The 142,956-nt window shown below is 39.4% G+C and overlaps 10 protein-coding genes, 1 long non-coding RNA gene, 1 other non-coding gene and 2 pseudogenes across 15 annotated transcripts; 4 read left to right on the top strand and 10 right to left on the bottom strand.

The window, feature by feature from the left end:
• Window positions 1–372: 372 nt before the first annotated feature.
• On the bottom strand, window positions 373–10,988 carry LOC102703026 (BEL1-like homeodomain protein 4). 2 transcript variants are annotated; one of them, XM_015834570.2, is made up of 5 exons: window positions 10,323–10,988; window positions 8,644–10,038; window positions 6,905–7,290; window positions 5,532–5,592; window positions 373–1,183 (listed from the first exon to the last, which is right to left on the bottom strand). In XM_015834570.2, exons 2-5 carry the CDS (start codon window positions 9,961–9,963, stop codon window positions 620–622), a joined length of 2,331 nt encoding a protein of 776 aa, XP_015690056.2. In that variant the 5' UTR covers window positions 9,964–10,038; window positions 10,323–10,988; the 3' UTR covers window positions 373–619. The 2 variants fall into 2 exon arrangements, with proteins under 2 accessions (XP_015690056.2, XP_040378492.1); XM_040522558.1 differs by lacking the exon at window positions 10,323–10,988 and adding an exon at window positions 10,121–10,304.
• Window positions 10,989–32,752: 21,764 nt separating this feature from the next.
• Window positions 32,753–41,665, top strand: LOC102702744 (annotated as a pseudogene).
• Window positions 41,666–44,722: 3,057 nt separating this feature from the next.
• On the top strand, window positions 44,723–47,718 carry LOC102704501 (4-hydroxy-3-methylbut-2-enyl diphosphate reductase, chloroplastic). Its single transcript, XM_006650478.3, has 10 exons — window positions 44,723–45,069; window positions 45,174–45,370; window positions 45,639–45,818; window positions 45,925–46,056; window positions 46,152–46,226; window positions 46,313–46,418; window positions 46,538–46,632; window positions 46,834–47,019; window positions 47,193–47,279; window positions 47,383–47,718. Exons 1-10 carry the CDS (start codon window positions 44,814–44,816, stop codon window positions 47,446–47,448), a joined length of 1,380 nt encoding a protein of 459 aa, XP_006650541.1. The 5' UTR covers window positions 44,723–44,813; the 3' UTR covers window positions 47,449–47,718.
• LOC102702461 (uncharacterized protein At1g28695-like) lies at window positions 47,582–49,503 on the bottom strand. The gene is made up of 3 exons (XM_040521971.1): window positions 49,218–49,503; window positions 48,717–49,106; window positions 47,582–48,342 (listed from the first exon to the last, which is right to left on the bottom strand). The coding sequence occupies exons 1-3, from the start codon at window positions 49,350–49,352 to the stop codon at window positions 47,842–47,844; spliced, it is 1,026 nt and encodes a 341-aa protein (XP_040377905.1). The 5' UTR covers window positions 49,353–49,503; the 3' UTR covers window positions 47,582–47,841.
• Window positions 49,504–49,966: 463 nt separating this feature from the next.
• LOC102704227 (leishmanolysin homolog) lies at window positions 49,967–58,971 on the bottom strand. Its single transcript, XM_006650477.3, has 16 exons — window positions 58,500–58,971; window positions 57,731–58,090; window positions 57,510–57,650; window positions 57,193–57,325; window positions 56,776–56,889; window positions 56,529–56,677; window positions 54,661–54,753; window positions 54,489–54,549; window positions 54,069–54,401; window positions 53,364–53,490; window positions 53,166–53,265; window positions 52,482–52,551; window positions 52,250–52,402; window positions 51,756–51,851; window positions 51,114–51,430; window positions 49,967–50,567 (listed from the first exon to the last, which is right to left on the bottom strand). Exons 1-16 carry the CDS (start codon window positions 58,563–58,565, stop codon window positions 50,343–50,345), a joined length of 2,538 nt encoding a protein of 845 aa, XP_006650540.1. The 5' UTR covers window positions 58,566–58,971; the 3' UTR covers window positions 49,967–50,342.
• A 2,244-nt stretch (window positions 58,972–61,215) lies between these two features.
• TRNAV-CAC lies at window positions 61,216–61,289 on the bottom strand. The gene has a single exon. It is a non-coding gene; the product is annotated as a tRNA-Val (tRNA).
• A 4,945-nt stretch (window positions 61,290–66,234) lies between these two features.
• LOC102703948 (photosystem I reaction center subunit N, chloroplastic) lies at window positions 66,235–68,302 on the bottom strand. The gene is made up of 3 exons (XM_006650476.2): window positions 68,032–68,302; window positions 67,667–67,713; window positions 66,235–66,539 (listed from the first exon to the last, which is right to left on the bottom strand). The coding sequence occupies exons 1-3, from the start codon at window positions 68,237–68,239 to the stop codon at window positions 66,405–66,407; spliced, it is 390 nt and encodes a 129-aa protein (XP_006650539.1). The 5' UTR covers window positions 68,240–68,302; the 3' UTR covers window positions 66,235–66,404.
• A 478-nt stretch (window positions 68,303–68,780) lies between these two features.
• On the bottom strand, window positions 68,781–71,519 carry LOC102702183 (glycosyltransferase BC10). The gene is made up of 2 exons (XM_015834568.2): window positions 70,837–71,519; window positions 68,781–69,648 (listed from the first exon to the last, which is right to left on the bottom strand). Exons 1-2 carry the CDS (start codon window positions 71,389–71,391, stop codon window positions 69,007–69,009), a joined length of 1,197 nt encoding a protein of 398 aa, XP_015690054.2. The 5' UTR covers window positions 71,392–71,519; the 3' UTR covers window positions 68,781–69,006.
• Window positions 71,520–76,301: 4,782 nt separating this feature from the next.
• On the top strand, window positions 76,302–95,713 carry LOC102701906 (calcium-transporting ATPase 3, endoplasmic reticulum-type). Of its 3 annotated transcripts, none has more exons than XM_006651718.3 (34): window positions 76,302–76,462; window positions 76,554–76,604; window positions 76,704–76,737; window positions 77,679–77,696; window positions 78,462–78,598; window positions 78,688–78,762; window positions 79,820–79,865; window positions 81,043–81,102; window positions 81,200–81,280; window positions 82,761–82,846; window positions 83,658–83,759; window positions 83,929–83,982; window positions 84,277–84,378; window positions 85,216–85,274; window positions 85,607–85,751; window positions 85,934–86,041; window positions 86,486–86,638; window positions 86,745–86,849; window positions 87,930–88,126; window positions 88,359–88,470; window positions 88,642–88,740; window positions 88,827–88,972; window positions 89,238–89,295; window positions 89,462–89,554; window positions 89,730–89,780; window positions 89,890–90,021; window positions 90,565–90,666; window positions 92,394–92,448; window positions 92,573–92,658; window positions 94,279–94,427; window positions 94,945–95,050; window positions 95,179–95,232; window positions 95,385–95,433; window positions 95,547–95,713. In XM_006651718.3, the coding sequence occupies exons 1-34, from the start codon at window positions 76,430–76,432 to the stop codon at window positions 95,609–95,611; spliced, it is 3,003 nt and encodes a 1,000-aa protein (XP_006651781.1). In that variant the 5' UTR covers window positions 76,302–76,429; the 3' UTR covers window positions 95,612–95,713. The 3 variants fall into 3 exon arrangements, with proteins under 3 accessions (XP_006651781.1, XP_040377809.1, XP_040377810.1); XM_040521875.1 differs by having other exon boundaries at window positions 76,303–76,462; window positions 78,528–78,598; XM_040521876.1 differs by lacking the exons at window positions 76,302–76,462; window positions 76,554–76,604; window positions 76,704–76,737; ... (1 more) ...; window positions 78,462–78,598; window positions 78,688–78,762 and having other exon boundaries at window positions 79,836–79,865; window positions 80,992–81,102.
• A 233-nt stretch (window positions 95,714–95,946) lies between these two features.
• Window positions 95,947–96,817, bottom strand: LOC107303938. The gene is made up of 4 exons (XR_001549928.2): window positions 96,737–96,817; window positions 96,393–96,645; window positions 96,248–96,301; window positions 95,947–96,146 (listed from the first exon to the last, which is right to left on the bottom strand). It is a non-coding gene; the product is annotated as an uncharacterized LOC107303938 (long non-coding RNA).
• A 3,718-nt stretch (window positions 96,818–100,535) lies between these two features.
• Window positions 100,536–110,907, bottom strand: LOC102701626 (serine carboxypeptidase-like 13). The gene is made up of 14 exons (XM_006651717.3): window positions 110,730–110,907; window positions 110,473–110,618; window positions 104,185–104,261; window positions 103,983–104,105; window positions 103,787–103,889; window positions 103,038–103,075; window positions 102,832–102,933; window positions 102,645–102,725; window positions 102,427–102,552; window positions 102,237–102,308; window positions 101,623–101,741; window positions 101,284–101,397; window positions 100,848–100,890; window positions 100,536–100,737 (listed from the first exon to the last, which is right to left on the bottom strand). The coding sequence occupies exons 1-14, from the start codon at window positions 110,861–110,863 to the stop codon at window positions 100,654–100,656; spliced, it is 1,362 nt and encodes a 453-aa protein (XP_006651780.1). The 5' UTR covers window positions 110,864–110,907; the 3' UTR covers window positions 100,536–100,653.
• Window positions 110,908–114,754: 3,847 nt separating this feature from the next.
• On the bottom strand, window positions 114,755–122,646 carry LOC102701347 (serine carboxypeptidase-like 18). Its single transcript, XM_015835743.2, has 16 exons — window positions 122,194–122,646; window positions 120,822–120,908; window positions 120,132–120,358; window positions 118,064–118,209; window positions 117,473–117,556; window positions 117,229–117,347; window positions 117,037–117,139; window positions 116,709–116,746; window positions 116,498–116,599; window positions 116,342–116,422; window positions 116,103–116,258; window positions 115,916–115,987; window positions 115,600–115,721; window positions 115,396–115,509; window positions 115,242–115,287; window positions 114,755–115,140 (listed from the first exon to the last, which is right to left on the bottom strand). Exons 3-16 carry the CDS (start codon window positions 120,308–120,310, stop codon window positions 115,057–115,059), a joined length of 1,446 nt encoding a protein of 481 aa, XP_015691229.1. The 5' UTR covers window positions 120,311–120,358; window positions 120,822–120,908; window positions 122,194–122,646; the 3' UTR covers window positions 114,755–115,056.
• Window positions 122,647–124,597: 1,951 nt separating this feature from the next.
• On the top strand, window positions 124,598–126,653 carry LOC107303804 (annotated as a pseudogene).
• A 1,352-nt stretch (window positions 126,654–128,005) lies between these two features.
• Window positions 128,006–135,171, bottom strand: LOC102701071 (serine carboxypeptidase-like 7). The gene is made up of 14 exons (XM_015834567.2): window positions 134,968–135,171; window positions 134,023–134,168; window positions 133,024–133,100; window positions 131,863–131,985; window positions 131,657–131,759; window positions 130,558–130,595; window positions 130,352–130,459; window positions 130,193–130,273; window positions 129,914–130,093; window positions 129,416–129,487; window positions 129,173–129,294; window positions 128,838–128,951; window positions 128,701–128,746; window positions 128,006–128,372 (listed from the first exon to the last, which is right to left on the bottom strand). Exons 1-14 carry the CDS (start codon window positions 135,159–135,161, stop codon window positions 128,289–128,291), a joined length of 1,488 nt encoding a protein of 495 aa, XP_015690053.1. The 5' UTR covers window positions 135,162–135,171; the 3' UTR covers window positions 128,006–128,288.
• Window positions 135,172–142,956: the final 7,785 nt, after the last annotated feature.

The following is a 142,956-nucleotide window of genomic DNA, read 5'->3' as shown; positions in this document are numbered from 1 at the left end:
CAGTTACATGCATGCCAGCCAACCATGGCCACCCTCTTGTACCGGAGTTTCTCTATCTTCAATATATTTCTGCCAAGTATGTGAATACACACATATATATGTATCCCAATGTTTACCAATATATATATGTATTTACGTATGTATGTATGTATGTGTTTCTTATGTTTAGTTACAGAGAGGGAAAGAACATTAATTATAAGTACACCAAAACCAAAAACTGACAAAAACAAAAGATGCAGAGAGGGGCAAGCAACGGAGAGCAAACAGAATGTGTGACTAAACAATCTATAACATACACTTCCTATCTTTCTTTCCTGTATACAAATTATCCTTAACCCCCCCAACAATAATGCCTAACTAAAGGAATTAATCTAGCTAAATTAAGAATCATCTTGCTGGAAAAAGAAGAAGAAGGAGAGTTCTCTTATATTAATATATCCCATCCATCCATCCCATGCAGCATGCATAATGATCCATCACCTCCAGCCAGCCACTGCACCACCATTGCAAATTTCTCTCTCTAGATCTCGCTGCCTTTCTCTCTCTACTCTCCAAGTGCATGCAATGCGTATGGATGGATGGATGAGCCAAATCATGGGTAGGGTGTATGAGGAATCGATCAGCAACCACTGTAGTCTCGCAAGGAGTACCGGCCGCCGCCGTCGGGCCCCGCGTTGCCCGCGCCGGCGTGCTGCAGGCCCAGCGTGAGAGACACGTCGCCGGCCGCCGCGCCGGCGGTGGTCCCGGCGGGCCCGTACCGCACCCTGACGCCGGGCTCGAACCGCCCGTACAGGTCGTCCGCGGCGCCGACGTGCGCGTCGGCGCCGCCGAGGAGCTCCACCGGGTCGATGCCGACGAAGGCGGCGTCCGCCGCCGCCGCGGCCGCGGCGGCGGCGGCCGCAGACGAGGACGTCCCCGCGACGCCAGGCTCGTGCTTGTGCGGCATGGCGCCGCTGGACGCGCCGTGTTCTAGCTGGTGCCTGTGCTGCTGCTGCTGCGAGAACTGCGCGCCAGTGGTCGTCGGGGAGTGCGTGTCGTCCGCGCCGGAGGGGTCGTTGCCGGACTCGGGGCCGCCGGCGCCGGCGCCGGAGGAGCCCTCGAGCTCCTTGCATTCTTGCTGGTACATCTCCTCGATCATGGGCTTCCATAGCCGGACACGGGCGTTGATGAACCAATTGGAGACCTGCAGTTGATCGATCGAAAATCCAACCAAAGGAATTATTGCAGTGAGAGACAGTACCACACGTACGGGGGGGGGGGGGGGGGGGGGGGGGGGGGCATGCATGCGTGCATGGACCATGCATCATGCATGGGCAATGGCGCCATTCGTGCATGCATGCGTGTGTGCAGGGACGTCTAGGGCTAACACAATGCGAGCTACTGCTAGCTAGGCAACTCCTCAGTCCTAACTGTCATGTTTTTAGTTTTATCTTCTTGGGCCTGTTTGGAGAAGTTTTAGATTCTGAAAAGTAACTGTTTGGTAGCCAGCTTCTGAGAATCTATAACAGCTTCTAAACCCAGTTTCTCCGGCTACTAGATTCTTAGTTCATTTTTTAGAATCTATAACTACAGATTCTCAGAAGCTGTGAACCGTTTGGGGCAGCTGGAAGAAGCTCCCTCGAACAGACCTTCTGTCTTGTTTCATTTGTGTCCCAATATTGCTTTGGTGATCTACTTCTTTTTGTAACATGTGCAGTTGTTCTGGTTTTTGGATGGGTATGTGTGCAGATATGTACATACTTTTGCATGGTGAAATGGTAAAGAGAGAGAAATGACATGATAATGGATACCCCTAGCTCATGTGAACAGTACTAATTAGCACAGATAATTGAGTTATTTTTAGGCAAAAATTTATTTGCTAAATGGAAAACAACAACTGTAAACTTGATAAATATAATTAACTTGATAGCACTGAAGCTTATCAAAGCTGATTTATTTTTTATTTAGTTATTTGAACTTATAAATTAGTATTAGTAGCTTGACTTAAACAGTTGTTATTTAAGTTCATATCATATATGCCGAGTATTAGTTCTGTTCTGGCAAATTAACTTTTTTTTAAACTACTATGGCTAGAAATGAAAATATCCTGTAACGGCTCCTAAGGATATGGTGGGGCACATGAAATCCTTTGCTGAATTCCTTATTGGTTCAAACTGCACAAGTCCCTCGAAAATAATGAGCTTATTTCTAATCAGAAAACTAAGCTAGTCAACTTCAGGATGTGTATTCATGGCAGGCGTAAATTACTAAAATTGAATGAAATATTTATTTTCGTGTCAGCTGGCTGTAAAATAATTTAAAATAAACTTAAGTTCACCTAACAATATCAACTATAAACTGGTAAAATCTATATTAGTCATTTCGATGATGATGGCACTTCATCAGGTACATATTGAGCCGTCATCTATAGAAACATTTTTAGTTTATATACTACTATATTTTAGCCATAAAAACAAAAGTAGTGCTACTGGAGAAAAGGGTAAAATATTCTTCCAAGTATCATAATTTCTTGATCATGAAGAATAATGAATGCACATAACAGAGGAGAAATGATACTCTACTTTTATTGGTTAAACAAGCAAAGAAACGCAAGCATTACAGCTAGCGCAACTGGCTGTAAACTATACCCGAAACCATCGATCATGTGTGGTCAATAAAACGTTTTTAGTTACTTTTACATTCTTTGCAGAGATAGTCAAGTAAAAACAGTACTTTTCTGTTCTTTCAAGCAATCTTCCTAGCTATCTACTTTAATTATTAATTTGCACACATAGGTACTCTGAAAATGAATTAAAAGTAGATGGCACTAAAGACAAATAAACTAAAACGTATGGACAAACTAGGCATTTGGCTTGAAGATGAAGTCATGCATGGTTGGTTACATAAAAGTGTACCAGTAGTTGCTTATTATTATTAAGTGCTTTGCAGTTATACACACAATGTTGACAAGGTAGATGTAATCAAAGCGTTCTTAAAAACAACAATTTTTGCGCTGAGAAAGTTAGACCAAATGTTCAATTTTAAAGGAGAGATATCCTTCCATATGGATCAAAGTAGATTCAGCACTTAGCTAGCTACATACATTAACAATTTATTGGATATATACCACACAAGGACTTGGAATCATTGGTGTACCTACTGGCTGGGCACAATAATTGTTGTTCATACGATGCAACCGAAGATATACCTAATTAATTAACCCATATATATATACTAAATATTTTTTCCTAGCTAGTTAGTATTAATTGTTTGGTACACCATGAGAGAGTTGTTTTCCTCGAATAGCTAGGCAGGAGTTCAGATGTTTTGCCTTGATTGGTCGAGTTACTGTTATAAAAGCACAAGGACAAAAAAAATCCAAAAACAAAATTAATTATGAGGATCAATTTAGCTATGCATGCCCACATGCACATGCATATATAAAGCTTTGCTTAAGAGGACTGGAAGGGGTCACTACAATAGCTGAAGTGTCTGGGACCGTTCTTGCGTTGTCACATTGGGCAAGAGCAGAGGAATTCTTTTGTACCAAGAAGTCATGGAATACATAGGTCCAAGTTGTCATGTCGATTCCTTGGGGAAAAAATGATTCTATATCAATGTAAATAGTACTGCATGCATATGTAGGAGTGGCTGGGACATGAATGGCACTTGTGAAGGGACCACGGCTTGGAAGAAAACAAAAGAGAGACGAACTGAGATAAGGGATACGAAGAGAGCTACAGTACCCCTCACACATATCCCCCAATAATGAGTGTAAGGGACTCTTAATGGGACAACTGCTTGTATACATTTCTCTCTCGAATACAATGCAAAATAGTTTTGAAAAAAATCATACTAGCATGAAAATTGTGGACTAGAGTGGTACCCCACCAAAATTCACTTTTAAAATCTCACACATTAATTTGAGAATAAAAAAATACAGCTTTATCATCAAGCGTACTTGTAGAATTTTTAGTAGCTAGTAGTATTTATGTTAATCCATAATGATAAAAATGTATGGTAAAACAATGGACACGTGAAAACAATGTTGATTTCCAAATTGACAGGTAAAATAAACAACGGTGGTAGTTTATGTGCCTATATCGGTTTATGGATAGGTCAGGCATATAGTACTTGTCCTTCACTTGTTTTTTTTAAAATATTCATGGGCTAATATTGACGCTGAATTTGAGACTTTCTTAGTTGTACGTATCTAAATTTCGCGGTAATGTAGTTATATTAATTTTTACCTTAACAATAGACTGGGTTGGAACCAATTATTTAAGGAATATCCACTAATGAATGATAATTAACTCAATCTCTAGCAAGGCACCTGTGTATCCCTGTTGTGTGCTAGCTAGCTACTGCTAGAATGAAAACTCCGCTCAACGGGATATTTAATCATTTGCCATGGCATATGACATGTGGGTCCTGAACCTATATATCATAGACCCAGAGAATAGTAAATTGTTAAACGGTTACTAGGAGTGATAAATAATTAAATACCCCCGTTCAATGGGACAAAATAGAATGAAAACTCTCAGCTTCATACACTGCTAATTAAACGGTGTGTTTTTTTAAGATATATCTAAATCTACTTTAAAAATCATATTAATTTGTTTTTCAAGTTTATAGAAACTAATACGTAATAAACAATTTACTACCGAGCATCCTCATTTTAGCGTGATCATCTTCGTCTCCTTCCATCGCCTTCAAACTCAGGCCATGCTAGCCGATGAACTAACAGGCCTATGCAATATGGTTCCTATCTGCACTAATTACAAGTATTTTTTTTTACTGAAATTGAATGATTTTAGCATATGATCGAGCATTATAATTAATTATTTTGGGTGATTTTTTCCGACTAGATTGTGTCTACTTTGATCCTCTTTCATTAATCTGAGGACTGAAGGGGGAGGGAAGGTAATATTCTCAAGGGCCCGGTTTTACCCTTCACGGGTAAGAAACTGCATGCATGTAAGCATGCACAGTAACACCACTTATCTTCATTCTGCACGTTTTAGAGCTGAGCAGAAATAAATGGAACCAAGCAAAACGAACAAACACAAGCTGCTAACAATGCCAACACTGTGGTGTCTAGCTAGATATATTTTTTCTTACCGTCTGCTTATTGACTTACCAGTCATAATTAAAGTTTAATTTTTTATCAGTCAAACATAATTTTAAATTCAGAGTTACCTATCTTTTTTTAATGGTGGTCTATTTCACACTATTGGTTTTTAAACCGAGCTTTTTTAACGTCCTTAAAAAAGTATCCCAAATTATCACATTTTTTAGTGTAAAATCTTGGTATCATAGTTTTACACTAAATTTTTGGTACCTCTCAAAGACGATAAAAAAACCCTTTTAAACCGCTAACAATGAAGCAAGAATTTTAGTTTACCTATAAAATACTTGTAATTGCTTAGTTAATTTCCTCCTGGTTTATCCATGATCAAATCCAAGAGAGATATTTTTTTTTAAAAAAAAGAATGACTCTGCATATATTCCACACAGTGCAACAGTTGCATGCAGCAAGCAAGTGTACAAACCTGGTTCCTGGACAGCCCGGTCTGCCTCGCCAACAGGTGCTTATCGGCATCGCTCGGGTACCTGCAAAGCACGGGAAACCACGCGTGAGCACACAGGAAAAAACCACTCACCAAAGGCTGCATTTCTTGCAGCTAATCTTGCTAGTATAGCTAGCTACTTGGCTCTCTCTGCATGCACTATCTCCTGCCTGCTGCCTAGCTCACGACTGCAGCAGCATGCAGAACAGCAGCTGCAGCTGCACTATTCTGCAGGTGCAGGAGCACCACTACTATTCACCAATCATATACGCATTATATTGTGCACAAAACACTGGGTATCTATGCACGAACACTGTCTGTACATGTCACCACTCTGCTGCACTATTATTCATGCGTGTGTGTATGCATGCCAACAGCAACAAGGAGCAAACGGATTCCTAGATATATTCCAATCTAGCTGCCATCTTGATTCTCTTGCTGACAGCAATGGCAAAGTGAATGAGCCATACGTACTCAGGGTATCAGATTTGGGTTTACAGCCAGGATAAGGGAGAGCTGATCGAAAGCCTGAAACGCTAGTAAAAAAGCTCAGTACTGATCAGAAACCTAGACCATGCTGCTGCTGCTGCCTGATGAATGAATTTGATACTAGCACCATGCGTGGCACGGCAAGGCATTGCAGAAAGGCTCCTAGGCAGACAGGCATGCAGAATATTTTGCAGCTGCATGCAGCAGATCGAGTACGTGCAGGTAGGCGTGTAGCTGATCGAGCTAATTAAGCTTTTGTTTGCATGGGCTCCAAAGCAATTAGCAGCAAAGGCTTCAGCACAAAGGAGAGACGAGAGAGGGAGAATTCCCTGTGCTGCTGCTGCTGCTGCTACGTGCGTGCGTACGTACACTGGCAGCCCAGGCAGTATCGTCGTCGTCGTCGTCCTCCTGCAGCCTGTGCACTAACCGCAGTAAAACTAAAAAAGGTAAATTTCTGCAATGATGGGAAAGGTAAAATCCACGGGAGGACGGCGACGAGGGCAAAAGGAGAGGAGGAATATACACAGGCAGGCGCACAGTCCCCGGCATGCTTCCTGCTGCCCCTGATTTAGCGTAGATCTCGAAAAAATTACTGCTTTTGCTAAAGCGTAGCAGCAGCGGCAGCGGCTAACCAGAAAGAGAGGCGAGAGAGCAGCAGCAGCAGCAAAAGCAAAGCAGAAGCTGCCCGTGATGAGTGCAGTGTGGTGGTAGTACTGCTGCTACTCGCTCCTACCGGCTACCACCATGTCGCCATGTACGTACGGCAATGCAGCTCAGCTCGAGCTCGAGCTCGAGCTCTATGGAGTAGTATGGAGTTCTCGCCGGCCAGCCGCCGCCATTGGTGCAGAGAGAGAGAGAGGACGTACGGGTGGAGGAAGTGTTCGAAGAGCCAGGAGCGGAGGATGTTGACGGAGCGCTCGGGAAGGCCGCGCTGGGGGCGCCAGGCCTCCTGCTCCATGATGCCCATGTGGTGGAAGGCGCGCTGCTGGCGGAGGCTCTGGTCGATGGCGCGCAGCCGCGGCGTCTCCCCCTTGGTGAGACCCGAGCTGGTGCCGGCGTCCTTCTCGCCGAGGAGCTCGCAGGTGTGCCGGAGCTGCGCCGCGATCGCGTCCTTGAGGCACCGGAAGTGCCGCGACATGGCCTTCTGCGCCAGCGCCGTGTACGGCGTCGCCGCCCCGAACCCCATCACCGAGTCGAAGAAGTTCACCACCATCTGCATCTGGTCGCAGTAGTGGTTGTACCTCCGGTCCACCTGCATCCATCCATCCTTCCATCATCACTATCACCACCCCAACCAAATCAATTATATATATGTTCATATAATCAATCATTCATTCGTACGTACACCTCGACCTGTAAAAATTCGAAACTTCTAATCCTCCATTAAACTCAACTACCGATCGAGCTAGCCACGAGTGATATGATATTCATCTCAACGTAAAAGAATGATGAACAAGACTAGATAATTACTCGATCGAGGTAACAAATAAACTACTTCTGAAGTTCTGATAATCTGATAGATAGATAGATGCATGGTGTGCAGGATGAGGATCGGCAGGAGACACAAAGAAACAAAAATTGGGGCGCAGAAGTTAAGACAGCATATGTCGCTGGCTCAATTATTACGAGAGAAAAAGAAAAGAAAAGAAGAAAAAAAAACACACACTGGGTGCATGCAAGCTAGCTAGCTAAGCTACGAACAAAACGAACGCCGAGGCCCACCGGCGTTTGGAGAATAGCTACCCATCCATCGCATTTGCACACCCACGCAACTAGCACTCGCATGTGCATGTTTTGTTCGTGTGCTCTAGCTTAGCTTAGCTGCGATCGATATGATCGTCATTCGCCACAAACATGTGACGACTGATCACTTGATCACAAATGTAATTAAATCAATTAATCAAGCCTTTTTGTGCATGCAGTGCAATTCGAAGAACGAATAGCTATAGCTAGCTTTGACAAACTGATCGATCGATGGCTCGTCGTGAATCATAATTAAGCTAGCTTTCACGACGCATGCAAGTAGCCAGTATCTTACTCCCATCTAAAAGACTTTCACCTGGCAGTGACGCCTATGCAAGATTATGATATTATTAGCGGCTATGGCGGAAAGGGGGGCCGTACTTCTTTCCCCTTGCGGAGAAAGACGATATGGAAAGAGAAATGCAGCTTAAACAATTCGGTTTGCGACGACGACGAAGACGATGAGTGGATGGGTGAAAATGGCGTCGATCAATCACGGCGCCAACAACCGCGCAGAAAAAGAAAATTTGGGAGGGTGTTGGTATGAATGATTGGGGGATATGGGCTCAGTATCTCTTGGGGTTCGCGCCGGTGACGACAACCAAAAGGTTGGCAGTGACACAGCCGCCGCCGCCGCCGCCTTTCTGATTCTCTCCCGCCACCTGCTGCGCCATTGGCGGCGGCGGCGGTGAAGGCCGGGGAGGATGACACCTCGTAGAAGACAGAAACGGAAGCCCTACCTACGTCGTCGATGTGTCGGCGGTGGCGGTGGCGGCCGGAGGAGGAGGAGAATATATGCAGGCATGCATGCAGGAGAGGTAGAGGAGAGAGAGGGGGTGTGTTGGCGGTGGTGGGTACGTGCCTCGTCGAGCATGGAGATGAGCTTGGCCTTCTTGCGCTGGTGCTCGAACCGGTCGGCGGGGGAGAGCTGGGGCGGTTCTTTGGACGCCGACGTGGGTGACTGGGCGGCGCCGGAGCTGGAGGCTCCGCCGCCCTTGCTGGCCTTAGGGTTCGGAGCAGAGGCGGCGCCGCGGCCGCCCTTGATCTGGCCGCGGCAGACGCTGCAGAACTCCTCGAGGAGCTCCTGCGCCGCGCGGGTGTACTTGGAGTTACGGAGGACGCCGGGTACGCCCGTCGGGCCGTAGCCGACGTGAAGCTGCTGCCCCATCGCGCCGACCTGGCCGTGCAATGCCATCGGGAGCTGCTGCACCGACGCCGCCGCCTGCTGCTGCTGCTGCTGCTGTTGCCGGTTGAAGTAGAGCACGCCGTCTCGGACTCGTAGCTGCTCCTCCGCCTGCTTCGCCATCTCCAGCTGCTGCAGCGACGGAGAGAGCGAGAGGGAGAGCCCCTGGCCTTCCACAACTCCGGCCGCGCCGCCAGCGAACGGTGCACCGGCGCCGCCGAACGCCTGGAACGCTTCGTGGTGCTGGATAGCCGACTGCGCGTCCGACGGCGGCGGCGACGTCGATGACCGGGACGGCTGCTGCTGCGGGTTCATCAAGAAGAGGTGCATAGCGGCGGCCGGGTCGGTGGCGAGGCCAGCCATGCCGCCTTGCTGCTTCGGCGACGACGTCTCACCTAACGAACCCAAGCTGGCCCCACCGAGCACCAACCCAGTCCGGCCAGCCGCTCCGGTGCCGAACCAACCTCCTTCGCCGCCGGCCAAGCCGGCAACCCCTCCCGGACCCTGCCGGAACCCGAACCGGTAGTTGGCGTTCATCTGGCTGGCGAGAAGCTCGGTGGCGGAGGGTCCCGTCGGCGGCTGCGACTGGAAGTTGAACATCTCCGAGAGCATGTTCGATGCCCCGGCCGCCGCCTCAGCATGGTCGTACATGGCAGCGGGTTCGGCGTGCTCGTCGCCCTCGATGGGGAGCAAACCATGCCCGGCGGCCGCGGCCGCCGCCGCCGCCGCCGCCGGGTCGAAACCCTGCACCCTCAGCTTGTCGCGGCGGCTCTGCTGCGCCACGTGCTGCTGCTGCTCGTGCTGCTGGTCCTGGCTGGAGCCGGGGCGGTCGAAGGCATCGGAGGAGAAGCCGAAGACGCCGCTGCTGCCCTGGTGGAATCCCTGGGAGTGGGACATAGAACTCGCCGTGGCCGGCCGGATCGCCGCGCAGCTCTTGGTGGGTTGGCTCACGAACGTGGTGGTCTGCCCTGGCTGAGACGGTGGCGCCGCTATTCCCATGCCGGCGGCGCCACTGTCACCATCGTCGGCGGTGCTCCTCCGGCCAAGAAACCCCTCTTCCTCCTCCGCAGCAACCTGAGCCGATCACCAGCAGCAGCAACCACGGCATCATCAAATGAATTCCAAAAGAAGAAGAAAAAATAAAAGCAATCCCAACCAGAAGAACACAACAACTCGATCGAATTGCACTAAAAAAAGATCTCTTTTTTCCAAACTCCTACTCCTCCCATCTCCCATGTCCTAACAAACACATCTACACATCTCGAAATCGAATCAAACCGAGCCGAATCAACAGAGACAGCTAGAGCTATAGCTTTTTTTTTCCGCCTCAGCTCGCTGGACGCGTTAATTTTGCTTACCTAAGATGAGGAGGAACACATCGTTATCTCGGTGAGGGAGTGAAAGGCTTGCTGCCTCCGAGACCTCCTCTCCATGTCTGTCTCTCTCTCAAAAATCTCTTTCTCTCTCTGTCTCTCCCTGCCCTGAGCTGTGACTAACTCTATATTTTTTTCTCCTCCCTAGCTTGCTTAGCTTGCCCCTGTCTGGTCGGGCACAGACGCAGCCTTGTACAATCGCCTTCTGAAAGGGAAGAAGAAGAGCGACGCAAAGGGCAGTGCAAGGACGCTAATATACTACCAGTACTACCACTGCTGGCTGCTGCTTCTGGTTGCATAAAAAAAAATCGCAATTTTTTTTTCTCTCTGCTGATCCCTCCTGCTGCTGATATTGGAATTGGACACAGCCCAAACCCAAAGCTTGGAGCAAAAGGTCGCTGTTTCTCTCTCTCTACTTTCTCTCTCTACTTTCTCTTTCTATTTCTCTCTCTACTTGCTCTCTCTCTCTTTCTCCTTCTTTGGTATCGGCTAGCTGCTATAGCTTCCTCTCGATCGTCTCTTTTATTCTTTCGCTAGTACGTTTAATAATCGGCGTCGTTGTTGTGTTATGGTTAAGTTATTATTGCTGGTGCTGGTGATGTCGTGCCCTTGTTTTTATTTGTCCCCCCTCTCCTCCTATTGCTTTCTTCTCCAATTTTTTTTCCTAACATGATCAGTGTACTACTGTACTGTACTCCTCCTTGCTACTCGATCTCCGCTATGCTAGTGATTGATACTGTGTTTCACTGCACTAGCTAGCAGCATCTTGCAGCTAGCTATCAACGCCTGTGTGCATGTACCCATGCGACGTACTCCCTGTGATTTTTTTCAATTGACTTCATTGACTTTTAAATTCTTATTTGATTATTCGTTTTATTTAATACTTTTATTGAATATACAAAATTATAAATTATAATAAATCAAATCATAACAAAGTAATCAATAATATATATATATTTGAACAAGACGAATGGTCAGATGTAGATTTAAAAATCAAGAGCGTTAATTAAAAAAACGGAGGGAGTACTCCATCTCTATGTCTATATAGCTAGCTATATCTAGCTATGTCTCTCGTGTTGTTATCCAGCAGAAAGGGCTTGATGGAATTCAGGTCTTGCAAACAAGAGTAGGTTAATATTTATATATGGCAACAAGGTGATACCGACGACGGCGATGGTGAAAAACGCGAAAAGAAAGCGAGGAAGAAGAAGAGGAGGAGGAGGTGTCCCTCTCTGTATCTTTCTAGCTTTTCCTTTTCGTTTCAAATTGACTAGCACTTAATTGGAAGAGGATCGAGGGGGAATTGACCCCAGCAAATGTTAAAACTTTCTTTCATGTGTGTGCAGTGATGATAGGTAGGTCTAACGGGCGCCATATGTTGCATCTCTGCTTTATGAAAGAGAAGAAGAAAAAAGAAATACTGTGATCGATTGGTCGATCGATCGATCTAGCGAAAATATCTAATCAAGCTAGGCTTAATTAGTGGCTGGAGCTCTCTCTCTTTTTTCCCTAATTAATGAACCAGAAAACGAAATCTCCTGCTGCTTGATCAATCCCAACCACGAGGGGTAGCGTAATGTAAAGTTAAATAACGCAATGTAATGTAAAACTGAGCTAAATTTAACATGCTGCGGTGCTAATATGTGCAGGCCTAATTAATCCCTCCATCTCTCCAACAGAAGCAGCTAGCTAGTACGTACTAGCACTAATTAATTAACAAATTAAACACCCAGCAGCTACTTTTTCTTTCCTGTTTTCTTTGCTCCTCGTCGTGTTGACCTGAAGCTAAGAGTGATGGCAACACTACTAGGATTTAATCGATTAATCTATTGATTGGCAGCTGAGAGATAGAGCTTTGCTGTTGCTAGCTCGATCACACAGACACACAGCAAGTAAGCCAAGCAGCTTATCTTTTAACTTTTACTAATCTTAAATTTAAACTTGATTTTGAGATTTTTATCGTAGTTTATTTTGTAGCTTTAGCTTTTATTCCATCCGTTTCATATTATAAGACCTTTTGTCCTAATTTAGACAATACATGAATAAATCAAAACAGATAAAGTAATCATTAAGAATATATATATATATATATATATTATATAGATTTATTTATTCTGAAGGAGCGAAACGATCACCCCAATCTAATTTAAGTACCTCTTGTACTGCAGCTCCTCCTGATCGATCGAGTACGGTGTACCCAAGCTTGTACACGCGCACACAGCGCAAGCACAGAAGCAACAGAAGAGGAGAGATAGATGATTAGTCGCATTTCTGACTTTTCCAAAATGGCGATGGCCGATTTAGTTATTAGCGAGGTGATCACGGGGGCAAACCCGTCATTTCGGTAGCAGCAGCAGCGAGGCCCAGCTCGAAAAAGGAGAGGAGGGGCGGCGGCGAGAGCCTCGGTCGGTCACCGGCGGCCGTCGGATCCGCATCGTGCGGCGGGCGGGGGCGGGGGGTGGGCGTGGTCCAGCGGCCACGGGGGCGGGGGCTTGTCGGCCTGGCCGGGGCGATCCCGGCCGTCCGTCGCGCCCGCGGGCCCATCTGGGCCGTCCGTTCGCCAGTGCCGTCCCGATCAATAATTGGGCCGCTGGTGATTTGGACCCGGCACCAACTCGATCCTAGTCTCGCACAGCGATCACGGCTACGGGTACACAGACGCGCACGCACACGCACCTCACCGTGGGGGCCCACTGGGGCTGTGTCTGGCGGGTGGGGCCGAGGGCAGGTGGGGGCCCACGTGTCGGTCGCGGAGGTCCGGGGGGCCAAATTGTCACATTAAAGAGTAACCCCTCCAAATGCGCTTTTCGCTTATTCTCCTCACTCACTCACCTCCTCGCATGCACACGGGGACCTCCTGTTACTTTCTTTCTATCCTTTTCTTTCTTTCTTTCCTTCCTTCATCCTTTGTTTCTTTTTAATTTTCCCCTCTGCTCTCTTTTGTTTCCTTTCAATTCTTCTTCTTTTTTCTCTCATGGGATTAATATTTTTTTATGTATCTGTTTTCCTTTTTTTCTCTTTTGTTTTACGTTTACATGGGATATACACGCACATCAACTTAACAGTCGAGTCATCCTCCTTCGCACCTAGGCTGCGCACAGTGTGCACCGTCTTAAAAAGAAAAGAAAAGAAAAGAACGGTTAACAAAAACCAGTAAGGTTCAATGCTTTATATTTAATTTTACACTACCAACCTATTTACTTAGATTCGTCGTAATGCACAGATATATTATTAATATTTCTAAACTTATTTTTATTTTCCATTGTTTGATGACGAGAGATGGTTGCTCAACACTAAAACTAATGATTAATTAATTAAGGATTCTAGCGTTTTTAACCTGTTCTTTTTATTTTACTGGGTCAGAGGCAAGAGTGCATTGGTTAACGAGTCATGAAGATTATTGGAGGGATATTTTTTTGGGAGTATTAATTAGCCTGAAAATGACACGAGGGCGCCACAAATAGGCGCACGCGAGGAGGCGGTACACGTTTTAATACCAACATAAATTGGTGCACCTGTCAGGGATGGCGACCAATATACTACGACGACCGATCGATCAGCGATCGATGGTACGTTGTCTGCAAGAGCCAGGACAGCACCAAAGTTTCAGGGGACGGAAGGTCACATTTCTGATCGGTCGAAACCTGAACATACATGTCTGGATCATAGTCGAACCTATGTTCACCTTCCCGGGTCCTCGGACCCTGGATATATTATCCAATTGTTACTAATCGTATTATATTAATTAATCTATATATATATATATAAATTAGATAATTAATATATATTGGATCCCAATAATTTCTATCATGAATTTGTCACGCGTCTGAATTTGTGTGTGTGATACGGCTAACTGCTAGTAGTATGTTAGTATCTGGCTGGTGCACATCCAGTGTACACATATTGACACCCATACCGTATTAGCAGTAGCGACTTTTGTTATGGGTTGACCATTTTGCATGTGTGCATACAGGATAGATCTATAATTGACAGGAACAACTTTGGATTATGTCAAGTAGATAGTAGTCCTGTCAGTCTTGACATAATCTGCATGACGTACATTTCGAGGATTCAGGTAATGAGTTGGACTGTTGGAGGGTTGATACGTTGGAACTGTACAAGACTTGGTATGCCGTCACATAGCCATATTGTTATTTTTCCCAAATATAGTTGTGGTTGTTAATGGAAATCGTAGAAAAGTATTGTTAACAAAGTTATCTTAACGTGAGTTACAGTAATTTTATGAAATGCTTTTTTAATTGTATTTTGGTGCCATGTGTGAGTGATTTAATTTTATTCGTACTATAATAAGAGTCTGGTACATCTATGAGGTAGAAATTAATGTGGATGTAGCGTCACCTACTTATAAAAAAATAATATATCATTATGGTACAGTCAGTGTTGAATACTCAAGTGTGTGGCTAAATATGAGCCTAGGGGTTATTAGGATTTAAAAATGGAGAAATTGGTTCTACGCCATGGATTCATGACTTTAGAAACATACCATTAGAAATTACGTTATAGTTCAGTTCCATTTAAACTTTACATTGTTACTCATATCATTATGTTATTTATGTCAACTTCCGTTACTTATAAGTATTATTAGGTTATTTTGGTTATTTTAGTCCTGATCCTTGTTCTTTAACTAAATTTCAGTTATTAGAAACTTAGGACTGATCGGTCTTTGAGAAAAAAAATGAGGACCAAAAATTCGGTCTCAGTATTGGTCATGACCGAAGTTCAGCAGCAACTTTATATATGAAAAGAAATCATAAAAATGTTTAACCTAAAAATCATAAAAAAATTCACAAGCACATCCGAGCTAGTACTCTTATTGAGTTCATATAGAAGGAGCAGTGATGTAAAAAATTAGAGTTGTTTAAATTTCCCCTTAAACTTAGTGGATTTTAGGTTGCATTTGGAATTTTTAATTTGATCTTTTTGGTTAGCCAAGGTTACTATCCGATTTTTTTTCTCGAACGCACAAAAGACTTGCATGTCAATATATTAGTAGAAAAGAGTTTTGGACGCCTAGAGACCTAACGGGTTTAAGGCTAAGACCCAAGAAGATAAAAAAACAGAGCGGCTAAACTAGACTTGCGACTAAGAAACAAAACGTAACTCCAGAAGAGAAAGGAGGGGACAAGACTGCTCTACACTCCTCAGAGATCCTCAAAGATGGTGACACTGGTGGCCGACCAAAACTGGTCTTCTAAAACTACGAGCTCCTTCACTGCTAGGACGGATTTAACCATAATGGATAAGTTGGCATCATAGCTTGATGGCGTTTGAACGTAATGCCCACATTACTTTGGCAAATTCCTCCATAGAAAGGTGAGTTTTGCCATTTTGACTTAACATTTATCCCCTTTTTTTTTATACATTTGGGGGTCATGGAAAATGACACTCTGGACGGTCCTCCAGTGGTGTAGGCAAACGAGAGCAATTTTCTCACATACATACATGTTGCATCAATATATACAGTGATTATACATGTCGCTTTTGAGTTAGCATGCAGCAGCTAGCTCTGACGAAGCGACCTCCCGGTATGGGCAAACATTCCGTAGGGGTGGCTCTCTCCACGACACACACTGCAACACATTATCGTGACAGCTTCAAACTGACGATGCATGTTGTGTTCTTCAGTGTTTCAGTCCGATGATATATATCCTGCCATCACCAACAGAGATTCAGATCCCCATCATCGATCAGCCTACGACGAGACGTGATGAGAATATTTTTATGGCAGGAGATAAAAAAAGGCATGGTAATAATACTACTATCCTAGCAAGTGACGGCATCGATCCTTACAAAGCAGTAAGTAATTATTTTTTGTGCAATTAACAACACCAAATTGGCACACCAATTTGCTGAGAGGACTAGTATCCATGACCATGACAGCATCAAAAACTGAAAGAGATGGCTGGAAAGAAACAGTATGGTAGGGAAAACAATAATAATAAGAATTATAATAGAAATAATAATTATGGTAGAGGGAAGGGGAAAAAAGGACCACACCAACAGCATCCAAAGATCCTCCCTCGCCCACTCTCCTTTTGGCATCTGGCCCCGGCTGTCACGTGACAGGACGCCTCCTCTCCACGTGCGCATATAGCTTCTACTATTGATCAGGGTGGTCATAATTGGTTGATTTAGAAAAAAATCGAAATGATAAATTTATAAGCGAAAAGTAATTTATAAATAATCTTTTTATATAGGTGCTTTTAACAATTTAAATGTAAAGGGCAAAATAAATAAATAAATTATAATGAAAAAAGTTCAAATTCAATGTTAAAAATATATATTTTGGCTTATAAATATAAACAGAAACGAAGATATGTTCAACTCTCATCAAGCTCTCACCTATCTTCCCCTTCTTTCAAGCAATCTTAATTTGCCCCTGACCTGCCTGAAATCAAAGGCTGCCGTTGGTTGCCTCTCGTCTTGTGATCTCACGCACCTGAATGAGTAGGTCCAAACCAAAGGCCAACTGATAATCCTTCCCCAGTTCTGGTTAATTAATAAGTAGCTGATGTACTGCCCGGCAACTGCTTGTTGTATAGAACGATCAATTAATAGAATTTCTTCTGTTGTCGTACGAGCTGAAGATATCGTTTTCACAGTAAACATTTGCCATGTGTGTAATCTGATTCATCTATGATCCTGTTTGAAGGAGTTTTAGATTCTAAAAAGTAGTTGTTTGGTAGCTAACTTCTAAGAATCTGAAAAAACTTCTAAACCTAGTTTCTACAGCTTCTGACTTTTTAGTTTATTTTCTAGAATCTGTAACTATAGATTCTCAGAAGCTGTAGACCGTTTAAAGCAGCTCATGGCAGAAGCAACTTTTAAAAAAAACTGCAGCTAAGAGAAGCTCCCCTAAACATGCCCTATATATATGCTTCGGAGAAGCTACATGTCACATACTGTGATTCGTTTTTGCACCTAGCTACAAAGGTGTGAAGATAACAAGAACAATGTCCAATTGGCATGCCGGAATTTAGAGACGACGTCCATGCAAATCCTAGTTGGTCATGAATGGGCATTTAGCAATAGGATCACATACGAATAATGTCTTTTTACTCGGGACTTCTTTTTATATGTTTCTATATTCTATCTTGATATTATTGATGGCTGTTACCGTAAACGGTGATATAATTTGTTGTAGGTTCTGCTAAGCAAATGGTGGTTTACCAAGTATTTAAGATGATGTGTTTGGGCACATCACTAGTAAGATAGCGGTGGAGTTGTAGGTACATGACGTCTCATCTTCTAGGATGCAAATTCTAGTATTCACGAATATTATGCCCCTAAAATTAATATATAGCAATTTAGCGATACCAAGGATTTGTCGTAATTGAGATATACCATTGTCGTGTATTACATGTGTTTTATATTGTAGGACTTCCTAGCATCATCTAAATTCATTCATTGATGAATGTATATAGTTCATTAGCATCCATGTAATCTCTTTAAGCGTGTATTACGAGGCATTTTATACACACAGCACGTGGCCCTTTGGAAGGTGGTACTAGCTAGCTTTGTACCAGCTTACGAACTGCCCGAGCTCCTAACGTGGACGTGAGTAGCTGAGGACCTAATCTGGTTGCACCACACCAACTTGGTCCTGATGCATGGTGTTTAATAGTACTGTGCATCACCATATAAAGCACGGATGTTGTGACCGGTTCCGAACCTATAACAAACAACCAATTAATTGATCCATCAGCATTGCAAGTTGTTACATGTATTACTAAAAAGATAGGGTACACATGCATATATATATATATATATATATATATAGGTCACACACTAGTGAAGAACGGTAGAAATATTATAGGTCACGGTACCAAATCTTTCCTTGGCGTTACTAGAAGTCAATCCAATTATTTTAAGAGGCGGTTTAGTCAAATTTCACATCGTGGGATCAATTCAAAGGGGTGATTATTTGAGTTTTTCATAGAAAAAGTCAAATGATATATATTTGTAAATAAAATATAATTTATGAATAAAACTTTTATATATGTAATCTTAGATATCTAAAAATCAATGCTAGAAAAATAAACTTTGGTGAAAAAAATCTCAAAATTAACTCTAAATTTAACGTGAAAATTTCAAATTTTAACTTATAAGTATAAACCGAAACGAAAAGATGGGGCGGAAATTAGTGGGTCATCCTGCCCTCCTTTATTGGTTACTCTCCAACCCATGTAAGACTATCATTTCACATTCTGTGAGTATTTAGGAAAAGGGATCACTGTTAAGCTCACATAGCATGTTTAGAGATCAATCCGGCTTCTCTGACTTACTTAAGCAAAGTCACCAAAATACACAGTAAAATGAGTCTTGCACTACAGCAGTCTAACTTAAAACACACTGTAACTACAGTGAAAAACAATAAAAGTACTGTAGTATGTGCATTGTTTATTGGTACTGTAGCGATCGATCGTGCACGTCGGGGTTACAGATCAAACGACTGAGAATTGTTCCAAAGTCACCGTACTGTAGCTCTCTAAGAACCCCGTCCGGTTTAGAGATAGATGAGGGTGATGATAAACATGTAGGTGTATTGATGAGATGGCACAGGCAGGGGTCGTGATGACAGTGGTAAAACCCTATAAGTACAGGAGGACTAAACACAACGAAGATAGTAAGGTATTAGTTGATCGATCAAGTCTTTCTAAGGTGCTTGATAACATTGGTGTGTGTAATAATGTAATCAAGCCTCTTATAGCAAGGTAGAATATTGGCGTTAGAACATAACGTTAGAGGTAAAGAAATAGATGAGAGGTTGGCAAAGTCATGATACGAATCATGGCGGAGTATGTAGTTGGTGAGGTTAGGGGTAGGCACATATATGGAGATTGGTTAGCAGATGTTGGGGGTGGGTAATAAACTAGGCTAGCAAAAACAAAACATATGGTGTAAAGGAAATTGTGATTGTTGATCGTTCAAAGATTCAATGAAGATATATATATATATATATCTTCAAAGCCATTTAAATATGATCACCACTCAAAACCACACTCAAAACCAAAGAATTTCATGGTAGTGCCTGTCTCTATTTAAGTATGTGTTAGGAATGCGTTTGTGGATATGTATGGCCAGTGTGTGTCTATGTGTCGTTCATGTGTAATAAAAAATGCTCAATAAAAACATAGCGTAGCTCAGTTTTAGTTATGCTTCTTGCCACTCTTAGAAATGGCATCTAATATATTTGTCACCTGCTGTCTATGACATGTGGACCTTCATGTGTCTATAGCATGTGGGTCCAGTGGCAAATATGTTAGCACCATTTGTAAGAGTGACAAAAAGTTAATTATTCCCATTACATTAGGACATTCCTGCGGACCGTTGCCTACTGGCGGACATGGGTGCATGATTGTCTAGAAAAAAATCAAATGGCTTATTTGCAAACAAAAAATAATCTGTGAATAAAAAAATTATATACATATTTATAACGAGGTAATAAATCAAAGCTGAAAAATAAACTTTAATACCCTAAAGTCAACCAAAAAATTAAGATTAAAATTTAAATTTTGGCTTATAAATATAAGTATAAACGAAAATACAGGTTGCAAGTTGTCATGCATGGCGCAAGCTAGGCGACCCGGCGTAGATCGAAGCTAGAGTCGTCCCTGGACGCGTGCGGAAACTATATATCACACGGCCGGCGCTATCGGCCCTAATCCTTTCAAGCACGAGTACTGCTGGCCAGATGATCGGCCTCGGACCTCGGTGAGTCGATCGCTATAAATCCATGGAGGGTCGTCGGCGGCGATCCGGCCGGCCAGGTGCTACTGGCTGAGCCTGCGATCGAGCATCCTGCGGATCATGCATATCACAGCTAGCTAGTGGCCATGAGCACGCTCTGTGTAGTTCACACGCAGCAAAGCGATGCACATCATCGTCAAATGCCAGCTGATATGACGCAAGCAAAAAATATATATGTCCTATCTCCATTTAAAGGGATTTGCTCCGATCCAATAAAAAGTACATCGACGTACTCGTTTTCCACCATTAGATCTAGCTAAGTAGGGTGTGCCCTGTTAGATCCAACGATCAGAAATAATTCGGTACCTCGAGGTATCAGTACCTAAAGGTACTTTTTGTTGGACTGAAACAAATCTCTAAATATTTATATTTTTTAAGCAAGAATTGAGGTTAGTGATTCTCAAGAGATGAGGAGTGAATAGATGTAGGAGCGCAGGAGTGGATAAAATAGAAGAAATTTTTAACAAAAATTAATTTATGAGTGGATAAAATAGAAGAAATTTTGAATGAAAATTAATTGATGTGATAAGTAATACTATAAGAGCACTTTAATCATACTTGAACAAGTACCTTCTAGGTACTAAAATTCATACTTAAAATTATGTTATCGTATCTAAATGTATCTAAATTGAGCTTTTTTATCGTTCTCGAAAATTATCCTGAGATACTAAAAATTTTAATGTAAAACTTTTGTACCTTGAGATACTAAACTTTTATACTAAAAAGTATAGTAGTTTGAGATACTTTTTAAAGAATGATAAAAAAAAATATCAAAATTAAACTTAAAAATTATGGTACCTTTCGGTACCTTTTTAAAAATAGTAAAATTGTTTATACTATAGTGTCACGACTGTAATATAAAAAAAAGAGTCTAGACATATATATATATATATATATATATATATATATATATATATATATATATTCTAGAACGGAGAAAGTACGTGCTTCTGCGTGTACGTGTCCATGCTTCAAGAGAAACAAAAACCAAAGCTATCGAAACGAACACCACAAAGATCACAACAGAATCACAAGCCCTGTTCGTCAGAATCCTGCAGCCGACCAATTGACTAGGAGATAGACCGGGAGGTGTGTACCATACGTCTGGAGATTTATATATACACGAGATGGGAAATATCTAGCCTCCCGACAGGTTCCCTAACAACACAAATCACACACTCATCTTTCACCCAGACAATATATATGTCACTGTTCTTCTGTAATGATGCCTATACATGGTAAAGATACAATGGAAGAAGTCGTGCCAAAGGAAAGGCCTAAAATGTCCTGTAGTATCTGAGCTACATTCAAAAGAGAAAATTAACTCACAGTTTGAAGTTTATTATCTTTCCTCCTATTTTTAATCATAAAGCGCCAATACATTGCAGCAACAATATCTTGAGAAGGGACGAGCCAACATTTCACCCCAAGCTTGATTAGTTTTTTCCTAATTCTTGAGAAATAACCTGGTTTGTTTTTTCAGTGGGGCATGGTACTACAATTTCTTATATCTTGATTTTTTTTATGGTGGTTATGGTCAGGAGTCTTTTCGGTTTGGAGAATTTTCGAAGGAAAATTAGTGGAATTAAAATGTTATTTTTGAAAATTCTGTAAAATTACCGTGTTCCAAAGAGACCCTAAGTTTTTGCTCTATAGGGTTTTTTAGTGGAACAGGTTAATGTGCATCGATATTTTGGATGGAAATTACTGGAATGGTGGGGTAGCGACGGCGTTACGCACAATGAAAGGGTGGATGGCTAGACAGAGTATTATTTACTTTTCAGGTATGCTAGTCAAACCTCATTGATGAACCTTTCTTGCATTATCTTGTCCTTATCGGGCTGCAAGGCATTACCATGACACCTTCCATGACCTTACTACTAAGATCATTTTTTGGCATCAGCAAGAGCAACCATGACCTTACTACTAAGATCATTTTCCGGCATCAGCAAGAGCTAGCAGCCAAGACCAAAGGATGGCTTATATATGCACATAGTCCTTTAGAGTGTCCTACTAGGGTCAATAATTTTACTTTCCGTGGACTAACTTAGATTGAAAAAAAGCACTTTCCGTCCAACTTTTTCTATTTTCATCTTCAACTAAGCACACCTAAGGTTCAATATCCGGTACAATATGGCACCCTAGAGGCACCATCGGCACACCTAAGGTTCAAGCGCAGGTGGCAGTACAGCTCAAGTGGTGACACATGAGAGGCCATGCAATCATCCACATACATTTTTTGATGGGGACCAACAAAGCTAAGCAGCCGGTACTTACAACAAAAGGACCACAATGAAGGTAAAGATTGGAGCTATCAGTGGAGGATGGGGAAGAAAGAGAGGAAACAGGATAGGGATATATGGTGTTTACTGTACTAGCCTACAAATAGTTCCTTTCTTTTGATTAGTTTTCAAGAAAACGGGGATTGAGGGATTAATAGGATGTGTCTGGAACATAAAATTGCTTATGAAGTGTCAACGAATTAAGATTTTTATTTTGTTAACTTTTTAAATTTAAGTTTTAGACATAAACTCTCACAGAATTTGTTTTTAGAAACAAGCCTTCTGGCCAGACCATGATAAATAATGTGGTTTGCAAATGTGTCACGCGCACATGAACAGTTGCTGTCATAGGTAGATTTTTCCGATGAGCAGTGCTATTATCATGTACGATAATCGTACGTACGACGCATAGCTGCGCGCGAAGCGGCGTGACAAAAAATCACGGCGACGGCAGCTGAAATCGTACGCTGCTCACGATTTCATCGTACATATAGCAATTTCCCTTTTCCGACATTTATGTGATGGTAATTGTTGCATGATGCAGTATGTGGCAAAATAACGTAGCACATATGTTAATTCAGGGTGTGTCAACGGTGTTTAAACCACACCACTTATGGTGGCATGGCAAAACTTTTGTTGTACCATGGTCTTCAAATGAGTCTTCCATGACGTACTCTTCTCTGACATGAATCACTCATATGTGGATCTACGGAGATATCGGACCCATATATCAACCACTCAAAATCAGAGAATAATAAGTTAGAGTATTTGTTTGTATCTAGTACGGTGGTATTATTTCGTCTCACTGGCTACTATAACGTAACAAAAAATATTGGGATTTGGAAGTTCCGCTGGTGTTTATTTTAAATGACTTAAAAAAGGTTTAAACGACAAAAAAAAAAAAACAAGTTAAACCAAGGACTTATACCTAGGACTCAACTAACAGAAGGGATGAGTTGTCATTTTTACTATTTCCCCCTAAAATTGTGTGCTGGAACTTTGTACACCATATATACATCTGATGGTTTTCTCCATATAGGGTCCTTTGTGTAATTTCCCTCTAAAGGGTAGGTGAAACACAGATCCTGCAAATGATCACCTTTTGTCAATTATTTTTCTCAACATCGCCAATCATGTCACACGAGTGACGTGTAATCCCAGACAAGCTAAGCCCTTTCGCCAATGTTCTTCTTCCTCCGAGGAATAGAATTCTTCCAGTGAATCTACTCCTGATCGACTAAAGGAGCAAGAACTTGTCAGCACTCGGGGTCAAGATAGGACGAAAAAAAATACCAGATGCTCGTTGACATGACCTAACACTCCCAACAATGTGTTTTCCAGGAGTTGGAAGTTGGAACCAAGGGCACAAAATTAAGAATGCCAATTTGCAATGTTTAAGAATGATACAATCATCAGTAAAAAAATGCAGTAATTAACACTACAATCAAAGAGCATAGACACGTTGCTAATGATGCCAAATTTTTGCAGAGGGTGACCTTCTAGATTGATCATGTAGTTAATTAATTAATTAGTGAGAGCATCACCTTTCACCCAGTCTACAATGTACACAAAATTAATATTATTTTGTAAAGCCTTTTGCCTTGTCGATCAGCATGTCCTAATCAGCGTATCTAATCGCACACCACGAATGGATCATAGGTGCCTTTTCTTTTTTTTTTTTTTCTTTTCCACTAGTGCGGCACAACACACAACAGAATTGGTGAGCCATACACACATTACACATATGCAGATTTTGCTTCTTGCATGCATGGATGCATACCCAGCACTCTGATCTGCAGCCAGCAAAGAGGGAAAAAAAAAAGAGAGAGAGAAAATAATGATCAAGTGATGCGCGATTAAAAGCTCAATAAGCCCATGTTTTCGCTTTCGCTTATACTTATAAACCAAAATTTAAATTCTTAATTCTTAAATTGGGAGTAAATTTAGAGATTTTTTTCAGCGTGGTTTATTTTCAGCCTTGACTTTTAGATCGCTAAGAACATGAATATAAAAATTTTATTTATAAATTATTTTTTATTTACAAATATGCCATCGAGCACCCTAAGGAGCTACTAGCTAGCTAGCTACTCCCTCCGTTTCATAATGTAGAATGTTTGACTTTTTTTACAATGTTTGATCGTTTGTCTTATTTAAAAAATTACGAGAATATCATTTATTTTGTTTGTAACTTATTTTATTACCAAAAGAACTTTAAGCATGACTTATCATTTTTTGTATTTGTACTAAATTTTTTAAATAAGACGAATGGTCAAACGTTATAACAAAAAAGTCAAATATCTTACATTATGAAACGCAAGTAGTAGCAAATAGTGTCACTTTAGCGTAAAGTTTTCCTTCCTCCCTCTCTAATTCTTTGCACATAGGCCATAGCCTATTATATGGTTCATGTGGGGTAAGGTACTTCTCCCAATCATGTGTTAGTTAGTTAATTTCTTCTCCTCTTCGAGTTCTGATTGGTGAGCTGAAGAGACCCTTCTTTGCAAAGAAAGGGGAGGGGCATCCATGCATGCAGCATGCAGCTAGCATTTCTCTCGATCTGTTTGGCTGAACCTGTCACTCTGCCCAATCAAACAGTGGCTGGCTCGTACCTAGATATGTACAAACAGGCACGCACTTGCACCTCGTCGATCGATCGTCCCTGCTGATGATCCTGCTCCAGTGCTAGCTCCTGCAGGCCGGCTTGTTTGGAGAACAGTCACACATGAATGCATGATTGTTTGGAGCTCGTTTCACGCATTGTGTGATGGCGACCTTGTTTGGATATGTTCGTGTGTGTGTGTGTGTTTGTGTGTGTGTGAAGGGGGTGTGCTTCTGAAGATTTGTGAGCACATGGGAGAGGATTGTGACAGGAATTGGCGAGTTAAATTGATAGATAGCTAGCTAGCTGCCAGGTATATATCAGAGAAAAGAGAGAGATATTCAGGAGGTGCATGTGAAGTTCTTGTCCACAGGTTCATGCCAAGTCAAGTTTTATCTTCCTCCCAATTGGGTGTATGGATTTTGGTTCACCTGAACAGAATCTGCAACAAGCTGCCTTGCGGCAAGATTTTTCAATGTGATCAATTAATGCGAAGCACGGATTAATTAGATTAGATTAGATTAGATGTGCGCAGTTACTCTTGTGACAGTTACTGACATTAATTTGCATGCCAGTGTAATCTTGACGTGCCAATGCAAACTAAACTAGAGGACATGCTCTCTTTTTTATAAAAACAAATAAGAGCAGATTGCAGTAATTAAAAGTTATACACACACTGTTATATATGCATGGACTGATGGACACAACTGCAAGCACAATCATAAATTCATAATGCATTGCAGCTGCAGGGGAGATCGATCAGAAAAGGGAAAACCGATGGATGGAAGAAGAAGAGCAGCTAGCTAGCGGCATGTAAAAAAGAGCTCTGAGTTGTCAATTCTGGGAGTAGGGTAGAGAAGCAGATCAGAGACACCACCACACAACACAACTGTGGGGGCACACACCAAGCTGCTACAGCACACATACTGTCAAGGTCCACACAACACGCTGATGCAAACAATTTGCCACATCTGACCAATTAAGCCAGGGACCCAACCAAGCATCATCCTCCTCCTAGTCCTCCCCCAATCACTGTGGTGGTTATATATTTTCCAACTGGGCATGCATTGGGCACCTGCCATGCATGGCATGTCCCCAGCCAGCATCTTTCTCATCCAGTTAGTCACTTTCTTCTTCAGATCGAGTCAGTAGTTGTAGTAGTAGTGGTGGTAGTACTCATCAGTACCTAGCTAACCCCTTTTAAGACAACAGTACTAGGGCTAGCTCTCCTCACTCTCAATCTCTACAATGCATGCATGCATGGCCCCCCAATTTCATCCCCCTTCCCCTTCCTATCCTATGCATGCAGATGCTACACCCAATCTCTTCCCCTCTCTCTATCTCTATCTCTATCTCTATCTCATGGCCATGATCCATCCATCTCCTTGTGTGTCTGTCTGTCTGTCTGTCTGTCTAGGTGAGTGAGTGCGTACATGTGTGGATCGATCGATCGATCTCTCACCTGTGGCAGCCACAGGAGAGGAGAGAATTGAAAGGGGAAGAGAGAATACTAAAGATGAGAAAGGGATAGATGTGGATGTTGTGGTGCAGCAGCAGCGTGAGATGCCCACAAGGCCGGGCCAGCTAGGGGCCGGCCGGGAAGAATCGCCGGTGCAACAACTTGCCGCCGTGGTAGGCCATCCATCCATCCGGGGATGCATGCAGCACAGGCAGCTAGCTAGCTAGCTAGGCCCATAACGACGCCCCTTGCGCGCCATAAATTATTAAAGCCGACAGCATTTCGCTGCCACTCGCGTCCATCCCCCTCCCCCCTCCCGTCCACCGACGTGGGCCTCTCTGCCGCCATCCAAACACACATCCCATGCTCCCTTCCCTTCCCTTCCGTTAATTCTTCTCCGGATGGGTGCGCTTGACCGCTTGACGATGCAGCGAAGCGAAACGTGCCGCGTAACACGACAACCAACGAAACGTGTAGTAACATAACGAGGCGTAGGGTTACAAGTGTTTTTTCATGTTCCTTCCTGACCGTTAATTCTTCTCCGGATGCGCTTGACCTCTTGACGATACAGCAAAACGTGCTACGTAACACGGCAACTAATTAACCTGCAGTAACATAACTAGATGGAGGGTTTTATGAAGTGTTTTTTTCATTGGGGAAATTTGAGTGGGTGGGGAGGGTGAAGGGAAGGGAAGGGGAGAGGGGGTTGTCACAGGAGATCTTGGGAGTTGTTGGGTGTGATTCTGGTTGGTTTAACCGGGGGGACCAGGTGGTTAGCTTGGAGTTGAGGGTATCTGGTCCCAACCGGACGGACGGACGGACGGGCCAGTGCAAAGAGATGGACAACTGCTTTGAGCTGTGCGTGTAGCTACCCGAAATACTGGGGACCCCGGGCCCACCACCGTACGTACAGTATAGTATACGCACCACACGGTCGCATACGGTCACATGTAGTGGCGCGTATTCCTACGTATGCGTACATGAATTAATACTAATCATGGGCTTGTGTAGTTGTAACAAAATAGTAGGATACTTCTACTACTGCTACGTAGGAGGAGAAATTTTATTTTATTTTTAGAGATATGATCTAAATTAAAATATACATTATATTTGGGTTATGATATTAGTTTCTTGCATGATTTATAACGTCCTCTTTAGAGTTTTCTAATAAGACCTAACAATATTATCATTATGCCTATTGGATTATTTTGTTGTAAACTGCACGGGAATGACGCGATTGCCTAATGCATTTTCCTGCATTATAATCATCTCTTCATGGTGGCCATTGTTGGTTGGCATCTATGAATTTTTTTTCTTCATAAGAGTTTACCGTTAAATCTGTCCTTTTTTTCTCTATTTTCCTAATTTTTTCACTCTCGGAAAAAATATCCATATGCATGTGCCAAAAACTATATAGCTGGTGTTTTTTCTGGGCTGTTGGGAAGTGGGCCTGGAATGTAGTAGTAGCATCAGCAGCATTGGGGCCTGATTTGGCAGCTTTTGTTCAGCATCCCATGCATGCAGGCCCATCTCATCCGTCTGCCGAGCTACCTATTGTGTTTTCCTCAACCTATTTGGTCTAGCATACAATCGGGAGTAGTTGGGCACTTGTACTTTTAACCACGTTCTAAAATATAGCTATTTTTATTTTATTTAGCATAGACTAATAGGATATTAAAAAATTTATTTTAATCTTTTAATAGTTAATTTTTGAATTTTAAATTGATTAGATTTCATTCATAAACATCTGATTGTGATTGATTCTATAATCATTAGAAAGATTGAAACCATGAGAATCAGTACAGAAATAGTACAAAATTTGAATCCAGATATGCTTATATTTTAGAATGGAGTGAGTATTACTTTGCACCTATACTTTCCAAGATTTGCTTCAGTCCAACAAAAAATACCTCGAGGTACCGGTACCTCGGGTATCAAATCGTTTCTGATCGTTGGATCTAACAGTGCACATTATACTTAGTTAGATTTAATGATGAAAAATGATTTGGTATCTCGAGATATTTTTTGTTGGACCGAAGCAAATCTCATACTTTTCCTTTTCCGTTATCAATGATTATGTCGCCTATATATATATATATATATATATATATATATATATATATATATATATATAGTCAGCACCACTTTCGAGTTTAGGATTTGAACTCGGATGAGTAGGTTCCATCTCACATGACCAAAGAAACTAAGCAACGATTTGTTCGCAAGCGCCTATACTATTCTAGTACTGTGAAACTAAAGAAAACCCTTTTTTTTCCTCCTCGAGTCCATTCAAGGACATTACATAAGTTCAGTGTTTTTTAAGAAGTTGGAATTACACCCCTAAACTATTTGATGATTATGAATTATCTCCTCTTAACCAAAAGAACGGAATTTTTCACCTCAATTGGCAACAGTGGACGGAGAACCCCTCAAGCGACTTTGAGGCTAATTTTGACTTATATTAGTATCCATGACCTTTTTTGGATAGTCGCGCGTACTAATCTGCACCAAAATTAGCCTCAAAGTCGCTCGAGAGGGTTCTCCATCCGCTATTGTTAGTTGAGGGTGAAAAATGTCTGATTTTTTTTTTTTTGTTCAGAGAGGTAAATTTTACTCACCCAATAGTTCAAGGGTGTAATTTAGACATTTTTTCTTTTTATATGCATCTCCATGTAATTTAAAACATAACTTTTCAAAGAAAGAGCATAAATATTTTGTTTCATAATGGTACGGGTTCAACTAATTAAGTGCAGTTTTGGAGTTAGAGCATATGAATTGTTCTATTTATATGTTGATCCGGTAGTTAGAAAAAGATTGCAAAATAAGGTGGGGATCGGTCAGTTGGAAGAACAGATGCATGTTCATCCATTTTGCGATACATTGTGGTCAGTGGTCACTGGTGCTCGATGCGAGAGCTAGCCCCTTGTCATTTTGTCAATCACGACGCAATAATAAACGGATCTGATCGATGGATGCAACTACAATGCAACACCACATAGTAGGATCTTGTTTCGGACTGGACAGTTTCCGAGGAGGAGGAGCGCGCAGGAGGAGGCCAGAGCGTGATCGATCTGCATGCCATGCCAGCAGCCAAAACGGACTGGCAGTAGAGTAGTGTAGTAGCAGTAGCCCAGCCACCACCACAGAGAATCTGTTCGCCGCTACGATTTGTAGCCCTGTCAAAAGGGGTTCCACATACTACTGGATTCATGCTGCAGCCGGCAGCCGGCAGCCGCAGGAGGCCCGGGCTCTCGTTGTCTAGGCTCGCGTTCGCTTGCCCGCTAGCTAGCCGCCAAGCCAATATCTATCGTTCGTTCGATCGATCGGTTGCTGCTGCGATATGCATGGCGTTTTCGATCGTATCGCTGATCGGTTAAGTTTTCGATCTCTTTCTTTCTTTTTTGAAATAAAGCGGGGTACGTCCGTCGTGGCGCGGGTTGATCGATCCGAGGAGCTGCTGCGGCCGGCTCTGCGCGTCTGCCTGCCACTGCGCTGCGCATGTCGCCGGCCGCGCGCGGTGGACGTGCGTAAAAACGCCGGCCGTAGCAGCAGCAGCTGGGGCAAAGGGAATGCGCGGTTCCCGAGGACGGCGACGAGCTGTCTGTCCGCCATGGACCGATCCGTCTCTGCGACCACCACCACGGGCCGATCGATCGACATGCCTTTGGGTTAATTGGTTCGTTTGGATGGATAGCAGCTGTCTCATTCAGAAGGCCGGGCCTGCTCGCTGCTGCTGCACGCAGTTCACTTGTTCTGTTGCTTGACGTAGTGGTGGTAGCCGGTACTGCTGCTGTACTGGAATATGTGCGGATGTTGATTTCGCTACGGGATTTGTGTGTGTGTGTGCGAATTGTGATGTCGAGAGGGGGAGAGAGGATGAAAGGAAAGGGAGGGCCGGCGCCGCCGAGCGATCGTTGTCATGCTCATGCATGCATGGTGCTGCTCGTGGTATCTACCAGCAGTGGCTAGCTAGCTTGCTTGCTCCAACTAATTCGTTGGTTTTGTAAACTCAGGGGAAAAAAAATAGTTGGATTAGTGCACCGTTGTTAGTCAGGTGTTACTCTGAAACATTTCTCTGTTGATAATATTACCCTTAGCTTGATAGTCGTACAAGATGTTCTGATTTTTTTTTAAAAAAAATGAACACACAAAAATAAATACTTGCTTAGGCCACCGCCAACAATAGAGATAACATACTATCTCTAAGCATTGTAAAAACAACTTCTTCAATGGTCTAGTCCTTACCAAATAACTCATAGTACAAATGACCCCACAATTCATTCTCACTTGACATTTAAAAAAGATTTTTTTATTATCATTAAAAAGTACCTCAAGTTACCAAGAATTTTAGTACAAATTTTTAGTACCTCAAAGTACAATGTACCTTAATGTAAAAAGTATGGTACCTTGAGATACCTTTTCAAGAATGGTAAAAAAACTCTTAAAATATATACAAGAGTCTATCTCTTGATTAAGAGATAACTTTTATCTTTTTTCTATTAAAAAATTATATAGTTTATCTTATAGATACTCATTGGAGGTGACCTTATGACATAAAACGGGGAAGTATATACTAGTACACGTGCGCGCCAATGCTTTAGTTTCAGTAAATTTAAGCGCTCTGGCATGATCGACTGGTTTGTCAATAAAACAAGCACTACATGATAATGTTCCAGTCCGTCATACTTCGGTCATTAATTACTGTTTTAAAGGTTGCCATCTACTTTCAGTTATGCTACTCTGGTTGCAAAATGTTAGGCAGGAGAAACAATACTCACCGGTCGATTCCACTATATTTTGATTTACTGCCATTGGTCAAAAAAAAAAAACAAGCATGCTGCAAGTGTACTAACTACAAACCTTTTCTTTTCATTTGTGGCCCGGCCCAAACAGCAGGCTGCAAACCGCTGAAATCGCGTTGGGCTGCGACGCGAAGGCCCACAGACGCCGCGTGCTCCCCCGGCCCAACATGGTTGCGATGCAAAGGCCCGCAGACTACGCGCTTTTCACACCGCGACGCCCGGACGTGATTATCTCCACTAATTATTAAAAAAAAATATAGGCTCTCATAAGAAAAACTTTAAAAAATGCAGCCGCCCATACTCCCTTCCTTTTCATGCGTAGCTGTGCTCTCGTCCATAGAAACAACAACCCATTCCCTTGATGCGTAGCGCTTCAATCAAAAAAGAAAACTCTCACTCTCTCAAACAATATATGCTCAGGAGAAAATCAGAAAAGAAAAAACAACTCAGGTTTTACTTGATCTCAGAACAATCGATAGAATATTATAACTCGATATCCCGTCATAAAGCGTGAGTGTCTTATTGCTAGGGATTGTATTGATGCGGCGAAGAACCAAGAGAATTAACAAAAAGTTAATTATTCCTTATAGATGTGCCGGTTTATTAGACCATGGATAATATAATAGAACTGAGGTGAAAAAGCGCTTAGGTGGATGAATATGTGATGGTCTGTGGCAGGCGTGGGAAGGTGAAGGTTGATCGACCATCGAGTGGAAGCTCCACTAATAAGTTATAGTAACAGTTACAAAGGTACGGTAACAAGAATAATCTTATTTTTTATACATGCAAAAGTTTAGAAACTATACAGTTTTGTAAGTTTTCGCTAAATTTGGATGGAGATTTAGCGATAGTTTACCTTCTAAATAACGAATGTTCAATTTTGTTTGGTGTATTTAGTTAAACTCTGGTTATCATTCAAGTTTATAATAGGGTTAGAGTATTTATTTGATATAGATAGACAACTAAATAGAAAAATCATATAATGGGTTGTCTAATTAGTTATTTGTATAATATTTAATATATTATTTTTTTAATTTTTTTAATTTGTTGCATCCAACCAATGCATGAAGTTTTTTCCTCTAAAATAAGTTGTATGCAGCTTGGGAGAATGTGTCCGAGCAGTAAACTAACAAAAAACGATATGCAAGTTTTTCGTGAGTTAATGATATCACGTAAAACGATTAATGTAACGTTAATATATATAGACGACCCCCTTGTAGCTCACGTGCAAACTTAGTAATAATTAGGTACAGCTTCTGGTGAAATAAAGGCAGGATATTTTCATCCATTATTAAGAAAAATCAGGAGAGACCTACAGAATAAGGAAAAAAAATAAGTAAAGAGATACGCTCACATGTCACCCACCATAACCATAGTGCAAACAAGCTTCTCTGTTCTTTTTTTATTCCTGATTAGGCACACAAGATCTCTCCTCAGATTTACGCAGATCGACCTTTAGCTTCTTCGCGTAGCGCGCAGCATAGCAGCGAAACCACGCCTGCATGATGGCAGCCTTCGCCTTCGCCGGCGCCGGCGCCGGCGCGCGCCCCGGCCGTCACCTTCGCCTCGGCTCGCCTGTCTCGCAGAACCCGCGGGCGCCCACCTCCTTGCCGTCGACGCCGATCCACCCGCGCCTCCGCGGCCCGGGGCTCACCGTCGTCTTCAGCGCTGGCGGCGGCGGGGGGAGCTCGCCGCCGCCGCCGACCCCCGTGACGCCCGACGACAAGCACGCCTACCGCCGCGGAATGAGCCGCCAAGACAACTACAACTGGAAGGGCTTCGGCCACAAGGAGGAAGCCCTCGCCGCCATGAACCGCGATTATGGCAGTAAGCTAGCTACCCATACACACTCACAACTGATCGATCGAATTTGCTTCGTAACTAGCAGATAATTTATGCCCAGAGTCTGCATATTTTCATCGATCGATCGATCGATCGATCGATCAATTGATTGATTGATAAATTCTTTTTCTTTTTGAATTGTGATTGATAATAAATTCTATAAGGCGAGCTGGTGAACGAGATGAGGAAGAACGCGAGGAGGGAGTACGTGGCCATGGATGGGCTGGTGCGGCTGGTGCTGGCCGACGCGCACGGCTTCTGCATAGGCGTCGAACGCGCCGTGCAGCTCGCGTACGACGCGCGCATGGAGTTCCCCGGCCGGCGGCTGTGGCTCACTAACCAGATCATCCACAACCCCACCGTCGGCGAGGTATATGCCTCATGTACCAGGCTTGAATAATGCTCCCTCCCTTTCACGGCATAAGATAGGTCATGTATAGATTTCTATGGATACATAATAATAATAATAATAATAATAATAATAATAATAATAATAATAATAATAATAATAATAATAATATATTACTACCCATGTCCCTAAATGCTTGACGTCATTGATTTTTTTATATACGTTTGACTATTCATCTTATTAAATTTTGTTGTAAAATATGTAAAGTTATATATGTGCATAAAAGTATATTTAACAATCAATGAAATAATATAAAAATAATTAATGATTATGTAAATTTTTTTAATAAGACGAATAGTCAAACGTGAACAAAGAGTCAACGACGTCAAACATTTAGGAACGAAGGGAGTATATACATTTATAATATATGCAAGATTAGAAAATATTATAATATAAAAAGTACGCTAGTAGCTTGGTTAATAAAGTATCCAAAATTAATCAAACTCGAGCTACCAATATAGAGCTAGCTAGCTGCGTGATATGGTTGATGCACAGTCGTTACTTAAATTCTTCGAATTCGATCGAAACTGCTGTTCTTGGAGATCGACATGTTGAGAGCTAGCTCCTGAAACTGGCTCTTGCCACTTGGTATATATTATGGTGTACAGAATATCAAGTCTTGTTTCCTTTCTATGCTACTTTCCTCTCTTTTCCTTCTCACTAGATCTTATCCAAAGATTGCCAGAAGATTAACCTGATCGATGGACAATTAATTTATAATATCTCTCCTTAATTTGGATTTGCAGAGATTGCATGAGATGGGAATCAAAACCATTCCGGTTGTTTCCGGTGTTAAGGATTTGGGTGTTGTTGAAGATGGCGATGTGGTCATTTTTCCTGCGTTTGGATTTACAGTGGAGGAGATGGCCACGCTGAACAGGAAGAACGTGCAGATGGTTGACGCGACCTGCCCTTTGGTCAAAAGGGCAAGTTTTCGTTTCCTTTGCTCGGCCTTTTGTACTTTTTACATGCTTAATTATTGACCTACTCTCTTTGTCATAAATATTTAACTTTAAGACAAACAATTTTATCAATCATTTAAATTTTGGACCATTAATTCTTTGAATAACTTTACAAAATCTAATAAGCTGGTAATATTATGGTAGCATTTTTCGAGGGAAATTTTTGCATGTATGTTTTTTAGAAATATTATATTAAGTATTTGAGAAGTTATCGATGGTTAAAGTTTTAAAAGTTCAACAGAACCTTGTAAATATTTATGATTGGATGGAGTATTAAGTTTCACCATGCCACTATAATCAGTCTCCTACTTGGGCTGACAAACCGTGTAAATATTGAAAACTTAGGTTGTGGACATGATCAAGAGGCATATAAAGAGCAACCACACTACTATTATCCATGGAAAATATGCCCATGAAGAGACTGTTGCAACCGCCACTTTTGCAGACAGGTACATCATTGTGAAGGACATAGACGAGGTACTTTCTAAAAATTGCAGTTCGTTTTTTTTATGGTTCAAAATAATGTTTTTCAACGCATTGTCTGAAACAGGAACTGTTTTAAGCTGCTATATATAGGCATTGTGTATGTATGATTACATTAATCACTGTTTTAAATAGGCAAAATATGTGTGTGATTACATTCTTGAAGGCCAACTTGATGGTTCCAGCTCAACAAAGGGGGAGTTCCTTAAGGTAAGTGCTTAAAAGAACCTGATTCAGTGTAATATTGACATGTTGGAAGCACCTTGTTGTAATATTGGAAACGATTGCAATTTCAGAAATTCAGAAAGGCTCTCTCCAGGATTTGACCCTGATGTTGACTTGGAGAGGGTAGGCGTTGTGAATCAAACGACCATGCTTAAAGGAGAAACTAAAGAAATTGGTAGGTTACAAACTCTATAGCATTTAACTTTGTTCATTCAGTCTTGTATATATTCGTGGCCACCGATCTTTTGCACTTTGGGAATTTGTCCCTTCATTACAAATTTACAGTCAAATCATGTATTTTTCAGGAATACTCATCGAGGAGACAATGATAAGAAAGTATGGTCTTGATCAGGACAACAAGCAGGAACATTTCGTCAGAGTAGGCACCATTTGCAATGCTACCCAGGTGATCTTTGCTTCCTGCAAACCCGACTTTAGAAGAGAATTCTCTGCCATAATCTCTAATCAACATTTAAATTAATTGATCACGCCTTTTGCGATTAATCCAAATATCAGGAAAGGCAGGACGCGATGTACAGTCTGGTGGAGAAGAGATTTGACCTGATACTTGTCGTCGGAGGATGGAACTCCAGTAACACCTCCCATTTGCAAGAGATCGGAGAGCTCAGTGGCATCCCTTCCTATTGGGTCGATGGTGAGAAAAGGATTGGGCCAGGGAACAAGATCAGCTACTCGCAAAAGGTTTGCTTCCTTAACTCATCAGTTACAGATTTGTTATTGTTGGGAATAATAGATTAAGGCACAGGATTTAACGTGGAAAAATCTCTCTAAGATAGAGAGAAAAAAAACTACGGAAGACAAATCTACTAATAACGGTTCGGGATTACAGGTACAGGGATGGTCTATATTTGTAGGCATTGAATAAGACTAGCACTAGAACTAGTACTATGACTAGGATTAGGACTAGTACTAGGATTTAGTATTAGAATTAAGTTATTTGAGTCATAACCCAACAAACCTCCCCTTAAATCAAAATCCCTATAAATATGAACTAGAATAAAAAATATCTCCAAAACCCCGAAGGGTAGCTAAGCACCATAAACATCTACTAAGTCCAGGCAATGCTTAAACTTAGTATTGGAAAGCGACTTCGTGAGCATATCTGCAGGATTGTCTTCAGAATGTATCTTCCCCACAGTAACTTGCCTTTGAGCAACAATATCACGAATAAAGTGGTGCTTAATATCAATGTGCTTGGTCTTGGCATGAAACATGTCGTTCTTGGTCAAACAAATAGCACTTTGGCTATCACAATAAACAACATTAGTACCCTATCGAATACCAAGTTCAGAAACCAGACCTCGCAACCAAATAGCCTCCTTGACACCTTCAGTAGCTGAAATATATTCTGCTTCAGTGGTAGAAAGAGAAGTAACAGACTGAAGTGAAGCTTCTCAACTGACAGCTGAACCACACAAAGAAAAGATATATCCAGAAATAGACTTTCGTTTATCAAGATCTTCAGCATAATCAGAATCAACAAACCCAACAACATCATTTGTCTTCACTCTGTTCTTATCAAACATCAAGCCAAAATAAGAAGTACCTTTCAAATAACGAAGAATCCACTTTACAGAATTCCAATGTTCTTTGCCAGGATTATGCATGAATCTGCTAACCACACTAACACCATGAGTCAAATCGGGTCGAGTGCAATTCATAGCATACATAAGATTGCCAACGGCACTGGCATAAGGAACATAAGACATATAATCTTTGTCATCTTCATTAACAGGACACTGACTTGAAGATAATTTAAAGTGTGAAGCAAACGGTGTTGAAACAGGTTTGCAGTTACCAAGATTAAATTTCTCAAGTATCTTTTCAATGTAACTTTTCTGAAAAAGAAACAATATACCAGCCTTACGGTCACGCTGAATTTCCATGCCAAGAATTTTCTTCACAGGACCAAGATCCTTCATCTCAAATTCATGACTAAGTTGAGCCTTCAACTGATCAATCAATGACTTGTCATGAGAAGCAATGAGCATATCATCCACATAAAGCAGCAAATAAACAAAAGACCCATTGGGAAATTGTTTAAAATAAACACAACTATCATAATTGCTACGTGAATATTATTGTGCAATCATAAAAGAATCAAACCTTTTATACCACTGCCTAGGAGCTTGTTTTAAGACCATAAAGAGACTTCTTCAAATGACAAACTAAATGCTCTTCACTAGAAACAGCAAAACCCTCAGGTTGTGTCATATAAATCTTCTCATCTAAATCTCCATGTAAGAAAGTAGTTTTAACATCAAGTTGTTCTAACTCCAAGTCAAATAAAGCAACAAAGGCAAGCATAACCCGAATCGAAGAGTGGCGCACAACAGGAGAGAAAACTTCATTGAAGTCAATACCTTCCCTTTGGTCGAAACCTTTTACCACTAAACGGGCTTTCCATCTTGCAGGTTCAACTCCAGAAATACCCTCCTTCTTCTTATAAATCCATTTGCACTTCAATGGCTTTTTATCTGATGGAAGCTTCGTTAAATCCCATGTATGATTTTTATGAAGGCTCTCAATTTCTTCATTCATGGCAGTCAACCACTTAGAAGAATTTACACATGAGATAGCTTCAGAATAAGAAGAAGGTTCAACGGTATCATGAACATCTTGAGCAGCAAGAAGAGCAAAATAGGTCATACCATCAGTGTCACGATATCTATTAGGAATAGAAGCATTCCTTCTAGGTCTGTCTCGAGCAATACAATGATCATTGTTACTAGAAGATGTAGAACCAGAAGCTTGTTCTGTAGCAGGGAGAACTGAAGAATCAGAGTCAACATCAACAGTAGGTGAAACTACCTCAAATTCTGAATTCCTTGCAGCAGCTTCATCGGTTTCAGTCTCAACTGGGGAGTATGACTACCCGATGAAAGGAAAACATCTTCATGAAAAATAACATCACGACTAACGATCAATTTGTGAGCTTCAGGACACCATAAACGATATCCTTTGACACCAGAACCATAACCAACAAATATGCACTTTCTTGCTCTAGGCTCCAATTTTCCAGTGTTAACATGAGCATAAGCAGGACAACCAAAAATTCTCAATTTAGAGTAATCAACTGGTTTACCTGACCAAACCTCTTTAGGAATTTGAAAATTTATGACAGAATTTGGAGAACGATTAATCAAATAAGATGCAGTAGAAATCGTCTCAGCCCACAAAGCACGCTTATTCCACAAGCCTGCATTAGAAAGCATGCAACGAGCTCTTTCCAAAAGAGTGCGATTCATACGCTCTGCCACACTGTTCTGTTGAGGACTTCCTGGAACAGTCAAGTGTCTTGCAATACCATGATTAGCACAGAAAGTATCAAACTCACCACTACAGAATTCTAATCCATTATATGTTCTAAGCTTCTTTATTTTCCGGCCAGTTTGGTTTTCAACCAACACTTTCCACTTCTGAAACACCGAAAGAGCTTCATCTTTATGTTTCAAGAAGTAAACCCAAACTTTGCGAGAAAAATCATCTGTGAATGTAATAAAGTACTCACATCCACCAAGAGAACAAAACTTAGATTTACCCCAAAGATCAGAATGAACGTAGTCAAGAATTCTTTTAGTCTGATGAGTAGCAGTACTAAAACTAACCCTCTTTTATTTGCCAAAGACACAATGTTCACATAAATCAAGTTTGCCAATGTTGTTCAAATGACCTTTCTTGCAAAGTAAATGCATACCTTTCTCACTCATGTGACCCAAGCGCATGTGCCAAAGCTTGGTGGTGTGAGGATCTGATGCAATACTAGAAACAGCTGCAACACCTGTAACCGTAGATCCTTGCAAGAAATAAAGACTGCCAATTCTGTTGCCTTTTAGAACAACAAGATTGCCTTTTGAAATCTTAAGAACACCATTGTCGCCGACATATTTATATCCCAACGACTCCAAAGTGCCTAGAGAAATAAGATTCCGTTTCATTCGAGGAACATGTCGAACATTTGAAAGGGTCCTAACAATGCCATCATGGGTTTTAATTTGCACAGAACCAATACCAGCAATTTCAAGAGGAGAACCATCACCAATCACAACTTCACCAGTATTAACAGAATCATAAGTAGAAAACCAATCCTTATATTCTTATATTGACATATATGAAAGGTGCAAGCCGAATCAATAATCCAAGCAGTTTGATTCTCAATACTAGTAGTACTGATTAGAACCTCCCCATCAGAATCACTGGTAACAAAACTAGCCTGAGCAGGTTTCTCCTGAATTTTACTCTTTTTCTCTTCCTTCCTTTTCACTTTAGGACATTCAGAGATATCAAGACTATTTTGCTTGCAATAGCGACAAAATAATCTAGACTTATTGTCTCTTGATTTAGATCTGGACTTTGATCTAGAAAAATCACCCTTTTGAAAAGATCTACCTCTAACAATTAACCCCTCAGCTTTAACTTCAGAACGAGGATTACTGTCAAATTTTTCCTTGGACAACAAATTTGACTTAACATCCTCAAAACTAAAGGTATCATGCTTACCATAAAGCATAATCTCTTTGAAATGTTTAAAGGTAGCAGGTAACGAGACAACGAGTAAAATAGCCTTATCTTCATCATCAATTTTCACATCCAATTTCTCAAGATCAATGATGAGAGAATTAAACTCATTAAGATAAGATCGAATAGAGGTACCTTCTGCCATGCGAATTGTGTACAGACATTCTTTCAAGCGTAATTTGTTTGCGAGACTCTTTTTCATATAAAGCGCCTCCAATTTCTTCCACAAAGAGAACGCAGACGTCTCGTTAATAACTTCACGCAAAACATCCGTAGACAAACTGAGTTGTATGACAGACAACGTCTTTTGATCTAAATCCTCCCACTTGTCATCAGTCATACCATCTGGTCTAGCCCCTAATACCTTTCGAACATCAACTTGGGCGAGAATAGCTTTCATCTGAATCTGCTATATGCTAAAACTGATCTTGCCATCAAATTTCTCGATATCAAATTTGGACGACATATTAAAAAGAAAAAAAATATAGCAGATCAAAAATATATGGTAAATCTGAAGAAAGAGAAAATTCCATGATAGACTCGGTGTGTGCATGCGTGTAGCAAATTCACCGAAAGAAAAATTGATGAACGATGGGACAATGGCTAGCTAGGTATAGATAGGTCCTTGGTGCAGTACGTAGCACTGCAGCCTGCCTCCTCTTTTTCCTTGCTGTTGCCGCAGAGATGGTGCGTGCGTCCAGAAACTGACCGAAAAGATGCGATCTGAACGAAGACGAACGCCGCTGCCGTGCGCGAGGAGATGAGATGACGCCGAGTCGCCGAGAAGGCCGAACGCCCCAGCCGGAGTAGATCGGATTGGTCTTATATCACTTGTTAGAAATAATAGATCAAGGCATATGATTTAACATGAAAAAATCTCTCTAAAATAGAGAGGAAAAAAACCATGGGGGACAGATCTATTAATAACGGTTTGGAATTATAGGTATAGGGGTGGCCTATATTTGTAGCTACTAGGACTAGTACTATGACTAGGATTAGGACTAGTACTAGGATTAGAATTATGTTATTTGAGTCATAACCTAGCAGTTATTTTTACTATGAATTGTAAATGTCATATTTGAACTCGTATGTTTGCGTAGTGATGTATCTTATATTAATCTATCTTCATATTTTTTTAAAAAAATTTTATGACTATTTAAATAGCATGCAATAGACGAGGAAACATACTCTCGAGGGTTTAAAATCCACTCCCTTATGTTGTTTACTGAAAGTGCAATTGCATGGCAGAATGGCATATTTGTTGAGAAAGAGGAATGGTTACCCCAGGGACCAATCACCATTGGAGTCACTTCTGGAGCCTCCACTCCAGACAAGGTAATTAAATCTATACACACCTTGTTTATCTGATTTACATGAAGGATTTATAAAAAAAAACCAACCAATACTGCTGCAAATGTTTTGCTCACAAGTGCTCCAGGCACTGTGCTAGTATAGCCATGGTACTACTAAATCTCTACCCTTAATGATATTATTACAGGTTGTTGAGGATGTGCTGCATAAGGTGCTTGAGATCAAGCGTCCTGAACTTGATAAAGCAACATATCACTAGAGGAGAGACAAGGAGAAAAATGATCTACTGGTATGGCTAGAGAGTGAGATACCGTTGAAATAAGAACAGGCTAAGAAACACATGCGGTTTTTTTGGCTAGCACCACAGATGTTGGGCTAGACAGTATAGGTTCTTCTGGCTAGCACCACAGATGCTGGGCTAGGCAGTACGGGTTCGAAAGCTCGTCACCTCTTAATAGCATTTGATACCTCTTAATAGCATTTGATACTGGGTTCTTCCCTATTATCCAGCTAAACAAGATCAGATGCATTTTCTAGTTTTGGGCCAGGCTGACGGTGTGCAAAAAAACCATCTATGTCGAATGAAGTAGATACCCTTAATAATAACGGAGATATCTAAGGCTTGGTTGATTCTCTGTAATCTGGTTACGTGCACTGATAATTTTTAGCTAGGATTTTATTGAGCGTTTTTAAACAAACAGGGCCGAAATTTCATGAAGCAGAGATAACTAGTACTCTTAAGTACAAGTACGGTGCAGTATTACCTTCTTTTTACGTTAGAAGATGATTTAGTTTTTTAGTCATATTGATATTAATAAATCTGAACATACATATAAAATATATATTTCTTCTAGTTAAAAATATTTGATAAGATTTAGTCAAACATCTAAATTTCGATAAACAATTATTTCTTAAACGTTTAGTTTAAATACAAGACATAGATTCTTCTTAAAAAATACTATCATAATATCATAAACATATTAGGTTTCATAAATTTCTTTTAATATAAAATTGCTTGTCTTATTTTTATAGTTAAACAAAATCTTAGTATAAAGGATAAATATTTTTAACTAGAGAGTACATTGGTTTTTAGATGAATTTAGAGAAAAACCTTCTAATCTAAAAGGGAGGGAGGGAGTAGTAACTAGGCTATGCAAGAAAGGCCTAAATTGGGCCATTCGGGACTGTGACCATTTTCACACCGAGTGAGAGCTTCAATGTGGATATGGGCCATAGCCCATAGTTCCAATGTTAGAGAAGATCCACAAACTTCGGGGCTATAAAATTGGTTAATGCTGGATAGTAGGTTGCAGGGCGAAACAGAAATTTTCTGAACATAAGGCTTAAATGATATAGTATATATTGTTTGGATAAATCTTAACTAAAATTTAATATATTCTTAATATAATTTTTGACGGGGCATGAGGCTTAAGCGTAAGCCGCTCTATGTGTACCTCCGCCCCTCGTAGGTTACATTTGATCATATTAGAGTGTCGCCTTCGTGTACTGTGAAAATTAACTTTGATCACAAGCAGCACGTTAGAGGCCAGGACTACATTTTGTCGTGAAACAAAAATAACTTTGATCACCGGCAGAGGAAAACGTTAGAGATTACTACACATTTTATTTTCTAAAAACGTCACTCCTGTACACAGTTTACGAACTATATTTCTTTTCATTGAAAAAAAGATCTTAATCATACATACTATAGGATCGTCTACCGTTGAGACACCTGAGGAGAAAAAAAACACAAAATTTGGACAGGCATCATATTTTTTCAATAATTAATACTTAATTGCAAAAAAAACACAAAATTTGCAAAAATAATTCTATAAAAAAAGTTATTTTAAAAAATCATATTAATTTATTTATATTTTTTATAATTAATACTTAATTAATAATGTACTAATTTATTACTATGTTTTTCGTGCCAGTGTAAGTTACCTAATAATATAGCCAACGAGCTGCCTATAAGACTTCTTATAGTCCTCTTTTAGCTCATCCATTCTTCATCATTAATATAGGACCTACATGTCACTCCCACATGTGCTCAAGTTGGCTACAAAAGATACTTGCTCTTCCATCGAACGCGGCCCTAAAAAAGCTGCGTAACACTCCTGACATATTTTTCTATGCATGTGTAATGGCGTCCGTTTCACGTGTTTGAGTCGATTTCAAAGTCAGGCCACGCTTTCCACGCACCCAAGCACACGAAGACCATCTTCGCACAGCGGATGCAGGCATCGCAACGTACTATACCAATATTGCAATATCTGAACCAAACGCAGTTTTTTTTTAAGAAAAAGGGATCAAATTGATTTCTGCACAATAAATCTGTAAAAATTATATCCCCCAAAGGACCCAGAGTTGCGTTACGGTGAAACTAGTAGATTTCTCCGTCTCTCGTGGCAAACCGATCCAGCAATTCTTGAGATTTTTGCTTAAAAGAAAACGACCCTTAACATCCAGGATGGCATCTTCGATCATTCAGGCCGCGTTTGACACCCTTTCTTTTAAGCATATATTATTTCCTTTTATACACATGTTTTTTCATGGTTAACTTGTATGTTTTTAAAAAATATATATATAAAGTTATTTAAAATATATTAGTATTTTTTTTAATTCTTATAGCTAATTAATTATTTATATCTTATTCTGCTGATACGTTTAACTGCATAACACGGCCTGCTCATCATCAACCTAACGCCGGCCAGAAATTCTAGTGTTCTCCCCCTCTTGAATTTTTTTTTTAGTGGAGCAACCACTGCTCCACAGACGTGTCACGCAGCGACGGATGGATTTAGCCGCCGAGACATCTCCTCTTTCACTGCCCACACAAACACGCACGCAAAAACAAACGAAGGGGAAAAAAAATTCAGCCACATTTCCTCCTGGTGATAAACGAATAAAACGTAGTAGAGAAAATTTCTGGCGGTCAGAAAAACGTGGCTGGATCGTTCTGGAATTTTTCATCCCCCGGCGCTGACCGTCGCCTCCTCCGCTAGCGACACGAATATCCCCTCGCCTTGCACCGAGCCCCAACGTTTTGGCCGTTGCATAATTCGCGCCCAGCCCCTTCTACTAACCAGAAATCACCCACGCAAACATATTATGAAAACAGTTTGAAAGGTTTTTTTTAATTGTATTTACAATGTTTGCGGATTTACTGATTAATGGTGGCTTAAGTACGATACTGAGAGAAGCATTAGAAAAGCAGTATTCTTATATTCTCTTGATCGCTAATAAACTTCACTTTTAGATCACCTCGTACAAATAGAATTATATTTTGAACTTCGAATGCATTTATCTCTACTTTTTCCAAATTACAGTGCATTTGTTTTCCACTTTATCAAGCTTTAATGTAATAATTATTTAAAAAATGCAATCTCTCTATGACAAATAAGAGAATCTAAAATTTAAAAAATGGGGAACAGTGGTAGCATAATTTTATTTTTTTAAAAAATAGTCTCATGTTCCATATTATAGGATTTTTCTAAAAATGTCTAGATTTGTTCATATATTATTATATATCTTCTACTAAAAAGCCTTATAATATGAAACAAATAAAATATAATAAACCGAGAATACAACTCATAGTGCCGTGTTTTTGTTATATCAGTAAAAGTAGAGGGTGTTGATGTAAAAATCAGTGGAGAAAAGAGTTGAGCGGCATGAGAGGCCAGGGATAAGAGAGGTGGGGGATTCCCAGCTCCGAATCCGACGCGCGCACTCGCCCACCCAACCCATCCATCCCAAGCGCGGGCGCCGGCGAGGTGGGCAGCAGCATCCGCGATGGCGACCATCACCACGCAGCTCCGGTCGGCGCTGCTGTCGCCGGCGGCGTCGCCGAGGCGCCGGGGCAGGCGCGCGCCGTCCTCCGTGCGCTGCGACTCCTCGGCGGCGTCGTCGTCGTCGGCGGCCCAGTCGCTCGACGCCGAGTTCGACAAGAAGGCCTTCCGCCACAACCTCACCCGCAGCGACAACTACAACCGCAAGGGGTTCGGCCACAAGAAGGAGACGCTCGAGCTCATGAGCCAGGAGTACACCAGTAAGCTCCCGGGGATTTCCTTTCCGCTTTCTTCTCGATTTTTTTTTTCTTTTCTGCTTGCTTGGCCGGCGCCGCTCACCGGCGGTCTCTCTCGCCTCCCTCAGGCGACGTGATCAAGACGCTCAAGGAGAACGGCAACCAGTACTCGTGGGGCCCCGTCACGGTGAAGCTGGCGGAGGCGTACGGCTTCTGCTGGGGCGTCGAGCGCGCCGTGCAGATCGCCTACGAGGCGCGCAAGCAGTTCCCCGACGACCGCATCTGGCTCACCAACGAGATCATCCACAACCCCACCGTTAACAAGGTAATTGCCCCCCTCTATCGATTTCGTTTGATTTGGCCGTGTGCAGCTCTTGGGAGGGGAATTTTGCCCATATGAGGGGATAGATTAACAGCTCATGTGGTAAAAATGATCTCTTTAGGTTCAACTGATTCATGGAGTAGGGTCTAGTATTTGAGAAAAGGGTTCGCAGTGAAGAGTTGCCTAACTGCGTTTCAATTTGTGGCATTTGTACCTGAGAGCTCTGGAATTGGAACCGACTTGAATTCAATTCTTGCGGTTTTGTTTGCAGAGGTTGGAGGACATGGGCGTCCAGAACATTCCTGTCGATGCAGGTATCAAGGATTTTGATGTTGTTGAGCAAGGGGACGTCGTCGTATTGCCTGCATTCGGAGCTGCTGTGGAGGAGATGTACACACTGAATGAGAAGAAGGTGCAGATAGTCGACACAACATGCCCCTGGGTCTCAAAGGTAAGTTTCCCTGAATATCAGCTTGCCCTTTCTATATCGCCCTCAGGTTTCCAAAAATCTAAGGCGCATCTGGAATCTGGTTGATGAATTCCATAACAATATATAGGTGTGGAATATGGTTGAAAAGCACAAGAAGGGTGACTACACTTCTATTATTCATGGAAAATACTCCCACGAAGAGACCGTTGCTACTGCTTCTTTTGCGGGGACATACATCATTGTGAAGAACATAGCAGAGGTAAATTTGATGCATTGATATTTTTTAGTGCACTGAGATTCATGTTGAATTTACATTCTAGGGCTGAAATAATGAAACTTTATCGATTGTAACAGGCTAACTATGTATGTGATTATGTACTTGGTGGGAGACTTGATGGTTCTAGCTCCACAAAAGAGGAGTTCCTTGAGGTAAAGACTTTTCTTGCTACATTGTTTTTCTGACATGCTGGAAATGAATGCCAGTGTCTAATCAAATGTTTTATCAACTATTGCAGAAATTCAAAAACGCTGTTTCTCCAGGATTTGATCCTGATGTTGACTTAGTGAAAGTTGGTATCGCCAATCAAACAACAATGCTTAAAGGAGAAACTGAAGAAATTGGTGCGTGTGCTAGCAGTTGCTATTAGCTTCATGGCTGTTAGTTTGTGTTATTATATATACAGTACGTATTTGCTTTTGTGCCAATATCAAATTTGACTATACTGCTGTATACTTAACAGGGAAGCTTGTTGAGAAGACTATGATGCGCAAGTATGGAGTTGAGAATGTCAATGAGCACTTCATTGCCTTCAACACTATCTGTGATGCCACACAGGTAAACTTTGTTTTTTGTACCTATTAAGTTAGATCTTCTGTCCCTACTATAATTATTAAGTCATTTGAGTCTCCACTGTAGTCCACATGAGTAACCTTGTTCAAGCGTATTGCTACAAACTTTGCGGTTATTTGGGTAGAATCAGATCATAGTCTATGCTTAGATGATACATCGGTGACACCCTTCGCCTTCATATATCAGGAAAGACAAGATGCAATGTACCAGCTAGTGAAGGAGAAAGTTGATCTTATTCTGGTTATTGGAGGATGGAACTCCAGTAACACCTCTCATTTGCAAGAAATTGGAGAACTCAGTGGAATTCCATCTTACTGGATTGACAGTGAACAAAGGATTGGACCTGGAAACAAGATCAGCTACAAGTTAAATGTATGTTCTAATACTCACATCTCATCAAGAATTTTTTTTCTTCAGAAAATGGCAGTGAATAAAGTGTTAAAAGGTTTTTCCTGGAATCCAATAAGAAGAAATTTAACAAAATAAACAGAAACCACAATTAAGAGAAACAAATCTGTTGACTGAAATTTTGAATTATTTAACAGCATGGTGAGCTTGTCGAGAAGGAAAACTGGTTACCAGAAGGGCCCATCACAATCGGAGTTACTTCTGGTGCCTCTACTCCGGACAAGGTAATGCAGCTGGATTTGGTGCTTTTGTATGCAGTTGCAGCCTGCTTCTGCACATATTTACACATAGATGATGATAAAACTAAACATGTGTAATATTATGCAGGTTGTTGAGGATGCGCTACAGAAGGTGTTTGAGATCAAGCGCCAGGAAGTTTTGCAGGCCGCGTAAATTTTCAGCAGATTTGGTCAGGTTAGCTGATGGCTTGGCGAAGGTTAATAGAACCATTGCACAAGCAATGTATGTACAGTAGTGAAGAATGCTACGTGCCTTAGGAGCGCCATACTATCGCAATGTTCTGAGATTTGCATAGTTTTATGGGGGGCAAATGTTGTAATCAACTGTCACACGAAGAACTGTTGTATCGGCTGTAATAACTTTCTGACCCCAAAATAACGCTGCATTAGTATTTTCTGCAGTATAAATATCACTCAGTTGTTATAAAAATCCATTTTTTTTCTCTGAAACTATTCTTTTCCTAAAGAATTCAGATCACTGTGCTGCTTTTTTTCGTGGTTAAAACCTTTGCTGTTAGCTCACGACTATTCTGCGTCGGTCGCAGCCTCACGTCCATGACCTGACGCACTCGGAGTGCGGCGGCCACCTGAGCGCCGGCGACGTGCCGTTGAGCCGCCGGCCGGCCGCGGCGAGGACGGCGGTGAGGTCGGCAACCTTGGCGCGCATGGTCCGGCAGCAGTTGGCGTGCACGGTGGCCACCGCGCGGGCGTCGCGGCTGTCCTGGCAGAAGCCGCTGAAGCGCGCCGTGTCGAGGACGCGGGCGCGGACGCCGAGGCGGCGGAGCGCGCCGCGGCGCTTCATGTCGTTGAGCACGTCCTGCTCCTTCATCCCCGCCGAGGCCGGGGCCTCCCGCGCCGCGTGCCACTCGTCGAACAGCGCCGCCGTGCGGCTGTTGGACGCCGCGAAGAAGAAGCCGGTGTTCAGCTCGTTGCCGGCGTAGTCGTCGGCGCGGCCGTTGAACTGGTCGGAGCTGATCAGGAGGTCCTCCTCCTCCGGCCTGTACTCCAGCCTCGGCAACGGGTTCCTCAGCCACATCACATCCAAATCCTTAAAAAATTAACAAATAAAAATTGCATATGTATCATTCCTGCGTGTACAACTATAAACAAAGATACAATGCTATTGCTAGCACTAAATATCAGTTTAATTGTTAATGAAATAATTCTTATAATTTATAGTTTTCTATCGAAAAATGTAGAACTTGTATAATAAGATACATGCATGTGTTTTGTTAAGAGCTCTTTTAGAAGTGGAGGGATTTCATTGGAGTTGAACTAATTTACGTGAAATTTATGTAAAAATCATGCATTCCAAAAAAAAAAGTGTAAGTAAAGATGGACACGGGTCGGCTGACGGATAATTTAGGATAAGTTTGGTACATGTGTATGGGCATGAACTCGAAGAACATAGTAGTAGCTTACGGTGAATATGAAGCTGTAGCCGAGCTTGAGGACGTCGCCGAGGAGGCGAATGCGGCGCCACATCATGCGTATGAAGCCGTCCGACATGTACAGCTGCTCCGACGAGAGGTCATCGGCGCCGTCCGCTGCCGCCGGCGGGAGCTGGTAGCACCGGACGCCGCCGAGGCGCCTGCACCGGAGGAAGGCCGGCCGGTCCGTGGCCACGAGGAGGATGTGGCCGATGAGCTGCGCCGTGCCCTCCCCTTCCCTCAGGCTCCGGAGGAAGAGGTCGAGCAGGCCGCCGTCCTCGGCGGCGTACGCCCTGTTCAGCACCGTCACGATCAGCGTCCTGTTCGCGTACGCCGCGCCGCGCAGCGCCGCCTCCAGATCGTCGCCGCCGGCGGCGGCGTCCTGGTTTGGCCACCAATGTTGCCAACAAGTAGCGAGTTAGAGCTCATGCCAACCACTGATCAATCCGTCCATTAATGGAGTTTCTGTCACCGACGAACGGATGCGCCTTACGCTGAAGAACTCCTCCGTGTCGCCGTCGCCGGCGGACAGAAGGTACGTGCCGACGATGACGAGGAGGCCGACGGCGACGACAGCCATGGCACGGCCCAATGCGCAGCGCTGCCGCAGAGAGGCCGGCGCCGACATGGCCGGCCGCTGGATCGATCGAGTAACGTAGGTCGCACTCCTCACTTCCTCAGTGTTGGACCAAAGCCTCCAGCTCTATAGCGAATTCGCCATGGATCGTATGATTAGCCGGGGTGTTTGCTGGTTCAGTTATGAATTCAAAAGCCAAAAAGGACATATGCGTGTATGGGTTTGGTGCTCATGTGGATATTGAGGCAAACCTACCAATCTTCCTGTTAGAACTTACACAGGCCTGGTTTGAAACGTGTGAATCTCATCGAAATTCGTTGGTACATTTTTCTTTCATTGAAGATGGCACGCACTGCCTGTGCACGCCGGCAAGTACACGCCTCATCTGACAGTCTTGAGATAATGCTGCAAAATATTGAACAGTTTATATCCATATGAACACTTTTGAACATCAGGGGTTATACCCTAACCACATGCCTACCAAAAAATCTCGGAAGTTGCATAACCGCGCGGTAAAATAATAATTTGCTTCCAAAGATACCATAAAACAATAGGAAACAGAGTCATGATTTTATACCAATCGTATCCTGAAACTTCAATCAAGTGAGAATTGAGCCGCGGTGTTAATACCAGGAATGGGCGAATATGAACGCCAAAGCAACAGCTGAGCACACAAGACAACATAGGGGGCTCTCATTGAGATGCTCTGTTTGTTAATGATTGGTCATGGATTACAACACATTACACTTTACATTCCTCCACTAATTCTGACGCGACAAAAAAGGAGAAAAAAAACTCTACCTTCCACCTCCAGCTTCTCACTCTTCCCTCCTTCCAGTCAGACTAACTTCCTAAACACAAAGAGCCCGCCCCAGCACTGCTTATACACCAGGCACCCATCTTCAGGTGCCCAGGTGAAATGGGCCACTGCTTCCCGTATCCTACAATTGGAAAGTGGTGGCCAAAAAGAAAAGGAAAAAGAATATGGATAGGACATCGCCAATTATACTTTACACAATCTCCGAGCCGTGGCCGGAGATATTAGAGGGAAGAAACGCCTGGAGAAGTTATAGTCATTAGCCAGAAAGACTTCTTCTCGCCATATCCTGTGCATGGAACGCCCTTTTCTTCTTCTTCCCTCTTGCTAAACAGGGTCTGGTCCGAGCAATCAAGACCCGCCCCACATGCTGTATTGTACAACTCACAGGCAGAGTAGCATACTCGAAGCCTGTTGTCTCCATCTTCGTCGCATCTTTGAATTGATATCTGACGGAAGGAATTCAGCCAGGTATTATTTCTCCACAAATTATTGCTCTCAACAGTTAAATCAGACATATACATGTAGAAAATGAGGGCATTGACAAACAGGCAATTGGCTTAATTAGCACTAGAATTTGGCATAACGTAAACTTGATGATCTATACTTGAAAGTGAATAATCTTTGCTATTCAGCTCTTTGGTTTGTTCTAAAAATGCAAATGTAATCCTCGTACAATTGAAGTGGTGCTTTAATATAAATCCCATCAACCTACATTATTATAATATGGACTCCATTAAAGTAGAGTGCAGAGCTCTCTTATTCTAGATCCTTGACATCAAACTAGGTATATTCTTTTCACCACGCTCTAACAAAATAATATGCTTCTCCAAGCTGGCTGTGCACCTAAATATAGGAGTATTGTGCTTGCTTAAAATAGCAACAAGGACAAACAAAACATCATAATGTGTATGCAAACTGAGGATAGAACATCTAAAAATTGAGAAAAGTTGAAACATAAATATTTGTGAAATACTAGTTGAAGAGAGCCTTACCCAGCAGGCCAGCCGCTTTGCAGCTGCTGCACAGTTGGCATTGTTAAAGAAGTTAAGGAATGTCCGCCCACTCGGCATCAACCTATTGTAATTTGGCACAAGAACCACTGCTTCCAGCTGTTGTAGTATACTAAGTTCACTTGGGGCACAATGCTGTCCGTCAGCATCTCTAACCAGTACATCATGGCACATTGATAAGCTGGGCAGTATTGCAGAACCCTTCTGACAAGTGTAACCCGCATAATCTGAACAGCGGAACTCACATTTACCATTATCACAGACTCCTCCATGCAAACTACATTGCTCATCACAGACCGCTACATTTAAAAAAAAAAGAATGGAACATTACTTTTAGCAAGTAACAACTGTGAAACATATAATAAGTTCTAAGGGGTTCAAGGCTCCAACATAATAAAACTCGGTTGAAAGTTTCAGGTGCATAAATCATATTGTGGAAACAATATGCGTTTATCACAAAGCACAATTCACCAGTAATTAAAATGCATTAATCTAATATGCGGCAACTGGAAAAAAAATCTAGCTTGCAGAACACTCCTAATACTCTGAATCAAACACAGAGAAAGATGAGCATGTCCATCTTTATAGTATTAAACAGAAAACTTCAGTACTCATTAAGTTCACCTGTTGAGCAGTCAATCCCAGTCCACCCATTTTCACATTCACAGATCCCATTAGCTTTGCATATACCATGACCAGTGCACTTAGCTGGGCAAGACCCTGTATATCAATAATAGTCAGTGAGACTGAACTACAACAGAATCAATACTTGAACATATCAGGAAAGCAACCCTTCCAAATTTGAAGGGGCTACCAAGGGCCAAGCATACATTGTCCTCTTCACTCGACGGACATTCCACAAGAACCAACAGATCATTGATAATATCGATAACTGTATTTATGAAGCAGAACTATAGACTACTACTTTCAAAAGGCTGCCTAAACATTTCTCTAAAAAATATTACACTTCATCTTCCAGTTTATGCACAAATCTTTTCAAGATATATAAGGTATGAAAACTTACATTGAAAAGCTTAACTGCAAAAGATATCCATCTCTAAGGTGAGCATCACTAGAATAAAAACAAAAAAAAAAAAAGCATACAAACATATACTCACTTCTGCTACAGTCGTGGCCATGAAATCCAGGGAAGCAACGGCAGGTTCCATCAATGCAATCACCATTAAAACTACAAGACTTGGGACACTGGCCACTTACTGGAACTGGCACAGTGTTACATAACTCATGATATGCAGGACAAATCAACTCCCCTACAGCATCAAAATTAACCCAAATAAGAACTAAAAGAACAGAGTTTTGATCTAATACAACTTAAGTAACAGCACTTACCATTGAACCCTGGGAACTGCACAGGCCCACCAGTATGCGGACATGATTTCCAGATCCCATCAACAGCAACCTATATAGCAAGAGTTTTTTGAACACCATAAATGGAAAAGTTTAGCGAGCAGAATTTCCGACTTCAAAACAGAAGATGATGCATGATTGGTTACTTGGATAACTTCGATGCAGCCAATACATAAACATTAATGACACAAGCATGTAGGTCAAAAAGAATATGAAACAATTAGCACAGGTGAAATACAACCTTTATTATTTAATACATCTGGCGACAAATATAATGGTGTGGTTTCAATAGTTCTGTTCTTTAATACAAGGCTTGCATGTGTCATTTTATGTACCATTCCTGATTTACCACCATCCTACTACTTATACAAAGTCAAATACAGCAAGTTTTTCCTCAATAAAAAGAGTAAATTTCCTGAAATTTTTTTAAAAAAATGTTATGGCCCTGCAATTGTATTTATGGTGGTTCTGATGAACATCTATCATAAGATGCTTGGTTAAAAGCCCTTAGAAAAGGGGCAAATGGATCAAAAATTCGCATCCCTCTAACCTCAGTTTGGTGGGCTTCAGATCGTGCATGGTTACTTTTGAGAAAAAAATAATTATGCTTTATGCTTACAAAAATGTGGCGCCTACTGATGAAACTAAGAAGGGAATGGTACTAACCTCTAACGAGTTATTTGTGCAACGATGCTGATAACAGCCATTTCCTTGTGTCATAGATCCGCGAACAAAACCAGTTCGCACTAGTGTTGAGGCCATACACCTGGCGATTAGCACACCAAATCCATCAATAATTAAACACTGAAACTGTAAAAAGATGTTGTAAACAAGTATGATCAAACTTATTGTCTGCACCCTCACCTTGAGTTGCTTCCCCGCACTTCACCTAACATTCTGTCCGGTGCTCGTGCACTATTTACATCAGTGCATGAACCATCTGAATAAGCTACATAATACGTACAGTAATCTGCTAACGAAGACTGACCACCTGCATGCATGAAATCCAGTCCCACATAGGGGAATCACTTTAGTACAACTTGCTGAATAAGGAAGCCAATCAAGGAAACTTAAAGAGATTTGTGGAATATGAAAAATTGAAAACTTGAAAAAAGAATCCCAGAAAGGCCGATTTGATTCATTATTCACTCCAGAGACAGTTGATTGTTCCAAAAATGGTCCCTACTAGAGCTAAGTTGTATTACCTCTGATAAGGTAGTCCAACCTGCTCTGTGACTGGGTAATCTTGAGGCAAACAGAGGAAACATTTTACACATATTTTTCCTTTGGTTCCCTTTGTAGGTGTAATGTTTTGTGCATGAGTAGACAGGCGATATCCTGTATTAACAACTAGGCAATATGTGCAAACAACCAATATTATTCATTTAAGTTTCCCTTAGTTTACACTAACCATCTTGATCTCCACAACCCAACCTACTAGAGATCAAATCGAAAAGGTCGAACATAAAGGATAAACCATTTGAAATTCCAAATATCATTTCAGCACTCTTTCTGCTGTTACAAGTGATAAATTATACTACATCACCACATATTGTACCATAGCCATACCTTTATTAGCTTGAGGGAAATATTGAGCCCATTTGGGCAGGTCCCCACTATAGCTTACTATAGGGCAGTAACCTTCTGCCTCCCTATTATATGTGCATCCTGACAATTGAGTTGTGTTACAGCGGTATGCTCCTTTCCACAAATTGCAGGGAGAGATAACAAACTCTGTTCCCTGATTTCGACCCCAATCTAAATGCTCAGCCATGCTATAATTAGCTTGATACCACCCGCTGTCCTCCAGTAATGCTAAAGTCATCTTTGAAACCACTGATCTTGTATCCACCGACCCAGTCATGATCTCATTCATTAAGAGTCTTTTCTCCCAGTGTGAACCTGTCAGTATGGCAAATCTCAGTAGAGAGGAAGAAACACAGAAAGTAATGATGCCAACAATACAAATATCAAAGTATATTGATGTACCTGATGTACCCCTGCCTCCACCATCTTCCAGTTCCAACCCAGTGAAGTTTTGGGAAAATGCCTAGCACAACCAAGAAATTGATCAATTCAATGAAATCTTTTTTCTCTAAAAAGCAGTTAAAAATGACTAAACAGATTTAATAAAGCTCCATTATCTTTAATTGCAACTTACTCCATAATGATGCCTAGAGTGCATGACAACCCGTGGAAGGACAACACGCGTGACCATTCTTCCAAGCTTTTCATCCAAAACTTGAACAGTTACCTGAAGAGAGAGATGAGTACACTGAGACCAAAGTGTGCAGGCCTGAACTAGAGGGTGGAAACTTTCTGGCTACCCTGCTAACCAATGCGGTAGGCAGGTAATAAAAATTGGACTAGAGTAACTGACCAGTTATCTTACTGATTGATGCATTCGTGTTGAATTACATCCAAAGTTTCTTTCACTCTGGCTTTAGAGGAATGCCAGCTATGCTATTTTGCACCCCCTCCCTCTAAGTGAATAAATAAACTAGACAATATGAACTGGAGCTCATAATAGTTATTTGTTTTCAGCATGACATTATCTAAATATTTTATCCAACATGGAGAAGATACTAAGCCCTCCCAAATTATATTCATGGGAATACAAGCACTAAGAAATAAAGTCAAGTTGGTTAGGCTTGGTTGACTTTGTAAGGTAGCATGTTGGGGGGCCTCATTGATTCTCATCCTCCGCATTAAACCTTTATGATCTTAAAAGAAGTGGTGGTGGTGGTGGACACAAGTCTGACACCACCATTAAAAAGCTGACAGATGGGACCATGGTCAGCCTCCTTTCAGGCCTCTCCTCATCCAACCATCTTTGATGGCTAGGCAGCCGATATAGGCATTTTTATTTCGTCTTTTCTTTTTGAGGTAAGGAACATAAGGATGATAGTAAGGACAAGGACAGTTCTTTGTCATAACTTGCACCTTGGAACCAAAGGTGTGATCCAAACAAGGTCTATAAACAACTGAGTTTTATAAACTAAACTAGATTATGTAACATTTTTCTAATTCATTGCAATGCAGATATTTAGTTGAACCTAAATACTACAGAATGGAAAAGAGAGCAAGCGAAATATTGACAGGAAAGGGGTATAATACAAAACCCACTGAGCAGTGGAGAACGACTTGTCAAAGTCCAGCCTTGTAAATCCTCAATCATCCAATGGATGTGGGACCACAAGCTACCGAGAATTAGATGAAGTTTATTTATTTCCAATTCAGAGTTACTTCTACAATTTCGAGCATTATGAGTTCCAAATTGTCTTTCAAGACATATGTTCTGTTACAACACATACTAGTCAACCAAAAAATGAGGCCATGAGGTACTAGAGTTGGCAGGTGTAAGAAATCCAAGGCCAGGATCGTGTTTGCGTATTGATGTAGAGTTGAATTAATAATTGAAATTTCGCTCTTCAGGATTCTGGGGATTGATTTGAGTAGAACACATGTAGTTCTCCAAATCACACTCATCTAAAAGCTCTGTGGTCTAGGTTGATTTCTGACAAGTGATTGGCTGATGTGCTCGATTGTTCATTGATGTGCTGACTTTTTCCTCAAATGACACATTAAAATTATCCTTTGTCCAGCCAATTCCAATGTCCCACTAATCATGCATGAATTGCATGCATCAGTAACCATGCAATTCAATCCCACTTATAAGGCTTTAGAAGAGGTATGAGGTACCAAATCCATGCTTTGTAAATTTGAAAGCACTAGAAATATTCACTGCACCTCTGGAGTCTATTTGACCACAACATGCCAAGATTTACCATTGGTGAGGTGATTGCCCAATATGGTAATAACAGAAAATTACAGGGCCTTTGTGCAATTGCCTAAAATCAGCAAATACACCCCCACTGACTTGCTTTTTTAAAGAAGCTTTAAAGAATAAATTAAATTAGCTGACATTTCAAGTATAAAAGGATCAGCTCAGGTCTTCGGTATTGAATGCCCATTAAAAGGAAAGAAATATATCACATTAATACAGTGAGGAAAGGCATTGCTGAGTACCTGACCACGCCTCCGTTTCCTTTCATCACGAAAATGTGTGAAGGCATGAGGATCAAAGCCTAGAACATGCATAACCTCATGTATCAAGGTGGCTGAAAGTAATGTTTCTGCTTCAGCCGTCAAATGACGAGGGGCCACATTAACATGTCCTGGAGGAAAAAAAACCACACATATGTTAGTTCAAATTACCATTTAAAACACCCACACGTGTGTTGTTAGCATGCAAAGTGGGAGGATTTACACAAACCTGCGATTGCACGGCCCCATTGGTCACGCTCACAGGCCACAGCCCATGCAAGGGTGTTACCTGTTGTTGGCCTAGTTGTTACTAGGAGTACTAAATCAGCATTCGCAACACCATCTGCAGTTTAAGTGAGAACTATATGAAAACAAGAACCAGCAGAAAAGGCAACAAATAATGCTAGTGATGATAGAGGGATAACACACAAATTTTAGATGTGTGGACACATAAATTTACATTGTATATGACCACATGTCAGGGGTACGGCAAGGAGCAGAGGCGGGTAGCCACCACTGTCCCCATCCTCATGTAGAGTGGTAAGGAATAAAATTCTCCCCATTCCCTCCCCTAATAACCGAATTCATCTGGGTTGGCAGGAAAAAAATATCTCCATTACCATCCCTCATAATAATGGTGAATTACCTTCAATATATGCATGGGGGAGCTGTACACCTCCATCCTGACCACAAGCAGAGTACCCACTGAGCCGAAGGTTCCCCTTGACAGGTTCAACAGCTAAGGCTTTCCTGAACCACTCTACTGTCTGTCCCAGTGCCTGTCCAATGGTTGGATTCAGCATACAAACCAAGGTATCAACAACACAACTTACACAAGGGACTGGCATTATTATGTCTTCTACACAGTCTGACACTCAAGATCACTGGCAGATCATGTTTTTAATTTACTATGAAATGCAAATTGGATGGAAGACAGAAACCACAAAAAGCAGAAGAATGAACCTTCCGAAGCCGCTGTTTCTTGTCCTCTCCAGCTATATCCTCAAAGGTGCAATTGTACCAGCAATCTCCCACCAATGGTGGGTCTCCATGAGGATCACAGACAGGTGTTCCTGGTATTGATGGAACAGGAGGTTCGCCAAGCTAATAAAAACAAACAAAAAACTTTTAAATGCACCTAGACAGTGAAGCAGCTGCCTGCACAACAAAAAACTAAACCTTACCTTCACAATGTCACCAACAGTTTTACAGTCCCTGTCAGGCGAGTGCCCAACAGCATCATAGTTGAGATAAATCCGTATCGGCTTTTTGACATTCCTCTGTGAAGAGTGCCAAGATGACAGCCCCAGCAAGTGTCTTCCTCTTAGCTGTCCAACATTCTCCCTGCGCTCATGGTATACTTGTGGCATGACCGAGTATTCCTTCCGCCCGGCTCGTCGCCGCTGATGAAGTATTTCGTCATGGATGCAGGAATGGCTAAGGTAAGTATCCTTGTCTCCAGCTTCCAGACCTTGAGAAGGCACTGATTTGCCGTCGTGGGAATTTGAGCTAGCTCCTTGGGTCAGGAACAGAACCAAAAGAATCTGCAGCACGAGCAAATAGTCAATTACTGACACCAATACGAGCACAGCATGCCCTCTAACAGACAACATGGTGGCCTAACAGAGCTCAAATTTTTGCAAACTGTAAGGGCAAACACACGCAATCCACATGGGCACCCTAAATTTTGATCTATCTGCTTCATTTGTTTAATTTTGACCCAATACCTAAATATGGAATTCCCTTCCACCCCAAAAATCGCAGCAAAACAGTAAAACCCTGCACCACCAGAGCAAAGTCGAATCTATCAAATCACCCTTCGTACGCTGAAATGCACATCCAAATCAAGCCATGTCTACCTCACACCCCGCGAATTTCCCTGACCATTTCGCCCCCAAATCCACCAACTCTACTCTAGCCCAGGAAGCCACCGGATCGAAGGAAGCAGCTCACCTGGACGCTCGCAAGCCGAAGCACCCTCCCGCACACGCCTCCGCCGGGCGACGCCCTGTCCTCCATGTATGGCCGCCCGCAGCCCCAGCCCCCCTCGCCGCTTCCATTCACCGCCCCTCGGGCGACGACGCCCCCGCGTCACCCACCCTCATCCACCTCATCACCCCACCTCCGAATCCCCACACCGCACCGCGTCCTCCCCCCCCCCTCCCGCCGCACCGCCGCCGCCGAGACGCAACGGGACGGGACGGTCCCCACACCAGGACCACCCCCCACGCCGGCTCGGCTCGCGGCTCGCGGCTCGCCGCAGATCGACGCAGGCGGCGCCCCCCGCGCGCGATTAGGGTTTGGTGGAGCCGGCGAGCAGCGGCCCAACCCCCAGAGGAGAGAGAGAGAGACGATGAGGAGGAGGAGGCGGGGACGCGGGGAGGTGGAGGTGGAGGCGTAGTGGTGGTGGTGGTGGATTTTAGTCGTGAAGGCTACTAGTACCACCACTGATGAAGAGACGCAGAAGAGAGAGAGGAATAGATAGATATTAATCCAGTTTTTTTTTCTCTCGCTGTCTCGATTTCTTTTTTTAATTACTAACAATAATATTTTACCTCCACACGGCCTCCCTATTAATTGCACGGAAGGCGGAGAAGGGGCGCGGAGTTGGGTGGAAATTACGGCGGGGGTGCCATCGCCCGCGCACGGGGTTTTGGGGCGCTGTTCTCCCGTATTTCCGTTTCTCCTCATTATTTTTTTGTACCGTTGCGGCCTAACCACGAGTTTAAAAATTCCGAAAACGAATTTTGCCAGCTTTTGATTTCTTTTGAATCGGTAGCAGCAGTAGTCGCCCCGTTTCTGTTGCCGTCGGCAGCTCCAACCTCCAACCTCCTGCGAATTTTTCGTATAAAAACCAAAGGAATATATTTTGCCCAGCTTTATACTCAATCAATCAGGTATATTTATAATTAATTAATTAAAGCGAGTAATTAATTGTTGAGCTGATAATAATCGAGGAGATGGGGGGGGGGGGGAGGCGTACGTGTGTACCGTAGCGGTGTGCTTTGCTTGAGGACTACCCACCCTGTCTGTCAAAGCGTTCTGCACGACCCATTAAACCTTTATTACGCTGGAGTAGTTAACCACTAACAACAACAACGCCCGGCGTGACACCAGCGGCCGTGGTACGTACGTATGCACGCACGAACCAGCACGCGAGAAGACCCGATCTGCGGCTCAACTAAACCCAACCAAACCCACTCACGCCGGCGGGGTCAAACCGCCCGCTGCCAAATTGCCAATTGTCGCCGGCGGGGAGGCCGAGCCATCGCTAACTGTAAAGCACTGCCAAAAACTTAGGGTGTCAAAAAAGCTGAATGGTATATTTACGAATGAAAAATAATGTGTTGATAAAACTATTATACATGTGTTTTTAACCGTATAAAAATAAATGCTGAAAATAATTAGAGAAAAATCTCAAAATTAACTTTAAATTTAATATTAAAGGATTAAATTTAAATTTATAAGCATAAACTGAAAAAGAAAAAATAAGGTTAGTATTGCTGGCAATGCTGGCAATGGGAGTATTTTGGCCCATTTTCTATGGATCCCAAGCAATCCACGTACGAGCACGACGACGCATAGTAGCAAGTAAAATCGTACGCAGCGCTTGAGCAGCAGGATCTAGATCCCGGGTGTTCGTTTCTGATCTCAGGTGACTCGAGGCCTTATCCAGCAGCAGCACAGGGGCACAGGCGCATAGTACTGGTGTAGTGGTGTGCGCTGTTGGTGGTGGTGGCCAAGGCCGTCATTATGTTTGATGTGAGAATTGTGATGATTTTCTTTATTTTGGTTGGCATGTGCGCAGGTCAAAGTTTGGACGCTGCAGGCGGCCAAACCCAGCGGAGTCTGCGTGTGCCGAGCGCTTGTGCTGTGTCGTTGGAGATGGTGATTGGGCCGGCGGGATCAGGTGACAGCTCTTTTTGTGTTAGACGCGTTCTGTAGCTTGTAATTTTGGAGAAAGCAACGCATACTGACGTAGAACTTTTTATTTTTTAAGTAATTATAACAAATAATTTTACTACTAAATATTGAAGAAAAATATTTTTACCGTATGAACATTTTGGTCACGACAGTGTTGGTGGCATGGCAAGAACACATTACGTGACAGCATGGTTGGCATGGCAAGACAATATTGTCACGTCACCGACAATGACGCCAAAAACTCTATGTGACGGCAATATTTTAACACGCCAATATTGGTAGCATGGCAAAAGTATTCATATGGTGAAAATATTTTTCACAAAATTTAGTAATAAAATTATTTATTGAAAAGTTTAAACCACGTCTTTGACGAGTAAAACTAGTTCAACACATGTATATGAAATTTGTAGGTATAATACTAGTACAGATTTTAAAGCGGACAGTCAAAATTGATGCAATGGAGAATTAGACAAAAAAAAAACAACGCGGCTAGCAAAATGCAAAATTAAGACGGGTAAAATTATGTATATGTGTTAAATTATATGTGTAAAATCATATTTTTTTTATTATTTAACCTTATTATAATAAAAAAATATTATTAAAAATATGTGATATCACAAATTCAAGGTATGTACAGCAAAAAAAAAATATGCGCACCACAAAACCAAGATAAATATCAAAATAAAAAAGATATATAAAAATATGTGGTATGTCGAAATCAATATTACTAAAAAGCTAATTTATATGTCTGAGCCCAGGTTCGAACTGGGGACCTTTAGTGTGTGAGACTAACGTGATAACCAACTACACCACCCAGACAATTTGGTTTATATTTATTCATAAATCTAACTATTTCGTAGAATAAAAAAGTTGTATAAAATTGATGAGCTAGGATGAGACTACGTAGTGACGGTTTGTTGGTGTCGACTAGCAAATAATACATTTGTAATTTTCTCTACCGAAGATGTGGGGCGGTGTTGGTAGACGGTCGTTTTGTCCAACAATTACAGAGCCGTCCAGTTGAGTCAGATAAGATTTCTAACTGAATCAGTTGCACATGATCTCTCTATCACCATTATATATTGTGTAGTCTGCTTTAGACTGTTTGGGTCGGACTTGGGATGAATCTCCTTATAATTCTACTCGGTAATATAATTTCATATCTATGCTAGTTGCAAACTTGTTGCTTATTAGTTTAGAAAGTTTTTTATTTTATTTGTTGATATAATAGGTTGTATTATTAGATTTATTACGTTTGTTATGTGTAATGTAACCTTAGTTAATCTTTTTTTCGCATCTAAATAAGATGTTTTGGTATATGTGAAGATTATTAATATAAATTTTTTATTAATATATTAAGTACTTGATATTATTCTAAAGAGAGTCAGTATACGTACGACACCATTCATACGAACCGCGTACGATGTCGTCCTCATAGCACGGCGCGTGTTGCTGTCATCCGCGACGTGTGCGCTAGCGCCGTGTGCGTTCGTACACGGTTCTTATGATGTTATCATACGCATAACACTTTCCTATTTTAAGACTTTTACTTAAGAAAAACGATTAACAACATTGTCAATAATATAAAGTTAAATACGAGAAAATGTTTTCAACACTCAGTTGTATATTCACTTCTTTCTTGTATATCACTTAAATGGTCACTTAAAAATTTGAAAAATGTATATAAATATAAGATATATTGCTCTACATACATGTAATTTTTAAAACAACTTCTATAAGTTATAACAAAAATAATAAATTTAATTATGAATGTGCACATAGTAGTTTCAGTTCAATTTGTTTTTTGGTTACAACTTGTTGGAGTTGAAGATCAATAAATACATAATAAAATATATTTCTATAATGCATTTTTTGATTACTATGAAATATTTATTGTTTCTAGAGTTACCACAAAATGTTGGTATATTTTTTATACAATTTATCAAGTTAGAGAAGTTTGAGATCACTTAAAAATATTTATAATGTATTATAATCATTAGATTTATAACAAATGCCGTTCTCTTGTTTATCTATAAATATTAAGTTTAAATAATTATTTGTATCACATATAATATCTAAAGATATTATTACCTTATATTGTGAAATGTTTGTAAAATATATTAGAAATTCTATTAACTAGTCAAGTAACATGGAAGCATATATACAATTATTAATGCTGGCTCATGTAAAAATCATAAATAACATATACTATAGAGTTTCTACGAGCTAGTGCTTATGTGTAACAGTTAGGTTGTGTTCATTTGTTGATGAAAGATTATCCAACTTTTTATAGCTATTCAAATATACACATAATGAAATTAACGATTATAAAGTTAAAATTCTATATTAAAAATGTGAGATGATGAATTTCTATATAGGAACCATTTACGAAAAACACATTTTTATGACCGTGCATGTAAAAAATGAGGACAAATCTGTATTATTTCATCTTTGATCGTTGCAAACGAACACAGCCTTGTGGCTGAAGCTAGGAATATCAACATCAAAAATAATAAAAGACAGGAAAATAAGGATCAAAACAATACGTTTACAAATATTTAATTTCCCATTGCATTGTAATAAAGGAAAAATATGAATATTTTAATAAATTAGTAAATTATTGATAAACGAGAGTATAACAAATAATAGTTATGAGAATTTTATATCATGTGTGTGGTTTGAGACTAACCTTCTATTTATTTTTCTCAAACCATATTTAACGAAGGAAACTCTTGATCCGAATTAAATAAAGAACCAATTTAAATAGATTATTTTATACTAGTCAACTTATATTCCAAACTTTATTGGGACAAGCTATACTTAAGGCACGTTATTGAATTAGATTTTATTGAGGTTGTATAAAACCACAGGTACTATTGTACATTGCATGTGACCGCATGTTTATGGTCTATGGATTTCACGTAACCCCACTTTATCTAGATATCAAGTAAATTTAACATCTATAAAATGTTGTGCATAGAGAAGACTTAAGGCAACATATTGTATTAATAATTTGATAACTACAAATTCCATAGACACTTTATAGGATGAAATTTTTTGATGTAAATGTGTGCTCAATATACATAAGGATATGGTTTTGTGAAGTCTTTGAACCACAATACTTGGGATAGGTGAGTGACACAAGTCATAATTCATGTGGTTTTCTAAAACTTACTTTATTATTTAAGAAAATAGTCAAACCTTGTATTGTTACTTCTATATCTTTCACTTTATATTCAATATATTTATACTGTAATTCTCAAGATTTTAGTGTGGCAACTACGTCTAAAATGGTTGGTTTTGATTACAAAGAAAAATAGCAATTTAAAGTTAAACATACAAGTAAACATGATGAAGTGATAATAAAGAATTAGTGGATAATTCTATCTGTGGCTCAAATGCCTTTTTCTCATGTGCTCAGGAGTAAAAAAACTCACTAACCTGATACCAAAAAGAAATCGAAAAGAAAAAAATATTAAAAATTACTTCTGAAAGTGGTATGAAATAAGAAAAAATCACATGAACGGTGGCACATTACGGAAGGCGTTCGGACTAACGAATTTAACAGTGTATTGGGTTGATTGTGTGTTTTTTCGAAAAGTATCAAACGATATATTTATAAATTAATATGTATGTATGTCCAGTGATTAAAAAATAATGTTAATATTAAAATTTCAAAATTTAGCTATAAATATATTTATAAGCAGAGGAAAAAAACGGGTCTAAATCTCCTTCTGTTGAAGGTAACCGGAAAAAAATTTGGTGGAGCCCGGGTGCAGGGTGCTAACCAAGGGAAGCGAATACGGATACGATCTGAAGAGGACGCGGTGCTGGGCGACGTACGCCTCAACGCTGGCTGCTCACGGTGGACACGCTCTCGCTGTCCACTGCCCTGTGGAATCAATCCCCTGAACCAGAAGAAGATCGTGCTGCCATGCGTGGAAAAGGACTTGCCCAAGAACTGCAAGTGCCTGCGCTCTCATCGTGGGAGCCTAGATCGATCTCCTCGCTGCGCGGTGCTGGCTGTTGATGCTGATGAGCCTGTGATCTGGTTCTGCCGTGTTGGGAGGGCAGGAATGGACTAGGCATGAGTATACGATTACTGTCGAAAGATCACCAAATTTTGTTCCACTACCAAGACGAAACATTGTCGGAGGACAGCTTGAATGGAGAGGGCAACACAAAAAGACGAAGAATATCAAATGACATGCATGGCACTGCTGCAAATGAGAATAGTCGTTAGGCCAGTCTCAGTGTATGTTTTATGAGGATATCATGCACATTAAATAGAGTGCTACAAAAATTGATGACTTGACAGAGTTATTAAATGAGAGAGTTTCATGAGATGAGAGAGGAGTTTCATCCCCATAAAACTCATCTGGCTCGGTTACCTGATTTACGGTCTTGGTAATTATGCCATAAAACTATACATTGAGACTGATCTTATGAAATATTCCAGATATGAAGCATAGTTGTTGTTGATGAGAAGTTCTACTTTAACATATCCGCATTAGAATTTGGAGTCATCGAGTTTACTCCAAATCCGACATTCGCCACATTAAGATTCAAGACGCTAAGAGTTTCACTTAACTGTTGGGAATTGGCATTCCCACATCTGATTGAATCTCGTGGGAGGCTCTATCTAATTGTTTATGAACGGCGTTGTATACGCAACATGCGCCCCTTCAAGATGGATTTCTCAAGGCTTGAATGGTGTCCAGTGGATAGGCTCCATGATCAGGGTTTTCTTCCTGGGTAAATTGCATTCCACGGCATCATATTCTGCTCTGGAGCTTGGTTTGAAGCAAGGCAATATATATTACCAGGAAATGGTTGAAACTATGCATGTTTTCTTTCTTGGAGACGAATGTATGCACCGTACCACTTTCCGCCATGTGTTCAGAGATGATCTCCCAGATCCATTGTGGAGCATATACAAAATGCTCACTGAAGCTTATTGTTTCACCATTGCCAGTAGTTGAGAGGGGTTTTTTTACTGTAGTTAAGCAAACATATGACATCTAGGCCGCGTTCGATGTGAGGAATAAGAAATCTAAACCCTCTCGTTTTTCACGTGTACGCTTCCCAAATTGCTAAGCGGTGTATTTTTTGAGAAAATTTTCTATAGCAAAGTTGTTTTAAATAATCATATTAATCTATTTTATATTTTTTTAATAATATAATAATTAATTAATAATGTACTAATCTCCTTCTCCAAACTATCGAACACGGCCCTAGAGTGTCTATTTGTTTTTTTTTCTGTTATTTTAGTGACTGTTAGTGCATGGAGAAACTAGCCGAAGAGCAAAATGTAATACATCACTGTCTCGACTTATAAAGTCAATTTGAATCACTTGGCATTATTCTGAAACTTTGCCTTTTCGTTTACTTAAATAATACATCTGTCAGGTAAAGGGTAAAAGGAAATTCAGTTTTGGCTTATAACACAAAGTCGAGCCTCCAAATTCTGCTACGTATAAAACACAATCTCTGGTCTTGAACTACTTCCTCCGGTCAAAAATATTTGTCGTTTAGAATAATATTTAATTCAAACTTCTAAAATTCCGGTGAGCAATTTTTTTCTTAAATGCTTAATTTAAATATAAGACAAATGATATATATATATATATATTCTTCTTAAAAAACTATCGTAATATAATACACATATTAGGTTTTATAAATTTAACTTGACACAAAATTATTTGTCAGAATTTTATTAGTTTGACTAAATCTTATCCTAAACGATAAACATTTTTTTTACCAGAGAGAGTATTACGTTGGGTATTAATTGGTCACTTACCGTAATTCTTTACTTTGTCTATAGACATACACATGTAATTACAGCAGGAGCAAACATGCTTCTCCAGAAAGCCTCAGAACTCAAGCAAGAAATCGAAGAAGCCTTTGGTAATTTAGGCACACCTATTATCCTGACTATTTGTTCTTATCAAGCCATTCGAGAATCCGTTTCTCCGACTCTGTGAGTTCTTCCTCTGTCTTCTGTCTAGCAGGGCCTTCGATCAGACCAAAGTAATCCTTGTAATTCCTCTTGTAGTAGTCGTCTAGCCTCTGGAATACCACAAAAAATGAAAGGTAAAATTGGTGGCAAACCTATGATGAATCCTTTTTCCAGTGCCGGTTTCAAAAAAAAAAATCCTTATTCCAGTGGAAATTTAAAAGTCTAGAACCTCAATTAAGCTACATTCTACCGTAGTAGGTTAAATCTGTAACTAACTAGCAGAGGAATTACAAGGAGAATTGAACTATTCAGAACAATTGAACTATTCACCCGCAGATGTAAATTAAATATTGTTTATTCTAGAAAAGTATTTTCAGCACTTGGTTAGATTTTAACAAGATAGATAAAGATACATCTCTTATCCACAGAAATGCAAGTTCAAATTCGACATCTACGAGTCATAACGAATTTTTAATTTGTCTTTTTTACAACTCTTAAAATTTGAACTTGCATATTTGTGAAGTGATATATATCAGATTAATATGTCTTGTTATTTTTTTATAAAAAAATTAATAACTATTTAGATGACATGTAAGAAATAAGTGTATATATAACCTAGCAATAAAATCTATATCCATTTATTCTTAGTCCTCCTGAAGTTCTTCACATGGTCGGCTTTACTTCAAACCTCACCGTTGTTGTTCCTAGACTAAAGAAACCGTGCCTAAGTTTCAGATTTTGTTACACAATCTTACTCAAAGTACCTCTCCTGTTAATAAAAACTGGAACTTGTTAGATGATTTAAGCTTATGCTGGTTCATTTCTCTTGGTCAACACCTACATATAGACTAGTACTGATTTCCTTGTCTCTGTGAATAACATTAATTAATAACAAAAAGGTATTATTCTGACTAGAACTAGCCCAAGTGCCCAACAATTGCAATCTTTCATCGTTTGGAAAAAAATGAAAGGCAACGGGAGAATAAATATAGAGCGCTGACACGGTAAATGTGAAAGCATGTCGACCCATATTATATTAAAATACATATAATTTAAGAAAAAGGCTATTTTCATCGGCAACAATGGGATGGATGCCAAGGAGAGAACTTGAACAGTAAATATGAAAGCATGTCGACCCATATTATATTAAAATACACATAATTTAAGGAAAAAGGCTATTTTCATCGGCAACAATGGGATGGATGCCAAGGAGAGAACTTGAAGGCTGCATGCATACCTCCTTGTCATTCTTTTCTTTGTTTTCCTTGGACTTGTTCAGATACTCTGCACACAAACACGGAGGAAGCAAGATTATTTATCCATCCGGGGTGGATAGGAGTACTAAGGGGTCATCTTTTGTTTTTTTTTTAAAAAAATCAAACATATTTGTAATAATTTATGAATGAAAATTTTATATACGTGTTCGTAGCAATCTAAAAACCAAATGTGGAAAATAAACTATAATAAAAAACCTCAAAATCAACTCTAAATCTAATATCGAAAATTCAAATTTTAGGTTCTAGGCATAAGCAAAAGCCAAAAGACGAGAGTGCAAATTGCCAAACCTAGTTGCAAACAAACCCAAACCAAATCCAGCCATACCTTGCAGTAGAGCCTTCCTCGATTCACTGGCCTCAGGTATGGCCGCAGTGGAGGCCAGCAAAGTGAGAAGGCCCCTCCTGGTAATGCCGTTCTTCCGAGGCAAGGTGGCCAGCGGCTGGAGATTCTTTGCTGCTGATCGACGAGACGCTGAAGCTGCTGTGCATGGCCTTCTGACTGTATCCACCGGTTTCCCAGAGGGCTGAGCCATGGGGCTTGGGAGTGGACTTGTTTTGCCCCCAGTGCCTGCCTCCTCCTCGCTGCCCTCCTCATGGAGCAGATCGCTACGCTTTTATGTGTGGAAGCCACAGACCACAGGTTTTTTTTTTCTTGGATTGGATACTTGGATCAGACAGGGACACAACTAACCAACTTCAGCACTACTTTAAACATCTAAGGCTCCCATGGTTTCAGTTTTTTGGAAGAAAAAGCGAATCGGTTGTTTTGCAAACGAAAAATAATTTATGGGTAAAACCTTTATACATGTGTTTATAACGACTAAAAAAGGAAGGTGTGAAATAAATCATAAAATTAAGTTTCAAAGTTCAAATTCTGGTTTATAAGTGGTGAAACGGTGGAAGCCGAATGCTTTGGACCAATTCCAGCATTCCATGCTCAGCCCATTTCGCACCGTACACCAACTGCACTTTGATCTTACAGACTTGCACTTCCAGCATCTGCATAACTTCATTCTATTTTTGGCCAGGTATGCATTTCTTTTGTTCTAAAAAGATTTACTGTATAACTTGTGATAAACAAAAAAAAAACGGGGCAATATTCTAAGATAAAAACTTCTCATGTGACTCAATGTCACGTTACTGTACAAAACAGTACAAGTTTGTGTATATAACACAATGGAGCAGAGATGGGCGGCGTGAGGCTTTCATCCATCAAGATAAGCCCACTTCTCTACCCATGTAATCCTACAGTGATCTAGTATAAAAAATTACAGGGGGGGTGCACCTGTTCAGCCATACATCAACCAAAACCAAGCACAGTGGGTGCTAACTCTAACAATGGCTCCAATGAACTTGGCGCAAACTTCCGAGCAAACAGGAAGCACATTGTAGAGTTCTGGCCGTTGTATAAACAAGTCCGGCCCTCTTGAACTCTTCTCAGGAATTCCTCTGTGATATCACCCCTCCCAAAAGTGGCTGGATGTGCGCCTCCTCTTGACCAATCCACCCAAGTAATACTTCTGTTAGCCAGGCTTTGCGGCGCTTCAATAGTGAGCATTGTAGGGAAATAGTGCTCATCAACGTAACAATGAGGCCTGCAGAACTCCTTGAATTTTGGGTAATAGAGAGTGTCTTTCACAATTGCGATGGCAAGCTCCCTGTCTACTTCGAACCATTGTGAGCCTTTGCGCCATTGTTCGAGTTCAACCTCTGGGGTCATGTTCCAATTGTACCTGCCTCGTCCATACGGTCCAGGATCATCGAACGCCATGACAAAGCTTTGGCTTGAATTCTGGAGGTATCGGTATGTGGTGTTGAAATTAAATATTGGAATACATGACTCAGACACAAGGACAAACCACTCATTGGATATATCCAGCAGAGCATTTGCTAGAAGGCGCCTCTCAGCATCACACATGGTCATCTCACCCCATTCTGCAACCTGTTATCAGCAAACAAATAAAAAAAGTCAGATTATTTCAACAGAAAAGGCTAAACAAGTGACTTTTCCAGTGGGAACACTAATAATAGAGTTTAGTGCCTTTTCCAGTGGTACACTAATAATAGATACAACTAAGTTGGTCCATATGGTTAATCCATCATAGACTGAGCAAATGTGACTCTGCTTATCCCAAAACACATTCTTGTTAGTACAACAACAGATAATAGCAATCATGCAAAGACACAGAGATCTTTGCATGTAGAAGTTATTCCCAAATATTCTGCCCCCATGTTTAATCTGAAAATCCAGCACAGCATAACATAACCAACATGACCAATATCAATGCCACAACCATTATGGAAATGAACTCACAACGTCCCCAGAATTGAACGAATAAAACAACAGACTATCATTTATGTTAACACTTCTGAACTATCGTGGTCAACATCAGTGATTCTAACATTTTGGTATGGGTTGCTTGTCAATCTTCCTATGAACAGTTTCAAACCCAAAAAGATGATTTGTTAGAACAGTGTTGGTGATCTGGTTTACTCTGGAAAGGCTAGGAATGTAACTCCTAAAGGTGCAGAACTGCATATACACAGAACCATGATTCAGACCTATGGAAAATAACATGTTTCAGGAAGTTTTGCGGTAAATGCAGAAACTAGATTGACAACCTACACTAAAGTGCAATCGTCAAACCGAACACCCAATATTTGTGTTGTCTGAGAATGGTAAACAAAGTGAGAAAATTGCTTCTTTGCCACAAAGTTGAGTGTCATTGAAAATAAGAAATGCCACAAAGTTGCGAACACGGCGCATTCGCCACCAAGCTTTTGTGACAAAGGAGCAATTTTCTCAAACGAAAATATAAAACGAAGAAACACCCAAGTCGTCAACTATCCATAAGATTCATAAGAAGTTCTAGCTTTATTATAGTAAGTACCACCATATTCAACAGATTGATACTCCTTTTTCATTTTAAATGTTACTAGGTAATTCAATGGTCGCCAGATCCCATGCGAATTGTCCAGGAATAGTACCAGGCAGGTCAATGTACAGCCGAGAGGCAGCTAACAGTAGCATAGATCAGCACAAACATGGAGTCCATCAACCACACACTACGGCCTAGTTAGTACTCTGTGCAGCAAGCACCAAGCAGCGAGTAAGCCAAGGCGAGCTAACCTTACTCGGGATTTGGCGGCGGTAGAAGACGGAGTCGGAGGTGAAGTTGGCGCGGTAGGACGGCAGCGCGTGGACGTAGACGGAGTAGCGGCCCTCGTGGCCGCGGAAGAAGCGCTCCCAGAGCGGCGCCAGCGGGAGCGGGCCGCGGGTGAGGAACATGAAGGCCACCCTGGGGACGCGCCGGTACGGGTACCCGCCGACCCGCGGCGCGAACGACGCGCGCCACAGGAGCTCCTCGTCGGACATGGCGTGCTCCACGCGGTCGGGCGGCCGCGTCCACCGCTCCAGCCCCTCCGGCCGCGCCTCCTCCTCCCCCTCCCCCGCCGCCGAGGCCCCCCACGAGCCCAGGCACGGGCGGAACAGCGCGGGCGCCGCCGCCGCCAGCGTGTGGCGCGCCATGTACATCCCCGCCGCCGAGAGCCCCACGCCGAGCAGCAGGAACCCCAGGAACACCTTGAGCATCCCCGTCGGGAACACCCTCCCCTGCGGGCCCGCCCCCGCCGCCTGCAGCCGCGCCTCCTTCACGTCCTCCATGGACGCCACCCGCGCCTGCATCGCGGCCTCCTACGGGAAGACGACGAGAGGCGCTCCCAGATTTGAGGCCGCGCGGGGCATCTCCGGGATCAGGGAGGCGCCGAGCGGAATCGAGAAGCGGCGGGACCCCGGATCTGGGCGCCGGTGGTTGGGGGTGGCGCTGGTGCCTGCCTGCGTACTGCGGAATCCGGCCGGTGATATGCAAAATTATAACTTATTTTTTTCCTCCTCGATTATATTAATCTAGCTTATTACATGTAAGCTGAAATAAATACTCCTTGACGCCGTTGATTTTTTATACATATTTAACCATTTATCTTATTTAAAAAATTTACTTAATTATTAATTATTTTTATATCATATTATATATTGTTAAAATATTTTTGTGCATATATATAACTTTACATGTTTGATAAATTTTTTTAATAAGACGAATAATCAAACGCATATAAAAAAGTCAACAGCGTCAAATATTTAGGGACAGAGGTATTTAGAAATCTAGCTACAGCTCTAGCTACAGCACGATATTTCATGGCAATTGGATAATTAATGAACCTCTGACATACTAAAGCATTCTTCGCGTCCACGCACCTTATAGTATAAACACAGTGTGTATATATAAACTTTTTGCATATAAATATATCTCTCTGCTTCTTATTTTTTTTCTCTCTCAGATTCCTCCACTGACATGTGGAACTCACATGGCCCCACCAACACGTAGGTGCCACCATGGCATGCCACGTCAGCGAATGGAGCGGGTCGAAGCTCGTTTGGACTTATACGACCACCCACACAAGATTGGGGACCCAAAAATACATTTTGAGAGTTCAGAGACCTAGTTGATACACGCACATAAATTTATGGACCACTGATGCACTTCACTCTTATTATTATTATTATTTCTATGTTAGCAATGAACTTTTCATTTTGTAGAGGCTAAGAGCCTATGTTGATCCGTTGTTAAGCATAGCAACCATGTTTATGGTTAGCAAATACATCCTCTATTAAAACATAATCGATCTCTAAAGATGACTCAATAGAAGTGAATGTTTAATTTTATCCATGGAAAAAGGAATTCAGGACGGAGGGAGGAAGTAGGTAGATCGTTAAATTTTGGAACGGAACAGTAGATTGTATAAACGAGAATATATTGTCCATCTTTTTAGCTTATCGGAGAAATAAATGAAACGACATATTTACAAATAAAAATAATTTGTTAATAAACTTTTATATACATTCTTTAATCAAAATAAAAGTCAAGGTTGGAAACAAAACTACGATGAAAAAAATTTAAATTTAATGTTAAAATTAAATTTTAGCTTATAAGTATAAACATAAGGGAAAATACAATGGTAATAGGGAGTTTTTTATATTAATCTAGCTCGTCTGTAATTTTATTTGTGGTGCATACTCCGTGTAAACATATACTGTTCAAAGTATTGTTTCACATTCTTGTGTACCTTTGTATGGCCTTTTAACTTTTAGAGATAATGTTTGACTATTTATCTTACTTAAATTTTCAGTGTAAATGTGCTAAAATATATGTTAAGCTTAAAGTAGTGTTGATGACAAAAAATCACAACAAAATAGATTTCCCTTAAAAAATTAAATGGTTAAACGTAAAGTAAAAAAGTAAAAGGCTCACATATTTAAAAATGGAGGGAGTAGTATTTTCAATGGGAAATAGGCATCATTGCATATTTCCGCCACGAAGATATTAAAAGAATATCAACGTACGATAATTCAAATATTCATGAAGTCAATAAAGATACAATTAGCCATACAATGAAGTCGCTCAGAAATTCGGACAATAAGGTACTAATCGTGGGTACATGATGCCTAACTTCACGGCAAACAAAATTTCTTCCAAACAATAAATGCAACTCTCCAAAGTTGACTTTCACCCACTTGTGACCGTGAGGTGTAAAGATTAAAGTCTCCTCTAGAAACAATACTGACATACGGAGTACGAAGTACTCTTGATTTTTTTTTCTAATGTCGGATCATTCATTCTATTTAAAAAATTATAAAAATATTATTTATTTTGTTTGTGGCTTACGAACTTTAAACACAATTTGTCATCTTTTATATTTATACTAAATCTTTAAATAAAACGAATAATCAAACATTAAAAAAAAATCAAACATTTTATATTATGAAATGTTTCGTGGTCAGTAATTCTTTAAATTTTAACAGCACGTAGCGACTAGTAGTATAAACTGACGTGTGTGATAACATGTTGCTATTTAGTAAGTGGTCGTGTTTGATCAACAAGGAGCAAGAAAATGCTAAAAACAAGTAGCAAAACATGATTGGGAAAATGTGCTGACACGTACCAGGGCTTGTTGGCAAATCGAAATTTCATACTGCATTGCATATAATATGAGGCAAAATGCAATATTGACCTGAGTATTACTTGACGATAGTACTGGTTATAAATGTTTGACGTGAAATAACCAACATAAACTATATGTAAACACTGAGGCCGCGTTCGACGGTAGGGCATAAGTTAACTTATATTCTGGCACAGAAAATATAGTAATAGATTAGTGCATGATTAATTAATTATTAATTATTTAAAAATGTGAAATATATTAATATTATTTTTTAAAACAACTTTTTTATAGAAATTTTTTATAAAAAATACACCGTTTAGCAATTCAGGAAACGTGCGCGTGGAAAACGAGGATAGCTTGGTGTGCCGAACGTGGCCTGAGTATACATATAGATAGAATATATACAATAAATTAAGGGCTGAGAAATGGGAACTATTGGAGGAGTTACAACCGTTTTTTGAGTGCTCAAGAAACAGGGGCATCATCATATTAATCTTCGGGGTTGTAAAATAGGGCAGCAAAGAGTAGATTAGAGACGCTCCAGGCCCTGTTTTTAAAACAAAAGGAGCGACACAGTTTAAGTTTCGCTAGAAATGCTAACAAAGGGTAGAGGGAATATAGATGGCTAGGCTTGTTCAAACATTGGGCCGGCCCGGGCCTGGAAAAGCTTGGCTCGAGTCTGACGATTTTCCAAACAAAAGCCAGGTCCGACCAAACCCTCGGCCTTTCTTGGGGTTTTTTTTTGGGTTTTTGGGCTTCAATAGCTAGCCCAGCTTGGTGCACAGCTAGGACGGGCTGGCCTCATGATTTTTGGGGTCGGGTCAGGCTGATTGAAGGTGGGCCTTGTTCGAGCTTAGATATGGCAATGAGACCCCCCCCCCCCCGGGATTCCCCGCGAGGGATTCACCCATTAGTTAGGGGAGTCATCATAATCTATTACCCATATAAAATTAATTAGAAAAAAAACTCAGACCCATCATGTCTGACTGGACAGGGAAGACCCTCTATCTAGGGATGGTAATTTGTCCATGAGTTCAGTGGTGAAAACGTAGCGGATAGTTTCTGTCTGCTCTAGATAAAAGCGAAAAAGAATACAATTTGGAACGGATATTTCGAAATCCAAATATGAATACTGATAATTTTTTATATAGTGAATACGAAATACGAATATGGTATGTATGTTTTCAGCAAATATGGATACATAATTAACATTATTTAAATGTCTATCCAAATTAGACATGTATTTACATCAAATTAGCTAATTATACATGGATACTTTTTTCTGTATGACCATTTCGACACATTACCATGATCCATGAAATATTCATGTCCGTATTTATGTTTGATCTTATTCATTCCTTACTCGTAGTTGAAGCATTTCGTATTTGTGTCGTATCCATCTAAGATTTTGAAAACAAATACGATATGGTGTTATCCATTCATATCCACTCTGTTTTTACCCTACACAAGTTTAGGTGTTTGTGGCATCGCGCCTAATGGGGCCAGACATGGGTTCAACTTCTTGCATGTGGGCTCGCCTGCCCGAGACCCAAAAACCCAGTGGGCGATAATCAGGTTTTAGCACCTCTTCCTCCCTGGCACATTTGATGTTCTGAACTTTGATAAATTATGCTAGCTTGGTGATAATTTTATTGCTCTTTAAACCACTGATGATAATTTTACAAATTATTAATTGTGATACTATTTGTTCAATTACCTATCAATTATGATATTTCATATGAGATCTAATTAGTACCCAATATGCATGGGTATGCATGGAGCTTTACACATTAACAATATTGGGCGTGGGTCAGATGGGTGAAGTCGAGCGCCGAGCTAGACATAGGTTTGCTCTACTCATACCTGACCTAACCCATTCTGTCTTCGCCTATGCTCCACACCATAGTTGGCAGGTGTATAGATGGGAAAATTTCCAACCCCATTGGGTTGGGAAGTAGTCATATCCACAAAAAATCCTTGACATATTTAAGGTACAAGGAGAATGAGAAGGAGAGGAGAAGTAATGCATAACTTTTCATGTTTTTCAAAACAATAGATGATTACCAAGAAATATGCTATAACTTTTCCCCTAGCTTAACCATTACAAAAATAGGACACAAGTCGATAACAACATATCTACACATACAATATGAGTTGCTTCACATGATTTAATCTTAGAAGTTGCTTCACATGATTTAATCTTAGAAGGTAATAAAGGCAAACATGAATGCGTACCATGGTAAACCACATGTATGTGGAACACGTGTTCACTTGTAATTCTAAAATAAAACAGGTGTGCCAAAATATTTTACCCTTTAATGTAAATTCCTGCATGATTTTTTTTCGTCCAGTTCAATGGAGACTCCTTGCAAAAAAAAATAGAAAAGAGAAAAGCTGAATTGAGAAGAGAAATAAAATGCTTGCGAGAACACAAAGCAAAGCGGCGTGCATCACTTGTCTCGCACTTCACTTCCCCCACACGTGTTCGAGCGGTGGAGCCGGACCATCTTCCGCCGGCGATCTCCATCACCTCACGACACGTGTCCCCCCGCCGACCAAATCCCGCCGTCGATATCCGCCGCGACGCAAAGCTGGCAGATCCGACCGCGACCGAGCCGGCGAGATCCGTCTCGTTCCTCCGCTCCTCCTCCCTCCTCCTCTCCTCTCTGGAGCTCTCCCTCCGCGGTGGACGCGCGCGTCGGCGTCGGCGGTGGTGGCCGACCATGGAGGACGCCTACGCGAAATCGGTCGCCGAGGTAAGGAGCCCAAACCTTGTCTCCGTCCCCCCCCGCCCCCCCCACCTCCGCTCCCCTTCTCACGGATCTGGTGGCCTCGGCCTCCTCGCAGGTGCTCGCGGCGTTCGGCGTGGATCGAACCAAGGGCCTCTCCGATGGGCAGGTGCTTCTGATTCGAAGCTATTAGTCAAGTTGTTGCTGGTACGGGTAATGGGGGTGGATTGGGTTGGACTGATTTTTTTTTTGGGGTTTATGTGCGCAGGTGGAGCAGCATGCTAGGCTTTACGGCAAAAACGGTAAACACTTCGAGTTTCCTATGCGTTTGGATTCGGTTTTCTGTCGCTAGGGATTGGCTGTTTTTGCTTCAAGTCAAAACTGAACTGTTGTTCGATGCTAGCTTTCAGTGTGTTACTGGTTTTGTACATTCTAGATGAGATGTTATGCACAAGTTATTCCAATTGAAAAAGGACGAGGTTTTGAGGTTATGCTGAATGAGGAAGTCTTTGAGAATATAAACATTTTTTTTTTGAATTTTCACCGCAATCACTCCTTATTGATCATAGTGAAGTATTTTTAACCTTTCACACAATGCAATCAGTTGTACACATCCTTCATGTTTGTGCCTCTAGTATGAGCGATCTATCTTCGGGTGTTAATCGCTGGTAATTTGCACCACTTAGAACTATAGCATCTGCACATAAGATAAAGTAGTTTGGACGAGTCTGGATATGTCTCAACCACTGGAAACCTTAATAATTGTATGTATGCGTTCATGCTACCATGTTATTTTGGAGGTAATGCCACAACTCATAGGTGATCTTGATGGAACAGCAAAGTCATTTTAAGTGACAGCACCATGGAACTAGTGAATTTTATTGCTGATTGAACTGAATCAACACACATTTCATGTTTTCATTACAGTTAGCCCTTTGTTTTAAAAATATAGTTCAGCAGGCTACTGCATTCACTTGAACTATAAAGCTTTAGCTGAAGTAACTGATGTTCAAATGGAAGACTTAATTTGATATACTGTAGGTTGTGTACTTGTGTTTATGTGTACTGAATAATCTATTTACATGTGCATTATACAAGTCTGAGTGCTGATTTGTTTATGTTTTGTAATTTTGCTACTTTTGCATTGCATAGTGCCATAATTGACAAATTTTCAATATTTAACCTTTTCATTGTAATTCTGTCCTGATTTGTGCATATTTGTTTATGCATGGGTTATCTTCAGAGCTGCCCCAAGAAGAAAGTAAGTTACCAGCTCTAATCTCCCATCTCCGTTTTATTTATCGCAGAACATTATGTATTACTCCCACAAGTCATTTCTATGTGTTTGCCCTAATAGAGTTGTTATTCCAGCTTCATTTTTATCATAGGAAAACACAGAGAAATCAATGTAATTATTGTATCAGTCTTAACCATGGTGCTCCAAAGCTGTACTTGTGTAGTCCACACACCATAGTTGCATAGAATTTAAATAAGTTGGTTCTTGTTAACTGTTACTGATTTGCCCTGCCCATTTCGCTGTAGAAATAAGTGTCTACCATGTGTATGTACCATTCATGCAAAGAATCTAACAAATACCCCCCTGTTTGTGCGGACATGTTAGTTTTGATTTTGACTGACTAACATTTGGCCAGTGATAACTACGTCATTATTTATGTATCATAAAAGTGCATTTTTTAATTTGTAATCATAAGTATGTGAAGTAATATTCTAATTTCTGGTTCACTTAAAAGCTATTGGCCGGAGCAACATTTATCATAGTCAAAATTGTCCCCTTCTTTTATAACATCAGTGTAGCCGGTGTGTGCTTGTGTGCCGCCGGGGGGAGGGGGTATATCTGTTTATATCGTCTTGGTACAGTTACATGGCAATGCCAAAGAAAATGAACTTATACTATGTTAATACGGAAGTAAGTTTTTCTGTTGATTGGTTCAATTTTATCTGTTCTTTGTATGTATGTTCATGTACCCTTTAGTACTGATCTGTTAAAACGAATTTTTTGACCTAGGTACCCCATTCTGGAAATTAGTTTTGAAGCAGTTTGATGATTTACTCGTGAAAATATTGATAGCAGCTGCTGTGATATCCTTCCTTTTGGCTCGAATGAATGGTGAAACTGGATTAGCAGCATTTTTGGAACCATCTGTAAGTTGATCCAGTTTGTTGGGTAAAATGATTTGTGAAGTGCCACATGCAGGCAGTACTGACTATATGGGTTTTACTTCGCTATGTAGGTCATCTTTTTGATATTAGCAGCAAATGCAGCTGTGGGTGTGATTACTGAAACAAATGCCGAGAAAGCTCTTGAGGTTTCTGACCTTTTCTTTAAAAAAATAAGTTTTTATTATCCCCAAAAAGGCTCTAATGTTGCATTCAGTTATGGAGATATAGCTTTCTGCTGTATGATTTGTTTCTTTTCTCTATTTTGCAAATATTGATATAAAATGTATGTGCCTTTTGACTCTTTTCTGCCCCTACATATCTGTTCTTCTCTGCAAATCTAACTACATGGTCATTTTGTGAACAATGTTATGCCCAAAAAAACCTACTCCCTCTGTTTCATATTATAAGTCACTTTACCTTTGTCCTAAGTCAAGCCTCCTCAAGTTTAACCAAGTTTATAGAAAAATATAGCCATTTCCAAAACAAAAAAAAATACTACAAAAATATGTTCAATGGTGGATTTAATGAAACTAATTGGTGTTATGGATGTTAGTATATTTTTCCATAAACTTGGTCAAATTTAAAGAGGTTTGACTTAAAATAAACCCAAAGTTACATATAATATGACGCGGAGGGTTTTTTGTTTTTAAATCACTTGGTGTGTACGCAGACTTTGTCATTGTCCAACTTTTGTTTCTTCTGTTATACCCTATCTGTCCCAAAATATAATAACTTCTGGAGGATGGCACAACCGTTAAGGAAGTAGTTGGAATTAAATGGGTGATGATATGATTGGTTGAGATGAGGAAATAGGTGGAGAAATTAATTGGGGGATGGTTGTGATTTGTTGAGTTGAGGGAGTAGGCGGAGAAGTTGCTATAGTTTTGGACAAATTATGAACGGTAGAAATTCCTATATTTTGGGATGGAGCGAGTAGTTTATCATTGAGATATCTGATTCTTTTTGATGTATCATATATTAAGAGTATGGAACAACATATACTGTTTGGTCCTTGCTATCGATTTCCTGACACTCTTTTCGCATATTGATTACTTATATGCTTGATTTATCCTAATTGCCATATGCTACCGGTAGAGGGTGACCTGTTAATTGTCATTGTCTTGCAATCCACATCTCTAATTTGCATAGGAATGTCCACCTGTGTTGACCATTCATGATGATTCACGTGTAACAAATTTGTAGGAGTTGCGGGCTTATCAAGCTGATGTTGCAACAGTGCTGCGCAATGGTAAGAAGCTTTCAAGACCAGTTGATGCATTTCATTTGATGATACATGATGCTTGATTCGAAACTCTTGTTAACTTGTGTGTCACATCTCTATCTCTGTATGAAAACTTGAAATTTCAATCATGGGAAATCAATTCTTAAACCATATTACCGTAACAACTGGAAAATTCAAGTTCATTAAAAATACCAATGGCTGTGTGGTGGTCTGATGGAGCCCACATGTTGGAGACAATAATTCAGTATTTGAACTTGCAGTTTTGCATGGTATGAATTTCCTTCAAAATAATGTTTTCTAATCGTCTGATTGACCCTAATTGCCATGGCACTGATGAGACTATTGTTCGCGACCAATCGTCTACCAGGCTGATCAATCATCCATAGTCTGTCCTATGCTTTTGTAATATTGAACTGATGAACTGATGATTTATCTATCTTTTAGTATTGTTAGTCTGTTACATTTCTGCTCTTTTCTGTATGCTTGTGCATATAAGATGATGTAGATTACCGTAATGTTTTCATTCAATAAAACACCTTCCTATAAGTGTAAAGTAAAGCAAGCATTACACCCCTTCCTAATTGGTCGATTAATCATGATTAACTGATGATTAATCAGATGGTCAGATTTCTGATTGGCTGATCAAGTTCACTGCACCTAACCAGGGTCAGGGATGATCAGGACGATCAATCGTGATTAATTGGACGATAACATTGATTGCTGTGCCGCATTACTCCTATTATGGATGCATCGTCTAAAGAAACAGATCTTTTTTCCAATCCAGCACTGCTATTGTTTACTTCCTTTTTACATTTCTGATTTCTGAAAACATGTCTTTCCCTTGAGAGAATCCTCTGTATATATGCACTAGGAATTTGGTATTTCAAGTTTTCATCTGTGGTCAAGCTAGTTTTGTAAGGCTAGCAGTTCAGAAAAACTCGTGACACATAGCGACCTATTGAACACATGATACTTTCATTCAGAGTGGTTCTTTTTATCATTTTGCACTTAGACTGTGATCCTCATTATCTTTAATGACTTGTGAAATAAAATGCTTCTCGATATTTTTGTATGATATGTGTTCACTTTAAAAACAAATTATTAAACACCAGTATATTCTTTATTATTGCAGTCATGCTATGTGTTTGAGAGCTGAAACACCTCTTAATGTTCAATTCGGTAGGTTGTTTTTCTATACTTCCAGCAACGGAACTTGTCCCTGGAGATATTGTAGAAGTGGGAGGTACTAACTACCCAATGCTTTTCAGATGATTTCGTTTAGTACCATTCCTATCATGCTCCTGATATGATTTGTCGACTTATTGTTTCTTGTGGATAAGTTGGATGCAAAGTTCCGGCTGACATGCGAACAATCGAAATGCTAAGTAATCAATTACGTGTTGACCAGGCAATTTTGACAGGTAATATTTTTATTTAACTGCCATGCACTCTTATATGTCCTAGGCCGCGTTCGTTTGGAGCCATGGTAAGTTAGCTTGCGTGGCGCGGAAAACGTAGTAATAGATTAGTACATGATTAATTAATTATTAATTATTAAAAAATATAAAATAAATTAATTTGATTTTTTAAAATAACTTTTCTATAGAAAATTTTTACAAAAAATACACCGTTTAGCAGTTCGGGAAGCGTGCTCGCGGAAAACGATGGGATAAGTTAACTAACTGGGGGCAAACGAACATGGACCTAATCTAAGTCCTGAACTTAATAGTTTGTTGTGATTGTTCTATTATACAGAATGCAAACATGCCATGACAATGTCGCTCTCATTAGAAATTGTATGTTCAGTAATTATGACAATAATGCTCATGCTATAAATAATTTATGTTATTTCTATAAATTAGTGAGACAGAAATTTGAGATTGGACTAGTTGAGGTTCCATGTACGTTCTGTGACCTTAGAAATTTTAAGAACATATAAATAAATACTTGTAAAAGAACATATAAATAAATAGCTTAGTTGCCATCGGATGAACTAGACTCATATTTTTCCAGACTTCATTAGAGTTATCTTGCCTTGCTGATAATTCCACGTGATATGAAAGCAACATAACTATTACAAGTAACTTGACAAAACCCCATGTTGTGGTACATTTGTAAATGCATTTTTTAAAGGATACTCCAGTTTGTTTTTTTTTTGGTGTGTAAAAGGATGTAAAATATCCCTCTGTGCTCCACTAGCCTATCTGTTCTGCTCTCGTATTTGTACATGTCACCACTGAACTCTGGCTTTCATATTTCTACTAGATTCGAAATTATTTTAGATGATTATACGTTAGAAACTTCACTCTGGTATTTTTACTGAAACAATTTTATATTTATTTTGTAAGGGAGTAGACCACTTATGATCCTCGAACTTTGGACTCTTTTCTAGTTTTCAGTTTACGCTCAATATTCCTCAATCCATTTGAACTTCTTAACATTTTACATTAATTAGAAGTAACTGCTTGACATTATGCATGGAAAATGGAAATCAAGGGCCAAAAATGGGAATAATCAAATTGTTTTTGACCTAAAAGTGACCATGCTTGAATTCAAAGGATCAAAATAGGACTTTCACTTTTCTCAATAACATTGTTAATACAAGACATGCAGTTTCAAAAATCTGCTAGTAAGCACTTGCTTTAAGGGATTCCTTTTCCTACAAGTAATAAACAATTAACAACCCAAAATTATTGTGTTCATTTTACTCAATATTCTAGTTTGCCAATAAGTTGTCATCCGAAAAAGGAAATTCACCAAACCTACAAGTGTTATAACCATATATTCTTGAGACAGTAATGGAGAGGATGCTTGTTGCTTATCTTTATGTGATATGATTTATCAAACTGCTCTAACGCCAGCTTGTCTAAACACACTTGCTTATGTTGTGCATTATTCTAGGGGAAAGCTGTTCGGTGGCTAAAGAGCTTGAATCAACTTCAACAATGAATGCTGTCTACCAAGACAAAACAAACATTCTTTTCTCAGTAAGTATATAAAAAAATGTAAAAAATAGGTGTAGAGCATGTCACTGTCCCCAATTTCTCCAGCACCTTCCTCTCACTTACCTGAAATGCTGCGTACCAAGACGAAACAAACATTCTTTTCTTGGTAAGTATGTAAAAAAAGGCAAAAAAATAGGTGTAGAGCATGCCATTGTCCCCAATTTCTCCAGCCACCCCCTTCCCTGAACCCTGAACTATTGGCTGAGGGATGAATGGATCAGCATGTGATGGTCTTTAGAAGGTAGGAGCTCTCATAAATAACTTTGAACATTTGTAATTTATTTACGAAGTTAGCTAAAATGACTCAACACCACTGAGGAACCCACCCATGCACAGGAAAAAAAAAACTGATTCATCCACCCACGTATCCACAGACCCAATGATCATCTCGGACATTTTTATCAGCACATGTCTTATTCCTACAAAATAGCCTATATGAGCTAGCATATCTTTCTTTTCATGAGCATATTTGTTTCCAATTCAAGAGGCATCCAAATACATGAGAGTATGCAAGTATGCAAGTTTGTACTGTTGTTGTATTTATTACAATCCAAATTTCTGATGAAACAATAACAACTGAAAAACCTCACCACTTCAACAATATTAGATTTATTTTTCTTGAATTGCTCAAATTCATTTTTCTTAATATGTTGTTCGAAAACAAATTTTCAGTAACATTTGGTAATAAAACCTACTGAAACAATTTACATCTTAATAAACATGGTTACTTTCTTTGAACATGTGCTTCATTGCAGTCATCCTCTATTTACTGTCTGCTTTCTTTGCTTCTTAGGGTACAGTTGTTGTAGCTGGTAGAGCAAGAGCTGTTGTTATTGGTGTTGGTTCTAATACTGCAATGGGAAGCATACGTGATGCAATGCTGAGAACCGAAGATGTAAGATACTTTTCTTTTTGTTTATATACTTTGTGAAAGAACGACATATGTTGTTGCTCTTCATCCTAGCCATATGGCTTCATATTATTTTTATCTCATGCTACTTTTAGTTGTGTCTGATCAGTTAGATTAACACTGACCTCATTCTGATGGTGTTACTTGCTTTCAGGAAGCAACTCCATTGAAGAAAAAACTTGATGAGTTTGGTACTTTTTTGGCAAAGGTGATCTTGATTTTTTGAACAAGTTGTGAGTAGTTTTTTTTCCTTCCCAAAGCAAGTGGCTCTATTACCTGATATTTGAATAGAAGGCTTAAATGCTTTATGAAGAACTAACACTGAAAGCTGATTATAATTGAAGGGAAAAGAGAATATTACATGTAATAGTAGGAACATCTTACAGTGCCGTAAAGAATGAATTAAACATTAATTCTGATGAACGTGAGCAACTTTTTGTTTCAGGAAGCAGCAAAGCACAGGCTTCTTTAGCTTAATCCTATATTTTCCTTTTCTTTTCAGGTGATAGCAGGGATCTGTATTCTTGTTTGGGTTGTAAATATTGGACATTTCCAAGATCCTTCTCACGGAGGCTTTCTTAGGGGCGCCATTCATTATTTTAAAGTACATTACATTTCCTGGTTTACTTCAGTTTAAATTATGTAGCATTTATTCACTGTGGATTGATAACCAGTATACTGCATTATCTTGTTACCCTTTTTATTAATAGATCTCTTTTTTGTAATACAGTCAGCAAAAATGTTTGTGTGCTAAGCTGTAGCGCAAAATTTGTTTCTGTTTTTCCTTTTTCTGGTACTCCAGCTGCATGACCAAGCAATTAGTGGCATCATCTTAAACTCGTTCTGGTAGATTTTTGGATAAATGGAGGGCAGGAAGGCCATTATATTACTACCTAGTTAATGTGCAAAAGCTAGAATTATTTATACTCTAGCCAATAGAACTAGTGATACTTTGTAAAACACTTTGTAAATTTCCCTTACTCGTCTTAATGAATCTAGGTTGGCCACTTTGGCCAACTGGCAAAAAAAGAATTATTTATACTCTATTCTTCCTTAATTGACAATTTTGACCAAACATGTTGTTACATATACTTGACACCGCATGAAATTTAATGTACAGTTTCATGTATTACCCTATAGTGAATACTCATATTCCAGTCACACTAATCTAGAAAGTTCTTCAATCCTACTTTCTACCCACAATGCTAACTAATGTTGCATGGGCAAAAAACATATCTAGAAAATATGATGACCACACATTTCTTGTGTCCATAATCAATTAAAAGAGAATGGAGTGAGCATGTACAGTTGAGAGGAGTAGTTGATTTTGTTTATATCTAAATGCTTGCATTTACTTGCTATCATGTATTGCACCTAACATTGTTCTTCACAAAATACATAGCGCTGCTTTTTTGAGGCTAATGTGGCTTTCTTTTGATAGGTAGCTGTTGCCCTTGCTGTTGCAGCCATTCCAGAAGGTCTCCCAGCTGTAGTAACAACGTGAGTTACCTTACAAACAAAATAAAGGCTTTCAATAGCAGCAAATAAAGCAGTGCATCTGAGTGTGAATATATTTGCAAATAGAATCTGATTAGAATATGCTAATCCAAAGGGTATATTTTCAAATTAGTGAAGTGGATATGGAGTCATATGAAATGCTAGAATTATTTGGAAGTTTGTTTATATGGAATGTTTCTTAAAACAACATGCCAACAATCATGAAGTCAGTTTTTTCTCTTAACATGCTGGCTTTTTGTCTATCTGTGGCAATTTGGTCCATTTTGAAGTGAGTGCAAGTATGAGATGAATCATTAATCCATTTTTGCTTCCAGGTGCTTAGCTCTTGGTACCAAGAGAATGGCTCGCCTGAATGCCATTGTTAGGTCTTTGCCCTCTGTAGAGACATTAGGATGCACAACAGTCATTTGCAGTGACAAAACTGGCACTCTTACAACAAACATGATGTCCGTATCAAAGGTGAGTGCTTCACACTAAAACTTCACTAATCTTTCGATGGGCTACTATATCCGTTTTTTGCACTGACAAGTGGCCAATGAAGGCAAAAATATGAAATACTACTTTTAAATGAAAAAGTTTGTTACACAATTTCACGTACTATGTTCATTTAATAATTAAGAAGTGTTCTTTTAATATCCCAGGTCTGTGTTGTGCGGTCTGTGCACCAGAGGCCAATAACTGATGAGTACTCCATTAGTGGTACTACATTTGCTCCCGATGGTTTTATATATGATGCTGGTGGATTGCAGGTAAGATGATACATTTGACAACATTCATTGATTTTGGGATCCTTGCAGCACAACAACCTGAACACTGCATTTTTCATGTGTCTTAAAGCTGAAGTTTTGTTATATTAGTAGTAATTGTACTGTTACAACCAAGACACTCAATCATGGTTGCCACTATTTGCCAGTGTTGTTGGTCTGCAAAGTCCAGCTTTACGGAACAAGTCTTGCATAGGAACAGCACATAAACCCTTCTAGATGCTGTTTTTGGTGCAAAAGCTTTTTCAACAATATGTATGCCATCTCCCTGCTAAACCTTAAGCCTCCATGAATGCATCCGACTATATTACACTCAGATACTTTTGTAACCCGTGGAATCCATGATGCCCCTTGGGTTACTATTAAATTCCTGTGGCAACTGTCATTTGGTTATGGGCACTGATTTGAGGGTTCTTTCATCTGTTGTAGCTGGATTTTCCTCCTCAATCCCCATGTCTCCTTCATATAGCAATGTGTTCAGCTCTTTGCAATGAGTCCACTTTACAATACAATCCGGATAAAAAATGTTACGAAAAAATCGGGGAGTCCACGGAGGTTGCTCTGCGTGTACTGGTGGAAAAGGTCCGTTATTAGATATGGAATCAACTTACCAACACATCTTTGATTACTTCTACAGAAAATATATATCTCAATCTAATGTTCATTTTGTACATTAAAACACTGTTAGGTTGGACTTCCTGGTTTTGATTCAATGCCTTCAGCCCTGAACATGCTTACCAAGCATGAGCGTGCATCATATTGCAATCGTTACTGGGAAAATCAGTTCAGAAAGGTTATGTTCCTCTACTTGTTGATATTTCATATTTATTGTGTTCTACAACATTGCTATTTTGCAATCTTTTTTAGGATTGGCACACAGCCTGTTATTTTTTCCTCTCTTATGTTCATTAGAGAAATTTCTTGACTTGTTGTGTCAAGCATAAGTAGGCCCATGGAACAAAGTATATAACCGTAAAATGTTCAACTTTTGTGTGAATTCCTGGTTTAGTGAAATATTTGGATCCTTTATTTTTAAGTTTTAACTTTCTCATCACTCTGAAGCTTCATTCCCTATGACAGCAGTCTCTCATGGAACATGTCACATGTTCAGGCATACTCCCTCTGCCCCGAAATGAAGCTATTTCTAGTTCTTTACCGCTCCACCTTTGTCCCAAAAATGAAGCTATTTCTCCACCTATCCCCTCATCTCAACCAATCACAACCATTCTCAATTTAATTTCTCTACCCACATTCTCTTCTCAACCAATCACAACTTTCCTCCAATTATTTATTCCTACTTTCTTAACTCCAGAAGTGCTTACGTTTTGGGACAGAGGGAGTATTAAATCTGACGTATTGTGGTGCCCGTTGCACTATAGCAGCATTCATTGTTTTCAAAACACTTACCCTTTGGCTAACTGAGTTGGATCAAGCATCCTTACTATATAGTTGCCCTGAAGTCTGGTACTTTACTGAAGGACTTTCTGAAGTTCTTCCCATGTACTGGAAAATTTCAAGTGTTTGCAACTGTAAGTTGGTATAATCATCTTGATGTTAGCTAGGTAGAAATGATTGGAGGAAGGTTGTGATTGGTTGAGAAAAGAATATAGGTGAAGAAATTAAATGGACAATGGTTGTGATTGGTTGAGATGAGGGGGTAGGTAGAGAAATAGCTTCATTCTACGACAAAGCTGGAGTGGTAGACAACTAGAAATATCTTCATTTTTGGGTGGAGGGAGTGTACTTTATCACTTATATGAGAAATCATATTATGCATATGCAAACTGGTTGCCTGAATTAATTTACTTCAGTTATATTTCTTTAGATTTATGGTGAAATTCATAATATGTTTTTCTATTTCTGATTTATTTAGATATCCGTTCTAGAGTTCTCCCGAGATCGCAAAATGATGAGCGTCCTTTGCAGTCGAAAACAACAGGAGATTATGTTTTCAAAAGGTGCCCCTGAAAGTGTAATGGGCAGGTGCACACATATATTGTGCAACGATGATGGTTCTTCTGTACCTTTGACTATGGACATTCGTAATGAATTGGAAGCTAGATTTCAAAGGTTAGCCTGTTCATGTGTACATTGTTTTCAGCTTTAATGTTCTCCTGCTTTCATGATTATCAATGGACACGATTTATTAAAATATTCAAGATATATCATGGTATTAATAATATTTTTTCTCATCCGACATTGTTGCTGATGGAGTGATGCCAACTCGAGATATTCATTTTACACTGGGCTACTAATATGATTCTCTGCTTCAGTTTGAGTATACTAACTATGCGAACTCCAGTTTTGCAGGAAAAGATACCCTAAGGTGCTTAGCATTAGCATTAAAACGAATGCCAGAAGGTCAACAAAGCCTTAGCTATGATGATGAGGCAAACCTCACATTTATAGGACTGGTATGATGCCAGTTAATGATATCCCACTGTTCCCCCTTCAACATTTTCATACTCGCTGTAACTTCTAAGTTCTAATTTGGAGTTGCTATTGTAGTTAGGTACCATGTTCTGTTTAATACAGTAGTGACATTAGTAGTTGATCAATACAAATTCCTTGGCCACTGGTTATAGGTTGGGATGCTTGACCCACCAAGAGAAGAAGTTCGGAATGCTATCCAGTCTTGTATGTCTGCAGGGATTCGTGTTATAGTTGTTACTGGGGATAATAAGGTAGGTGAAAACTCTTGGAGTCTTGGTTTACATTTGCAGTGTCATCTTTTGCTACTTGGTGGGAAAATGAATATCTTTTATTTTAGTCTACTGCAGAATCCCTGTGTCGGCAAATTGGTGCTTTTGAGCATTTGGAGGACTTTACTGGGTATTCTTATACAGCATCGGAGTTTGAAGGGCTTCCTCCTTTAGAAAAGGCAAATGCATTGCAAAGGATGGTCCTGTTCTCCAGGTGATTTGAATGTGATCACATTTTAGAAAATTTAGATCTTAGCTATTCCCTTGCTGAATGAATACGACACCAATATTGCACTAATCTCATGTAATCAACTCATTAACTTAAAAAATAAAATCCAATGTGCTGGGTCTGTGAAAAATCAGATCATATACAAAGATTGTTAAAACGATTAAACCATTAATGCAACTCTGAAATAATGCTCTCAGCTTTATACTTTCAATTGGCCTTTTTTCCTGACAAGTTCTACTGGATGTTGTAGAGTGGAACCTTCTCATAAAAAGATGCTTGTTGAAGCCTTGCAGTTACACAATGAAGTGGTAAGCCTGTACCTGTTGACAAAGCATCCTTTGGGGACTTCTTTAGTGGTCATGATAAATCAAACATTTTTAATTGCCATGGAATTGATCCAAACAATTCTTTTGCTTCTCCACTCATTGGATTACTGTTTACACTGTAGCCTTGATGCCTGTTTATGTATGCAAGGTTGCAATGACCGGTGATGGCGTTAATGATGCACCTGCCCTGAAGAAAGCAGACATAGGAATAGCAATGGGATCAGGAACTGCAGTTGCAAAGGTATTACTAGTATAAAGTAAGAATAAAGAAGAGAAATATTATGTACTTCTTTTTAGAAAGACCAAATTAGTATTCTTGTTGTGTTTAACTTTTTAATCTCTTCATCTTGTATTCATGTGTTGGCTGCTGTATAAATTTTGTTGGATTTAATCACTTGATTGTCTTTCTATTTCAGAGTGCTTCAGACATGGTACTGGCTGATGACAACTTCGCAACCATCGTTGCAGTAAGATTGTGTTCTCATTGCAAGAAATAAATAATGAAATAACCATTGATCTTATTTCAGGTGCTTTTTATTTATTTTTAATCAAACTTTCATCATTGTTTGTTCACAGGCTGTTGCTGAGGGAAGGGCTATTTATAATAACACTAAACAGTTCATTCGATACATGATTTCATCAAATATTGGTGAGGTAGTTTGCATTTTTGTTGCAGCAGTGCTTGGAATGCCTGACACGCTTGTACCTGTGAGTTAAAACTCTTTCTTATTCCCTGTTTGTCTTGATATAAAATTGTGTACTTGTTTAAATACCACCTCCATTTTTTTACCTGCTGTTTTGGAAATTGACAGTCTCGAATGCATATGTTTTACCACTACCTTTTCAAACTATGTATTTATAAAAAGTCTTAAAAATTTGAAAATATAACTATATAAAAGAACTTTTCATGACAAATATACTAATATATTTTTCAGTTTTTCACATCTTAAATCCTGATAAGTGATAGCTTCCATCTATCAATAATTTAAGATTTTTTCATCTGTTAATGATTTAAGATTTCGAGGTTTGTTTGATGAGTTAAAGGACATAATTCTTTTGAAAACTATCATATGTAGTTCAACTAATATGGAAATTTTATCTTTGTCAAATTTATGTGTAAACAATGCTCATCAATGCGCTGATAACATGGTTACCTTGTTATGTCGGCATCTTTCTCTCCTGGCTAACAATTCCACAGATATACCTATATTTCATGTTCTGGAGTTTACAGCCTATTTCAATGCTTTACAGGTCCAGCTACTCTGGGTGAACCTTGTTACCGATGGGTTGCCTGCAACTGCGATTGGTTTCAACAAGCCTGATAGCAACATCATGACTGTTAAGCCTCGTAAGGTAATTTTAGAAAAAAATGTGTTCTTTATCACAATAGTTAATTATTGAAAACTTTTGTTGACTGAACTTCTGCCGAAACTATTAGCCAACTTGTGTTTTACTATTTGTTTGGTACTTTATGGCCGTGCTGCCTTCATTTAAAATTGTCTTAGCAGCATACTGTATTTGTATAATGCACAATTCATCTAACTTGACTATGTAGGTGTTCTGGAGTATTTGTAAGTCTAATGTGATTGAAAATATTTTCGTGGTTAAAAATCAAAGTCAGGTCTCTCTATGAAAGAGGCACCATGTATCCCATTATCATTAAGTCATGAGTAATCAAGAGTTAAACTAAGCATTAGAACCCCATCTACTATGTCAGGGAGAAGTCCTGTCCATGGCTGTATGAGGTGATTGCCTACACCGGGTTCTCGCATCTGTACCCAACCCTGGTACACCGTGGGAAATCCTTTGGTGTTACTGTCCCTTCCATACATTATACTGACTTCTTGTAATGACTACTACATGTTTGAATGAAAACATAAGCAGTCGCCTTCACTTATATATCCCATAATTTCTCGTTGAGATTCATGCACACAGATGTGCATGTATGGGGTTAAATATTTCCCCATTAGACCATATATCTACCCCTTAAAAAGGGCAGCCGTTCATCCTCACCTCCTCTCACGCATAACCACCAACTCCCTACAAAATCAGAAATAAGTGGTTGGTTAAAATTCTCCTATGGACTTAACATGGGTCTATCCATAATTATATGGGACCGTGCCTAATGTGTGTCTGTCCTTAATTATATGGGCCCATTGCAATGCAAGAACATGTTATCCTTGCTCTCCTGCTTACCTTCACCACCAGCATCTTTGTCATCTATGGGAATTGCTACTTCCCACTGCCTGTGGAGTCTGATCTGATGTAGATGGTTGGCTGGTAAAGTCAGGTCTGTGAAGCTGCTAGTATGACAGACTTGGATGTGACACTGAAGGTGTACATTGCCTTGCATGTGAACATCTTGTGATCACCATGTTCTCTGTGGTTCCCTGATCTGCAAAATTTCTGTTGTCTTGCCTCCTGCACATTGTTGGCAGTTCTGCACCACTCTGCCACCAACAATGCTAGATGACTTAACAGATGCATATGGGCATGTTAGGTGTTGCCCTCATTGTTTTTGTGATGGGTGTGGATGGTCCGATGGTGACCTTGATTCGTGGGCTGTTGCAATATTAGATGGTGGTGGCATTAGCAGCGATTCTGGACGATCTGATGCTGTGATGGACTGCTGCCTTATCTAATCTTTTCTGCCACTGTCTTAGACTGGTCGAATGCGTTGCTGCTGCCTGCTGCAGTGCCGCCTAGCAATGGAGTGGGTGCCATGCCATGCTCCCCGATCACTCTTTTGTGAAGGTGACACTATGCTAGCTTGCCAGCAGCCGTTGCTGCCACTGATTGAAATAGGTGATGGATTGTAGGAGTAGGTGAGCGGGTGAAGGTAAAAGAGGAGAGATCTGGAGGGAATATAGGGGAAATACTTTTTTTATTTGCTGTAAATTTATTTGCACACATTGATGGCAACCAACAGGGAGATATGTTAGCTACCCCTGCATCCAAAGCATGAGATTTCTGTTGACGAGTATGAATTTCTGGCTAGGTCATTTCTAAAGTGTAATTTGTTCTCTTTTTAAAATTGCTGCCTGTGTTGTGTTGATAATGCCTTTCCTGTTGCATTGCAGGTTAATGAAGCCGTGGTCAGTGGATGGCTCTTTTTCCGTTATTTGATCATCGGTGGTATGCACTTGCTGCTTGTATCTACTTATTTTTAGCTTTGCTTTCTACAAATCGCTAGATCTGGCCTTACCATTTTCTTTTCTTTCCTTCATATTTATCGTTGCCTTCTGTTTTGTTAATGCAGCCTATGTTGGTCTTGCTACTATAGTGGGGTTTGTTTGGTGGTTTGTTTATTCTGAAGATGGTCCTAGGTTGCCATACTCAGAATTGGTAAGTACAATTTGAAATTGTTTTCCTTTTTTGCCTTGCTAAGTTTTGATGTTTACTAGAATCTTAGTTCCATTATCTTAACCAGGGGTTGTCAAACGCTTATATTAACTACTTTGAAGTTACATTTCTGTAATGCAGCATACTTATTTTGCATAAATATCAATCTCCTGATTGCAATTTTGCCTATCTCTCTGGGTTGCATCTTCCAGAATATTTTGGAGCGTGTTTGAATCTTGGGCAAGCTTTAGTCCAGTCTTGCTTTGCAAGTATACACATCTGCTTGAAAAAACATTATGCAAGCTAGAAAATCCATGTAGACTCTCTTCTGTTGGTAAGAAAATGGGACAACATGTAAATAGAGGTTGATTTTCTCAGAGTAGACCATAATTGGAGCAACCAAGAATGTGCTCAACCATCCTGCCTGTGTTCTTCACTGTATGCCAACGTAACCAAACAAGGAGCCTTGTCCTTTCAGGCTCTGCTTCAGATAACTACAATCCATTGCCCAGCACATGTCAAACAAAAGATCCAGAATACCTTTCGTCATGCACATTTGAGTTTTTCCTTCCAAGAGTGCTTATCCATTTGTTCTTTGAATGGGAAGCAGTATCTGGGAGGCCTACTTTTAATATATATTGTGATCCTTTTATATGATATAGTAAGACAATGAAGAGACCTTGTTAGTTAGATAAATGAGTGCACTTAGATTGATATGGAAATTTTCAGGAGTAACTACAGGGGTTGCTCTGACATATTTTCTTTAACATCAAATTAGCTCTCTAAAAACCATGCCATAGGATCTGATAATAGATACTTCCTCCGTCCCAAAATAAATTAACTCCTAGCTTCATATCTACCCTAGTTCGACAAATCGAGAAATTTTATCCCTTCAGTACCCCTTATCTGCCCACCCACCAATATTACTTTCACATTAATGAGGGGTATTTTGTCTGTTGTCCTCTTTAAATTTTCCTTGGGATGCTAAGAGTGTTTTTTTGGGGACAGAGGAGTATGTATTATAATTCATAAATTTATGAAACTAGATTCAAGATCTGAGACAATAATCACATATCAAGTTATCAACAGAAACCTCAAACTAGATTGTGCAAAGAGATGCCTTCTGTTGGGCCATAAGTTGGGTAAGAAAATAATGAAGTTCATACATGTTTATTTATGTAAGAGGAATTAAAAAGTCGGTCACAGTTAAAAATCTGGCTCACAGCCAGAAAGCATTTGGGAACCAGCTTTCAACTGGGCAGATTTATTTGCAAATTTGAGAATGTGGTTTGAATTTTACATATTCACTTCAACTTTTTGTTTCATCTGTTACTTCTTTTTAAGAAGTCAGATTTGTTATGAACTATGGGTGGTGTGATGCCTCGTGAATGCCACCTGGATGGGTGGTGGTTATTGCTAGCACTTCTCCCTGCTGTACCACCAAAGTAAATTTCACTTGTTAGCTCAGTAATGTACATATGTCTACTGGGCATATAGCTATTTTTGTTTTTCTTGGCATAGTTCCCTTTCTCCGTACACGTCTTATTAGCAATATAATTTATGGCATATTTCCTTTTCTTAAAGTTTCTTAGTATGGTTACCTTTCCGTTTATTCTACTGCAGGTTAATTTTGATTCATGTTCAACTAGGCAAACCTCATATCCTTGCAGCATCTTTGAGGATCGCCATCCATCAACTGTTTCAATGACTGTTCTTGTTGTTGTTGAGATGTTTAATGCCCTAAACAACCTAAGTGAAAATCAATCTCTCCTGTAAGAGCTCTTATACTTATTTTTTTTTTGAATTTTTATGTCTAAAATTGTCAGCATTACTACTCATACTCCCCTGTACTCTGTTTCATGTATGGCGTCTGTCAGTCAAATAACTACCCAAAAACTGACTAGAAAAGTACCTTGTGGCTTGTGCTCCTAATTATAGGTGTTTTTTACTTTTAAAACTCTGGCATGAGTAAAACGGAAGATATCTGTAAGAGCCTTTCTCATTCTCAACAACTACAGTGTGATATTGCAACTAGACATCCGTAAAATTACCTTTATTTATCAGTAACCACTAAGAACAAGGTCAGCTGCTTGTTTGAATTCTCTTATAATCATATTTCTGCTGTCCTGATGGTAATAGGTGTATCTAAAAATGTGTGACCTGCAAATTATGTACTGCTAATACCTTGCTCTTGTCTTGACTTCGATATTTGTGCATGATATGCATGAATCTTGCATGCCTGAATTAATTAAATAATCTGAACTAACTAATCCTCTTAATTTCATTTAGTGCAATTCATCCATGGAGTAACCTATGGCTTGTTGGGTCGATTGTCCTGACAATGCTTCTTCACATATCTGTTCTGTATATTGAACCGCTATCAGCTCTTTTCTCCGTAAGTCACATTTTCCCTCCCCTTGTAGCTCTTTAAAGCGTAGATAACTATGCTTGTTTTCAAATGGCCCTCTGTTGTTTATAGTAATGTTCCAGGAAATCCTGATGCATTATGGTTGACTTGTACAGGTGTCTCCATTATCTTGGGCTGAGTGGAAAGTCGTTCTTTATCTCTCCTTCCCTGTTAGTATTTGCCTATACCTTGACTTAGTATATGCTAACTCAAATTATCTGGTGAACTAATGTTTGTGTTAGGAAATGACGGACAGATATTATCCTGTTAATTCAGTTAATTTTCATTCACCACTATTTGACAAACTTTGTCCTATTGTTAGGTGATTTTGATTGATGAGGTATTGAAGTTTTTCTCAAGAAGCTCACGAGGTATGTTATCTCACTTGTAACAGCACAATTTTCTTTATTTTGGTATTTCTGCAATGCTTTACCAGTTAACGCTGTTTTAGGTTGCCATAGCTGAGCTTGCTTGTTATTTACAGGTCGGAGATTCCCTTTAAGGTTACGGAGACGTGAGATACTACCAAAAGAATCCCGAGATAATTAATTTTATATCTCGGCATACATATTGAGTTGAACATAGCACAAAACGGGAAGCTTGACCTCTGGCTGATTTTGGCTAATGATTGTGGACTTGTAGGCTGACAAACATTGTAGCATTTTTTTTCGTACCTCTTTAACAGGGGTTCAGAATGTGGTCTGAAAAAAACAGCGAGTAGTTTGGGACGTATGTCGTAGATTTTTAGATGTTATTTATAGCCAGCACGTTCCAATTTGTAATTGATGCATACAACATATAATCTCTATTACACGAAGTGTTAGGCCTATGTTGCAACAACCAATACATGTCATTGGAACATTCATGTCAGCTATCTATACAGTGGTGGTGATGAGTCTACCATCTCTATTAAGTGGGTGTCATTACCATCATCTCTATTAAGTAGGCTATTATATCAACACAATACAACGTCGAGTCTGATCTCCTCGAGAACCTCAGGGTGCTCGTCGGATAAAGCCCAACAAGCCTCTGCCACCAATGCTGGGCTATAACACGTCAGATTGGATCGCTTTGCCTTGTGTTGCTGCAAACAAAAACCCATCTATTGGTTAAGTATAGACAATGTTAAAAACATATAACAAAACATATCAAATAAACACATAACGTCGAGTCTGAGAACCTAACCTTCTTCATCTTTGATGACATTTTTTCGGAGACCTCCATGATTGGGCCTGTGTGCTGTGTAAGATGCAATTAGCGATAAATCGTAGGTGTTACGGACGGGACGATATGTGTAATATATTATAAAGACGATGATGCTTATACTTACCTACTGGCCGTCTGAGATTGAGGAGAAAAAGATCGTCAGGAAAGCGCTGTGTCGTCGCTAGATATCGCTTCAAAAACAAACGCTACGAGAAAAATAGAGGAGTCGTTCTCACACAACGGAAAAAATAGAAAATGAATAGGCCGGGAAAGGCATACACGGCGATAACTGCACCGTTCTTTAGGAATTCTGAGAACCTAATCTTCTTCAGCTTTGACGACATTTTTTCGAAAACCTCCATAATTGGGCTTGTGTGCTGTGGAAGATACAACTAGCGATAAACCCTATGTATTACGGACATGATGATATGTGTAATGTATTGTGAAGACGATGATGCTTGGACTTACCTATTGGCAGCCTGAGATTGAGGAGAAAAAGATCACCGGGAAAGCGCTGCGCCATCGCCGGAGATCGCTTCATGAACAAATGCTACGAGAAAAATGGGGGAGTCGTTCTCACACAACGAAAAAAATAGAAAATAAATAGGGCAGGAAAGGCATGCACAGCGATAACCGTGCTAGTTTTGATGTGCCAACCACTAGAAGATTCGCTGCCACGATTCACGGTAACTGACATATCAAAATAGCTATATTTTAATACCCCCACGATGTTGTTGAGTTAAACTTTAATTCATACTCCGCTTGCAGGATGCACCTAAGAGTTAAAAATTAACTGGACACAAGTGAAAATTTTACATGATGTTTGTGTGTCAGTTAAAATTTAACTCTATGTTATAGCTAAATAATGTGTTTCTGCTTACTGTCTGTGTCTGTGTATTCTTCCGTAAATTTTTAACTGCACTTAATGTGAATGTCTGCGTTGAAAAACAAGAAGTTAAGAATTAACTCAAGATGATTTAGGCTATTGGTGTGCTCGATGGTTGGTGTGTTTCAGTAAAATTTTAACTCAAATAGATATATGCGGTGTGTTGTTTCAAAAGTTAAAATTTAACTGAGAGTGTGAAGTCAGAGATACTAACATCATATCACACGCTGTTTATTACGTAACGCTCAAAACGTTATATAATAGTTTTATATATTTATATATATAATAGAAAAACTAATATGTACACCCAGTACGCAAGAGCCGCCTCGTGGACCGGCCGCCTCCTTTGAGATCGATCAACCGGGCGGAAGGAGCCGCGTGGCAGCTTGCCGGGGATCTTGCATCGTGCCGTGCGTGCACCACCACTGACGCATGGTAGATGCTGTACACTTGACGGTGAATTGATGACGATGGAGTCACGGAGAGTACATGCGCTTCCATGCAGTGGGTTGATGGGAGATCGAGCAAGCTGGTTAACTTCTCTACCCTTTTGCTTCTTATAAATCAAATTTTAAATTTTCAATCATAAGTTTAGAGTAGATTTTAAATTTATTAATTAAAGTTTATTTTTTTAGTTTTAACTTTTACATTACTAATACACGTATAAAAGTCTTATTTACAAAGTATTTTTTTCGTTTGTAAATATATCATTTGTGAAAAACACAAACAATTACAACCTAAATTTTAAGGAGATAAGCACCGTGTTGCTGTGGAGCGACCATGCGCCCTGCCAGAGGGGCTTTGGGCTTTTTTTGGTTCATTTGTCTATCTGGCACACTCCCTTTTCCTTTGCCAAAGCCTAAAAGGCTTTTCCTATTTTAGATATTAGTAATGTTATGGTAATAATTACAGTAACGTTGCACCTACGTAGTAATAATGATATGTTGCTATAAAATATGTGCATTGATACTGCATAATTGCAATGATGTTGTAATAAAAGTGCAGTAATATCGGGATACAAGTGTAGTAATATGTGCATTGCACATAATTACAGTAACATCACGACAGAAGTACGGTAACATGTGTGTTGCTACTATACAATTACAGTAACATCGCGATAGAAGTACAGTACATTACAGAATTTCAGTAACATGTGAATTACAATCTTGCAGTAACATCATAATAAAAATGCAGTAACACGTGTGTGACTGCATACTGTTGGTTGGTACAGTATAACTAATACATATGGGAAAGCTAAAAGATTATATTCTCAATCTTTAGATTTAGAGAGTAATATCTTACGTGTCTTACATTATTTTTAAAATTGTTTTTGATCACGATGGTTAAAAATATAATTTAAAAAACTAGATCCGTAATGTTTGTTACCGCGGAGAAAGAACGTAGACGTATGTTACTTGCTGGCTGTACCAAGCGCAGCAGGCGTGAAGCGAGGGCACGCAGCAGCGCCGTGGTCACAGTACGTACGACACCGACATGTGTGCGCGGATCGCGAGGAGGGCGGGGCACGGCATCAAGTGCGGGGTGGAGCCTCGCCGCGTGGAGCGGAGCGGGAGGAAGAAGGATGGTGCGTCGAACAGGGTCAGCGAGCAGCGGGTGGCGAGGCGAGCTCATATATTTCCAAAGGAACTCTGCTAAAGAGGAGCTCATATATATATGTTTGCTAATTGCCTGTCATAGATGCCCATATTTTTAAGAGGAACTTTGCTAAATTTTTTTATAATATATAGTAACATACGTATATGTTTGCAGCAATAAATGTGTATATATACAGTAACGGTGGTAACCTTGTGATTTTTTAAATCGTACATCCTTGAATATTTTCCACTAATTGCCTATCCTAGATGTCCATATCTGCAGGAGGAACTCTCTCAAAATTTTCCATAGCACACAGTAACATATGTATATTTCTGCAGTAATAAATATGCAGTAACATACGTGTATGTTTGCCGCAACACATGTGTATATCTACAGTAACAGTGGTAACATTGTGATTCTTTTAATCATAAATTCTTGTATATTTTTCCGCTAATTGTCTGTCCTGGATGTCCATATCTACAGGAGGAACTCTCCCAAAATTTTCCATAGTACACGGTATCATACGTATATTTCTGTAGTAACACACATATATATATACAGTAACAGACATCACAGTAGTTCTACAATGTTATAATCAACAAACCAACCAGAGCATAAAATGTAGTAGAACTGCAGTAACATTGTATTATCATTATAACATCATAAGTGTATGTCTGGAGTAACAAGTACAAAAATAGTAAATCAAACTAGTTTAAGTACAAAAGATCTTCTTCGTCTTTTTCCTCATAGACCTTACCGCGTGTTCTTTTTCCTTTTCAAACACTTCGTCCATGTCTTGAATTTTTTTTTGCATCAACATAAAGCATGAATTTAAAGTAAAAACACAATCATTATGCAGTAACACAAAGCCTCAATTGGGAAGGAGGTGATCCTGATTTTTTTTGCAGTAACACAAATCATAAATTTTTTTACAGTAACCCAACTATTCAATTCATGTAGTATCATAAAACTCTGAAATGGCTCATTTTTTTTAGCAACGAAAGCATGAATTTTACAGTAACATAATTATCATGTAGTAACACAAAGCCTCAAAGGGGGAAATCCTAGGGTTTTTTAGTAAAAACACAAAACGATAATTTTTCTGTAATCTAACTAATTTATGCAGTAGATCGAAGCCTGAGTTTGGGGTAGGAATTAAGGGGGAGCCAGAATTATTTATGCAGTAAAACTAATCCTGAATTTGCAGTAACAAAAATTTTATGCAGTAACTATCAGCCTTTTTGGGTTCAAGGGAGGATGAACCTGTTGCAATGGGGGTGGGAAGGAGCCTGAGATCGTTGCTGCTGCAGGGAGGGATGGAGGGGAGGGGGTGAGGGAGGACGGGCGAGGAGGAGGACGGTGTGTGTGGGGGTGCTGTTGCAGCCGTCGAGGGGAGGAGGAGGATGGAAGGGGGTCGCTACTGTCGCCTTGGAGGGGAGGAGGAGGACGGGGAGGGGAGGTTGCTGCCGTCTTGGATGGGAGGAGGAGGACGGGTAGGGGGAGGGGAGGTTGCTGCTGGCGCCGTGGAAGGGAGGAGGAGGACAGAGCAGCCGCTGTAGAGGGGAGGAGGAGGAGGGGGGAGGCTGCTGGCGCCGTGGAGGGGAGGAGGAGGAGGGAGGTTGCTTCCGTTGGAAAGAGGAGGAAGGGAGGTAAGGTGGAGGTGGTAGTTAGGAAAAGGTGAGAGGAGAGCTCTTATATATATATATATATATATATATATATATATATATATATATATATATATATATAAAAGTCAAAACTTCTTATAATATAAAATGAGGGAGAAACTCTGATCAATAGTCACCTTCTTGAGAATACCATAATTATTGAATAATTAATTTAGGTCTATCTTGATTGCACAATTTAGATGGTCTTATTAAAAAACAAATATTGGTCTTGTCCCTCAAAGAGACATATTGTCAATCCATCTCTGAGCCATAGCAAAGCCTCGCTTTGGTTCGTATTCCACAGCAGTGTGGCCAGCGCCCTACACAAGAAGCCAAATAAGATATCATTACGATTACACATTTATTCATCTTGCAAACAAGGGTTAAAAGTACTACATTTAAGTATGATCAGAAAAAAAAAACTAACAACCTTTAGCGTCGCAAAAGTCAGATTGTTGTATTTTATCGTGAATCTGTACAAAAGAGAAGGCACAATCATTGATAGGGCAAAGAGTTAATGTCAGAATGAAAACTAATTGTTTGTAGTATCTAATGCATAAGTTATGATGTTCTTTATCACTGGAATATAATTTAACTTCATACATATTTACAAGTCAAAAACAATTTTTTTTTAGTAAGAAGAAAAGATTTGGGGGGTGACTGTTTGGCTTACTTTTGCAAATGAAAAATAATTTGTGAATAGAACTTTTATATGCATATCGTAGCGATCTAAAAGTCAATACTGGAAAATATACTTCGGTGAATAAAATTAACTCAAAATGTAAGGATAAACATTTAATTTTTGACTTATAAATATAAGTATAAGCATAAGCGAAAAGATAAAGATGTTCGAAGACTTCATTCACCCTGCAGCCTGGCCATCTAGGTGCCATGCTCTCCAATCGTCAACTATGGGGTAGTTGAAGGATCTTATCCATGAATGTGTGCTAAGAAATGGGACAAGAAGGTCATGGTCTCCACTGCACAAACAAGGGCAAACTGATTCAGATAACTAATAATTTACGTGATGGAACATACAATTTATCGTCTTTGAGAAAACACCAAGAATTACTATATTTTCAATTTGGATCCTCCGGTTACTTTGTATCTCAAAGATATTAGTATCTAGAGGTACTTTCTCAACAATGATAAAATTATCAATATATAAATTATGTACATGACAAAACTTCCTCGAATGATTTCACCTGTAAACAAGAGCACGGTAACCCTTGCTGGTGAGATTGTGATGATAATCTATGTTGCTTGGGACATCCGAGACATAGGGAAGGTTGAAGTTGCATCTTACCCACTCGTTGACTGTACCCTATTACAATGTTTGATTGTCCAGTTAGCCATTAGAGTTCATTTGGATGTGTGCATCATGTGAAATAGAGTATGAGATATTTATCCTATTATCTTAAGAGAGCAATTACAACACATTCAAAGAGGCTAAGTACGATAAAATTACTTATCGACCTTCCAAACTGCTGCTGTTTTACGCCTAATTCAGAGACAATAACATGAGAAAGTATCTCTAGATATCAAAATTTACACTTAAATTTTAGTACCTTGGGATATAAAGTAACCAGAGATATAAATTTTACACTTATAAACATGACATCTCCCGGCACTTCATAAAATATGATAAAATTGCTGTCTTGAAATACTCATAATTCAAATGCAGTATTCTGCACAAGACTCTTGTGGTACCTTCAAATGCTAATTGCTAAGGGATAACCTATGCAGACTATGCCTATTTTCCACAATTAGTTTTTAGCAAGATGGAGTAGGAAAAGAACTGAACATATCATAATGTTACCTCCCTTATCCCCAGTGCGTCTCTACTGCCTTTGTAGTTTGCCCAGAAATAAGATAGGTAATACTTGTATGTCTGCATTTTTGAAAATAGAGAATATTGAGACTTGAGAAAGAAAAAGCAATTGAATTCCTAAATTGTCACATCCATTAAAATCTTATCTCTAATTATAATACTATAAATTCTAACTTACGAAACAATTGGTGCCATGTCGAGGTGGAGGCCTGCGCAGCTGAATATGTTCATCATTTATGGGTTTTGGTGAGATGTGAACACATTTATCTTCCATGATGTGTCCTAGTGAAACCTCGGAAATAAGCTGCAAATGCAAGGGGTGTGCTTCATTCCAATACTTTTATGGCCATTGCCATGGTCAACTATAAAAGAAAAGTTCAGTTCAAAGAATCTTACTTTCTGAATAACATTCATCACCTCAGCGCAAATTTTGTTGGTCGAAGTTACATAATCTCCTTTACAGCTCTCCACCGCAATCTATAAAATTATTTTTAAAAACATGCTATATAAGCGACCCACAAAATATCAAAAAAGAGTTTGAAAACGTAACAGTGAACAAAAGTAGTACGAAATGTGGAGTTACCTCATATTGCTGGTCAGATATAATTCCAACACCATGGGCATATGGTACTCTGAAGTTCTCTTCTATGTTTGATCCTGTAATAGGGTTGCCAACTATATAGCCCTGTAATTAGCATGAAACATTCACATTATTTCTCATGGATTGCATTTTTTTTTCAAAAGGAACCATCGATCATCAGTTCTTTCAGGTTTTACAGTATTTCATACCTTTAGATTAATTAGAGGATGATGTCTTTCTTCAATTTCTAAACCATAACAGACACAAAGTCAAAGATTAGATTAGGCCTAAAATACTTTGAGGAGAGATTAACATCATACACCCGCAACTCAAAACATGAGCTTGACTTTAAAATATGAAAAGAAATATTTAGTTAGGCAGGCACCTTAAGGCCTTGTTCGGTTAATCCCAATCATAGAAGGATTCAAGGAGATTAGAAAGGGATTGTGGTGTGGAATTATTCTTTCTCAATCCTCTCCAATTCCTTCCTCCTGGGGAATAACCGAACAAGGCCTAAGTGGGAACACCGTATAGGATTAATTTCTTGCATACCATATAAAAAATTGTCAAAAAATGTGGAAAAAATATACAACATTAGTTTACATTGCCATATATTCAATCTAGTAACATATAGGGTTAAACTTGATCTACCACGGAAACAAAGGTTCGGCTATAAATACAGGGTTATGTACACTTAGGTCTTCTTTCACTCAACATGAGATTGAATTTAGATTTGCACATTAATTACATAGATAGATAGGTAGCATCATAATCTATATTGCCAAACTTAATATTATGACGGATATGTACAGTGGGCACGGACCTTGAGGTCTTAAAAACAATCTTCTTAGTTAGCTGTCATTGAAGGAGTGAAATATCCTTTTCTATATTCTTATTTCCTATGGAGATCAGGTAAGGTAAATTTATGCACCTTTGGAACAGTTCAGATAAGGGTTACCTTCCAAAATATAATTTGCAATTATTGGTGAAACCTTTCCAGCGTACGAACTTCCACCAACATAGAAAGGATTTGAAAGATATTGCGGGTGGTCATTGAACCACTGCATTAGCATGTATGCATAGGCCAACAAGCAATCAATACACAAAATTTTAGTATTCAATTCATGTAATAAACCAAATATGCCTTTCTCCACCTTTGTAAGAAATGTTACAACTTGAGAAGAAGATGAGTAGTCTCCAACATCATAACCTTTAGGGTCACGCGCATATGAGAAACCACTACCAACGGGACTATCAAGGTAGAGAAAGTTCGCCATCTGGAATATGATCGATGAAACATAAGGTGTGGGGAAGCTACATAGAAACATTTCTCGGTTGATAAATGATAAATCTCACCTTCGTCCATGAATATGGATTAGAAACCAACTGTGGCAGACTACCATTGTAAGGTACCACCACATAGTTTAGAGGACCTGTAGAAAATAAAAACAGTACAAATGAATACCAGCGACACTGTTTTCACCTTGTGCAATAATCTACTCACTATGTTGTGAACGCACCAACAGAATGTGCAAACTGCAAAGCACAAGAGGGAAACTGCTCCTATTTTCTTCTCAATTACTATCCTATCGTGCATGATACGCACGACAGAGTTGAGAGTATTCTCATGCGCCCTGCTCATCACACCCACACAAACAACCAATGTATCTTACTATTGATGTCCAACTTCTTTCTTGTTGAATGCATATTTCCACAAATTAAGTGGCCTTGTATGCCCAAAGCCCCAAAATGCTAAGCCTACCGTGAAAGAGTGGAAATTTAAATTCAGATCTTCATTGAGCAAATAAAATCCACAATATTCACAGAGCAAATAAAACACCCTACAAATTTGAAATTGAAGCGAGTATAGTTCACATTGCACAAACCCCTCAAACCAACTAGGACCGAACTAATTGACGATCGATCCTCATGCAAGTCATGTGCAATAGCAAACTAATTACTCCCCCCCCCCCTTTTTTTTTAGCTTACAGAGGATTCGCTTCACTGAGTCCGTTACAGATCTGGTTTCTCTCACCAAGGTGGAATTAAGCTAGCAGACAACTATCCTCGCTGCTGTTGGAGGTAGGGGTGGGCATAAAAACCTGTGACCGAAAACTGAACCCGAAAAGACCGAAGTCACTTATATCGGTCAGACGTTCGGGCATTAAGTTTGCAAGACTGAACTTTCTTGGTGATTTCGGTCGTCATCCAAGATTACCCGAAAAACCGAGGAACCGGAGAGCTTTCATGTATTCACGTACACAGCCTGCAAGCTAACAAGCCTAATTAGCCCATCACACACGATCGACAACCCACACACAAACTAACAAACCTTATCTCTTCATTTTAAAGATAGATAAAACCTTATCCATTCAAGAGTTCAGGCCGTGCGACTGGATGACAGTACGAGGGGCAAGGGCGTTGTCATAGTCGCCGTTGTTGCCGCCGCTTTCCTCCGCCATGCGTCCGTGAGAGCCCCTTGTCGTCCCACACAACAGCAATAACACCCCCTCCTTGCACTACTCGGTATTATCTGCATCTAGGAATCTCAACCGGCGGAATCAGCAACATAGAGGCCATGACCGGAGGCTCCTTCCCTGCATGGTGTCGACGGTGTGGTTGCTGGCGGAGAGGAGCGGCACGTTGTGACCGCAACAAATGGGGGGCATCGACTAGTCCAGATAGATATGTGTAGTTCACTTTAAGAGAAATACTATACAACAACATACCGTAGATGACGGGATACGACAACGGCTGCGGCGACGACGCTCACCATGCCGACCAAGGCGGACTTGGAGACGTTGTACGGGTGCGAGGGTGATGCTGCCGAGCACGCCGGCGATGCTGGCCATGCAGATGATGCTGCCGCTGCGGCGGGGCACCATGACACGTGTGCCATGCTTGACCCCGACGAGGACGGCGCGCATGTTGATCGCCATGACAGCGTCGAAGTCAGCGAGAGGTCAAGCGAGCTGAGCGGGCGCTGTGCCAGGGAGCCCATGACGCTGGCATTTTTGACGATGCCGCTGAGGTGGCCGTGCCACGCCACTGCGAGGTCGATGACCGCGGAGACCTTAATTACAAGCTCACGACGACAACGGTGCTAGTGGCGGCAACGACGACGATGGCGACGGCCGGGAGCAGCTAGCGGCGGTCAACAATAGCTGCGGCATCGGCGATGACTACGACATGTGCGACAGCGGCGGCGACGACGAGGAGGATTCGCTACCAGTGATATGATACTGTTCATGATCAGTAGTACCAAATATGATACTATTCAGGTATCATACATAGTACATATGAGGTATCATGTTACTTAGAAAGGTACCATGTTACCTAAGTATGCTACCTTGAAGTATCATACACGATACATGTGAGGTACCATTTTACTTGAACATAGTGTCACGTCTGATACATTTGAGGTACCATGTTACCTGAAAAGTACCATGTTACTCGGACAAGGTAACATGACTAGAGGTTATCCCGTTTCTTAACGGTACACTGTACCATAGCAGGCCTCTTTCTTTAATCTTCTATGCTTCTCACAACATCGGTTAGGCTGGAGACCGAACCGAAACAAACCGAGGACTAAGCGCTAGGTCCTTCAATTTGACATGCTAATTTCGATTTTTAGACTAGAAACACCGAATTTTTGGAAGACCGAAGAGATCGGACCGAACACCCACCCCTGGTTGGAGGGGTGCGTCAAAGATGACCCTCGAGGAAGGTGGTCATGGGGCCACTACGGACTCTGGTGACGCCGACAACCATCCGATGATGCCATAAACGAATCATAGGGAGTGCGCCTGCAGCTGCAATGGTCTAGACGGCGGCAACGACTCGGCAAACTCTTGTAGGAGGTTGGAAGGAGGCAACGAGTCTAACCAATTACAATGATGAGCCTGTGGGAGATGGAAGGACAAGGGGCTAGTACTCGACGATGAAGACGAGCTGGTGTGAGCGGAGAGGTCCAGAGCGAGGCCTCCCATGGCGCTGCCCCAATGGCGGTGGAGAGGTGCTTAGCATGGAGTAGGGCCTAGGAGTGAGGCCAGTCGTCTATGCTAATCTAGCTCCTTTGCCAGCAGGTGGCATGGGTCTACATGAAACCCGCTGCTCATCATGAGAAGACCGTGCGTGCAAATAGTTGACACATGAAGCTCGTATTTCAACCTCACCGCCGGCTACCTACGTCCTCCCTTGGTCATCGTGACCACATTGGTGAGCTCTCTGTCTCCTGCAAGTCACTTGGCTCGAGCGTGCTTATCGCTCATTTCTTTCGGTTGACACGTGATGTCAGCTTTTGTGGATCGTCTCAGTGAATGTCCACATGTGTCAGTGGCTCACCTCTCTTCTCTCTACAGAGGCTGATACTTTAATCATCATTTTATAGTTGAAAAATAATTCTAGAATCCAAGAATCTCTATTTAAACCACAATTAAACTTCGAATGGTTTTATCTCTGCCATACGAACTCTGAGTTAACCTGTTCAACTGTATAATTTTCTAGTAAAATATAAACAATTCAACCATGTTCTTTTTATGTAAGTCGTTGATTTTTTTTTTCCTTAGATTTTAGCCTTGTTATGTTTGTCTTGTGTAGACTTAGATAGTCCATTGCAATTGTTGGGACACCCTTCTTCTTTAAGCAAGACAAGTAATACCATATTCATTGAACATATTAAATCTTGGTATTTTCAAAATTATGTTGTTATACTTCTATATGCAGTGCTTTATTATATAATGTTCACTATTTTATTTATTTGTTATTCCTATTATCCTTGTTCTATGGCCATATTGTTGATTATTTATCTATGTCATTGTGAACCTTAGTAAAATTCTAAAATAACTAGCACGACTCCTTATATGATGGACTTACTAGTTGCTATAGGTTAGACTTATCCATGCTTAATTCAATATTAGAATCCTTTTTATAAATAAACTATGGTAAATAACTAAAATATGGTTAGATGGCTAGTATAACCATGACTTGATGAAATCTGATCTAAAATCCTCAAAACCTGTTTTTGGTGGCACGCGTGGTGCCCTGGTTTTGATAGAAGAGGCCATTATAAGGACCAGTTTTTAGGCCTTTGTTGTGAAGCATGATAGTACAACTACATATCGAATGGGTAAGGCATGACTGAAATACTAGATCATCTCAAAACATAGTCCACTTGTATGATGGGTCTAGGTGAAGTTCTCGAGAAGAAGCCCTATATGAAGTCTCTATTTTTACCCCAATTGAGTGCCTATGAAGATGGATCCGTAGGCTCTCCAGTCCATTGATGTTTATGTTGTTTGTCAGGCCTTACGAGCTTTTGTAATAATTGTAAATATTATCAATGTGATAAATATATGCATATTTATCAATTTTGTGTGGTATACCTGACCTTTCATAGAATGGGGATTAATATACTAGTATGCAGGAAGATATTATTTTTCTAGGCGTGCCATTGGAGATGATATCGTGACTGACTATCACTTTTGAGTTTTGAGTAGATTCTCCAGGTGAAAGCGTAGTTTTAGATATCCAAAATAGCGATGATGATATCATACATGTAAAGATATTCTTGAAGGCATTACATTAGAGGTCCCTTTTTGAATGGCAAGGTGGTTTGACATCTAGACGAACAACTAATTTACAACTCAGCTACTCTTCGACGTTATCTTCCGCTATGGGTCAATGTTAGTTGTCACCAATGATGTAAGCGAAATTCAATCGACACAATGATTGACCGCTAATTTCAGATATTTGTTTCGTGGTTTCAGGGAGATAAGAACTACATACAATTTGCAAGGCATTAGAAACAACACATATGCAAATTATTGCTAACACGGAGGTTCTTTACATATTTATAGTGAGTTTGAGAGTGAGGGAAACATGAAGAATAGGAAGAAACGTAAAATGAGGTGAACCATTAACATGTCATAGATTTAATATTAATTATTTTAAACTTGAAAAATTGATTAATATGAACTCCATCATGATATGTTGACTTTTGGGCACACATTTGACCATTCGTCTTATTAAAAGAATTATGCAATTATCATTTATTTTATTGCAATAGGATTTATTACTAAATGTGTATTAATTATATTTTTTAAATCAGATGAATGATTAAACATGTGTCAAAAAGTCAACACCATCATGTACTACATCCGTCCCATAATAACGTTATTTTTCAATTTCTGTGTCCAACGTTTCACCATTCGTCTTGTCGACGATTGATATCGGCAATAAATTTATAGGGTGGCTATTAGGCTCGGAACTCGATTATTAGGATGAAGAAGAAGACAATTTACCCAGATTCAGGCTCTTGGCTAGACGAGATAATACCCTAATCCTGCTTGGTGATTGTATTGGATGTGTATGACCGTGCCCCTGTAGGGTGCCCCGTACCCCCTTATATATATAGTGTGGGATAGGGCTTACAGATTGATAGAGTTCTAATCTGATAAGACTAAGATCTATCCTAATTTGGTTACAACTCGGATCCGGCATGTGCGACATGCAATCCGACAGTTACCAAACTCCGGGTGATACCATACAGATATAATCTCATTCCTATTCGGCATCCCTACGATTGTATATATACATGTAGTGTACAGATTACCCCTAGTATAGGTTTGCCACACGTCTTATTTGAAAAATTTGTACAAAAACATAAAAAATAAATAGTAATGCATAAAGTACTATTCATGTTTTACCATCTAGTAACAATAAAAATATTAATCGCAAAAAAATTCAAATAAGATGAAGAGTCAAAATATTGTATCTAAAAACTGAAAAATAAACTTAATATTAGACGAGAGTAGTATTAAAATACGGAGAGAGAGTCTTTAAAGCAACTTTTTTCTATCGTTTTTTTAATGCACTATTTAAGGACCTGAAAAGTGTGTTCACGAGAAACAAAGTGTTTTTTTCTTTTGTCTCACAAAAGAGCTCAGCCTCAGGCTAGATTTTACAAGTAGTTTTCTTGTTATTAATCAAGATGTGATTTTGTAATCCGTAGTTGTTCGACATACTATCTCTGTAATAATTGGCCATTGGCCATAGCTTTTTAAATAAGCAGGTAATAATTTCTCTATTTTAAAATGTAAGTATTTCTAAAATTGAAAACTTGTATCATTTTAGAAGCATTATGCACTGATTCTCATGATTTTAATCATTCCAATGATTCTAGAGCCAATCAGATACTTAGAGAATCTAATTAATCTAATTTTTTTAAAAAAAAATGATAATTAAAGTGACTAAAAAGAAATAGTTTGACACATTCTTAATAAAGGTTAAACAACCAGAAATATTTATATTTTAAATAGAGACAGTACTTATTTTTAAGATAATAGGTAGCAACGTGGCATCGATATCCTCAACTGCTACGTGGTATAAGTCTTCTCGTTTTGGACAAGATATATAGTCAAAGTTTCAATAAATTCTAATATATTTAGTTTGAAAAGACATGAATAACATATCATGCATAGACGAGTGATAGAGGTTGTTTTAACAAAAGTAAACATTTATTTACTTTTTAATATATTCCAATAGAAAATCATACTAAATATCGATCGATTTAGAAGACCATGAGAGATATCTTCCAAAACGACAAAATGCAGAGCATGGTTACGAGGGATTAACATAACCTACCCACTTCATAAACGAGGCCGCTGAAGCCGGAGCAGCCGGGCCCACCTGACAGCCAGAGAATCACAGGGTCGGTAGCGGGGTTCCTCTCCGACTTGACGAAGTGGTAGAAGAGCTCGACCCCGTTGTCCTCCTCCACACTAACGTACCTGCGTATCAATGGCAAGATCGATTGCTCGCTCGCTGTCGCTGGTATAATGGTATATATGGTCTGTGTATACATGGATGCATGCGCGGTGATCAGTGGGCGGCTAGCTTACCCAGTCTCGAGGTAGAAGGGCAGGGGGCCATCGAATCCCGGCAGGTGGGTGACCACCTTCTTCGCCTCGCCGGAGAGAGACGGGACGACGAAGATCAGGCAACAAGCGGCGACGATGAGCAGACGGCGCCACATCGCCAGGCGGGCGGTGCCCCGGTGCTGCACTCGATCTGCTAGCTTTCCACTACGTACGGCTACTGAAAGCACGCACTGGTAGATTTTATAGCGCGCGGCTGCTCATGTTCGCGGGCTAGCTAGCTCTGTTTCATTAATTAATATTGCTCATTTGCGCGTTAAGCATGGTTATCCTTAATATTGTTATTTATATATATATATATATATATATATATATATATATATATATATATATATATATATATATATATATATATATATATATATATATGCACACACCCATAGCAACATTGATACGTGCACCCTTTAGTATAAGCTATCATATACCCCTCCCTTCCAAGACCTCTCAAGTCATATCTCACTTCTCACCCTCTTGGTCCAAAAATCATCCCACCTCATTTAAAGTTTGTTAGTCAAAGGGTTTTTTCATAGGTTAATTCTTTTATGGGGAGCTTTCCTTCGTATCTATCTAACCATATCCTTCGTCTCGCCGGAGATGAGCAGATGGCGCCACTTAGCCGGCGAGCGTCGGCTCGGTGGTCCGGCCATCTCCCGGGCCATGCGGACGTCGCTCGCCAACAGTCAGGCGCAGTTCTAAAAGAAAAAGAAAAAGAGAAAGATCACGTTACGCAGCCAGTCAGCTGCCTCTGCTTTCCTGATACAGTGGTACGGTGTACCTGGCTTAAATTATTTTGGCTAACTCCAATTCATTAATACTTACTTTACATTTTATATTTTAATGGAAAATATGGTTGGCATTCTGTAAAAATATATAAAAAATTAAGATATAATTAAAATACATTTGGTAATAATTTAATTATAATAAAATAAATGATAATTATATAAGTTTTTTAATAAGACAAATAGTCAAACATGTGATAAAAAATCAATTGCAGCATGTATTAAAATACATAGGAAACAATAATTTGAAAACAGAAACGTGCATGGTTGTTGCTATCCATGGCCACGATGCTAACCTGATGCAACTCTCACAATTCGCTATCAAGTAGTTGGATGAATAGAGCTGCTGCCCATTTTGTGGCCATGCATTTCAACAACCACATGTCCATATCCCTGTTCCCAAATTAAACCTTCCCAAACCAAAGACACCACTGAAACGAAAAAAAAAAAGAGAAACAAATCAGCTTTCCACGGGCAAAATGTTCATGCATGCATGGTAACAGGTCAATTTGTTTTACATACTTTGCACAAATGTCAAATTTTATGCAAGATTACAGGGACATGTACGAACATATATCGATTTTTTTATAGGCGTATCTACAATTTACACCAGAAAATACATATGTCAAAATATTATCTTTATATATAGAGGCGTATATCAAATTGTGCAAACCGACATGGTTCCAGTTATGACTTCACCATCTTTGCAAACGGTGAACAAGTTGTTAGAGTTTATCTCAAATATACGTATAAAGTCAGTTGTATTATAGTACCTGGAGATGTACCATGTGTTTAGATAGTAGGAGAGTTGAACTTAGGCTTATTCAAACCCTAGGGTGCACTGGGCTTTGGACTAGGCCTAGAAAAAGCCTAGCTTGGAACAATATAATGCCTTAGTCCTATTTATATGTAGATTGATTGTCGAAAAGCTCTAAACATCTACGCAATGAATATATTGCACAATCTGCTATATTGCACAATCTGCTCTAAACATCTACGCAATGAACTTTTATTGAGATCGCTAGTTCTATTGTTTTATTCAGCACGCAAGCCACACTCATTACTCCCTCTGTTTCTTTTATTTAACGTTGTTGATTTTTATATTTATATTTGACCGTTTGTCTTATTCAAAAAATTTATCTAAATATACAAAATATAAATCATGTTTAAAATTCCTATAATAATAAATCAAATCATAACAAAATAATTAATAATTATGTGAATTTTTTGAATAAGATGAATGATCAAATGTAGATCTAAAAGTCAATAGCATCTTATATAAGAAAAAAAAAATCAACAGAGACACATGCTTCTATACTCTTCAGAGAAAAAAGGCAAGTAATTAACAGGCTAAATATATTATTACAAGGAGGTAATTTCATCCTTGAGGGTTAGTTTGGCATTTTTCCCGTGGCACTTGAATCCTTAACTCACAAGGGAAGCTACTCCCAGAGTCCCACGTGGGGTTTTCCCCAGGTATCATTTGGGGCTACGGGAAGCCAAGGAGGCAGAGAAAAAAGTTCCTATCCAGGACAAAAACAATAAAAATATATCAATAGCAGACAAAAAAAAGAGAGAATTTAAAATAGGAAAAATGTGCTACAAGACACTCAAAATAGGGATGGTAATCCGGGTACGGGTACCGGGTACCCACCGGGTACCTGACCTAAAGGGGATGAGGATGAGTATGATTTTTTACCCGCGGGTAGTATCCGTACATGATCCGAATCGACACGGGTACGGGAACAGGTATTTTTCTCACCCGCAGGTAACCCGTCGGGTATCCAAACATAGCCCACATATTGAATTTTGGCTAAAAACTTATTATGTTATTCATGTAATAATATTTTTAATGTACTCCCTTTTATCTAAAAACTTTGATGTAACTTATGTCTTGACCTTTTGATGTATGATGCAATATTGTATTGTTGAATCTGTACATCATATAATGTGCTATATGTTGTTATTATTGCCATGATTAGTTTGTTGTATTTATTGGAATATTTTATTATTAGCAATATGTTGTATTTGTTGAATTTTCTATGTGTGATACAATATTGTATTATTAGCAATATGTTTAGTTTGTTGTATATGTTGGAATGATTATTTTGATGTGATTTTGACATGTGAAATGGTAGACCCGACGGGTACCCGATACCCACCCGGTACCCGATGGGTATGAGTACGTGTATTAGACTTTACCCGCAGGTACGAGTACGGGTACGGAATTCTATCCGTAGCCTTCGAGTTGGCGGGCAAGTAATTACTCTACCTGCACCAAACCTGACTTGTTGCCATCGCTAACTCGAAATTTACGTTCCTTGATACAGGACACCACAAGATCTTGTGTTTATCGGAGGTCACTTCAAAAAGTGGTAATTAGTCATTGGACACGAGTGGTATTTTTTATAGTTTTCACTGGTTTTGGAGATAAAACACGGTGAAAATACCAAAATACCATTGTCTCTTTCACGTCAGAGACGGAAGAGGACGACAAGAACGGCTATTGAAAGAGGTGCTGAGAGCGACAACAACCAGCTCCACTCTAACTACACTACAAATGAATTCTTGATATTATGTCATCGCCGGACAAGGACATTTTGATACTTTGGTCATGATTTCTCTCTCTAAAACCAGTAAAAATTATAAATAATGTTGTCAGTGTCCAGTAGCCAATTACCTCTTATTTTAGTGCCATTCGGCCAAACACAATACACTACGAATGTATTCTTGGTATTATGTCATCACTGGACAAGAACATTTTGGTACTTTAGTCATGATTTCTCTCTCTAAAACCAGTGAAAATTATAAAATAATGTCATCAATGTCTAGTGGCCAGTTACCACTTTTTTCGATGCCATTTGACCAAAACACGATCTTGCGATATCCTCCAGTAAAGAGCGTAGACTTCGAGTGTCATGTAGGAAATTTTGCCTTTAAAATAAGGGGTTGCTATGGTACAATATCGTATTTCAAAACGGGATGATTCTTACGAGGTACCCAACATTGTACCTTACCGGCACTAAGTTTGATATTGCACCGGTAGCAGATGCTGTTAGAACGGTAAAAGCTGATACACGGTTGGTATTGACCGATACTAGTGCGATGTGCTTTAGGTTTTTGGTAATTCACGCTTAAAGGCTGGTATTCATTTTCCAAATTTTCATGCCATGCTGGTACTGAATTAAGATCAATTGCAAAAATGCCTTACTAATAATGATTTTTTCCTCTCAAACAGATACAGAGTTATTTTACTAAGAGAAATCATGTTTTGCGAGTTCACTTTTTGCTGGTTCGTGTGACAGAGTCTGTTTCACCCACTATTGATATGTTTAATTTTCCATAGTGTAATATCTTTGATGAATAAATGACATATCAAATTGAATACTCCACACACTGCCTATTATTGCACATATACTCTCAGATGTTCAAGTTTTCTTTCAGATGCATTTCTGTGACCCTGGCAACACACCAGGTTTCCACTTGTCTTCAGACAGAAAAGCAGGCAACAATTAGAGAGGCTTATTATCCAGCCACCGTTGGCCCATGGCAAAACCTTGTTCAGGCCTGTATCCAATAGCAACATGACCACCACCCTGCACAGCAAACCAACCATGAATCATCCAAAGACAAGATTGGTTTGGACACTAAGTTACACCCATTCAATCAGAAAAGATTTCCCAAACGTAAGGATCACCTTTAATGTGGCAAAAGTCAAGTTGTTGTCGTACATAATTGTAAATCTGCGTAAAAAAAAAAGACAATCCTCATCAGATCTGGCAAATGTGAAAAACTAACATCAACTGAAATGTGCATCATGCATATATGTGAAACGAATCAGATGGCTTAACCCTGCAGCCTGGCCACCCAGATGCCATGCTCTCCAGTCATCAACAATGGTGAAGTTCAAGGATCTTATCAACTCCTGAGTGCTCAGAAATGGCACTGTGAGATCATGGTCACCGCTGCACCAGGATAGTTTTAAAACGTGGAATAAGATTCAACTTATATATGTGGAGACGATTGTTTTTTTTTTTTTTTTGTGACGCTTTCACCTGAACACAAGCGCCCGGTAACCTCTCGTGGTGAGGTTAAAGTGGTACTCTATGCTACTTGGGACGTCCTTAGCATAAGGGAATACGTCCTCATTGCATCTTACCCATACACCAATTGTTCCCTGTTGCCATATTTGTGCCATTGATTAGCCGATTAGTTCTGCTTCCATAGTGACCTTGCTAGCAAATCATACATATGTATGATGATACCATCGTCTACTATGTGTCTATGCTTTAAGATTCAAGCACATTTCTAGGAGTATGCTGAAGCATACTCTAGCCATATGCATAAAGGTAGATGAAATAACAATATTACCATCCTAATTTTCAGAGCATCTCTGGTCGTCTTGTCATTCATCCATATGTCTGATAGGTAGAAACAGTATGACTACATTTTAGAAAGAAATGCAAAGCAGATTAGCACTGCTAAAACAAGGAGATGAGCCCTGCGAACATCCTTCTCCATAAAATACATAGAAATCTTCCATCAGAATAACACTTACATAACAATTGATACTGGGTTGAGCAGGTAACTCACTTAGCCTACTGTGTTCTCCTAGTAGAGTTCTACTTCCTGAAACACCATCTGTTGGTTTGGGTGTTAAACGACCGGCACATTTATCATCCAAGATGTTTCCATCATCAACTTCAGATAAGAGCTGCAACATAGGGGAGGTGCATCAGTAAGATACTAGCTGAATTTTAGTACTACTAAATAACTAGGTCAGTGCCAGAATCTTACGTTATCAATAGCATTTAGGACATTAGAACACATTTCATTTGTTGGGTTGACATAATCTCCATTACAGTTCGCTACCGCAGCCTACAAAGAGAAAAAAGGGAAACACTGCAGAGTTGTATCACCACACTCTGGCAAAGTGTATAACTACGGAATTACCTCATATAGCTGATCAGATATGATTCCAACGCCATGAGCATATGGAACTCTGTAACTAGAATCAACCTTCAAATCTGTAATGGGGTTGCCAACCATATAACCCTGTGAATAATTTCATAATAAGCACAACACAGAATAAAATACATTATGCACGTTATTAGAACTCCTTAGACAAAAGAAAGAAATGTTTGAAGGATACAGATTGGCATGCCTTGAGATTTATTATCGGTTGCTTCCTTTCTTCAATTCCTGAAGAGTAAGCAGAAATTAAGACAAGGTAAGGAACAAGCTACTTAATGGGAGGCGAGGATCAAGCATAAGCAACAGTGAATTGTGTCCAAGTTAAACAGTTGAAAATATAATGAATTTGTCAATCTGAACAAAAATTTGACTTTTGAAATTAGTATTTTTAACTGGACTTTTGATATTAACTTGAACTTCTTGTACAAACGGTTTTATAGTTAAGGATAATTTACTCCAAATATCTTCTCATCTAATTCATTTGAGAATCTGTGAAGTACATATATATCATACATTACCTTCTGAAATGTATTGTGCAATAATTGGAATCACCTTTCCAGCATATGAGCTTCCCCCAACATAGAAATGATTTGAGAGATAGCGTGGGTGATCATTGAACCACTACACTAGTATGCACAAGATGATAAGCAGTAGTACAAGGTCCAGTCTTATGCTTTACAAATCTCCCAATGTGTTTCCGATTAAATTACCTTCTTCAGAAATGTGACGACTTGCAAAGAAGATGATATATCCCCAACATTATAGCCGTTGGGATCACGTGCATAGGAGAAACCAGAACCAACAGGAGTATCCAAGAAGAGGGTGCTGGCTATTCTGAGTAGTAATTAATTTATGTATCGTACCACAAACTAATCAAGTAAACTGAATAGATAAATATACTGAGTTTTGTTTTGGTCTTTTGAAAGATAAATATCCTGAGTGCTTTTGAGGAGCATATCACCTTTGTCCATGAATATTGGTTAGTAACCAATTGTGGCAGACTACCATTATAAGGCGCCAACACAAAATTCATAGGACCTGCACAAAATCAACATAGATAGGGCTCAACACAGGCAGTGCAAACTATCTGTCAGTGTGTAGAGAGCATAGGAGCCAAAGTCATGGCAAACTATATAAATCATGCATAATTTATCTTCTACTTTGCTAACAAGAGAATATCCATCTTTATCCTCAAAGCAACGGAAAAACAAAGTTGTCAGTTCATCAATTCCTTCTTCATTCATCGATTCAACCCGTCTATATACATGCGCATTTTAAGAAACGCCCGCGATTCTTCTGGCTAGCACCACGGATGGTGAGCCAACGCAGGTTCGAAGCCCCCACCTCTTAATAACATTTGACATTGGGTCCTTCCCCATTGTCTAGCTTTTTTTTTTATATACATGCGCATTTAGCATCCAATGGGATCTTATGCCATTGCAACATGCAATGTAGGATATTCAGCACTGCCCAAAGGGGATCGGCCTGCAGCTAGTTGACAGTAAAATTAGTTTTGAGTGCTTAGTGGAATTATAAAGTACTAACCTACTTCAAAGACGAGGCCGCAGAAGCCGGAGCAGCGGGGCCCACCTGTCAGCCAGAGGATCACAGGGTCTGTGCTGGGGCTCCTCTCGGATTCAACGAAGTAGTAGAAGAGCTCAGTGCCAGCCTCCTCAGCCACACCAACATACCTGTGTGAAGTCCCAAAATTAAGGTGCAGACCATCTCCGACAACAGACTACTATGAGTCTCAAAAATTAAATATTAATATTAAAGGCTAAAAACACATTTCAATAATTGACTAAAAACACTCCCAAGCTTTTAGCATTCCAAAGTACCGGTAGTTTCCGAGCCAAATTTTAGCCTAACACTAGGGTTCCCAATCTCACAATTCGTACCAAATTATATTCTTTCCCTCCATTCACATATGGCATATCGTAGTCTTTCCATTATATTTATACCGTTGAATGGTTGTGGATCTAAAATATTACCGATGTAGTTAGTAATTTTCCTTGTTTCAAAGGATGGTATGATGATGGGTTGTTACATATAAAACGGATTATGATAATTTAGAGAGTCAGAGTTTCGTTAGTCACTAAACATAGTACTGACAAATCAAATTATGTGATGAAGGATCATGTATGTGTTGATCAGTTTGTTAGGAATTTTTACCAGCAAGAGAAATGCCAAATGACCGATACAGGCCTAGCTAACAGTAATTTCCTACGCGGTCAACTAACAAATTTTTATGAACTAGTTTTAGAGGAATTGTTGGAGTTGAGACATACTTTCGGAGCTAAATTGTTTTGGGATGACCCCAATCCAATATTATTAGAGATTAATTTTTAGTCATTTGTTGGAGATGCTTAGCACAGACCAAATAAATATCGAGCAAAAAAGATCGTCTGTGAGACCGGGATACGATCTCGCTTTGCGTTTGCATCTCGGTAAATTTTACAGTGCTCCAAATTATTTCAGTCCGTCCACTGCAGTTCAATCCAATGCACCACATCCATCTTACCTCCTTGGAGGTAATATATCAGAAAATGGAAGGAAACAAATTCTTGGATCTACCATGCAAAACATTATTGCCTATAAAGAAAGTAATTAATGTGGTAATATCCCTTGCCTAATTTTGGGAAATTTACAAACGTGCCATTATAATTTTGCAAAGTTAGAGATATGCTATTGACATCTCAATGACATGTGGAGCCCGCGTGGGTCAATGACATATGGTCAAGATGATATATCTCTTATTTTGCAAAATTATAATGGCATCCTTATTTTTTTTCTTGATTTTAAACCATGAACCTGCCTCATGCAAAAGTAACTTTAAATTTTTAACATGTTGAATAAGAACTTCATATTTCATCTACACTTTTGCTATTGATCAAACGTTTGATTTTTTATTCTTCTATCAAACACGCGTGCAATGCATGGAGGGCAGCGGGGGAGGGTGTGTATGAGATTTTTTACTTGCGTGCATGTCTTCAGTTTATCATCCAATAACAGTGACTGGATTTGATCGATGAAATTAAAATTTTCAAACATTTGATCACTAGGCGGATCCTTTAATCTATAAATAATATCACAAGAACTGAAAATATAAATATATATAATATAGATAAAAAATTAAGATAAGAAAATATTTAATTATATTTTGCATATTAGGAATTATATAACTAAATCAAATATTTAATGATATTTCATGAATCGGTAGAGTTAAAATACAAACAATTTTTTTTCATTAACCTATGGCCTGCAGGTCGATTCTAACACGATGGAATTAGATGTTTTGTTCACCTCTAATTTATTGCATGCATAATTAAAACGAGAAAGAATAATATACGGTATCAACCATTAATGTTGACCCCCGCGATCATTACTCACACATGAGAAACACATTTTAATTCTAAGTCACATAATTCAAATAAGCATTATCAATGGTCAGGATTTATTGTTAAGTCTTACTCCTCCCCTAGAGATAAGGTGGAGCACCGTAAAACAGCTCTTGCATCTCCAGTTATAATTCGCTTCCGATTAAGTCGTAATCTGTAACAGCTGAAGAAGAAAAAGGAAATTAAAAAAAGAAGCGAACCCTAGCTAAGCTTACCCGGTCTCAAGGTGGAAGGGCAAGCGGCCGCTGAAGCCCGGGAGGTGGGTGATCACCGATGACGCCGAGGCCGAGCAAGAGAGCAGCAGCAGGAGGAGGAGGAGGAAGAGGAGGCAGGTGGCGGCGTGGCGCAGCGGCTTGTGAGCAGCCATGGTGTTGGTGAGAAGCTCCAAGAACATTTGGTTCAGTTCTTGCTTGATTTATCATGCACTGCTCGATCTGGCAACCTGATCGATGCAACTCTCACAATTAATTCGCTATCAACTACTACAATGAATTATGAATAGACTTGCTACCAATTTTGTGGCCATGCATTTCAACCACCACATCCCTGTACCCAAATTAAACCTTTCCAAACCAACGACACCACTGAAACGAAAAAAAGAAGACGACACAGAGAGAGAGAGAACAGCCTTTCACTGGCAAAATGTTCATGCATGCGTGGTAACAGGCCAATTTCAATGGAAGATATGGTTGAAATTTTGTAAATATATATATATATAATTAAGATATAATTAAAATACATTTAGTAATAATTTAATTAAAATAAAATAAATAATAATTACATAAGTTTTTTAATAAGACTAATAGCCAAACATGTGATAAAATTCAATGACAGCATCTACTAAAATACAGAGAAAATAATAATTGGAAAACGGGGTTGTTGATATCCATGGCCACGATGCTGACTTGATGCAACTGTTGCTGCCCATTTTTGGCCATGCATTTCAACCACATGTCCTTCCCAAATTAAACCTTTCCAAACCAACGACACCACTGAAACAAAAAGAGAGAGAGAGAGAGAAACAAATCAGCTTTTCACTGGCAAAATGTTCATGCATGCGTGGTAACAGGCCAATTTGTTTTTACATACTTTTTACAAATGTCAAATTTTAAGCAAGATTACAGGAACATATATGAACATATATCAATATTTTATAGGCGTATCTACTATTTACACTGGAAAATACATATGTTAAAATGTTATATTTATATATAGAGGCGTATAGCAAATTGTGCAAACGGACATGGTTCTAGTTGCGACTTCACCATCTTTGCAAACGGTGAAATAGGTGTTAGAGTTTATCTCAAATATATGTGCAAAGTCAATTGTATTATAGGACTTGGAGCTATACCATATGTTAAGATAGTAGCGGAGTTGAAGTTAGGCTTATTCAAACCCTAGGGTGTGGGGGGCTTTGGACCGGGCCTAGAAAAAGTCTGGCTTAAGCCTGGCAATTCACGAAAAAACAAAGCCCGGGTCTTGGCTGACCTCCGAGCTTTCTCTGGTCAAGCCTAACATTTTTGGGTTTTGGGGCTTCTTAGGTTTTTTAGAAATTTTGGGCTTCAAAATCTAGGCCAGGGCTTAACCCAGTGCATGGTCAGGCTCAAGATGGGTTGGGCTTCAACATGATTAGTTTAACTCTATTCTAGACTCTCCCTCTCTTAAAAAGATTGACGAATCTGCTATACCCGGATAATAACTAAAGCGACTTTACCAAAGGTGAGGGTATGACTAACCAACGTCATTGCCGGTCAATGATCATTGATACCTTGATACACCATAGTCTACTAAATTAAGGAGGAGCCCTCGTAATAAGTACCCTAGGGATTAGGTGTTAACACAAAATTTGCAATAGTGTGATGCAAAAATTTCGCTAGCACACAGAGGCCTAGGAGGTATGCTCAACTCCAATGCAGGTCCTATAAAATCAGGTTTAGGGTGTGCCAGTTAGTTTGATCATGCAGCTAACTAGAATAGAGTAATCAGACCGATCGACCAAGAAGCCGATGATCGACAATATAATCAGTAAGACAATCTTGATAGATAAATCTATCGGATAGCTAAGGATAATTTATCAACGAGCCAACACAATATGAACAAGATAACTCATCGTCTAGAACTCTGATGAACGCTGCACAAAACCTATTGGGTTAATAAATCTAAACTTAGTAACAACAATCTAATATATCAGACCTAATTGAGACAATATATATAAGACCGAATATAATAAGAAAAACCTAATAAGCCAATAGATCTACACAAGCACGATGGATATACCTAATCAGACCAAGACATTGAAGCGATGCAATCTTAGGATGCGTTTGGATGGGTGACTTTGGGTGGATGGGGTCTGGCCGCCCGAAATTTGGGGCTGTTTGGTTCGTGGGCAGAAGTGGGATATGGCGGCCATAGGAGGAATATTCGCTGTTGATGCCGGACGAGCTGCTCCGGGCAAATCGGTCGGACGAGGCCGTCCAGTCCGCTCGCGTGACCCCCCTGACTTCTCCCAAATCTTTTTCCTCACCAGGGGCGCTCGGCAGGAGGCGTGGCACTGCCGTCGGGAGGCAGCGAGCAGCTGGCGGGAGGCGGCGTCCGGGAGACGGCGAGCAGGAGGCGAGCGGAGCATGGCCAGGGGAGGCGAGCAGGCGCGGCAAGCAGAGCGACGAGCGGCGAGCGGAGCAGGGGCAGGGGCAGGCGTCCGGCGGGAGGTGGCGAGCAGGTGCTACATCAACTCCGAATATTTAATCATTGGATGCAGCACATATCTACCTTCGGGAGTAAATATGATTTTTTTTATAATTGTGCCTTCAGACTTGAGGCAAATAATAAATATTCTTGCCTCATAAATTAAAATGATAAATTCAAACATATTCACATATTTAACCTATACTAAATGAAATGGCTAGAATTACATAATTCATAGAGGGTCCTACTAGAGGTGATCACAGCCGTCTCATCCATCCTATTTCACAAACCAAACATAAATCTGGATCGTCAGATTCACCTTTATCCATCTAACCAAACATAAAATTGGACCGCCATATCCAATCAATCAAACAAAAAACTGGATCGCCATATCCGGCTAAATCCAGGCCGCCATATTCCATCCTACCTTGACCGCCAACCAAACGCATCCTTAGCCAATAGAGACTGATCCATTGAAAACTATAACTAAGGGTGGCGATGCACCAAAAATAATATTATATGTGAAGATGAGTTACAAAGGCTCTAGTTTGTACCTGTTTATACCTTGAGATTAATACAAGTTCCTATCGAATATGAGATACAAATTCATATCAACAGAGAGACCTGCTTCTATACTCTTCAGAGAAAAAAAAGCAAGTAATTAACAGGCTAAATATATTATTGGAAGGAGGTAATTTCATCCTTGAGGGTTAGTTTGGCATTTTTCCCGTGCCAGTTGAATCCTTAACTCACCAGGGAAGCTACTCCCAGAGTCCCACGTGGGGTTTTCCCCACGTATCATTTGGGGCTACGGGAAGCCAAGGACGGACCAAAAACAATAAAAATATATCTAGAGGAGAAGAAAATAAGAGTATTTAAAATAGAGCAAATTTACTACAAGGCACTCAAAATTTGTGTTCTTTATTACATGACACCGTAAGACCGTGTTTTAGCCGGAGGGCGTTGAAAAAAGTGGTAATTAGCCACTGGATACCAGTGGTATTATTTTATAGTTTTCACTGGTTTTGGAGATAAAACACTGGTTTTGGAGATAAAACACGGTGATTCATGTTGGACACGAACGAGAACGGGCTCTCGAAAGAGAAGCTGAGGACGACAAGAACCGGCTGCATGCTAACTACACTACAAATGGATTCTTGATATGACTTCGTCGTCGTCGACCAAGGACACTTTGGTACTTTGGTTGTGTTTCCTCCAAAACCAATAAAAATTATAAAATAATATCGTTGGTGTCCAGTAGCTAACTACCACCTTTTGCGGTGCCATTCGGTCGAAACACGATATGCTGGTGTCCTCTAGCAAAGAGCGCAAACTTTAAGTGTAATGTAGCAAATTTTGTCAACAAAGTAAGGTTTTGATATGGTATGGTATCACGTTTTGAAACAGGATGATTTGTGAGGTACTAAACATCATATCTTACCGGCACCAAATCTGATACCGCACCGCTAACCGCTGATATTAGAATAGTAAAAGCTAATACATGATTAGTATTAACTGATACTAGTAGGTAGTACCAAATGGTAACAACTTATACCAAATGATACTAGTAATACTCGTTAGTAAATTCTAATATAAACGATACATAGAAATATGTCAATTCTAATAAAAATATGAACTAAAAAAAATAAAAAAGAATGAAAAATTTTAACCCAGGTAAAACGAAACGAATTGAGAGGTTCGGAAAATACCAGCACGCTCAGTGCACCATATTCCAGTATTTCCGATTTAACTTGTAAAGAAAATATAAAAATAAAAATAAAAACTACGTTGTCTGCTTGCCTAATCAACTCAGTATGTATCGATATAAAGCAAGAGTATCCCGTTGAAAACAGTAAGAATATGACACCGTCCTATAGTTTTAATTTTTACCTTAAAATAAACCCTGAAAATCATAAGAACGGTAAGAAACTTTGGAAAACTCACAGAGGAAGCACATAGAATTCACAGGAAAACCAGGAAAAGAAAAATCCACCAAATGAGGCCGGACTGTGCAGGGATCCCGGGCTGCCCAACGAGGCATGATGGAGTTGCCCGTGTCCCGGCCTTTCAATCGCGATCGCGCTCGCTCCGCCTCGAAAGAATCGCTTCTGAAAGCCATTTGCTTTGTAGGATTATCTTCTTAAAAAGAAAGAATCTCATACGACTTTGGATTGCAGAGGGGTTTGTGGAGAGTCGAGGTAGAAACACAATGGAGGAAGTGGCAGAAGGGTATATCAAAGAATTGATTCACATAAACATGCTTCAGCTTGTTGAAAGAAACTCATTTGGCAGGATAAAATCATTCAGAATGCATGACATTGTACGTCAGTTAGCAGTTGATTTGTGCCGGAGTGACTGTTTTGGAATTGCATACAACGATGAGGATAAACATGGAGAGTCTATTCAGGGGAGGGATGGACGTCGGATGGTAATACATAAATTAAGCAATGATATTAATCCAGCTATTATTAATTTCAAGTCTACACCGCCTCCGATCTATGATAGCTTTGGACAAATCATCATCAAGGATACTATCAATGATCATGGATAATAGCAGATATATGTCAGTGCTTGAGTTAAGTGGACTGCCCATTGACAAGGTTCCAGATGCCATTGGTGATCTGTTCAACCTTCGACATCTCGGTTTACGGGATTCCAAGGTACAGCTCCTCCCAAATTCTATTGAGAAACTCTCCAACTTGTTGCCGCTGACCTCTGTGGTTCAGAAATACAAGAGCTGTCCAGTGGGATTGTTAGGCACCTGTTTGCTGAAAAAGAGAATGATCCACATGTGGGAGAATTACGATTGTGCAGTGGTGTACGCAACCCTGAGGGAGCCTAGTGGTTAAAGGGTCTTAGTAGCACATAAGATCATGGGTTTAATTTCTGGTTGAAGCAAATATTTTAGAGTTTTCTAACGGTTTTGTGCTTTTAGGGGTAGGCGCCGTCCCCACTGATCAGGCTTTGAAGATGCTCATAGGGATAGAGTTTACGTGCGTGTGTTTTTAGGACGTCTGCGTTGCAGTGTGTTCTCTCCAAAAAAAAAAGAGCTCTGGTGCTTGAAAGAGCTGACGCAAATGAGGCAGTCCCAGGCTCCCTGCATCAGATGAAATTTTTGTCCTTCGTAGACATCATAGCAAGCAGTGAGGATGAGTTCCTCCAGCTGAATGGGCTAAGCCCATTGCCTCCAAACCTTCAAAGGCTAGCACTGCGTGGGAGATTGACACAAGCAGACATGCTGCTTGGTACCACAGCAACACCAGCGGGTTAGAATCACTTGTGCTCTATATTGCTACATTGGTCCCAGTTGGAAGACGATCCGCTGCCATCGCTCTCTCGGTGGCCGAGCCTGACAGAAATAAAGTTGGCCAGAGCGTACGTCGGAGAGCAGCTGTCTTTCCAACACGAACCAAAACAAAAATTATTAGGATCCAATACATACTCCCTCCGTCCCAAAATAAACTAATTTTTCACTTTTTATCTTCAATTTTTGAATCTTTGTTTTATTTAAATTTTTTTTACGATTGATATTCTTGTTTTTATTAGATGATAAATCATAAATAGTACTTTATGTGTGACTAATTTTTTTCTAATTTTCTGAAAATTTTTCAAATAAGACGGATGGTCAAACGTTGGACACGGAAACCGAAGAATTTGTTTTTTCGGCTAGAGGGAGTACTAATAATCTAATTTTTGTACTTGTATACTAATTAATATAATATAATTTATTATGAATCAGATAATTTACCCGGGATCCGAGGACCACGGGAGGATGACTATAGGTTCGCTCCTGCCAACAAGGTGGTTTCCCAACCTCAGGGAACTCCATTTAAGAGGGATGCCTAATCTGAAGCAGGTGGAAATACATCATGGCGCCATGACGAGCATGCAAGAACTAGTTCTAGTGCATTTCAGCGGTATGGTTAAGGTTCCAAGTGGGATCGAGTACGCCGTGCCCGCTCTAAAATGGCTAGCCGGCCTTCCGGGAGATCACCCGGGACTTTCTTGAAGAGTTGCACAATTGTCCTAGACTTGGCGATATAAGATGGTAGTACAGCCTCTTACAGGAAACACAACTTCGGGTCTGTTTGGAGGAGCTTTAGATTCTGAGAAGCAACTGCTTGGTAGCCAGCTTCTGAGAATTTAGAAAAGCTTCTAAACACAGTTTCTCCAGATTCTGAATTCTTAGTTCATTTTCCAGAATCTGTAACTATAGATTCTCAGAAGCTGTGGACCGTTTGAAACGGCTTCTGATAGAAGCAGCTTCTGAAAAAAGCTGCAGCTAGGCAGCTAGGAAAAGCTCTCTCAACAGGCCTAAAATCTCTGACACACGTACAGGTAGGGATGACAAATGGACGCAACATTGTCATCAGCATTCTCCGTCATGTCGCCCTAGCTAGCTGATGGAAATGGCGCTATATATTCCACTACTCCACATTCATGCTACCTCCTGCAGCAGGAACGGACAATTAATGATACTTTGGTTACTGATCAATGTTACATTTCAAGCTAGCTAGTAGTGTGTGTTCCTTCTTCAAGTTACCACCTGTTTCAAACTGTACAGGCCTCTTGTTAGAGCCAGATTGTTGTGTCGGGCAAAGACGTGTGTTGTTCACGATGCGCCTAGTGGTCTTGCTTGTGTATCATGTTGGAAATTGGACAGGGCATTTGGTTTGTTTGCATCATGTTGTTTACTACATATAAAATAAAAGGGAAAAACAGAAAAGCTGTGGAAGTTGAGCAGCACAAGATCGGGTTTTGCTATTTCTCTTTTTTTTTATTGAATATACAAAAGATTTACGCATCATTACATCTATCTATTATAATATAGACTGACTTAAAAGGAGGCACCGTGTTCGTTCTGAAAAATAGAAATTATGATATTAATCCATAAAAAAGAAAAAATATATACCATCGGACCATAGTAATAGGGCCATTAATCAGTAAAAAAAGAAAATATATACATTGGATCTTAGAAACGGGGCCAAATTATAATGGCTGAGATTGATTTCATAAGCATAAGAAAAAAAATACTATATACTACATCCGTCTCTAAATATTTGACACCGCTAACTTTTTAATGTACGTTTGATCATTTGTCTTATTCAAAAATTTACATAATTACTAATTATTTTTATATCATTTTATTTATTGTTAAGTATACTTTTATGCATATATATAACTTTACATATTTTTTTAAAAAATGAATAAGACGAATGATCAAACGTGTATAAAAAAATCAAGGACGTCAAATATTTAGAGACGGAGGGAGTACAAAACAAATTAAGAAGCATAAATCCTGATCGGACTCCTACTTGCTAAACACCCATCCGGACAAGGGCTTTCTTTATATTCATAAAAATATAAGCATATATCAGCAACGCATGACCTAGATTAATGTGCAAACATGCATGTATTTATATCTCGTGGAGAGAAAAATATAGCATATTATTGGAACGAGCGATGTTTCTTGCCATGTTCAAGGGAAAATGAAAAACAATGTATTCGCTGAGCTAGAAAGTTCTGGAGCATTTAATTTTTTGCCACTCTTACGATAACAGATTTGTCACCCGCTGTCTATGACACGTGAATCCTCATATATATATGACATATAGATTCAGTGACAAATCTGTTATAACCAAATGTAAGAGTGACAGAAGGTTAATTATTGCCTGCACAACCAAACATCAGAGAGGACTGTTGTCCAGCCACCGTTGGCCCATGGCAAGAGCTTGTCTAGGCTTGTTTGCTATCGCTGTATGGCCACCACCCTGCACAACCAAGTGAACCTAAGCCGTGATTCTTCCATTTTTGTCACTTATGTGGACACAAACAAAATCTATTCAACCAGAAATAGGGAAAGTAAAACTTTAAAAAAGAGGTGTTTACGATGGTCTTTAGGTAGCAGAGCCAGTCTAGACCACTCATCTTTTTTCTAATTCAATGAGTCATATATATTTATACTACCGAATCAAATATTTTTAGTAGAATATTTCTCAATTGGTAATAGCTTTCACAAATCAATGGTTGAGAATTGAGCTCATCGTATCTTGTACTCTTGTTAAACAGAGAGAAGGTCAAGTAAATTAAGAGGAAAACCTTTACTGTAGCAAAGGTCAGGTTGCTGGCGTAAGTAATTGTAAATCTGCAGGGAAAAAAAAAGCAATGCATGATCCTCGTCAAATCAAGCAAAGGAAAAATAGAGTCAACAGCAATGCAGAGTTGGATGACTTAACCCTGCTGCTTGGCCATCCACATGCCATGCCCTCCAGTCATCAACTATGGGCAAGTTAAAAGATCTAATCCATGCCTGGGTGCTCAGAAATGGAATCTCGAGATCATGGTCACCGCTGCACTCAAACATTAAACTCACAATAAGTTTGAGCAATTTTACAGTCCCTGAGTAGAGTAGGTATTGAGATGTACCAAAATTTTAATGTAAAATTTGGTATCTCCTAGTGCCTTATCAAGGACGGTAAAATTGCTCAATAAATTTAAGATATGGATTAAGATCCAGCCTATATGAATAATGAAGCGGATATTAATTGATTTATTTTCTTCATGATTTCACCTTATCACAAGCAACCGATAACCTCTTGTGGTGAGATTAAGAAAATACTCTAAGCTGCTGGGAACGTCCATAGTATAGGGGAATGCTTTTTTGTTGCATCTTAACCACTCTCCGATTGTTCCCTATTGCCACATTTTTGCCATTAATTAGCTAGCAAATCAGTACTAAGTAAATCATACCTCGTTTACTTTAATATTTGTGAGCATTTCATGTTTGTAAAGGTAGAAGATATCACCAGGTTACCTTCCTGATCTTAAGAGCATCTCTGGTCGTGTTGTTGTTCATCCATATGTACGATAGGTAGAAACGGTATGTCTGCATTTCAGAAAAGAAATGTGGGGCAGATTAACACTACAAAAACAGAACATAAGCATTAAGATATAATACACGAATACAATAGTCTTCTATCATGTTTTTCAAATATTATGTTCATTCAAATTTAAACAAAGGGGTCGTTGAATAATAACGACTTACGAAGCAGTTTAGGGTCCTTCTCCGGTGCATTCTAATGTTAGTATTATACAACCAATAGAACTAATCTCAGACATTAATAAAAAAGTATTTTTGTACTTTATTAATTAACTGATTAGTAGTATTTTGTAATTTTGTTTTTCAATAAAGATCACAATAAAAAGGATAATATTACCCCTTCAAATTTCTACTACACCTAATATTGTTGCTAGTATAATTTAATCACAGTCGTCCGGTAAAAATAGATCAATGGTGTCGATTAAATTCTACCGCTAGTAGAATGCATCGAAAACGGATCCAACAGTTTATGGTTGGCCGATCAGCTGGCTCACTTAGCCGGATGTGATCTTCCACCAGAATCCTTCTTCCTGAGTCACCATTTGATGGTTTCGGTGTGTTATAAACACATCTATCCTCCAAGACATTTCCAAAGTCAACTTCAGACATGAGCTGCAGCAAAAGATATGTGCATCAGTCAGCTACTAGGGCAAAAAAAAGGGCATTATTAAGTGAAAGCATCTTAATTAGAAACTAAGTGCAAGCACTTACATTATTAATAACATTTAGGACATTAGCACATAGTTCATCCTTTGGATCCACATAATCTCCTTTGCAGTTCCTTATCGCAGCCTTCAAAGAGGGACAAGGAAAATGCCACAAAGTTGTATATATTTTTTTTCTGTCAAAGTGTATGAGTGTGTAATTTACCTCATATAATTGATCAGATATGATTCCAAGGCCATGAGAATATTTAGGTCTGAAATTACCATCAAACTTCGAGCCTGTAACGGGGTTGCCAACTATATATCCCTGTAACTGATTTCATATATGAGCACAAAAAGGAATAAGAGACCTACATGATGCCATATTATTGGAATTGTTATAAATTGTTTGAAGGATATTGAATGACTTGCCTTAAGACTAATCAATGGTCGCTGCCTTTGTTCAATTTCTGGAGAGTAGGCAAAAATCAAGACGGGGTAAGAAACTAGCCTTTGAGTATAGTTTATGACAAACACAGGTAGTTTCACTTGCTCCGTTCCATATTATAAGATATTTAGATATATTTATGGATCAATAAATATTATATATATATATATATTTAAATTCATTAGCATCGATATAAATATAGAAAAAGTCAAACATCTTATAATATAAAATAAAAGAAACAGAAAATAGAGTGGGTTTTGTTGCTACGGAGTCTACTTTTCCATAAAGTTTGACTTGGCACCCAAGGGTATGGATGGGATGTGGTGGCCTACTGATAACCAGTAGACTTAAACAATTGAGGTTTTTTACCATTTTAAAAAACCTCAAATAACATATTTTCAGTGTAAAAATTTAGTACATTGATATATAATTTTGCACTAATTTTTTTGCTACCTCAAATACTTCTCACGGATGGTAAAAAAAACCTAAACAATTATACTGGGGTCTAGAGAAACATAAAAACTGCAGTGTTTGACTTTAACTTTGAGATTAATTAGTTCGAAATTTTCATAAGAAGTGTTTTACAATTGTTTCTACTGGTAATAGAAATTATATAGACTATTCATCTTTTCTAATTCAATAAATTATATCTATTTATACTACCCCTCAACTATTGTTTTTAAACGTTTATTGCAGCCAACGGTTGAGTACACTTATATCCGGTAATAATACTATCAAAATATTCATAAATCAACTATTGTTAGTACTCCCTCCATTTTATATTTGTAAGATATTTTGGCTATGCCTAGATTCATCTACTGATCAATGTATATTATTTATACATATGTCTAGATTCATTAGGATTCATATGAATCTAAACAATACTATAAAGTCTTACATCGTGAAACGGATGCAGTAACACCACCCTAAAGTTATTGCCATAAGAAAAGTTTTACACATCTTGAAAACAACACAACGTAGGCCCCAAAACATGCGCGGTGTTAGATGATTTAATTTACTAAAAAAATAGCTCCGATCCTAGTCTAATTCATTTGAGAATATGTGAAGTATGCCCTAGATTACCTTCTGAAATGTATTGCATGATAATTGGAATCACCTTTCCAGCATAAGAGGATCCCCCGACATAGAAATTATGTGAGCGGTAGCGTGGGTGATCATTCAACCACTACACTAGTATGTACAAGATGATAAGTAATAAGCTATAGCACACAAAGCACTGTTCTTCCATTCTTAAAACAAGGAGATCAAATTTGCTTCTAATTAATCACCTTTTTAAGAAATGTGACAACTTGCAAAGAAGATGATATATCTCCAACATCGTAACCTTTGATATCGCGTGCATACGAGAAACCAGAACCAACCGGAGTGTCCAAGAAGAGGATGCTTGCCATCTGATAAAGACAATATCCAAGAAATGTCATTAACAAGTGCCCTATTCTAAATAAATACCATCGACAAACACAACTTTTAAGAAATGACATTATATAAGTCAATTTGTATCGGAAATACCATCGTCGTCACTTAAACTCCGTTAGACATAGTTAATTTTGTTAGAATGACTAAATTACCATCTTCCACTCAGGACTGAATGCCCCTCATACGCTTATGTCGTCGCATCAACCCATGTTTTTGTCACACTCTGTTGTTTCTCATGGATTTAAAAAATTTTAAATAAACTATTGCTATAATTTTTGTTAAATATGTAAATAAAATAGCAAGTGAAGTAAAGAAAAAAATAAATTTTACTTTAATACATCACGGCTGGGAATAATTTTCTTATGCCCTCCATGCCCTAAAATACTCTCTGGAATTTTCAGAGCTCAATAGTTAATTTTAATAAAACAAAGTTCATTTTAGTGATTATAAAAAATGACTAACCAATTTCTTGGCTTGTACGTGTTGGGTCTACAGGTGGGTCCAGGTTGAGCCCTAGGTCTCTTGGGGCCACTGTTTAGAGACAGAAGAAGGGATGATGGGAGGTGAATTTTCTTAATTTTTGAGAAAAGGCTGCTAATTTGCAGAATTTTTTCGGATGTTGCAGTTCTAAAAAAATTGTTAAAAAATTACTGGAAGTATATGTCGTCATGAACTTCATTTGGTGATTTTTCAGATTCTTTTCGTATGTGAAAATTCAGACAATTTCTCCGTTTGCATATTATCCATCTAAGGGTAAAATGGTCTTTACACATGGTCTAATGATGTCACTTTAACGTAGTACTAACAGCAATGACATTTTTTTGGACAAGTTAGTACGTATGATATCATTTCTTATAAGTTGCATTCCTCGATGGTATTTTACAAACGTTATGTTTGTCAATGATATATTTATTGGATTCTCTCTCCGATAAATAGTAGTAATTGAACACTTGTCACTTAGCAAAATGAGGTAGTTAGGGAGAAATATCTGAGAATTTTGGAGAAGCTATCACCTGTGTCCATGCGTACGGATTATAAACCAATTGCGGTAAACTGCCATTATATGTCTCCACCACAAAATTGATTGGTCCTGTGCAAAATCCACCACCGATGTATATAGTATATTCAGTATCTATATCAATGCAATTGCGGTAAGCTCGTTTTTTTTTGAAATAAAACTATATATCATGTCAGCAAATATGTGTCGTGACAACAATTATACAAATTTCAATAACCAAAAGTTACTCGCTTAAAAGTAACTATATATATTATTATTGTCAAAATTGAAAGTTTAATACTCAACAACGACAAGTAAGGGCACGTTTAGTTCGTGAAAAGAAAATCTTTGGATGTCACATGAACATTTGACCGGATGTCGGAAGAGCCGAAGGGTTTTTCAAACATGAATGAAAAACGAATTCCACGGCTCGCCTGAAAACCGCGAGACGAATCTTTTTAGCCTAATTAATCCATCATTAGCATAGGTTACTATGGCACTTATGACTAATTATGGATTAATTAGGCTCAGAAGATTCGTCTCATGATTTTTTTTCACTAACTGTGTAATTAGATTTTTTTATCTATATTTAATACTTCATTTAGATGTCGATGTTTGTTAGAAAAAAAAATTTTAGAACTTAACAGGCCCGAGATATGGACGTACGGGGCAGTAATATCCAGCACAGCTGTATGGGAATTTTTAGACACCTAAATAAAGCATTAAATATAAATTAACCAAAAAAACTAATTAATTGTACAGTTACGAAAGAAATCTTGAGACGAATCTTTTGAGCCTAATTAATCTATGATTAGTCATAAGTGCTATAGTAACCAACATGTGCTAATGACGGATTAATTAGGCTCAAAAGATTCGTCTCGTGGTTTCTAGGCTAGCCGTGAAATTCGTTTTTCATCCGTATCCAAAAACCTGTTTCGACATCCAATCAAACATTTAACGTGATAAAATATCCAAACACCGTCTTACAATTCTTTTGAGTGACTGATGTACTAACCTACTTCATAGGCGAGGCCGCAGAAACCTGAACAGCGAGGCCCACCTGACAGCCACAGTATCAGGGGGTCCACGTCAGGGCTTCTCTCGGATTCCACGAAATAGTAGAAGAGCTCAACGCCAGTCTCCTCCTCCACGCCAACATACCTGAAAAGTATAGGATTGTTGAAAAAAGCATTGCGAGATGTTCGAGCTTGGCTTAGGTTTAGGTTTGATTTAAACTTGGCCCAAGCTCCAAACGAGTCAAACTCGAGCTTATGTCTAAGCTCACGAACCTTACCGAACCATGTTTGAGCTTCAATCAACCCTAAACAATATATGCCTTTTATTGTTTATTTCATAAACTAGTTGATTATAAACGTGCGATTTTGTGTATCCACACGTGAATTAGTATATGTTGGTGTCCCATGCATATTTATCCAATTCGTTTTACTTATCTTATAATAATACAATTAACTCAAAATATTTTTTATCAAGAAAATATCCTTAAATATATGATATACAAATAATAAATCAAGCTTAGTAGTTGAGCTTGAGCGAAGCATGCTTAAAAACTTGATGGTTACATAGGCTTAATTCAACTCGAGCCTAGGCAGACAAGGTCGCTCGAGCTCAGTTCGTTAACAGCTCTACACTCAGCCCACTGCATGCCGATCCCATTTCCTCCTCCGCCTCCGGTCGTTCACTTCTATAAGACATATTTTTTTTATTCCAGTTATCCAAACTTAAAAAGTTTTGACCAATAACCCGTTAACACAAAAGTAAACTAAGTATATATAAACTTCTACCATTAAATTCATACTCCAAAGTTCTTTCACATCGATCACATTGGTAATAAGGTGTGATTAGGCACCCTCCCTGTGATTAATCGGTACAATAAAATAAACAGAAAAGAAGAAGGAGGTTAATTTAGGTTACAGGGGAGGGGAGCGCTTAATTTAATTACCCAGTCTCGAGGTAGAACGGCAGGCGGCCATGGAAGCCCGGGAGGCGGGTGATCACCGACGACGCCGAGCATGAGACCGGCGGCGCCACGAGCTGGATAAGCAGGAGGCAGCAGGTGGCGACGAGGCGCCGCGGCCCCGACGCCGACGAGAGGCCGCACTGCCAGGCCCAGGCGCCGCGGCGAGCACTACCCATGGTGTGTGTGACTGAGAAACCTGCTCCAAGAACGCACTCTCGCTCTGTTGGAAAAGAAAATACAGAGATGCTAAGGAGGATGCATTAGCTTATATTTTTGGTAGACTTTTTAGCCCCACATCGTATCGAATGTTTAGACACAATTTGAAGTATTAAATATAGACTAATAAAAAATAATAATTTTATAAATGAGTGCTAATCTACGAGACGAATTTTTTAAACCTAATTAATCTATAATTAAAACATGTTTACTGTAGCATCACATAGGCTAATCATAGATTAATTAGGCTCAATAGATTTGTCTCGCGAATTAGTCCAAAATTATAGATAGATTTAATTTATAGTCTACGTATACTATTTATAATAAGTGTCCCTATTCGATGGGACAATGGTCTAAACTTTAGCCTCTTTCCCAAGCAGCCTGTGAGATCCAACGTACTCTGCGTGGATAAGTAGGATGCATTAGCTTATATTTTCGGGTATCGGGTTTTGTATGGAATGGTGCAAAACGAGTGCTACGTACGTTACCATGGGACAGTATAAATATTGTTAAAAAGTAGATAGGTGAACACTAACACAGTAAGATGATGTCATAGAATTAAATAAGTTATCATATGAGATAGAAGAGAAAAATCATATCTTATATAACACATGTTTTCTACCCAACACCTAAGACTTAATATGAAATAAGTTAAATACTATGTGAATTAATAGTGTTTTTATTATAAGCATAATATCTCATACTAGTTTCTGGTGGAAATAGAAATCAAGCACAGCGTCTTGCATTATTAACTCGTTAATATTCTAATGCACGTGATAACTCATCTTACTGTGTAAATGGTGGCTCCTGCTGTTATGCACCGATGGGATGGCGGGGACCATTTAGAGCAAGTTCAATAATATAGCTCTAATTTATCTATAGTCAATTTAATAGTCAATTCATACAATTATCTATAAAACATTAATATATGGTCACACATATCATATAGACACTGTGTCTTGAAGCTTGTATTGTAGCTAGCCACAAATTAGTAGTATACTTCTCTCTCCTCTCTTATCTCTTTAAAATATGTTTTTCTCTCTTATCTCTTTAAAATATGTTCACTGGCTTATAGACCGCGTTCATTTGAGGAGGAGTAAGTTAACTTACCCTGATATGAAAAACGTAGTAATAGATTAGTATACAATTAATTAATTATTAATTATTAAAAAATATAAAATAGATTAATATAATTTTTTAAACAACTTTTAGAAATTTTTTATAAAATATAAAACGTTACGAGAAGACAAATTAACTTAATGGAGGGGCCCTTAGTCTACTATTGTACCTGCTCTTCGGGGACAGGAGTGAAAGAGACACTGCGACAGGCCTACAGCCAGCCTTTATACGCAGTTATGAACTGGACGACGTGGTTTGGTCATCTAAATTACTTAGGCCCCACAAAAATTTTTGGAAAAACGTCACGTCGGATTTTAGGTTTTCAGACATAAACCACGAAACGAATCTATATCACTTATGGCTAATTATGAACTAATTAGGCTCAAAAGATTCATCTCAAGATTTCTTTCATAACTGTGTAATTAGTTTTTTTCATAACTGTGTAATTAGTTTTTTATCTACGTTTAATATTTTATTTAGGTGTTCAGATATTGTGATATTTTTGGAAAACTTTTTAGGAAGTAAACATGGCCATCGTTATTTTATTTATTTTCTTTTGGTTACTTTTGCCGGGTCCCTGTCAATATTTAGGGTCTGTTTAGTTCCCACACAAAAATTTTTCAATTGTCACATCGAATATTTGGACATATGTATGGGGTATTAAATATAGAGAAAAAACCAATTACACAGTTAGATAGGAAATAACTAGACGAATCTTTTAATCCTAATTCCGTCATGATTTGACAATGTGGTGCTATAGTAAACATTTAATAATAATAGATTAATTAGGCTTAATAAATTCGCCTCAAAGTTTCGGAGCGAAATATATAATTTGTTTGTTATTGCACTACGTTTAATACTATCTGTATATCCGATGTGACAGGTAGGGGCAAATTTTAACTAAACAGCCTTACTATCTTTATGGTGGAATAATTAACCTTTTGTCACTCTTAGAAATGACGCTAACATATTTATCACTGAGCCCACATGTCATATACACATGAGGGCCCACGTGTCATAGACAGCGGGTGGCAAATATGTTATGTTCATTTTTAAGGGTGGCAAAAAGTTAAATGCCCCTCGTACGATAGGTGTAACCTCCACCTATGTTAGTGGTGTTTGGGAAAGGCTAAATTTTTCCGTGTCATATCGGATATCGGATGTTTGAATACTAATTTGGAGTATTAAACGTGAACTAATTACAAAACCTATTCCATAACCTTAGACTAATTTACGAGACGAATATATTGATGCTACAGTAAACATTTGCTAATTGTGGATTAATTAGGCTTAAAAATCCGTCTCGTGGATTAGCTCTCATTTATAAAATTAGTTTTTTTATTAGTCTATATTTAATATTTTAAATTAGTATCCAAACATCTGATAGAATATAGGCTAAAAAATTTTAGTCTCATCTAAACACCCCTTAATTTATAAGTTCTGCGTACTATCTCAGTAAAAGAAATTATCAAGAAGTGATTGTACAATCATTATATAAAAGAGATGAATGGTTTAAATTGAAATCTATTATCAATAGAGACCATACTACAACACTTCTAAATGGGTACTATCTATTGAATTGAAATAGATGGGCGATTTAGATCGATCACTGTGCCATTTTAGTAAAACGCTTCACGGTTTTGGTCTTCAGTTTCCTGTTTACTTGGTGTGGCAGTTGGCAACAACTCGCCAACTGGCGAGACTAATGAGTGCATATTACATCCGTCCTATCTTTTCGCTTATGTTTATAAGATAAAGTTTTAATTTTCAACCTTAAATGTGGAGCTGATTTTATATTTTTTTCATAGAAGTTTATTTTTTAGCATTGGTTTTTATATCACTAAAAATATATATATATAAATTATATTCATAAATTATTTTTCATTTATAAATATACCGTTCAATCAGCCCCATATTCTCCCATCTCACCTCTTCCAAAATGCTGGGACCAGCAAAGGACTAAGGAGATTAATAAGCTCTTAAATTAATGTTTTGCTTTCAGAAGCAGGGCCTTCACGGCCTTTCCTCCAAAAAAATATTACCTGTTGTAAAATATAAACATCATTAGGTTATTTAGTAGAGATTTAAATTAAGAGGAAAAACTTTTTTCCTTGATAAGTAAGAAATGAATGTGTGAAAGGGTCAGATGGAGGTAAGATGTAAAGAAATTTAAATAAAATAATTGATAATACAAATGTTATCGTAAATAGTGGTAAAAATACTTATATAGATAAGGTTTGAATTGTTGAAATACTTGTGTTTAGGGGCAGAGGAAACAACCTCTTCAAATATTAAGATGGGATGCCTCCAACATTTTATGCCTCTCTTCGCTGACATTAGTGGACAGCTATGAATTATATTGTCAGCGGCCATTAGCATAGAACGACACATTTTAAGATCTATATCTGCATTTTAAATTATGATAACATAGATAATATAAATGAACAAATTTAGGGACAAACCGTGTACTTTACTTTATTAGGAAGGAAACACCAAATTAGCATTGGTGGTTCAAAAAGAACTAACTATACAACAATTTGCGCCTTATAAGTCAATCTCACGTTATATCGCTCAGAAGTTGTCGACGGTCCATTTTCATCTAACGAAAATACTGTGCATACGATTTTCACGTACGATCTCTTATGATCAACTAAAAATTCAAATTTTGGCATAAGTATAAGTAAAAACCAAAAGATGGGATTGTATAATCTACTTGGTGTGGCCGTTGGCATAGAACTCTATGTTGTCCAAATGCTCATCCGTTCCGAAACACAGCACTACTGGTAAAATTCGAATTTGAACTACATTTGTGAAGTCGATTTTGAAAAAAGGGCAAGATATTAATATGAGATATAACAAACATGTAAATTTAAATATAATTTTTACAAGTTATAAAAAAACTGAAACTAGTATACGCATGATAACATTTATTTTTGTTATAACTTATATAAATTAAATTTGCACTAAGTGATATATTAAATATTAATCTATTTAATTAATTTTTCATTTTTAATGATAATTTAAGTGACATGTAAGAAACGAGTGATGCCACCCGAGTGCTAAAAACAATTTCCTAGTGCTATAGTGTTTTTTCTGTTGGGATGACTGCCATTGAGTTTTGGTGACAGCTTAGCAGCTGCGTGAATATTGCAGTACAATTTCATGTGTTCACTACATATGTTTTTAATATGGCAGAAGAAGAATTTGAGGTTGCATAAACCCATTTATTGAACAACAACAGTTAATCTAACGAGGTATAATTCACACTCATAAATACTGATATTTTGGAGTAAATGTAATAGATTTTTTATTGTCCAACTTTATGGCTATAGATGCTTATATTTAGCAAAACTTGCTACAGAACACCCAGAAAATGTGTAATATCTTTGGGACACCGAAAAACGTGACTCGGCACTATGACACCTAAAAATATATGTAATTAAATTTGCTTGAGGACACTAAAGTCATTATTTTTCTAATTCTCTCATCAAATGGAGAGAGATTTTTTTTTTTGAAAAGACATGAATGCTCCTCGGACACCTCTGTATCCCTCTTGCTCTGTTCTCTAGGTAAATAGAGGAAAAACAAGAAAAAAAAATCGTCGCCGTATCGCATGCACTAGATGAGGAGAAATTTACGATACTTGGGATGTGACATAAGGGGCAAAATTATATTTGTTAAATTGTTTATCTCTCCGTTTGGCTCGGAAATAATAAAATAATGAACTTTTTTTGTCATCAAGCAAATTGCATGTTTTTTAGAGTGTCCTAAGACTGAGTCATGTTTTTACAGTGCCCCATAACTAATTACATATTTTTTGGGTGTCCTATAACAGTACGAGCTAGGGCAATATTGTCCAAAAAATTTAAAAGTGCATTGAAAGAGAACGCGGTGAGTGGTGACATATTTTGAATAGTCCCGAAATTTTAATGGCATTCTTACTATTAGTCAAATAGTAATAACATATTTTAAAATAAACAAAATTATAATAGTATAAATCTAATTAACCCTAGAATCAGTGCCACATCCGCACTACCATGCCACACTTTTAATAAGTTCTTAGATCTAGATCAACATTTCAAGATTAGAATAAAATAGATAACCTCTACAATTATAAAAAAGAATAATGATTTTGCCAAATTTTGTTTCGTCGTGGCCCCAGGGCCTTAGGCTAGCCTGGCCTACGCGCCAGCGACGCTCAGCGCGCCTCAGCTGCAAGTGCCGAACCAGCTTCCACCCACATGTCCGCGAAAAAGGAGAGCGCGCGCGTTTCTCTCCAGCTCAGGCGGCCCGCCTGCCCGCGACGGCACGCGCAAGTGCTTGTGCTCGTGTGATGCCGATCTGCATGTCCGGAACCAAACCGAGGCCTCCTCACCCGCAGACGCAGATGCATAAAGTTCGTGCGTACGCATCACATCGAGTGCATGCAAGACCACAAGCTAGCTAGCCAGCTTTGTTGCATGTCCATGCAATGCAAGTGTATGTTGACCGGTCAACCTTCATGCATGCACACTTTGTTTTAAATATCTATGACTACTAAAAGCTAAGACGTGGTAATACAATAAACTGACTATAAAAAAATTAATTCTTCAGTTTCCGTATCTAGTGTTTGATCATCTATTTTATTTAAAAAATTAGTCACACGTAAAGTACTGTTCACGATTTATTATCTAATAAAAATAAAAATATTAATCATAATTTTTTTTCAAATAAGACGAAGAGTCAAACATTATAGGTAAAAGATAAAAGATTGATTTATTTTGCGGCAAAGGGAGTATATAAATAATATAAGTTGTGTATCTCTATTATTTATATAAAAAGAGTATTGCAGATTTATGTGTTCGATCTCACTGAAAACTTGAATCGACGATGTGAGCACCCCTTCCTCTCTCTTGCTTGGTTGAAAATTATGTCAGGATTTGTGTTTGTTGTTCCTATTCATAGAAACTTTTTGTTTTATCAAGTTTTATGTGGTGTCGTAGGATTCTACTGCAAAGTCAACAGTGTCATCTAGAGTAAACATTTTACAAATTAATTTGATGTGTCACTTCAGCCAAATTTTATCTTTTTTAACCAGTTAGTTCGAGAATGATGGTAAGGACAAGCAATGTTGAAAAAGCAGATGTGTGCGATGGAAAACACTTAATTAAGATATAGAATCCAATATTTGGAACAACATTTATATTGTATGGCAAAAGATGGGACCTACTTAGGCCGCATTTGTTTGCTTGGCTTAATAAGCCAGATTCTCTCGTTATTCATGTGCACGCATACCAAATTGATAAACGGTGTATTTTTAACATAAATTTCTATAAAGAGATACTTTAAAAATCATAGCATTCTATTTTTTAAATTTTTATAGACAATAATTAATTAATGACATGTTAACCCACTGCTACGTTTTCCGCTCCAATTACTTACCCCAACCAATAAAGCAGCCTCACTCTAGCTTTTAGTTGGTTTTTAATAGATAACACCATTAATTTTTTTTCTTGAATTATTTTTTTGTTGTAGAAAGTATAAAATAAAAAACGGAATCATATAAAACCTCTACTCCAATGTAAGCAATGAGAAGATCATTCCTAATTATGTGTAATCAAAATTATCTCTACCTGCTGCAACACACGTCAATTTTTCTAGTACAAATGAATAAATTTAGAGACGGCCTCATGTAATTTGCTTTATTGGGAAGGAATCTCCCCTCCACCAAATTAGTATTGGCGGTTCAAAAAGAACTATACCAATAATTTGGGCCATGTAGGTCGATCTCGTGCTATATCGCTCAAAAGTTGTCGACGTTCCATTTTCATCTGAAGGTGTCTTCACCCTGTTGTCAGGACTCAGGACAGCATTGCTCAGTTGTACTCCCTCCTTCCCTAAATATTTGACGCCGTTGACTCTTTTATATACGTTTAACTATTCGTCTTATTTAAAAATTTTACATAAGTATTAATTATTTTTATCATTTTATTTATTATTAAATATACTTTTATGCATGTATATAGCTTTATATATTTGACAAAAAAATTTAAATAAGACGGATAGTCAAACGTTTATAAAAAAAGTCAACGCTGTTAAATATTTAGGGACGGAAGTAGTAGCTTTCTGGAACACCTAGAAGGATTCCCTAATCAAGTTGATCAATCGGAAGAGGATGGGCCAGAAGAGACAAGTGGTGGACACTGCCTAGTCGCTCGCAGCATGCAAAGAGAGTCGTATATCCATGGCACTTGAACGTGGTGGGCTGGGCATCAGCGTCGAGAACATATTGATTTATTTGGAGAAGGAGCTTCGTCGTCTCAACTCTCAAGTAGCTGCTCAAAGGTGACGTACGGAGCGAAAAGGGTGGCCCTGGACACTGATTGAAACATGGCCACCGAAGGACACAGAACATATCGGCCGGTTTGTTTATTTGATATTCTTTTAATTTATGTTTAACTGTTTATATTATTTAAAATTATTGGCGCAAAAATAAAAAGTTATACGTCAAGCTTAAAAGTTACTTCAGTAATAAATTAAATTATACCAAAATAATTAATGATCAATTCAAAAGTTAACCAGGATAAATAAAAATAAATGAAGAGAGTATGCTGTAACAAATCAAGTGGGAGTCGGAGCAGACCGGACATCTGGCCG

Source organism: Oryza brachyantha, chromosome 3 (genome assembly GCF_000231095.2).
Source record: "Oryza brachyantha chromosome 3, ObraRS2, whole genome shotgun sequence".
In the NCBI taxonomy this organism is placed as follows: domain Eukaryota; kingdom Viridiplantae; phylum Streptophyta; class Magnoliopsida; order Poales; family Poaceae; genus Oryza; species Oryza brachyantha.
The sequence above is the reverse complement of the archived record's forward strand: the minus strand, read 5'-3'. Positions and strand labels throughout refer to the sequence as shown.

Coding starts and splice junctions, on each gene's coding strand:
- LOC102703026 (XM_015834570.2), bottom strand. CDS start 9,963: ATGGGAATAGCGGCGCCACCGTCTCAGCCAGGGCAGACCACCACGTTC. Junction 7,291..8,643: donor TCATCTCCATGCTCGACGAG/GCACGTACCCAC, acceptor GGATGGATGCAG/GTGGACCGGAGGTACAACCA. Junction 5,593..6,904: donor TTCGAACACTTCCTCCACCC/GTACGTCCTCTC, acceptor CGTGCTTTGCAG/GTACCCGAGCGATGCCGATA.
- LOC102704501 (XM_006650478.3), top strand. CDS start 44,814: ATGGCGACCATCACCACGCAGCTCCGGTCGGCGCTGCTGTCGCCGGCG. Junction 45,371..45,638: donor ACAACCCCACCGTTAACAAG/GTAATTGCCCCC, acceptor TTTTGTTTGCAG/AGGTTGGAGGACATGGGCGT. Junction 45,819..45,924: donor CATGCCCCTGGGTCTCAAAG/GTAAGTTTCCCT, acceptor AACAATATATAG/GTGTGGAATATGGTTGAAAA.
- LOC102702461 (XM_040521971.1), bottom strand. CDS start 49,352: ATGTCGGCGCCGGCCTCTCTGCGGCAGCGCTGCGCATTGGGCCGTGCC. Junction 49,107..49,217: donor ACACGGAGGAGTTCTTCAGC/GTAAGGCGCATC, acceptor TGGCCAAACCAG/GACGCCGCCGCCGGCGGCGA. Junction 48,343..48,716: donor GCTACAGCTTCATATTCACC/GTAAGCTACTAC, acceptor TAATTTTTTAAG/GATTTGGATGTGATGTGGCT.
- LOC102704227 (XM_006650477.3), bottom strand. CDS start 58,565: ATGGAGGACAGGGCGTCGCCCGGCGGAGGCGTGTGCGGGAGGGTGCTT. Junction 57,326..57,509: donor AGAAACAGCGGCTTCGGAAG/GTTCATTCTTCT, acceptor ACCATTGGACAG/GCACTGGGACAGACAGTAGA. Junction 54,754..56,528: donor GGAAACGGAGGCGTGGTCAG/GTACTCAGCAAT, acceptor CTCTCTCTTCAG/GTAACTGTTCAAGTTTTGGA.
- LOC102703948 (XM_006650476.2), bottom strand. CDS start 68,239: ATGGCTCAGCCCTCTGGGAAACCGGTGGATACAGTCAGAAGGCCATGC. Junction 67,714..68,031: donor GAGGAAGGCTCTACTGCAAG/GTATGGCTGGAT, acceptor GTTTGTGTGCAG/AGTATCTGAACAAGTCCAAG. Junction 66,540..67,666: donor AAGAAAAGAATGACAAGGAG/GTATGCATGCAG, acceptor GTGGTATTCCAG/AGGCTAGACGACTACTACAA.
- LOC102702183 (XM_015834568.2), bottom strand. CDS start 71,391: ATGCAGGCGCGGGTGGCGTCCATGGAGGACGTGAAGGAGGCGCGGCTG. Junction 69,649..70,836: donor GCCGCCAAATCCCGAGTAAG/GTTAGCTCGCCT, acceptor TGCTGATAACAG/GTTGCAGAATGGGGTGAGAT.
- LOC102701906 (XM_006651718.3), top strand. CDS start 76,430: ATGGAGGACGCCTACGCGAAATCGGTCGCCGAG. Junction 84,379..85,215: donor GCGCCATTCATTATTTTAAA/GTACATTACATT, acceptor TTCTTTTGATAG/GTAGCTGTTGCCCTTGCTGT. Junction 85,752..85,933: donor ACATGATGTCCGTATCAAAG/GTGAGTGCTTCA, acceptor TTAATATCCCAG/GTCTGTGTTGTGCGGTCTGT.
- LOC102701626 (XM_006651717.3), bottom strand. CDS start 110,863: ATGTGGCGCCGTCTGCTCATCGTCGCCGCTTGTTGCCTGATCTTCGTC. Junction 102,553..102,644: donor TGATGAATGTTATTCAGAAA/GTAAGATTCTTT, acceptor TTGCATTTGCAG/CTTATTTCCGAGGTTTCACT. Junction 101,398..101,622: donor TACCGTGCTCTTGTTTACAG/GTGAAATCATTC, acceptor TTGTTTGTGCAG/TGGAGACCATGACCTTCTTG.
- LOC102701347 (XM_015835743.2), bottom strand. CDS start 120,310: ATGTTCTTGGAGCTTCTCACCAACACCATGGCTGCTCACAAGCCGCTG. Junction 117,140..117,228: donor TCGTCACATTTCTGAAGAAG/GTAATTTAATCG, acceptor ATACTAGTGTAG/TGGTTCAATGATCACCCACG. Junction 115,510..115,599: donor TACCGGGCGCTTGTGTTCAG/GTGAAAGCGTCA, acceptor ATCCTGGTGCAG/CGGTGACCATGATCTCACAG.
- LOC102701071 (XM_015834567.2), bottom strand. CDS start 135,161: ATGGGTAGTGCTCGCCGCGGCGCCTGGGCCTGGCAGTGCGGCCTCTCG. Junction 130,094..130,192: donor TCCTAAATGTTATTAATAAT/GTAAGTGCTTGC, acceptor CTTTTGCTGCAG/CTCATGTCTGAAGTTGACTT. Junction 128,747..128,837: donor GTGGATGGCCAAGCAGCAGG/GTTAAGTCATCC, acceptor TTTTCCCTGCAG/ATTTACAATTACTTACGCCA.